The sequence below is a fragment of the Myotis nattereri genome, assembly GCF_964212035.1.
Source record: "Myotis nattereri genome assembly, chromosome: 9".
NCBI classification, from domain to species: Eukaryota; Metazoa; Chordata; class Mammalia; order Chiroptera; family Vespertilionidae; genus Myotis; species Myotis nattereri.
In genome coordinates, this window is record NC_138084.1 from 61,738,770 (window position 1) to 61,860,665 (window position 121,896).

Sequence of the window (121,896 nt, forward strand, 5' to 3'; positions counted from 1 at the left end):
AGTGATCACATTCACCGGACTCTGATTTTAGTATGCTGTTGTAACTGTTGCATTTCATTATTAGTTATTGTTGTGAATCTCTTACTGTGCCTCACTTATAAGTTAAACTTTGTCATAGGTATGTATGTATATTTTAAAAAACACAGTATGTATAGGATACAGTGCCATCTGTGGTTTCGGGTATTATTGGGGGGTGTTGGAAGGTATTCTCCATGGATGAGGGGAAACTACTGCATTAGGGTTACAGTGGCTTAATAGTAAAAGCCAGAATGGGATACAGCCTGCGGGAAAGCTTTAGCAGAAGTTCTCAACCTGTGGGTCGCAACCTCTTTGGCAGTCGAACGACCCTTTCACAGGGGTTGCCTAAGACCATCGGAAAACACATATATAATTACATATTGTTTTTGTGACTAATCACTATGTTTTAATTATGTTCAATTTCTAACAATGAAATTGGGGGTCACCACAACATGAGGAACTGTATTAAAGGATCGCGGCATTAGGAAGGTTGAGAACCACTGGTCTATGTGATGTTGAGTTAGAGCTGAAGGCTTCCGAATAAACTAATGTTTAGCTTAATAGATACAGGTAATTATATATGGAGGTATATATAAATATGTGCATAGACACAGATAAAAATACATTTTTTTGTTGCTCCATCACCTGAGAGGGCTTGGAAGTAATGACACCCCATGCTAGTTTTCCCTCTCTCCCCAAATATGCCTCTCTCTCCTTGAGAACTCTTGTCTCTCCACACCTGATTTATTTATCTATAAAAGCATGCTGTGCAATGACGCTATAACTCAATAGAGCTGCCCAAGACAGAAAATTTAATTTTTCTAGTTGCTCTGCCTTCACACAAGGAAACTCAATTTATCTTGCAGGGAGCGAACGGAAGCTTCATCCAATTTATTTTGAAAAGCAGGAAATAAGCTATATATACACAGAAAGAAAAAGCTAGAAAGTACATTTGAACTTAAAATCTAGGAGATGTACCCTGGCTGTCTGGCTCAGTTGGTTGGAGCATCATCCTGTACACCAAAAGGTTGGGGTTTTGATCCCCAGTCAGGGACGGGAGGCAACCAATCGATCTCTCTCTCTCTCTCTCTCCCTTCCTCTCTCTCTAAAATCAATAAACATATCCTTGGGTGAGGATAAAAAAAACCTGGGAGATGCTATCTCATTAATTTGTATATCACAAATGCAGGATTTTGACAGTTCAGACAGAATGCATGTAATTTTACTGAATAAAAGTAAAAGCTAGCAGCTACAGTATAATATATTTAATGGCATATTCTATTTACATTATTGACTTGATAAAAATGAATTCATGTTAAATATATTAAATGTATATAAGTGTACTTTTTAAAGATTTTTTAATATATTGGAAAATTTAGTCACAATTATTTGGGATATACGATTTTGTATTGTATTAATATTACCAAGGCTCCCAGAACTGAACCCAGGAGCTTGACAAACATACAAATAACTGTGTGTAAAAACATGCTAGAAATAATGTTGTTAAGATAGGAATGAAAGGACAAAGTAATACTTGGAACGTCAAATAAGAGGATGTCTTTGAAATGAATAGCCATCAAATTCATAATGATATTTAAGTCCAAATCCATTGCCTGGTTAATTTTCATTTTAATCTAATTCAGGTGATGATTTCTAGCGCCTGTTGAAGAAGTGGGTATCTTAACATCTTCACCAGCCTTAAAGCAAACTCAGGAGTAAAGATTATCCCTGCCTTCCTCTCCCCATCCTAGAACCTGGTTGAGTTAACAACTATTTAGATAGGTTGATGGTAGTAATTTATATATGGAGAATAAGGCATCACATGCATCAAATGCTAAAAAGGCTACAAAGAAGATTCTGATGAAAATATATATCTTATCTCATTCTTACGCATTCACAAATATGTATTTCATCCTACCAAAAATCTTTATTCATTCAAATAATCATCACTTATTTGTATACCAGTTTTAGCTTGAATATAATTTGCAACATTTTTCTTATAGTACTTCCAAAAGGATTATAAAAGGAGTTCAAATAAGAAAAATTTGCATACCTGTCTTCTATGGAGAAACAGATAAACTCTCAATGTCCTTTTGTTTATTTTTAATTATTAATACCATACATTTTATAGGCTTTCTATTTTTCAGTGCCTTTTCATAACGTTACGTCACTGGTCTGTTTTATAGGTGATGGGATCATTTCAGAAATGATCTGAATTAAAGTCCTACGGCAAATAAGTGATGATCCTAGGATCAAATTTCAGTCTCCTGACTACGAAGTCCATATTATTTGCAATACAGCTGCAGTGAAAGTTGTTTATCAAAAGGACGTTTTTCAACTTCACTGTTTCTGAACACAAACAAATTAATGACCAAGAATATTAAAATTTGCAAAATCAGAAGAAAATAAAATTATTCCCAAAATCTGTTCAGTTAATAGACACTGACAACAAATCACATAAGAAGCACAGGTTGAGCCCTCAAGATTAATAAATCCGAGAGCCTCACTCTGTAAGATGTAACTAGTGAGGGAATGTTTTGGGGATAACCTCGGGAATCCTGAAGGACTGGAATGACTCAGGACAGAAAAAGTGTGCAGAGATGAACAGACCGTCCCTTCCTTCACAGCTATAATTCTTTTAGTTGGAAGTGACAGACACTAACTCAGGCCTGCTTAAGTCAAAAATGGAAATTTAGTACAAGGACACTATGCTGCTTCGGAATTCAGGATCGTGTGTCAGGGGCTCACAAAGACCCTATTGTGAAGCACTCTTAGTGGGGAGGCTTTCCATGTTGTCTGAAGGAAAAGGGGAGAGTCTGGCGTATAGAAGGAACATGTCTATGGTTGACTCTGGGTAGAAAATCTGAACAGACCCATTTCTGCATGCACAGAGATGCTGTCTAAGGATTCCCACACTTAAGTGGAGACACTCCACAAGGGTGGGGATTGGTAAGGCCCTCCAGTTCTATAAGCGAGAGCAAAGGAGCCAGCAAATTTGTGGCATTAGGCTAATGTAATTTCATTTCTACCCACAGACTGGAGAAGCCTGAGAATATGGGTTATGCATGCATGGGGGTGTGATACAGAAGAGGGAGGGGGGATTCTCCACAGACCAGTGGAGAACACAACATGGGATTTCTGCACCAACGCCGCCCTCATCTGTGGTCTTGGCACAATGAAATGGCTAGCGGTAGTACTGAGCAGAGCAGGGGCAGGAGGCAGGGAGGAGCCGAGGCAGCGCCCTGGGCAGCGGCATCTGCTCTGTGGCATTGGAGACTTTGGCAGCAGGCCTTAGGCAGCAAAGCTGGGGCTGGAAAGAAGTAAAATGATGTGTTTGGGTGTGCATATACGGTGAAACACTGTCAAGATGACTCGGCATTCGTCAGTAAAGGTTCTAAAGGCATCTGAAGGGAATGAGGCAGAGCCAAAGAAATAATATATTTGTACTGCGATTCTGGCCCCCTTCTTTTTACCTCGTAGTGCGTGGCTTGGAAAACATGGTATATACATCTTTAGACATATGTGGCTATATCTCTCTATCTCCATATTTGTAGAGTTCTCTGAGTATTGCCTCTGAACCATACTATTTCATGGTGTTGGATGACAGAGGTTGTTGGCCCTTGCCTGAACTCTTTCTGACGCACTATAGAAACTCAGTAAACCTTTGCTGCTGATGGCGATCCCAATTCCTCACAAACATGGGAGCCTGTCAGTGTCATTTCCATGCTCCTCATGATATTAGTCAAGATGTCAGGAAGTAATACTTATGGAATGTAGCAACAAAGAACTTTTTTTAATTTATTAAGTTGAGAGAGAGGAGAGAGAGAGAGAGAGAGAGAGAGAGAGAGAGAGAGAGAGAGAGAAAGGAACATTGACTTGTTCTTCGACTTATTTATGCATTCATTGGTTGAATCTTTTATGTGCCCTGACCAAGGATTGAATCTGCAACTTGGGCATATAGGGATGACACTCTAACGAACTAAGCTACCCGGCCAGGGAAGCAAAGATCTTTTGAAGCCCAGACACATCCATTATATTCATTGTAAAGGACATGTCTTATATTATGTATTATTTACATTCCTAAAAAGTCTCCATGTAGGAATGAATTGCATATAAAGACAAATAATATTTTAAGCATTGATCATTGAAAAAATTCTAGAATCAATTTATTTGTAAAGGAAATAATCATCTGTTATTCATTTTCTTGGGAGATTTGTACTGCCTCTTTAGGAGATTTGCAGAAAGGGGATACCATAGCAGAGTGGGAAGTGTTACGGTTTAAAATTAAATAGATGAAGAATTGATCTTTATTTCCACTAACTAGCTGTATGACCTTAAACAGGTTATTTGTTAAGTATTTATTTTCTCATCTTCAAGTACAGCTATTACTAATCTCACAACTGAGGAACCATGTAAAGAACTGGTACATAGTAGTTGCCCATATATGTGTCTATGTCATGTTTTATATTTCTCTCTCTTTTTGTATATATTAATCATATACATATATAAATTTATACATATATGTGATGCCCACGTTTCTGTTTCCTAAAAATTAGTATTTCTAGAATTTTTAAGTGTATATACAGAAATAAAGATTTATACATATACAACACAGTTAGGCAAACTATCATAGCTCCTCAATATTCTGGATAAAGACTATTAAATTTAACACCTTTTAACCATTTTTTAAAATTTTACTGAAATTAGTGTCTTAGCCTATTATTTTATCACTGCTTAAAGTTGACAGCTGCACCTCAATTTCTGCAAAATGAAGAAACAAATGAATGAGATGCACCTTTTCTATGTTCAATCCTTCCATTCCTATGAAAACCCAATCAACTGATAAATCAGTACCTGCCATGGCACAGGACTGCGTTGAGCAAATCAGAAAAGACCTTACTAAGTGCTTTTTTTTTCTCACTGGTATGGTATACCTAGCTTTGCCAAAATCTTATTTTTGATAATTTCATTGGTCCTTTAAATTTTTGATAAAAAGCTTGCTCAAAATAGCAATGTATTCCAAGAGTCAATTTCAGATGGATTTTCTTCTCTATAACATACATAGTCAAACAGATGCCATGACTAATAATTGTTGTTTAAGGTTCAATATTTGTATTTTTGCAGTTGCAAAATGGGCCTTAAATTTGTTCAAAATCAATGTGCTTCAAATGTAAGGTTTTTCCCAAGAGGAAAATTAGAATAAATTTTGTATGGTAAAATCACTGTTCTGCATTCTGCACCTGTAGCTGATTTCTACACTAATGTGGAAGAATTACAGGAATAGTTTCTGGAACACATTCATCATTAAGTTTGTTGGAAGATAGCTGTTGGAGGGCTTAAAGAGGCTAAAACACGAGTTGGAAGGATCTGTTCCTCAATGTTGGGGACTCTGTGTCAAACAAAGACATTAGTTTGTTTTCTTAGATTCTATTAAACCCAGTAAAGCAGGTGTTTTCATAAACTGAAATTTCATTGATGTGCTTGCTCTACATAAAGATAGAAATTACTCCTTATTATTGGTAATGCTTGTCCTAAAAGCAGAATCTTGAAAGTGTTATAATAACTGGATTTAAAAAGCTCTTTAGTTTCACTGAAATTCAGGTGGTCATATGCTGTTGTCATAAAAAAAGTTTCAAAGGGAAAAAAAAATACTATTTTGCAAAGTGGCTTAGCTTGACTGATCTCACAGGCTTCAAATCAAGTGATAGAATTTGAAATTTGGAAATGACCTTGTAGATTATCATACTTTCCAACCTACTTATTTTAGGTAAGCAAATTAATGCCCAGAGCTGTGTCTCCTAGTATCCAATACACTCCCAGCTTTGTGAGCAGTCTCAACTCACAGGATATAAACAATAAAAGATTTTTTACCTCCCCTTCCCCCCTAGTAATTGAAACTAGTTATGCTTTGTTGAACACCCTACACCATTTTCCAGGCTGGGTAGCAGACTCCCTTAAGGTATCTCATTGTGGCTCCATGAATTTGTAGCCACTTTCAGTTACTAAAACAGTCACATTTTGGATCTTTAAAACTGAGTGATGTTCATTTCACTTCAGTCTCAAATTTTATCCGAAGTCCTTGTTCTCATTGCCCTAGCACTGGCTAAACCTCATGACTTTAGCAGCTTGAGAGGAGAGGGAGGAACACGGGTTGTTGAATTCTCTCCTCTTCACCTCTCCCCATCCTCCCCCCCCCCCCCCACTCCCTGCCTCTGATGTTGAGGCAGGGGGAGGGAATAGGAGAGGTAAGGAGGAGAGAATTCTGTACCTATCCATGATGAGGTTTCCAGCCCTTTTCTATAGGCAGTGGCATCTTTTCTGTCAACCATGGGTAGGCTAGCAATCCTTTCACTGTTGCTGACATCCAAATATCCTTGAACCTCTTTTTTCTATTCACACTTCATTCCTGGTTGATCTCACCCAGTCTGGGGGCTTTTAATATTTTTTATACATTAAAAAAAATCCCAATATCCAACTGCTTATTCACTGTCTCTACTTAGATGTTCAGTAAGCATCTCAGACTTTACATGTCCACAGTCCTGCTCCACCTGAACTCTTCCCAGTCTTAACTAGCAGCAACTCCATCCCTCTAGTAACTAGAGTCTAGTTGCTCAAACCAAAATTTAAGATCATTTTTCCTTCTTTCTTTCTTTCTAAACCCACAGACAATATTTCAACAAATTCCATCACTCCTACCTTGAAGACTCACCTGGAATCCAAATCCTTCTTACCGTGTCCACTGCTGCCTCCCTCATCCAAGTCCTTGTTAGCTCTAGGCCAGATTATTGCAATGGTCTTCTAATGGCTCTGCTTTGCTTCCTATATCTTCCTTAACATAGCAACAAGAGTGATCCTATGAAAACAGATCAATTCATGCCTGTGCTCAAAATCCTACAAAGAGTCCCTATCTCATCCAGAAGAAAAGCCAGCGGTCTTGCAATGGCCTAGTAGGCCTTACATGATAACTTTCATCCCCTATTATATCTTTGTCCTCTTCTTCTGCTACATTCTTCTCATTCACTTCACACCAGATAAGCTCATTTTCTGCTTTTCTTCAACAAACACTCAAGGATGTTTTCTTTTTTTATTTGAAGTCTAATTTACACACAATAAAACTATAAATCTTAGTGTCCAGTTCATAGAATTTTTGACAATTATATCCACCCGTATAACCAGCACCCAAATCAAGATCTAGAATATTGCTATCTCCTTAGAAAATTGCCTCGTGTTGTGTGTGTGTGTTTTTTTTTTAGTCAACTTCTACCCATCCCTATAGGCAACCAGTGCTTTATTTCTGTCACCTTAGATTAATTTTACCTGTTCTTAGACTTAATGTAAACAGAATCAAATAGTGAGCTCATTCAAAATACAAGAAACTTCCCTCATCAATTACGTCAATTGTTATCACTATTACAAGTTAACAAAGATGCTTGTCTCTGAAATCTTAAAGTGATTCTCAGTACCTGCTCTGGTCAGGGAATAGCCAGGAAAACACATTTCACTTACAGTATTTACAGCAGAGGTTACACAATGCAGGAAGTTGGTTGCATGGGTGATGAAGGAGCTAGGAAGCCTTGATGAGAGGGAATCCAGAAATTAGCCATTTCAGGAAACCACTGCTATCCCTAAGCTGGAAGATAAATGGAGGAAGCAAAATTACCAGAGCCCAGGTGCAGGGTCACTCAGCAGGAGCTTGTTTCATGGCACACCTGTCAGACAGGACAGGTGCCATGGAAAATATATAGCCCAGCCAGAGGTAGCCACAAGGAAGAGATCAGCAAAGAGAAATAAATACCCTGGCATATTCATTTCTCTCTCACTCCAGTCTCCTGGAGGGCTTCCCATTGGCCACACTGAGCCAGAAGCCAGTTGACACATGAACCTGGGAAATAGCCTACAGGGACCAGCCTACTCAAGCCAGGGATGGGCATGGAACAGATCTGAGGGCAGCAATTAGAACTGTGACAAAGCTATAGCATAAATACACATAGCAGACTTTGGAAAACATTCAATAATTTCTATCAGAAACATTTCAAAATGCATGCATTAACATAAACAGATATAAATGCCTATGCTCCCCTAGTTTCAAAAAGGGAAAGAAGGAAGGAAGGAAAGAAGGGAGGAAGGACTACCAAATGCTAAAACATTATTAAAGTAGATACTCAAACAGAGTTTGAAAGGGGGAAAGAGTCTTTTTGGATTCCATCCTATTCTCTTATGGCATTGAGATTGGTAGTAGTGAGGCAAAAAGGATTGGATAATTCCATGTAATTTTTGGTCACTCCAGTTGCAGCATGGGGAGAAAAAAGAGACTAACAGTACTTGTTCAGATCTTAGCTTGATATTTATCTCAAAAATTTGTATATTTTTAGAGCAATGAAACTAGTAAATAAATTTGGAAGATAAAGTTCCTTTTCCTTCTTTTTGACACTGTAAAGTTATTTCAACAATTAAAAAATAGTCTGGAAAAAAAGGTTGTGCCCCTAAAAATCAAGGATTTATATACTTCTTAAGCCTGCAATTTTACTAGGCAGAATGTTTTGGCAAGACTCACAATTAGGCCATTGCTGTTATGACTGCGGTTAACTTACAAGCAGTGAAGAGTGCCAAGGATTTTGAGTTCCAAGACCCGGCTCTGAGTACCACCTGGAGTACTTTCCTACCTGTGTATTTTTAGACAAACAACTTGGCAACTCTGAGACCCTGGTCATTTGAAATAAACTAGCTCCAGTCATGGTACCACGACACAGGGTCATTGTGATGATTAATGAAATAAGGTTGGTGACTGTTACTGCACAAATGTTGGCTGTTGTTGTTGTTTTATCTCAAGGACCTGAGAATGAGCCGTTCTTTTATCCGATAAAAAAACACGGAACACAAACATTATGTCATCAGAAGCAACCTAAAATAGCCACTATATTATTAACTCAGTCTTCAGAAGAGAAAACAACTGCAGGATGAGAGAAGGAAAAACACAATTTTCAGTGCCTTCTCAGGTGCAGCAGCTGAATGAAGACCTGTCAAACTCATTTATGGCACCCAGCCATGTTACGGAATCTTTACAGCGCTCAGTATTCCAGATGTGTAGGGCTCACCGGTGTCTGGTAAGCTAGTAAACAGGCTATCAGTGGTTTTCTACAAAACAGTGGATTAAAAAATCAGAAGAAGAAATGAAGAACACCTGGACATTTTTATCTTAAAATAATTGACAGAGGGGTTGGGGAAAAATTAGTTTTGTAAACCCAAGTTTCTTGCAGCAGCATTCTTACTTAAAGAATCCTGGAAAGCATTTTGTCTACCAAATCACCAAGTCCTGGTTTCAGCTCCATTGCTTATCTTCCTCTCTAATTCAGACCCCAAGAACAACCTATTACAACCCACTCACTCTCTTTTTAAAGGATCCTGTACTTCATAAACTTCTCTCTCTCTCTCTCTCTCTCTCTCTCTCTCTCTCTCTCTCTCTCTCTCTCTCTCTCTCTCCTCCCTCCATTTTAGTCCCTTGGAGTAATTTTACACATCATTCATCATACAATGAGACTTAAAGACCTCCAGTTATTATGTGCTCTGCTAGGCCAGGGTTGGGAGCGCGTGGGGGACTACATTAGAAGTAAACAAAGATCCCTGACCTTCTGAGCTTATATTCTAGTGGGGGAGACAGACAATAAATAAGCAATATAATAAAGAGGTAAATTAGATAGCATGTTAAGTGAAAACTGTTATGGATTGAAAAAATGAGTTGTAGACCTGACCTTGAGGAAGGGAAGAAGGGTAGAAAATTCTCCACTGTCCTTTCAACAGTCAGCATTCAAGAGACTGAGGCTTCTGTGAAGGCACAGTCCTTCCTCGGGAACAAGGTTTCATATGCCAGTAATAGCCTGTTGCCCTCCCATTCATGCAAGTAATGCAATTTTACACCGTTCTTTTTACACTTTCGATTTCCAGATCTGATTTTGTGGAACGACATATATTAAGGTACCCTTGTTTCTCTATTCATTATATTTCATTAGAACTAATTTAGCTTCTCATCTCCGAGTCCTCAATCTTTCCATGTTCCCTTCGCTAATAGAATAATTACCAGTTCACATCCTTTGACGTCAGAATAGTCCGACCAACTCAGTGTTTTACCAATTCAATTCTGAGGCTTTCATCTGATTCCCCGGACCTCATTCGAACTTCCCCGGGTACAAGTCCATCTTAATAAAAGACACTGACTCGGTAAAACAGTAAAGCAAGTGAAGACTGGAGGGAGCCCCTCCACAGTCCATTTATGAGGTTCTTAACCCATGTATTGCTGCACTTTCTTTCTTCTTCTCCCTTCCAATGGTGGACTATATATACCCTCATTCCATATTTCCCTCAGCCAAAGCCTACACCCTGTATGGCAATACCTTGAGGACTTTCCACATAACTGGTAAACCAATGCCTGCTGATACATTAATTCACACAGTTACTTTAAGTAAAGTGAATATTTTATTTAAAGGAAGGGGGGTGCTTCTGGCTTATTCTTATTCAGCATTGTATCTCCAGGGCTCAGTACATGTTAGTACTCAATATATGTTTGATGGAAGGATGAATGAATAACATTATTACAGGAAGATATAATTCTGACATAGAGGAAAGAAAACAATGTAAATTTTGTGTAAGTGGTTGAAACTTGGATTCTATCTCTCCTATAACTGAATGCTTTATCCCCTGCTCATACATGCTTTGATTTTATTTCACCATGTTTCATTTGTCCCTCTGGCTGCACCCTATTCCACTGGGCCTGGAGTTCCTTGAGATTTTAAACATGTTCAGCTGTTTTATTTCCCGCCATTAACATCCAGGCTGGGAGAACACCACTTGTTTCCAGCCAGAGAAGAGCAGGGATGTCTACATGCCTCCTCAGAAAAGAAAAGCTGGGAGAAACTACGAATGTCTCTCCAAGCCCTCTCGCTCCTCACCATTGGGAAACATGGGAGAGGACATCACAGGTACTCAGCTCAGCCCCATTCACCTCCACCCCACTCTCTGTGGCTGCCAGGGGGTAAGCTGGAGAGGGAGGAGGTTATACTGCTCGTCCAGGGCCTGGGTGGGTAGGTCTGCCCAATTCAGAAGTAAAGTCTTAAGTGGTTCATTGGGAATGTCATTTCTAAACCGCAACTTCTACTCAGCCTTACCCACAAAGCCAGTTTTCCTTCTGTTAGATTCCTGCATCTATGCCTGAATCAGCTCTCACTGCCATCACTAGCACAGGGTCTGGCTCGGGATATGCACTCAAAGATGAATGAGATTAATTCAAGAATGTTGTCAGGGTCTTTGTGATGCTTGGGTGGAAATGTGAAGAATGACCTAGATAAGCACAAGGCACTTTCATTGCTCAGGAAAATGGGGAGTAGCTCTCATTCAGAAGTCCAGGAGTCATTAATTTATTTGGTACTCGAAGGCAGCGATTTTCAACCTTTTTTATTTCATGGCACAGATAAACTAATTACTAAAATTCTGTGGCACACCAAAAAATATATTTTTTGGCTATCTGGCTAAAAAAGGTATAAGGTATCATTGTGATTCATTCAATATTATTGCTGTGTTGGCGGTTGGCGGTTTTTTTTTTTATTTGACAATCTAAGGGAAAAGAGGTCAGTGCCTCTGATTAAATAGTCAGGTATTGCATGTTTTAAAAATTCTTGTATCTTACCAATGTGCACACCAGTTGAAAATCACTGCTCTAGGGAGTAGGTTTAGGCTAGAGTGAACTGAAAAATGTCTAACTTGTCTTTGTTTTCTTGTCTCCACTATATCATAAATGTGTTGACCCAGAGCTGGGGCACATCCAGCAATACCTGATATATTTATCCTAGAAATACCCTTCCCAAAGTGCGATCTGTAAGATTCTGCTTGAGCAAGATGCTCTTGGGGAAAAGAAAAAAGAAAGAAAATAGAGCATTGTAATCAAGAGTATGGGTTCTGTAGCCAAACTGCTGATTCAAATCCCAGCAAAGGCACTTGCTCATCATGACTTTCGCAAAGTTTTTTAAGCACTCCAGGCCTCAAGGCCATCATTCCAGAAAATAAAGATACATCATAGAATAATTATATGGATTAAATGAAGCAATCTATGTAAAACTATGTAAATCTATAAAAGTAATTTATATATGTAATAAATAGTACATAGATGCTCAATAAATGCTGGTTTCCTTATATACATCTGATAATTGTATTACCTCCCTCCCTTAGAGATGTGCAATGCTCATATGTATACTCACCGCTCTGAAATACCCTGCACTAAAGAAATTCATTGTACTTTGTTCAATACAGGACTTTTTAAATGTATTTCACCATAAATTCTTTTCTGTGTGTGGGTTTTCAAATTATTCTTAACATCCATGCACAAACTTTAGGCAACAGTGTCACAGGATTGTGAATACAGCCCATAGCCACACAATCTTAGTGGCCATCAAACCTTAAAAAAAAGGAGATGCAATTCAGAAATATACACCCTTTTGGCCAGTCAGTCATTTCTGAACTCTAAGAGTACAGCGTCCCTTCATCATCTGCTTTTTCATGACCAGCAGTCTGCACAGGCCTTAGCTAATTGAACTTGCAAAGTGCCACCCGCAGACAATGATCTCAGTATATATTTTAAGTCATCATCCACCGAAATCAGAGATAAGAGCAACATGTAATGGCTGCAAATACATAAATAGCCACGTCCATTCACTTTCAATTACTCTGCAGAGAAATCTGGTCACAAATGAGCTCAGTAAATTTACAATATGTTATCCTCAATAGCCAAGCTGAGCAAAATGACCCAATTTGTTAGACCATTAATCCTCTATAAGTGTTCCAACCCTAATCATTTTATGGCTTCAGATGGCTTAATGGTAAAGTTAAAAGAACCCCCAGGAATGCCCAGGTGTGACCTTCAGTTAGTCAAATGCAGACAGTCTCCTGATAACATGGATGTGAGTAGTGCTGCCTCGATACCTCATTTACACTAGTGTGGCAGGTGCCATACTCTCATTTGCACTACAGTACATGTCACTGACTAAGTCATCTTGGTTGGTAGAATGTCCAGATCTTTGAAAGTAAGGATTATGTCTTATTTATTTTTGAATCTCCAGTGATGGGTATAATATCAGGCACATAGGAGTCAAGGTACATAGGAGGCACTCAACATATTTTGTTAAATGAAAGATCAAATAAATGACCCTCAGTAGTCACTTTCAATAATGAGGAGAGGGGAGGGGTGCTTTTTATACCTGTCAATCTAAAGGTGGAGCTGTAGGCTCTCTTTGCTTGATTTTCCCTGTGAGGAGTAATTCTGAAGTGCTGATAATATAAGTAAAACTGGTAGGATAATGTAACAAAAGCACAGACTCTGCATCATACTTTATGGGTTTCAATCTTGGATCTGCCTGTTAGTAGCTGTGTGACCCTGGGCAAGTTACTTAGCCTCTTTGTGTCTTAGTTACTAAACTACCAGACAGGGATAATAATGAAGGTTGTCATGAAGAGTAAATAAATTGTATATATTTACATATATAGCTATCTACCTATACATATGTCTGTATCTATGTATCTGTCTACCTAATGTCTAGGTGTGACCCTAAACCTGGGCTGTTACTGTGTGAAGGACTAGGAGTAAAGCAGTAATGAGTTTATTGCACTCATGTAAATTGCCCCCTCTTAAAGTTCTGTTCCCTTTTCTGCATCTCTTAGAATTCACTTCTCACAAGGCTGATGCAGCATGAGAGAGAAAAGCCTGGCAAGGAGTAGTGAATATTTGTGTGGCCTCACCCTCTATTCAGATCTTTCTGGGACCTAGTAGAATATTCTCTAGGTCTGTCCATGCTGTTGCAATTTTATTGATATTTTTAAAGAATCAACTTTTGGTTTTATTGATTTTTCTCTTAGTCCTCTTTTCTATTTAATTACTTTCTGTCTTTATCATTTCTTTCCTTCTCTTTGTTTTGGGGTTTATTTCCTCTATAGTGTCCAACAGCATCTTCTTAAAGTGGAAGCCTAAATCGTAATGTACTTTTTTTATCCTGATAATATTCTAGTTTGAGTCTAATTTAAAATAGCCACTCTATTTTTCTTTTGATTAGTTTTTTCTTGGTATTTTTTTCCATTCTTTTAATTTTAACCCAGGTTTTGATATTTAAAGTAAGTTCTTGTAGGTACTATAGAGTTAATTGTTGCTTTGTTAATGTAAATGGAGTAAAGGCCCCAAATAAGAGGCCAAATTTGACAATATTGGTTTTTTATTTAGGGTCTTTAGTCCATTTACATTTCATGAATTATTGATATGGTTGGGCTTAAATCCACAATCTTGCTTTGTGGTGTTTATGTTTGTCTGAATAAGTCTTCTTTTCCTTTTTTATTTAATTTATTGGGGTGACATTGGTTAATAAATTCTATAGGTTCTTTGAATATATCTTTTTCTCACCTTCACTCCTGAAGGACATTTTTGCTTAATATAGAATTCTAGGTTAACAGGTTTTATTTTCTTTTTCCAGTAGTTTAAATCTGTTTTTCAATTACATATTGGCTCATATTGTTTCTAATAATAAGTCTGACATCTTTGCTCCCTTTTATATACATGATATTTTCTTTTCCTCTGGCTGTTTTAGGAACTTCTCTTTATCATTGATTTTCAGTAATTTGAAAAAGATATACTTTGGTAGGTTTTTTTGCTTATTGTTTATGTGATTGTTAATTTTGGTTGGGATTTGTTGAGTTTCTTGGATTTATAATTTATGGTTTTTACCAAATTTGGAGATTTTTTTTTTTTATTTCATCAAATACCTTTTCTACCCCCTACCTTTTTCCTTGGATTTTATATATAGGTATGTAAAGTACCTGAAATTGTGTCAAATATTGCTGAGGTTCCATTCACTTGTTTTAATCTATTTCTTTTTCTGCTTTCCTTTGGATAGTTTCTATTCCTATATCTTCAACTTCACTGATGTCTTGCACTATATTGTCTAGTTTTCCATTGTGTTCATCCTATAACATGTTCATTTTAAATATTGATTTTTTTTTCATTCTTGGAAGTTCCCTTTGATTTTTTTTAAATGTTTTTATTTCTCTCCTCACTAAATGTTTTTTTTTTTAATTCCATGAGCATATTTGTTACAGCAATTTCAAAGCTGTTACATGTTGATTTCATCTTCTATGTCATGTCTAAGTTTCTTACTACAAACTAGTTATTTTCCTGGTAATGGGTCACATTTTTTCATTTTTTTAACATGTCTAATCATTTTTATTGGGTGCTTGGAATTGTGATTGTTACACTTTGAATGCCTAGATATTATCTTCCATTAAAGTGTTTTCAAGTTTGTTTTGTCAGGCAATCAATTTACTTGTGGATCAACTTGATCTAATTGAGGTTTGTTTCTAAAATTTTAGGAAAGTCTAGAGTAGCCTTTACTCTAGGGCAGTGGTCAGGAAACTCATTAGTCAACAGAGCCAAATATCAACAGTACAACAATTGAAATTTCTTTTGAGAGCCAAATTTTTTAAACTTAAACTATATAGGTAGGACATTATTAACTTAATTAGGGTACTCCTAAGCTGGCCTTTGCTAAAAACGTGGTATTTTGTGGAAGAGCCACACTCAAGGGGCCAAAGAGCCACATGTGGCTCGCAAGCGCGGTTTGCTGACCACTGCTCTAGGGTTAATAAACTGTGAACCTTCCGGGGTCCCTATTTAATATTCTGTGAGGTCTCACTACTTTGGCTAGTTGGAACTCAAATAGTTTTCAGTCAATTGTAATCTATGAAAATTGCTTAGTGGTTCCCTGCTTGGCTGTGAGTTTTCATGCTCTGCATAGATAGATAGTTTAGAATTCAGCAACAGACTAAAGTGCGCTTCTGTGTAAGTTTCTCTGCATGGCTGCCTGCTCTTTAGTTCACTGATCTACAAATCCAGCTACCTCAACCTCCTCAACTTCTGATTTTTGTATCTTCAACACAACAAGACCACTGAGTTCTGCTTGGGCTCTTCGTCTATGAGCTGCCATTCATTGAAAGAATGACCCCACATTGCTTTGCTTACCTTCTCTCAAGGGTCACAGTCCTGTACTGCCTGTTGTCCAAAATCTGAAGATAGTTGTTTAATTTTTCCCCCCAATGTTCGAGTGTTTTGGGTGGGAGAACAACTACAGTCTCAGTTACTTCATCATATCTGGAAGTAAAAGTCAAACATGGTGTTTCAATTGCTGTTATACTATAGGAAAAAGGTTTTCTGATTTAACTAAGGTTTACATTAATCTACAAAAGATGTAACCTTCCCCTTCAAAGACCACAGTAATTCCTTTTAATCATTGAACACATTTTAAGAAGAGCAAAGAATAAATGGTCAAAGAAATCCTAAAGTGGTGATGTTGGCAAGGATTTCCATACAAGAGGATGTACCCCTTTCAGGTATCAACACTCCTCACCTCCCACCCTTCCTCATTCGCAGTCTTGGTTCTAGATTCCCCCCTGCAGTACACTATGCCCTTTACTTTTTTCTTTTCGTGTTTTTTTTTTAAATATGTTTTATTGATTTTTTACAGAGAGGAAGGGAGAGAGATAGAGAGTCAGAAATATCGATGAGAGAGAAACATCGACCAACTGCCTCCTGCACACCTCCTACTGGGGATGTGCCCGCAACCCATGTACATGCCCTTGACCGGAATCGAACCTGGGACCTTTCAGTCCGCAGGCTGACGCTCTATCCACTGAGCCAAACCGGTTTGGGCGCCCTTTACTTTTTTCAAAATATCTCTGAACAAAATTTTCTAATTATCCATGTGTTCAGAGCCCAGCTCCCCATTCAGAGGCTGTATGTGGGCCACACTTCAGTGGTGGTGGGAGACTAGCTCAGTGTTTACTGCTTTTGACCAACGTAACATCTGTTCTTGTCAGCAGGCACTTTCTGGGGACAACAGTTCTGCCTTTGTTGTTTAACTCAAAAGAGCAAATCTAATCAGCCCAGGTAGGAACAAAGGCTGCTTGGCCAGTCACTCAGAGTGAACATTTTAATTAGATCAACTCTTTAAGTAAGTCTCCAGGTGAATAATTAATAAAACTGGAGAAATTTTCATAACATTTAGACACAATATCTATACCTCCTTTCGGTCTCCAGAAGAGCAACAGAAGGGAGCATTCAAAACGATTGCTACTTAAATGACCTCCAAGGAATGATACAGCCATACTTGACAACTGTGTACAGTTTGAGTTTTTTTTGTTTTATTTATTTATTATTTTTACTGTTTTTAGTAATTTGTTAATTGGCACATTTGGAGTCATTTACTTATTAATTCTGAAACAGTTATTTCACAGTTACTATGTGTCATGCCCTATGCTAGCCATTCTAGGGATGAATGGATATGGTGGCTGTTCCTCAGGAGCTCACAGCCTCCTGAAGGAGCAAGACATGTAACTGTGTTATTATAATATGTTGTGAAGTCATTTGATGGAGACATGCACAGAGAGCTACAGGAACACAGAAGGGGGTGTAATTCTCCATGCCGTGAGAAAAGCTATCCACAGCAGGTACTATTTCAGTAGTAGATTACAGTCAATATATCTGAACATCTCAGAATTAAGATAGTTTTGAACTGAAAACATTGTAAGAGATATAGGGAGCTGTAATTTAATCATTACAATTCCAAGTATCTACCTGTGGGGCCTGGGAGGAGCTGCTGATTAAAGCTAAGTGAGGATATTCTTGTGCTCAATGCCAGATTATCAGAGAGGAGAGAAATCAAGAGAGCAGGTCTGATGTAGTTCATAGTGAAAAAGTTGGATCCCTGTGAGAAGGCTGAGTAATGATTGCATATGAAGGAGAAACATAATTGACTAACAAGCACATTCTTATAGAGCAGTAATGCCTAATCTAAGGTCCATGACTGGGTTTCAGCTGTATGGAGACAATGAATCTCTCCATCCCTGAAATTGTCTTCACAATGATGTTTATGCATTTTTTTCTCAAAAGAAGTTTCTTAGCTTTGATCAGGTTGTCAAAATATCACATGTTAAACACTGTTGCATAGTAAATTATCAGGTAATGGAAATAAGCCAGGAAGCCAAAAGACTCAAGTTTGAGACTTAGGCCCATAGACTAGCTATGTGGCCTTGAATATGTCCCTTTATCTCTCTATGCCTAAATCTGTTGTCTGCTTACCTTGTACAATTATCGTGAAAGTCAGAGGATTTCATAAAACATAAATTGCTACACTATTGTCTATAAAAATTAACTTAAGTAAATGCATATTTATTAGAAGTTTATTGCTCGATTAAATATAGCAAATCTACTAGTACTCTAGAGGATAATTCCTACCTGTATGTGTATGTGTGTGTGTGTGTGTAAACTTTAAAAATTTTTTCCGTGTGAAAGTTTTCCAACATATGCAAAAGAAAAGAAAATAGTATAATACACCATAATTATCAACATTTTGCTGATCTTGTTTCATCAATACCCCCATTTCCTCCTCCTCCATTCACTGAATTATTTTGAGGTAAATCCAATACATATTTTACTTCAGTATGTTTCTTATAAAATAGAGACTTTTTTTTTTAGAAAATAGCATTACCATTTTAAACATAACAACAAATATCACTACCACACCCCAAAATAACTGTAAATCTTTAGCATCATCAGTGTTCCCATTTTCTGGTCTTTCTGAATCAGGTCCAAACAAGGTTCACTGAACCTTTGGTTGATAGAGCTAGAGGTTCACTCCATGCTGACCTTCCCAGGTCCTCCTTGCCAGGCCCCTAGATGCCCTTCTCCTGCAGCCAGGGCTGATCAGGCCAGGGACTCTAGCAGCAGCTTCAGCCACCAATCGATGGATTGGGAAGTTATTTTTGTTGCCATATCTGTTATCAACTAGGGCTCTGCCTGATTTTGCTTTGATTTCCCTGATTAGCATCTGACAATTTAACTACTGCTCTCATGACTATCAGTGGTGGATTTAGTGCCCAGCTACAAATTCTTTGACACTCCTTCTATTGAGTAATGATGTTTATGCCCCACTTGAATCTGGATGAGATTCCACTGCTTTGACCAATTAAGTACAGCAGAAGTGGTACAATGTGACATACAAGGCTGAATCATAAATGGCCAGGGAGCTTCTATCAACACGCTGTACCATTCCAGCACACTGATAGGAAGCTCAAGCTACATGGAAGGGCCACGTGTGGTCATTCCAGTGGACAATCCTCGTTGAGCAATCTTTACACCATCCCATGGGTATCATACCTGCAGCTGAAGAAATTTCTAGATGATTCCAGTCCCTAGTCATTTGAGTCAGTCTAGATGTTTGTCTTCCCAGTTGGGACTAGAGGTGTGATAAAGCGGGGACAAGCCATCCCCACTTAAGTTTTAGTAGAGAGCGCCCTGTCTGAAATCCTGACCCACAGAATCCATTAGCATAATAAAATGGCTTATGTTTTATGCCACCAAACTTTGTGGTGGTTTGCTGTATACAATGTTAATAACCACTCTAGTTCTTGGCATACCTGTTTCCTTAGAGGGCTAAATATTCCCCCAAGCTCCTTTTTTAGTGCAATACACCGAGTGTCCACGATTTGGGAGACCAGCTAAAGAAACAGACTGAGAGAGCTTACCAGTCACTCTGCAGAATTTAGTGTAATCCTCATTTCTAATAAAGTGACTCACTCTGACCCCAGGCTGTACTTGTCATCACTAAATCCAAAGTGACTTGGTTCAATTTTTTGGACAATAAACTCCCAGATTCCAGGCTTAAAGGGGTGGGAGAAGTGTTCAAATAGTCTAAATTCCAAGAAACCTTCATTAAGTCCATTCTTACCCTGCCTCCAATTCCTAAGTCTTTCCTGGGTCCTGCAGAGTAAAGCCTCATTGTTGGCACCTCCTTTTCACTCGGCTAAGTTGGAATCCATAAGCTTTCTCTCTTCTACAACATTTGTTGAAATACCATGTCAGGTGTAGTTTCCTGCTGCCTGTTCTCTATCATTGTGTATTTGCGCCTTGTTTTATTCATCCTCGGGCATCTGATCTAGAAGCAAGACAGGGAACGTGGCTGGAGGGCTGGTCTTATTTTCTGAATGTAGACTCGACCTCAGGCCCTGATTTCTGGCCTGCCTCTCATCCCAGTCATACACGATACACAATATTGCGGAGTTCTGAGCTCAAGCTTTCTTTTGTTTGTTGCAGACTTTCAAGCAGTCTTCTAATTTTCAGCACTGGGCCTCAGGCGCAACTTCCACAGTGTTTGACACCTCCAAGTTCTGAGCCTTGGGAGGTTTCGCTGCAGTGGACAAGCTCACGACTAGTAAGTTTCCCTTTTTGTAGACTCTACTGTGCTACCTCCGTCATCACTTCTCTGTCCACTTTCTATCTCTCAAAAATGTACCAAACTCCTGCATCTGTTGAATTGCCATTTTCTTCCCAGGTCTATAGCTTTTTAATTCCTTTAGTTTCAATACAATCTTGGAAGAGGATATAAACCTATGTGGTTAATACACCAAATTTAATAAAAATTGAAAATCACCAATATTTACTTAGAAAGTGACCAGTGAATAATGAAGGTGTTGCTTAGATAAAAATCAGTATTTGTAGAAATAATGAATAGCAGTTGCTGTATTGTGTCACCCTCAGTATCTGATTTTCTTCTTTATTTTGTGGGAGGGTGTTGCAGAATATTGAGTATCTTCTATTTCACAGAGAAAAGTTGCAAATGATAATGTTTTTTAACAGATTGCCCAACAGCCTCTGTTGCCTCCTGATGATAACTAACATTGTAAGCAATAAAGGGGAGAAATTCCTAAAAGAGCAGAGAATGGGAAAGAGGATATCAATGTAGAAAAGTCATCGGTAAATTTTCATAAGATAGAAACTAGATGATATAATACCAGTGGATGAGCAAAAGTAGATGAATCTCCAACTCCAAGCATGTCCTGACATGGCTGAGGCAGAGGGATGATCAATTTTCATGATACCCATCAGAGTCAGGACATGATAATTATCATGAGTTTTATTTTATTGAGCACTTACTACATGTCAAACAGTGTTTTAAGCTAGGTGTTATCCCATTTAATCCTTCAACAAAAATTGATTCTAGGTCCATTTTATAGATAAAGAAATTGAGGCACATGAAAGTCAAGTAATATGGCCAAGATTCTTAGCTTGTAGGTGGTAAAGTTATAAGTGAAACTCAGGCAATTCATCTCCAGTATCTCATACTGGCTGTTTCAAGTGGCTATATTCATTTCATTTTGCATGTAGAATTCAAACTTTAAGGTTTGCTTTTATCGTTGATATTTTATCTGCATTTATAAGCTGGAAAATACTGGAAGACTGTATTGTAAAATTGAGCTTATTCAGCTTATTAAAAGTTAGAAAGCACCACAAACTCACAAATGCTAAATCTATCTATAATATAATTGGATCACATGTTACCCATTCACATATTTCCTAAAACTTCTATTTCTCCATGAAAATGCCACACATCCAGGGGATGCATCTAAGTGTTGCCTCACATTTAATTGAGTACAGCATATGTGGGTTGCTGTCATGTACTTATGTATATAACTTTATGAGGGAGCACACACAGCAGGCTGAGCTAATAAAACACTAGAGTAGGCCTATAAATCTCTTATCTAATGCATTTTTTTAAGTACAAATACAAAAGCTGTCAGAAAATTTTTATTCCAAAGTTTGCACAAAAGCAAGGTAAACTACGTATCATAAGTCAATGCATAACATGTGGCCCCTGTAGTAGCTCAGAGATACCTCAGTACCAGCACACACAAAGCCCCTCACCCACAGGTGCTTATACTGTACTTATACTGCATGATTCTGTGACCTGCAACTAGGGATTCAAAGAAGAAGCCACATAGACACTGGTAGGAGGGGCAGAGATGAGAAACCGGCTGGTCCCACACCCACATGTGGCAGCTGAAAATCGGGAGGGATATCTCAGCTGCGGAGGTTCCCCACTGAAGAGCAAGAGGACCCAGCCCCACATCATGTCCCCAAGTCCAGGGTTTCAGTGCTGAGAAGAGAAATCCCCATAACTTCTGTCTGTAAAACAAAACAAAATAAAACAAAAAACAGTGAAAATTGAGGCTGAGCCCAATGGAGGCTGCTGGAGTCCCAGGCAGTTCTTAAAGGGCCTGCTCAGGAATTTCCTATGACAGAGCTCCAGCGCTGGGATGGCAGCTCCAAAGGCATCAGGGGCGTATGAGGAGGAACTGAGGTGGCTGGCATCAGGGCAAGAACTGGGGGACAGCTTTCTCCCAGATAAAAGTACCTGGCAGAGGCTACTGGTCCTTTGATAAGCACTCCCCTCCACAGAGCTGGGAAGTGGGTGCTATATCTGAGTCTCCACCAACCTGGTTATCACTGTTTGTCCCCACCCTGGTGATTCCCTGAGACCCCACCCCACCAAACTTGCAGGCCTACCCCAAGCTGTTTCCAGTGGAATGGCCTGTCTTGGCTCACACTTCAGACTTTTCTAAAATCTCTCAAGCAGCATCTGGACTTAGCATGCCCCTTACCCCTCTCTTAGTGGCTCCAGGTAAGCACAAGCAGAAGCTGGCTGTGTTTCACAGGTTGGCCTGTCCTGGACACCTCCAAGCCCAGGACAAATAGCAGGCAGCTGCAGATAGTTTTGTAGCTCAAGCCCTGGGCAGAACACAGATGACCACTGATCTTGGCCTATACCTCCCAGGGAGGCCGCAGAGCCAGCACACCTGGTGGACAGCTGTGGGTTGGCATTATAACCCAACCACCTCCATGATGTCAGTGGTTGTAGCCAGTCTTTGCAGCAGATCAACCTGGGGGTAAATCTCTCCAGTTGACATGCCAACATCAGTCAAGGATCAACTATAATAGGAGGGTATACACAGCTCACATGGGGTGAGGGGGTACAACTGGAATTCTCAGCTTGGGTGATCAGGGAGGCTGTGCCACTGAACCCTACAGAACACCTTCTACATAAGGCCACTCTACCAAGCCTGGGAGACATAGCGGTTCTACTTAAAACATAGAAACAAACACAGGGTCCAGGTAGAGGTCAATGGTGGGAAAAGGAGACTCATGTAATACTTTAAACAATAAAGAATTTAAATTTTTAAAAAAGAAACAAACAAACACAGGAAGGCCAAAATGAGGAGACAAAGAAACATGTCCCAAATGAAAGAACAAAACTCCAGAAAAAGAATTAATGAAAAGAGAGACAGTCTACTAGATGCAGAGTTCAAAACACTGTTTTTAAGGATGCTTATTGAACTTAGGGAAAGAGTAGCTGAACTTAGAGAGAACCTCAACAGCATAAAAAAGGACATGGATACCATAAAAAAGAACAAGTCAGAAATGAAGAATACACTAACTTAAATGAAGAAAATGTACAGAGAATCAAAAGCAGAGTAGATGAAGCCAAGAATTGAATCAGCAATTTGGAATATAAGGAAGCAAAAAACACCCAATCAGAACAGCAAAAAGAAAAAAGAATCTTGGTGAATGAGGATAGTGTAAGGAGCCTATGGGGCAACTTCAAGCATACCAACATTCACATCATGAGGGTACCTGAAGGAGAAAGAGGAGAGCAAGAGATTGAAAACCTATTTGAAAAAATGACAGAAAACTTCCCTAACCTACTGAAGGAAATAGACATACAAATCCAGGAAGCACAGAGAGTTCCAAACAAGATGAACCCAAAAAGGCCCACACCAAGATATATCATAATTAAAATGCACAAGGTTAAAGGCAGAGAATCTTAAAAGCAGCAAGAGAGAAGTAGTTAGTCACCTACAAGGGAACTCCCATAAGGCTGTCAACTGATTTCTCAACAGAAACTTTGCAGGCCAGAAGGGATTGTTAAGAAATATTCAAAGTGATGAAAAGCAAGACTCTAAAACCAAGATTATTCTAGTCCACAAAGCTATCATTTAGAATCAAAGGACAGATTAAGAGCTTTCCAGACAAGGGAAAGCTAAAGGAGTTAATCACCACCAAACCAGTATTACATGAAATGTTAAAGGGTTTTCTTTAAGAAGAAAAAAAATGATAAAAAATATGAAAAATAAAATGGCAATAAATACATATCTATCAATAAATGGATCTGGAACAAAACAAAATAAACAAAGAAGTGCAACAGAAACAAACTCATAGATACAGAGAATATTTTGACAGTTGCCAGATGGGAGGGGGTTTAGGGAGAATGCATGAAAAAGGTGAAGGGATTAAGTCCAAATTGGTTTGTTACAGAATAGTCATGGGAGTGTAAATAAAGTACAGCATAGGGAATACAGTTAATGATATTCCAATAACTATATATGATGTCATATGGGTACTGGATTTATTGGGATGTTCATTTAGTAAGTTATATAATGTCTGATCACTGGGGTATACACCTGAAACTAATGCAATATTGTATGGCAACTGTAATTGAATAATAAAAGATTAAATTTTTAAAAAATCTGTTATGTGAAGATTCTGTTTCAAAAGACAGCCCTTTTGCTAGCTCTGTATCATACTAAGAACTTGTAGTCTTGAAGGACATTCAGGGAAAGGGCATGTAACTTGTTAACTTTGGCAGCTTCCTAGTGCATAGCAGAATTCTGACTGCGCTGTGTTTAAAGTACCCCAGTGGACTCAGCTCAGTTCAGCTGGCAAGGAAAGATCTGCTAGATGGTCTATAATAACAACAATATTTGATGGCAATCAATTGTATAGAGGAGCCAAAACCGGTTTGGCTCAGTGGATAGAGCGTCGGCCTGCGGACTGAAGGGTCCCAGGTTCGATTCCGGTCAAGGGCATGTACCTGGGTTGCGGGCATATCCCCAGTGGGAGATGTGCAGGAGGCAGCTAATCGATGTTTCTCTCTCATCGATGTTTCTAACTCTCTATCTCTCTCCCTTCCTCTCTGTAAAAAATCAATAAAATATATATTTTAAAAAAAATTGTATAGAGGAATTTTTTTAGAATTTTTTTTATATATATTTTATTGATTTTTTACAGAGAGGAAAGGAGAGAGATAGAGAGTTAGAAACATCGATGAGAGAGAAACATCGATCAGCTGCCTCCTGCACATCTCCTACTGGGGATGTGCCCGCAACCCAGGTACATGCCCTTGACCGGAATCGAACCTGGGACCCTTCAGTCCACAGGCCGACGCTCTATCCACTGAGCCAAACCGGTTTTGGCAGAGGAATTTTTATAATCATGATCTTATTTGCTTCTCATAGCCCTGAGGATTGAAGGTTACTGCAATATTATTGTGACACTTTAAAAGTGAGGGGGAAAAGCGAGATGCAAAAAAAGTTATCTTTTCAAGGTTTCCTGATTCCCAATCTCACACTTCTTTCCATCCATCACAGGCCTTTAATTCGATAATTAATTTTATAGAAACTCAGCTCTGAAGGTTACGCAATGGCATAGATATCCCTTTCTCATGAAAGAGACAAATAATTTAAAAGCAAGTGAATATCAAGAACTTTTTCAAGTGAGCAAGTTGTCCAATCAGATCCCATTTTTAGGAAATAAAAATAGCCCATTGACTGAGCACTAACTATGTGCCAGGAAAAGGGATCAGCATCTTCTGTGCTTTATTTACACTTAACAACACCATGTGATTAACCTCCATTTTAGCAAATGATAAAACTGAGACTCAGAGAGGTTATGTAACTCACTCACTGATGCACAGCCAGATAGTGACAGTGTCTGGGCTTGAACCATAATCTAACTATAAAACCTCTGTTCTTAACCAATACATCTGTGGTCTCTATGCAACACTGTGCTAAATCTAATGAGAGAAATCTTGTCTTTGAGTTAAGGAAAAGTTAAAGTGTTTTCAACAATTGCCATTAACAATGCTAGAAAGTGTTATTTACTAGTAGGAGTTGGGGAGAATCATCAAAAACTAGATTAAATTGTTTGACTTAAACTTTAGTGGTCAGGAAACATTACTTTCCCAAATTACTCTTTTTCCTGCAGTTCAGGATACATGAGTTGTTATCCCACTTTTATTTTGTATATCCTTGTTAAAATTTATCTTTACTGTTATTTTAAATGCACAATTCTCTTTATTTACTTAAAGCAGAATAGTTTTTTCTAAAAATAAAAAAACTCTTCAGCACTAGGTTATTTTAAAAAATAAATACATCTAATTTTTGTATATTTAAAAACATGATTATATTCATGCTAGATTCTTGTGGCACAGTTTTTCCACATTACTTGCCACTTCTCTCTTCCTGTAGTTATTTTTAAATGATGCTTTCATTTTTCCTTTTCATTATTTTTATGGATTTGATCAAGCTGCTTTCAGCCTAGTTTCCCCCCAGTATCTTATAAGTTGTACCTCCTTTTCATTTCATTAATGGCCACAACTCTTTCCTGTGCTCACAATCACACTCATCTTTACCTGTTTCATTGAAGAAAAGACACCAATTGGTTTCTCCCACCTCAACGATTCTATATTTTCATTTTCTCCTCAATCCTTTATATGCTCACTAAAGGCCTGGTGCACAAAATTCATGCACAGGTAGGATCCCTAGGCCTGGCCAGGGAGCAGGGCCGATCAGGGCCTTCCCGCTGCCAACCGGGGCCTTCTTTCATTCCATATCATCCCCTGGTGGTCAGCGCACATCATATAGCAAGCGATCAAAATCCCAGTCTCCTGGTCGAACTCCTGAGGGGACACTTTGCATATTAGCCTTTTATATATATATTGATAGATTCACCTTTCTCCTGTTGTCTGTCATTTGCTGCCTGCCTTGCTTGCTTGAAACTTTGGGAATGGAATTGTTTAGTTGTTTCCTATCTCCAGCTCCTATATTTAAAGGAGATAGTCAAAATCTTTGTAGTTCCTTCTTTTTCAAGAGTTCATTTTTATCACTTCAAGATATTAAAAGACCCCAGGCTAACATTATCTGTTTAGATATAAAGATAAATATATCTTGCAAACTTCATTGCTCACCACCATTTCCTCTCTGCCACACCTCCATACTGGATTTCTTTTCCTAGTTCCTTTGTTTAGTGTCTTTTCTAGAATAGTTTTCCCGCATGTAGAACATGGGTGATACAGTCTTTGATTACTAGCACATCCACATTCTTCTTGACAGGAGAATGATACTTGGCTAGAGTAGGATTCCTTGGTAGCTGCCTCTTTCTGTAAGTGGTTTGTGGGATGTTGGTTCACTATAGCTTCTGGTGTTACAGATGAGAGTCTAATTCCTTTTCCTTTGCAGGAAACCTCTTTTTGTCTGGAAGCTTATGAGATTTTTTTCTCTTTAGCCTTGGAATATAGACATTTTACCAGGATTTTTTTTAAATCAATACTACCAGAAATGTATTAATTCCTTTTAATACATAGACTCGAGCCTTTCATAGCTCTGGGATGATTTCTACTATAATTTAATGTATGTCTCTATTCTTTCTGTTCCTTTTACATTTTTTATTTTAGAACTCTTTTTAAAATTATTGCTTTGCATGTCAGGACTCCTGAATCTATATTATAAAGAAATGAATATATTTTATCATTATTTCTGCTTTGCATTTTGGATGTATTTCTTGTCGTTATTTTTCCACTTATCCAACCTTAGCAATGACTATCCTCTCCATTTACTGAAATGTTTGGTTTTATCATTTTTTTTTTCATCTGTGTGTGTGTGCTTTAATCTCTACTATATATTTAATTATGTGCTGTTTTTTTTATTTTAAGCCTCCATCATTGCTGTGAGGTTTTTAAATTCAAATTCTTTATTGTTTAAAGTATTACATAAGTCTCCTTTTCCCCCATTGACCTCTCCCTAGCCATTCCTACCCCCCAGCACATGCCCTCACCCCCCTACTGTATGTGTCCATTGGTTATGCTCATATGCACGCATACAAGTCCTTTGGTTGATCCCTTACCCACCCCACACCGCCTTGGGTTGAATGACCTGTTTGATGCTTCTGGATCTATTTTTGTTCATCGGTTTATATTGTTCATTATATTCCACAAATAAGTGAGATCATGTGATATTTATCTTTCTCCAATTGGCTTATTTTGGTTAGCATAATGCTCTCCAGTTCCATCCGTGCAGCTGCAAATGTTAAGAATTCCTTCTTTTTTATATCAGCATTGTATTCCATTGTGTAGATGTAACATAGTTTTTAACCCACTCATCTGCTGATGGGCACTTAAGCTGTTTCCAAATCTTAGCTATTGAAAATTGTGCCGTTATGAACATAGGAGTGCATATAACCTTTCTGATTGGTGTTTCTGACTTCTTGGGATATATTCCTAGAAGTGGGATTACTGGGTCAAATAGAGTTCCATTTTTAATTTTTTGAGGGAACTGCATACTGTTTTTCACAGTGGCTGCACCAGTCTGTATTCCCACCAGAAGTGCACGAGGGTTCCTTTTTCTCCACATCTTCTCCTGCACTTGTTTGTTGATTTGTTGATGATAGCTATTCTGACAGGTGTGAGATGGTACCTCATTGTTGTTTTGATTTGCATCTCTCAGATGATTAGTGATTTTGAGCATATTTTTATATGTCTCCTGGCCTTCTGTACGTCCTCTTTTGAAAAGTATCTATTTAAGTCCTTTGCCCATTTTTTGGATTGTTTATCTTCCTTTTGTTAAGATGTATGCGTTCCCTATAAATTTTAGAGAGTAGGCCCTTATTAGATATAACATTGGTAATGTTCTCCGATGCAGTGGGCTTTCTTTTTGTTTTGTTGATGGTTTCTTTTGCTGTGCAGAAACTTTTTATTTTGATGTAGTCCCATTTGTTTATTTTCTCCTTAATTTCCATTGCCCCAGGAGCTGTATTGGTAAACATATTGCTATTACATATTTCTGATATTTTGCTGTCTATGGATTCTTGTAAGATTTTATGCTTTCCCATCTTATGTTTAAGTCCTTTATCCATTTTGAGTTTATTTTTGTGTATGGTGTACATTGGTGGTCTAGTTTCATTTTATTTTGCATGTATCTGTCCAATTTTCCGAACACCATTTATTGAAGAGACTATCTTGAGTCCATTGTATGCTCTTGCGTCCTTTTTCAAATATTAATTGAGCATAATGGCTTGGGTTGATTTCTGGGTTCTCTATTTTTTAAATATTTTATTGATTTTTTACAGAGAGGAAGGGAGAGAGATAGAGAGTTAGAAACATCGATCAGCTGCCTCCTGCACATCCCCCACTGGGGAAGTGCCCGCAACCCAGGTACATGCCCTTGACCAGAATCGAACCTGGGACCTTTCAGTCCGCAGGCCGACGCTCTATCCACTGAGCCAAACCGGTTTTGGCTCTGGGTTCTCTTTTGTTGTTGTTTGCCAATTTAATTATAGTGTGTCTTGGGGTTGGTCTTTTTGGGTTCATCTTGTTTGGGACTCTGTGTGCTTCTTGGACTTACATGATTTTTTTCTTCCCCAGATCAGGGAAGTTTTCTGTCATCATTTCTTTAAACAGGTTTTCTATTCCTTACACAGCTTCCTCTCCTTCTGGCACCCCTATTATGTGATGTTGTTTCATTTCATGTTATCCCAAAGCTCCCTTAGGCCCTCCTCCTGCTTTTTAAGTTTTTATTCCAGTTGCTATTCTGCTTGGGTGTTTTTCTACCTTGTCTTCTAACTCGCTGATGCGGTCCTCAACTTCTTGTAGTGTGTTGTTGAAACTTTCCATTGTGTTCTTTATTGTAGTTAAGTCATTCTTCATTTCCTCTTGATTCTTACACGTTGTTGAATTTGTCTTCCATTCTTTTCAGTGTCCTAATAACTATTGCTCTGAATTCTTTCTCTGACAAATTACTTGCCTCCATTTCATTTATTTCCTTTTCTGGTGATTCTTCCTTTTCTTTCGTATGGGGTTGTTTCTTGTCTCCCCATTTTTGCTATTCCTTTGTGATTGTTTCTATGTATTAGATCAAACTGCTATGCATCCAGACTTTTTGAGTTTATCTTATATAGCAGATGTTTTGTGGGTCCCAGTGGTGCAATCTCTCTGGTCTTCTGGGCTGGGTATTCTAGGGAAGCCCCTTACTTGGGATATTTGAGTTCTCTTGGTGTAGTTGGGTCTTGAGTGTTGTTATCCCATTTGTGGATGGAGTCTCCTCTCAAGGTGTCTGGTTATGTGGCTCACTCTCTACTACATTGACCAAACAGCACAAAATACAACTCAACAAGACATGACACAAAGGGAGCAAAACCCAAATGTACTCAGGACACCAATAACCCCAATAAAAGTAACTACTAAAGAAAAGAGAATTAGGAGAGAGAAAAGAGAGCAAAGATGATATGGGTGGGGGGTAGGGGGGAAGGGTAAGAGACAAAAGAAAAAGAAGAAAAAATGTGGGGAGAAAACACCACAAAACAAACAGATAAACCAAAAAATTCAAACAACAAACACCCAGAAAAAGAGGGGGACAGAATCTGTAGAGGCAGAGCTTATATAAGGAAATAAGGAAAGTAAGGTTAAGGAATTGAATGAATAGGGGAAGAATCATGGTTCAGTATAGAGGAGATAGAAAGAGAATGAGTGGATAAGAAGAGAAAAAGAAAACCAATAAAGTAAAAAGAAAATATTAAAAAATTAAAAATGCTAATAAAAATTTAAAAAATAAGTACCACGCGCTAACCGATTGCGCCACTGGAGCTCCAAAACCGGTTTGGCTCAGTGGATAGAGCATCGGCCTGCGGACCGGAGGGTCCCAGGTTCGATTCCGGTCAAGGGCATGTACCTGGGTTGCGGGCACATCCCCAGTAGGAGATGTGCAGGAGGCGGCTGATCGATGTTTCTCTCTCATTGATGTTTCTAACTCTCTATCTCTCTCCCTTCCTCTCTGTAAAAAATCAATAGAATATATTGAAAAAAAAATTTAAAAAATAAAAAGATATATATATATATATATATATATATATATATATATATATATGTTCATTTATTCATCCATTTTTTGAAAAGGAGAGTAGAGGTGAGAGCAGGTAGGCTTATTGAGTGGAACTAACTAAACAATTAAGAGAAGAGAGCAAGAAAGGAGAGGAAAAACAAGCATAAAAAATTGACTAGTGAAGAAAGAGAAAGGAGAAGCATGTGTAGACTTGGAGCAGGGGAGAGGAAATTAGATATATGAGTAAGCCAACAGAGATTACAATAATAATAACCCATCAATAAAGCAGGTAAAGATGATCAATTTTTAACAAAGGATAAAAAGAAAGGAAAGAGAAAAACTAAAGCAGGAACAGGAGAGGGGGAAACAGGATGAAAGTGAGAAGTGGGGGAAAAATATTTAAAGCTAATTTCTTGTGATGGGATGAGTGGCAGAGTTGGTGCTTAAGCAAGTTCTTTTGAGATCTCCCTCCACACCCCTGGGAACTCTTTATCTTACTTTCTACAACATTGGCAAGAAGATATTTTCCTATAGCTCACTGTACATTCTTAAAACTCTGGTTTTTCTTTTGACTATTCAATGAAGACTCCTTGCTGGAATCCCCTCACTGCTCATCTCCTACTAACCCAAAGCAGTCCTCTTGGGCAAAATTTGGAACAACTCCACACTGGCTGAATCACGTCTCCCACAATTGGAAACACTACTCACATATCTTGGACCCAATAATCCCTGAAAATGAAAATCAGTCTCGATGCAGCAATGTTTCCTTTGTTGGTACCATCAGAGAAGCCAGCCAAGCCAGTTGTATCTGCCAGATTTTAGATTTTCCAGGGAGAAGTCACACTCCAGTGTGGGGAACATATCAAACTCTTCAAATGAGTTCATTGAAAATTCTCTCCTTTTATGGGGTGTTAGCCTTGGTTGCAGAGAAAGGGTTTACAGTTCAGCTCTCTCCACACAAATCTTTTCCTAGGTACCACTTTCAACCTGTCTAGCCCCTCATTGTTGGTGAGGGGTTAAGAAATGTGTCCTGGGTTTTCAGTTACTTTCTTTTCACAAGATCCCGGGGGTGGCCTATCTCACTTTGGTATCTACCATCTATTGTAGCTTGTTGTTTCACTCATGACTCTCATTTCATATCCTAGTACAAACAATCTGTGTGCACAAGCTGAATTCATAGCCCTATTCCTACCTGAAATGCTTCTTTTGCGCTCCTTTTCATATGCTCCCCAAAAGGTTGTCTTACTCCAGTGTTTTGAGACAGATAGAGAGCACAGTTATAGAACATAGAAAATGTGTAGTGCTTTATATTTTAAGAATAATTTCTATCACAACATCCTCATGCTTCTTTACCCACAGGAGAGACTAAATACTGACATTGCCCTTTCTCCCTCTACTCTGTGCAGCCACAGAGATATTTATAGTCCGGGAACCGGGCTACCTCACCGACATGGATAATCAGGAATTGGAGCCCGTCTTGGTCACCATAGCAGCAGGCAGCCAGTGACATCAGAAGCCTGACATTGATCAGTGCTGCTATGCTGAAGGAAACCAGAAGCTGGTATAAAGAAAACATTATATAAAATGCTTTTTATTCCTTTTGAGAGGCACTTGGGAATGATTTCTGAAAGAAGTAGCTGAATTCCTGCAACCATTTTTAAACCTTCAGCTTGTATTAATAAAATTTATATTAGAAAAAAGATAATTTAAAAATAATGTAGAGTAATAAGAATGCAGATGTGAATATATGTATACACTAGAGGCCCAGTGCATGAAATTCGTGCACTGGGGGAGGGAGGGTGTCCTCAGCCCATCCTGCACCCTCTCCAATCTGGAACCCCTCGGGGGATGTCCAACTGCCAGTTTAGGCCCGATCCCACAGGGCAGTCAGACATCCCTCTCACAATCCAGGACTGCTGGCTCCCAACCTCTCACCTGCCTGATTGCCCCAACTACTTCTGCCTGTCAGCCTGATCACCCCCTAACCACTCCTCTGCCAGCCTGACTGACACCTAACTGCTCTCCTGCTGGCCTGGTCCACCACAACTGTCCTCCCTCCCCTGCAGGCCTGGTCTCCCCCAACTGCCCTCCCCTGCAGGCCCGGTCACCCCCAACTGCCCTCCCCTGCTGGCCTGGTTGCCCCCAACTACCCTCCCCTGCCATCTTGTGGTGGCCATCTTATGCCCACATGGGGGCAGCCATATTGTGTGGGGGCATGACGGTCAGTTTGCATATTACCTCTTTATTATATAGGATATACATATATCATATATATTACATCATATATATATACATATTTACCAACCATTAGTTTTAACTGCTAGTTTGACTATGAAGACACCCTGCTGTAGGATAACTATGCCATAATCCAGACTAAGTCGACTTGTATAAAGTCTAGTGTAAACAAATGGATGCATTAATTATGCTGGCCTTTGGTGTTTGTTGATTTCTATCTGAACTCCATTTTTCCTAATGCTCTGCTTCCTTCTAGCTACACTCCAGGCTTCTCAGATTACCCTCTCACACTTATTCTACTGCATCATTATTTCCATTTCCATTTATTAATTTTGAGTGAATCTCTTAAGCCAGACCTGACATACTTGAAACATGGGTAGTTTATTATTCAGAATTAGAGGCCTGGTGCACAAAATTCGTGCACGAGTAGGGTCCCTAGACCTGGCTGGTGATCAGAGCCAATCTGTGGGGCAACTGGCAGGGCAATCAGGGGATCCCGTTGGCACCCTCCTTGTCCAGCCTGGCGCTGCCTGCTCACCACTGCTGCCAGTTGCCTCTCTCTGGCGGGGTGATTAGGGGGCGGGGCGAGGGGGCCCACTGGCACCCTCCTTGCTGGCCTGGGGCCTGGGGGCAGCTCCTGTGTTAAGAATTTGCCCACTGGTGGTCCGTGTGCATTGTAGTGACCGGTCATCCTGCCAGTCGTTCCACCATTTGGTCGATTTGCATATTAGGCTTTTATTATATAGGATGATAATGCATGTGATACATTTGGCCCAATGCCTCAATAATGTTCGCCATTCACTCAACAGAAGTTAGTGATTTTATTCAAAGAAAATTTACAGTTCTCATCATGACTAGAAATAGCTAACAGTTTGGTTAGTTGTTATGTGGGCAAGGCAGAAAAGATTTTTCTAGCTTAAATTAACAATTAAGAATATGAAAAGAGGAGCTTTCAATAGAAGCTGAATGGCCCCATCCATATGAGTCCCTGGTATCCTGGAAGATCTTTCCCATTACTAACAAATAAGGGAGGCCTTAACTAACCTCTCAAAGAAAAGTCCATGCCACAGGAAGTGCACAAAGATAAGCAAAATCTATAAAGAAGTGATTGCTCAGGAGCTGTCCAGTACATGCAATAGCTCGGCTCAGAGCACACCATTCCAGCCAGCAGGTGCTGCAAGTCTCAGGCCATCAACCATGGGCTGTATATTGTATAACTCCATGGAGGGTTTTTGACTTAGGACCGCTGATTCCCTGACTCATCATGTTGCCTCTAAGTATAGTGGGTAGAGGAACTCCCTCACAGGCTTTGGAGAGAAAGGAATGTGTACAGAACTTCAAGACAGATATTAAAAGCAATTATTTTTCAAATCAAACTTCTGAATTCAAAATTGATACTTCCAAAGGCAAACATTTTAAATTCTTTTTGTGTGTGTGAGCTAATTGATTGTATTCTGAAAAGTTGTATTCTGGAATTATGCAAAACCAATTGCTTTTGCAAATAGGTTTTCCCATTTATAACAATACCTAGCCCATATTTAATAAAACTTGCTGTTGCAAAGAGTAGCGATGAGAATGCTTGCTCTTATTACAGTGCCTCCCATGGCTGGCTGCACAACAAATGAAGATTGTAGGGTATTATTTAGTAGTGAAGTGCTCCCCCTAGTGAACATAAGTAGGAATTTAAACAAAAAGAAAAATCTTGAAACTATTTCAGTTCCTCTTTAATATTTAAATCATAGAATTAAAAAAAGTAGGGCACTAGCTACTTTACTGATTGGTCCTATAAGCTTTGGTGAGATAGAGAGACACATTAAAGTCAAGGCTTTTTAGGCTACTGTAAGGGTTGAGATGTCAAGTCTTTTTAGGGTTTTGAGTGCAGCAGGGTCTCTCAACCCTGTCATTATTGACATTGTAGGCCAGACAATTCTTAGTTTGGGCAGGGCCATCCTGTGCATTGTAGGATGTTTAGCAGCATCCCTAGCTTCTACCCACTTGATGTTAGCAGCATCTTCTCCCTACCCCCGCCCACCCCCCCACTCCCGCCCCCAACACACACACACTCCTACCAGTCCTGATGACCAAAAATGTCTTGACATTGATCGCCAATTTCCCCAGAAGAGCAATATATCCCTCCAGCTGAGAACCACTGGAATGGAGGGATGACACAATATGACATCCTCTAATAGAATCACGGTTACTCTGCTGAGAATAGCCGGCAGGCAACAAAAATACCAGATAGCAATGGAGATGGTGAAAGTGGTCAACTTCTGAATATATTTTGAAGTTAGAACTGACAGAAATTTTGAAAGAACAGATATGGAGACAAAGAGATAGAGGAGAGAGGAGAGACGAGAGGAGAGAGGGAGGGGAGGGAGGAGGGGAAAAGGGAGAAGGGGGATAGAGGGAAGAAGAAAGGGAGAGAGGAAGGGGACAGGACGAGGGAGAGAACTGAGTCAAGGATGACATCAAGGGACTTTAGCCTGAAGAACTAGAACTGAGTTGTCATTAACTGAGATGTGGAGACAAAAAGAGGAGCTGACTTCAGAGGCTTTTTAGATACCCAAGTAGAGATGAAACACAGTTTGGAAATTAGGAGAGAGGTGAGGTTATATGTTTGGGCTGTTGTTATATGTTTGGGAGTCATTATCTTATAAATAATATATATATATATATAAGTTGATCTATGAAGTGAATATATATATAAGAAATTCCAACTATTCAATGTAAGAAATGTGAGAAGAAACCAGCAAAAGAAACTGAGAAGCAATAAGTACAGTTGGAGAAAAACAGACCAATGTAATGTTCTAGAAGTCAGGAGCCTTTGCACATAGTTTTTCTCTTTACATGAAAGGGTCTCATCTTAGTAACTTCCTTCTTAAGGTGATCATTTGTGAATATATGCAATATATCATATTTTCTGCAATAACATACTTACCTGGCTGTCTCCCCTAGATTGTGAGCTCCTGAAAATAAAGATCTCTGCATCTTTGTAGCAACCAGCACAATAACTGGCACATACTACATAATACATGCTCAGTTGATACTGAGATTTAATAGGAAATCCACCCTTCTGAAATAAATTAAATCAAGGCTCTCAATTAATTCAAAATTAGCAATAACTCAGACATAATTCAAATAACTGAGATGTTTAAATTCTGTGTTGGATCATACCATGAAAGGGATACCATTGCTGCCTTGAATTCAAAGTGTCTCAGCTTTTATTTTATGTGTTTGGGATTCTTGATAATATTGTGTTTGATAAAAGAAAATTAGATCCATGGCTAATAACTATAAAGCCATTAATCATCCCTAATATTCTATTGCCATCAGACCCATCAAAGAGACATGCTTGAAAGCTGAAAAGGCGGTTAGCCTACATGTTACCTTTAAATATTTTTAATAGATTAAATAAATGAATCGCCTAAACATATTGTAAACCTACTATGTGCCAGAGAGTACATAACTTTCTATATTAGTGCTTTATCTTATTTAACACTTAAAACTCTATGAATTGTTAATGACACAGATAAGGAAATTGAGACTAAAAGATGTTAATATCCTCCCCCCACCCCCCCGCAAATTAAACATAGCTGAAATACCATATCACATCTGAAAAGTTAACAATAATTCCTTAATATCATTAGCCAGTCAGTATTCAAATTTCTGGTTGTCATAAATTATAATTTTTTTCAATTTTTAAGTTTCTTTGATTCAAGGTCCAGATCAGTTCGATCATTATGACTGGTTGATATCTCCTAAGTACGTCTCATTCTATAAGTTCCCCTCCATCACTTTTTCCCCCTTGCAACTTATTGAAGAAATAATCATGCCAATTGCATCCCTTCAGTGGCATTTTTGTCCTATTTCTTTAGTAGATGCTTGATCAGATTTAGGTAGAATTCATTTCCGTAAAACCAGAAAGCATGTAATGTTAAGAATGTGTCTCTTGTGTACTCTAGCAGCTAACCAATAATCTGTTCTCTTTTTCGAAGAATCCCAGTCTTAAGCAACAAATAGAATGATAGGATTAGAATACCACATTATTCACTTGCCTTATCCTACAGTATTTTTATCCTACACAATCTCAGAATAACACTAACACTGCCACCAACATGATCATTATAGACAGTGTAAGACGATTTCTGCAGTTCTCTTTTTACTTTAGGACATATCCCATTAGAAAAATACACATTGAACTTTATAGCAATAAGAATAGTTCTCTGTATTGTTATGGTACCAACTGGATATATATTTAGGTATGTTCTTTTAAGATTGACTTAAGTTTTGAGAAAGCAATGACACCTGTCTGACAATTCTTAGAATGCCCTTGATAAAGGGGCACTTTATAATATCAAAGTTAAGTTCTAGATACCTTTTTATGTATACTGTCTCCCCAACTAGATTATTATCTTGTCTTCAACTTTTATCTTATCAAACAACCTTGTATAATCATATGCCAAAGTTTTCAAAAACTTTACTGTATGTAACTTGATTTGTTGCTTTGAAATAGCTCATTAAACATTTATATACTGTTTTTCCTCCCAGAAAAATAATTCATGAAAGCAGTCTGAATGAAATTAGGAAAATAAAGCATCTGTTTGGCCTGAGCCAATTATATCAAATATGTTGTTTTAGGACCTCATCCTGGATATAAGTAGATAAAGCTTATGGTAGGTTCAATAATGGTCCCCCAAGATGTGTATGTCAGAATCTGTGAATGTTGCCTTATATGACAAAAGGGAGTTTGCAGATGTGATTAAGGATTGAAAATGGGGGGACATCCAGGTGAGCCCAATGATCTATATTATTAAAGGCCAGTGGCTGTAATCCCATAACCAAACGACCAGTCACCAGGAGGTGCATTGATGGGTCTCACGGCGCGGTGGGGGTCTGGGTCTCGTGCGATTTCGCACGCTTGGCCTCTAGTATATATATAAAAGCCTAAGCAACCATTATGACCAGTCGACCGAACGAGCAGTTGACCGAACAAGCAGTAGACCAGTTGCTATGACGCGCACTGACCACCAGGGGCAGACGCTCAATGCAGGAGCTGCCCCCTGGTGGTCAGTGCACTCTCACAGCTAACCTCTGCAGCCAGCCAATCTCCCGCGGTCCCTCCCCGCAGCCAGCTGGCCCTGATAGGCCCCAATTGCTGGCCAGGCTGAGGGACCCCACCTGTGCATGAATTCATGCACCAGGCCTCTAGTGTCTATAAGAGGGAGCAGAAGGAGACACTACAACCAAAGAGAGGAGAGCATATGATAATGGAGGCAGAGACTGAAAGATACTAAACTTTTAGCTGTTAAGATGGAGGAAGGGGCAAAGAGCCACAGAATGCAAGAAATGCAGCCCCAGAAGCTGGAAAAGGCAAGGAATTGTATTCTCCACTAGAGTTTCATGAAGAAACCAGTGCTGTCAATACCCTGACTTTAGCCAGGGAAACTGATTTTGGACTTCTGGCCTCCAGAACATAAGAAAATCTTTGCTGTTTTAAACCACTAGGTTTGTGGTAATTTGTTATAGCAGCAATAGGAAACTAATACAAAGCTTTTGACAAGTTTTATTGTGAAATATTAGATTTAGAAAAAAGTACAAAATGTCAACAGTTGGATGTGTACAAGTACAGTATTTTAAGTCTATACATGTGAACAGCTTAACAGGTTCACCTCAGAATGCATATTTAGACCAATACAATCTAAAAAGGACTGTAATATTCACAGGCTATTAATATGTAAATAGCTTGAGCCAAAATGATCCACACTGGTAAATGCTAATAGCTGAAAACAGGCTAAAAAGCACAATACAGCACACCATAGTATCTCCTTACAGGTCCACATTTAAAGAATATCAGCTCATTATGTCAATACACTATAGATCCGGGACTGGGACTCAATTGCTAATACAACTGAAATAATTTTAAGTGATAAAATAAAGTCATGGGATAAAGAGAGGGCATTTAATTAGTGCTAAATACTGTGAAACCCCTAAAAGATTTTAGCAAAGTTTAATTATTTAGATTGATTTTCAATTTTCAATGTTACCTAAAAAAGTGGGAAGGGGCACCTTTCCTTTGCAGCAGCTCCAAAAAGGTGTAAGAACTACTATACATCTTAATTTAAGACCATAATAACCACAGTGGATTGTCAAATGACTATAATCAGAATATAAAATATTAAAATCTGTGATAAGGAGGCAGTATCTAGCATTGTTCAAAGTACTGAAATTTATGAAGAACATTACATATAAGGATCTCATAAAAATAAACTGGTTTAGTTCTTCCAAGTCTTACAGATTCAGTCTTTTGCTATCACTTGAAAATTACCCTAGATTATGTTTTCAAATTTGGCAAGGAATTATTTTATATTACTTTATAATGAATGACCATAGGAATAATCTACTGAAACATGAGTCATATTACAATTACAATTATCCTGTGTTCTGAGAAAAGATGACCTTTGATGAGATTCATAATCATTGCTTGCTTAAAAACAAACCTTTCCAAAATTGACAAATTTAATAATCAGTGTACTTCAAACAAATTTACCCTGCTCATAAATTCCTAAGAGAAAGAACTCTTCCACTCTATCCAATATACTAGCAATGCCTGATGCTTTAAAATTTAAATACAAGTCTGAACTGGCATATATTAAGTAGGCCATCAATTCCATTACAGGCTGAAAACAGATGGATCAGAATATAATTAGTCAATAACTTCCCATAACCTATCCCACCCTACCTTAATCTTTTATAGACAATTTTAAAGACTCTCATATAATTTTTTTATAAATAGTACCTGAATCTTAAATAAGATTCCAATTTATTCAAAGATAGTCACAGATTGATTTAAAAGTTATTTAATTTTTTCCAGATTTGCTTTAAACTTACAAATTAAGTATGGTGTACATAAATATTAACTTAGATAACCACATATTATAAGGAAAGCATATATATGGACCACTGCAGAAAAATTATAAATTTTTAAATTTTTTATAAAAGAAAAATAAATCAAAACATGTAACTTATAAAATATGAACATGAAGCCATATCACATAAAAATAAAATTACTCTATCAGAAGTGATTTAAAATTAAATCTTTGGGAAGTATTTTGACTAATTCAATGAATTCAATGACCAACAACTTCCCATTTTACACAGAAACAAACCATAAAATCATCTAAAGTTTATATGCATAATCAGTTCTTAATGCAACCTCAAACATTTTACTAGCAAGTTTGATTTCCTTTTGAAATAGGCTCCTATACATATGCATTTATATACAAACATTTATTAAACATGATTTTAAAACAACTATGTACAAAAGATCAACATTCCTATAAATAAAAACATTAGGTGGCAAAAAGGCACTTGTAAGTAAAAATCCACAGTTTATACAAAACAAAACACATTTTACCTTGGGTACTGTACAATAAACATTAATTCCTATACCAATAATGAAAATACTAGTATACTAACTAATGTTATGTAAATTTAAAAACATATTTACATATTCTCTGAAGTTCATTTAATAAAAGCACCATGATTCCTAAATCAATGTTGATGCAAAGTGAAAAAACAATCACCAAAAAAAACCCCCAGTGTTCACCATTTTCCTTGTTTAAAAGCTTTTGTATTTCTAAATTGAAAACTGTTTATTTGAAATTAGCATGGTGTAAAACAAAAAAACAAAGCAAAACCCTGCTGCTATGATTTCTTACAACCATACCTACTCTATTATTGCATGTTACATTTTATAAAAAGCACTACTCATGCACTCCTTTACAACTGTTTAATACTATTGCTGGCAAAAAAGTTCCTGGATATCAAATAATATAAAGTTACTTCAAACCAGTTGAAGTTTTATTTGGATGTTTTACAACTTAAAAATGCTTATCAGTTACAAAAGTGAATAGGAAATATGCCAATTTATTTGGTGTGCAAAAATATTTTTTCACTACACAGAATTTAAGGGCTTTACTGAAATTTTTTCAAATTTACATTTTCAGCAGAAGCATTAAATAACTTTCTCAAGGGGATGTTAGTATACTTCCACTTTTGTCAAACTTTTTACCCTTTGACAATGCAGCAACCTGTTTGAGTAGTTCTCTGTTTTTGGCCTGTGGGAGACAAAAACATTTAAAAGATTTAAGATTAACAATATTTGAAATATTAAGACATGCTGAAGACTACTACTTAATTAATGCTTTTTTTTTTCACTTACAGAACAAGATTTCATTGAAACACTAACAATTAAGTAAGAGTATACTTAGATTCATCTCTTTAACTCTGGCTATGTAGATGGAAAATTATAGATTGGTTTGTAAATGCCAATATAATTGTTGTCTAAGGATATAATCATTTAAAAAAAAAAAACAGGCAACTTAAAGTGAATCTGCTTAAAAGAGAGCCAACATTTTATTTTATTATTTTTTATAAATATATTTTTACTGACTTGTGAGAGGGAGAGAAACATCAATGATGAGAGAGAATCATTGATCAGCTGCCTTCTATACACCCCCTTACTGGGGATCGAGCCAGCAACCAGGGCATGTGCCCTGACTGGGAATTGAACCTTGACCTTCTAGTTCATAGGTCGATGCTCAACCACTAAGCCACACTGGCCAGGACAAGAATAAACATTTTAAATAGAAAAAAAAGTTTTGGCTCTTAATCATATAAACATGAAGTGAAAAGTTTTATTTTATGATGAATAAGATCAAATGACTCAAGTGATGATCTGGAAGGAGTATTTCCCTACAAAATGTACAAAGCCTTTTATTTTACGCTCACCAATTAACAGAACAAGCTGAAGAAGTCCTTTTTGCAAAATGCTGACTTTATTACTTTGCCACAAAGACTCTAAGCTTAATGATATTCAATACTTAAAAAAAAAATACCCATCAGAACCATCCTTCCTAATCTTATTTTTGTTCTTTTAATTGCCATTTTGTGCTGGCTTTGATATAATTTGAGCAGTTATATCATCATTTTTAGTTTCATTAAAGGGTGAAGTTTTTTTTCAAAGATTCAGAATTTCACATTGTCATCGATCTGAACTGAATTTGCATTTCATTCAAATGTTGCATCCACCACTGAGGAAGACACTACCCTTGAGCCAATGTGCTGTGTCATATTTTGACTATCTCCCTATGTAATCTCCTGACTATGGAAATGTAAATACAGTGGGGCCCTGACTTACGAGTTTAATTCGTTCCATGATGGAGCTCGTAACTCAAATTACTCGTATGTCAAATCAAAAAGTGAACGAGTGAGACACGTGATGCTGGGCTGATGTTGTGGCGTTCACTGTGACTTTTGCTGCGCCAACTAGCGGTGGGGTATCTGAAGCTGGCTTGTAACCCGAATTTTAGCTTGCAACTCAAAGCAAAAAATCGGCCGAGAGACGGCTCGTATTTCGAAAAACTCGTTAGTCAGGACACTCGTAAGTCAAGGCCCCACTGTAATGACTCTCCATATATACAAGTACATTAATGATCAGATCCTTTCGGAGCTTCTGAGCCAAAATGGGGAGAGTGCCGACAATAGTTTGAAATCTGAGCACTGTCCTAAAATAACAGAATCCTATCTAATAAAAGAGAAACACGGTAATTGGCGTACGACCGCTACCCTTCCCATTGGCTAATCAGGGAGATATGCAAATTAACTGCCAGCCAAGATGGCAGTTAACCACCAACAAAGATGGCGGTTAATTTGCATACGTATCCACAATGCTGGGAGGCAAAAGGGGAAGGACTGAAGAATGGTGATCTGCAACTCAGGCGGCAGGCAAGAGCTGGGGGGTGGGCAAAGGCCGCCTTCAGCCGGTGATCGCCATCGGAAAGCCGGTTGGGGTTGCCGGCTGGCCTGCGCCCAGTGATCACCATGGCGATCCGAGGGCGGTGGGATCGGAGGACGGGAGGGCCTGGGCACAGGTCAGGCAGCAACCCTGGACCCCCAGGGGCCAGGGTTGCCAGCTGGCCTGCTCCCAGCGATTGCCATGTGGCGATCGGAGGGCGGGAGGGCCTGCCCCAACAATTGGAGTGCGGGAGGGCCGGGGCGCAGGCCAGGCCAAAACTCCCAATGCCCCGGGGGCCAGTGTTGCTGGCTGGCCTGCGCCCAGCGATCGCCATGGCGATCGGAGGGCGGGAGGGCCCGGGAGCAGGCCAGGCAGCAACCCCGGTCCCCCCGGGGGTGGGGTTGCTGGCTGGCCTGCGCCCTGAGATAGGAAGGGCAGGAGGGCCGGGGCACAGGTCAGGCCGAAACCCCGACCCCTGGGGGCCAGGGTTGTAGGCTGGCCTGCGCCCAGCGATTGCCATGGTGATCCGAGGGCGGGAGGGCCTGTGCCCCGCGATTGGAGTGCAGGAGGGCCGGGGCGCAGGCCAGGCCGCAACTCTGGATGCCCCTGGGCCAGTGTTGCCGGCTGGCCTGTGCGCAGTGATCGCCATGGCGATCGGAGGGCGGGAGGGCCTGGCCACAGGTCAGGCCGCAACCCCGGACGCCTGGGGGCCAGGGTTGCCGGCTGGCCTGCGCCCAGTGATCACCATGACGCTTGGAGGGCGGGAGGGCGCAGGCCAGGGGGCAACCCCAAACTCCCAGGGCTGGCGGCTGGCCTGCGGCCCCGAGATCACTATGGTGATCGGAGGGCGGGAGGGCCGGGGCACAGGCCAGGCCGCAACACCGGACTCCCGGGACAGGTGGCTGGCCTGTGCCCCGAGATCACCATGGTGATTGGAGGGCGGGAGGTCCCGGGAGCAGGTCAGGCGGCAACCCCGACCCCCCAGTAACCACCTGCCCGCACCCCTGTGCAGCCTCTGAAGCCGCCTGCCCACAGCATGTGAAGCCACAGAAGCCGCCTGCTCATGCCTGTGTACAGCCACAGAAGCCTCCTGCCGCCGCCTGTGACCTGATCCGGTCCCGGGTTGCAGGTCCGCACCCGTGTGCGGCTGCAGAAGCCACCAGCCCGTGCCTGTGTGCAGTCGCAGAAGCTGCCTGCCTGCAGCATCCCACTATGATCCACTGAGTTATGAGGCCAGAGAGTAAGGAGAACTTCCACCCCTGAGTCAAAGTGGGGAGCGGAGGACATGGCCTCCCCTCCTAAAGTCACTAAAGGACAGGACCTAACCTAAGCCACATCCTCTGAGACAGCTGGGCAGGCACCACTGACCCTCTCTGCAGGCCGGGCCCCCCTCCCACTTCCCCTGTCCCTGCACAGCTCCCATAGCTCCCCACTGGCTGAGTCAGGCACAACAGGTTTGCAGCCACAGGGGCGATATAGCAGCTAATGAAAAATGCAAGAACGAACAAATGAAGCAGCTACTGCAGTGGGGAAAAGACATTCATCAAATTCGTTGTCTCTGAGAAACTGAGGCAGCCAGCACAGGCCCCCACACAGGATGAGGCTTCTGCTTCTAAAGAAACGTCCTGGGTTAGAGGTGAGGGGGTGCTGCCTTTCCCATTTCAGAGCTCTAGGAGGAGTCTGTGCTCCCCCTCCTGGTATTCTTAACATCCAGAGACCCCTCTCCAGTCCAGGCAGGAATGTTCCACGCTGACCACCTCCAGAAAGCAGAGAACAAAGAGGCACTTCTTGACTTCAAGCCTCTAAACCAGTGGTTCTCAACCTTGGCTGCACATGAGAATCACCTGGGAATCTTTTTAAAATCCTGATTTCTGGGCCTCATCCTCTGGAAATTCTGTTTCTTTGTTATGGGGTAGAGCCACAACATTAGTAACAAAGAAACAGAATTTCTGGAGGATGAGGCCCAGAAATCATGATTTTGAAAAGATTCCCAGGTGATTCTCATGTGCAGCCAAGGTTGAGAACCACTGCTCTAAACAGACTTGACCACTGCGGGCAAAGACCTGCAGCTGAGAGGGGGCAGGTTCTGGGTGTCGAGGTCCAGAGCGTGGAAGACCTCCTGGGGGAGCAGTGGATCTGGAAGCCTGTGTGCTGGGTCAGAGACACGCCTGGCTCCCACCCTCCCCTGCCCTGCACATAGACGTGCCTGGACTGGGGTGAGGAGGAGAAGGAGAACTAGAGGGAAGGAACGCTGAGTGTTGGCAGCCATGTAAAAAGGACTGACCGTCCCCTCCCACTGAGTCCCTCCCTAAGGCAGCAGGAGACGGAGGGTCTGAGAGCAGCCACACAGCCTTGTGGCCGTGACCAAGGCACCAAGATGGTGTCCATGCAACGGGGCTGAGGAGGTGTCAGAGGACCTCCCCCCAGAAAACCCAATAGCTCTTTGTGTGAGAGAGAAGGTGGCAGGGAGGGAGGGAGAGAGCGAATTGGACTCCAGAGGCCTCCAGGCCCAGATGAGGAGACTATGCCAGGGATCAGCATGGACTTGACCTCGGAGGTGAGGGCCAAGGGCAGCTGGTGGGGCAGCCCAGACAGAAGGCTGAGGCCCAGATGTCCTTGACCCTCGGTCCTTGTGCTCGGCTCTCTGGCGCCTCCGCCTGAGACATACACTGTCTGACATGGAAGCACAGCTCCAGAGAAGGGGGTGGGGAACCTCAGTTAAATAATATTCTGTTTTTGTTTTTTCACTTGGCAGAATGGGGGCTGAAGTTGAAGTTAGGTTTGGTTACTAAACAATAAAGAAAGCAACATTTCTTGCACACCCGACTGTGTGGTCTGAGTTTGCTGCTGCTTATAAACCGAGAAAAAGTTGTAAAATGAAGTACTAATCTCTAGGGTTTAGGTCAGGCTGAGGAGTAGTGCCACTCAGCCAGAAGCTGGCTCATGGCTGGCCAGTGCAGTGATGGTGGCAGAAGCTTCTCCCACCCCCATGGCAGCGCTAAGAATGTCCAACTAACAGTTTAGGCCCGACTCTTGGGGGCCTAAGCCTTTAGTCCGACATCCCCCGAGGGCTCCCTGGCTGCCAGAAGGATGTCTGACTGCAAGCTTAAGCCTGATTCCCCAGGGAGTGGGCCTAAATCAACAGGCAGATATCCCCCAAGGGGTCCTGGACTACAAATGGGCGCAGGCTGGGCTGAGGGACGCACTCTTCCCCCCTGCCCCCCTAGTGCACAAATTTTGTGCACTGGGCCTCTAGTTTTAAAAGATATCCTCTGGTTATATTTCCAAACCATTTCCCTTCACAAGTCTCAAGAGTTCTTATTATTTAGGTAGACTCCATTTTAACCTCAGTGCTCCATCTTCTACTCTAACTTTAGCCTTTCTATGGCAACGTAACACCCTGCCTTCTCTGCATACCATCTTAAAAGCAGGTTCATGAAACAGAAACCTTTGCAGGCTTTGTGCTTTCACTTCCCCAGTCTTTTCCAATCAAACTCTCCCTAATTAATACCTATGACCTCCAAAATGCAGATATTCTTAGAGCAATCTTATATTTGTAAATCAAAAGTTTTTTTCATGTTTGACTCCATAATTAACAGCATTTCTCTGTTCTTGGTTGTTAAATATTTAAGGTGGTAATTAAGAATTTCAATTTCAAATTTAGAAAACCATCAAGAATTTAAAAGGGCCCTGACCAGTTTGGCTCAGTGGATAGAGCAGGGGCCTGTGGACTAAAGGGTCCCAAGTTCGATTCCAGTCAAGGGCATGTACCTTGGTTGTGGGCACATCCCCAGTAGGATGTGTGCAGGAGGCGGCTGATCGATGTTTCTCTCATCAATGTTTCTAACTCTCTATCCCTCTCCCTTCCTCTCTGTAAAAAATCGACAGAATATATTAAAAAAAATTTTTTTAAAGGATTTTTATTTTTCCTTAAAACTAAAGTTGAGAAATTCAGAGGACAAATCATTAAGAATGTCTGACAGTTAGTGATCATGATCAACTGCCTATTACTCAGCTGACCAGTCCTAGTCAAATGTAGATTTTAATTGTTTTCTTCCTTTCTTTTTTTAAATTTTTGAGGTGACATCTATAATAATAAAAGCGTAATATGCCAATTAGATTGGACAACCTTCTGAACAAAGCCGGGGCTGCAAGGGCTGAGACGGCTGCCATGGCGGGCGGGGGCCAAGGCAGAGGCAGCCGCCACGGTGGTGGGGGCCAAGCCCCTTGCACAAATTTCGTGCATCGGGCCTCTAGTTGGTCAATAAAATTATTATATAGGTTCCAGGTGTATAATTACAATTCTATTACAGATCATCTGAAAACTCCATTGTGTGTTCACCACCCAAAGTCAACTCTCCTTCCAACACCACATATTTGACCTCTTTTACCCCTTTACTACCTCTTCCCCTCCCGCTTCCCTCTGGTAACCATATTGTTATCTGTGTCTATGAGTTGTTGTCTTGTCTATTCATTTGTTGATTCCAGTTTTGTATCTCATATATGAGTAAAATCACATGGGTCTTGACTTTTTCTGTCTGACATTTATTTCCTTAGCATAATATTTTCAAGAGTGATCCATGTTGTTGCAAATGGCAGTATTATTTGTTAGATACAGATTTAATTTATAAGTGAAATAGACTTACTGGCCAAAAAAGAAGTATCTTAAGAAACAAATTTTAAAAGACAAATGTATGAAAAGCATGAAAAAGGATATGTCTGCAAATTTGCTTCAAAGAGATCTCTATCAGATCTGTAAGTTATCCTATATAATAAAAGCCTAATATGCTAAGTGTCCATTCGTCTGGTCAGCCATTCAACCAATCAAAGCATAATATACTAATGATATGCTAAGGCTGCTCAACTGCTCACTATGATGTGCACTGACCACCAGGGGGCAGATGTTCTAACAGGTAGATTAGCTTGCTGCTGGGGTCTGGCTGATTGGGACTGAGCAAGACAGGCCTGACAGGCTCTGGAGCCCTCCCACAGGCCCTCCCCTGCTGGCCAACCTCCTGCATCCCTCCCTGGCACTGATTGTGCACCGATGGGGTCACTTGGCCTGGCCTGCGCCTCTCGCAGTCCAGGACCCCTCAGGGGATGTTGGAGAGCTGGTTTTGGCCTGATCCTGCAGGTCAGGCCGAGGGATCCCACTGGTGCATGAATTTGTGCACTGGGCCTCTAGTATTTATATAAAAGCATAACAAATTATTAAAAAGTTAATCTTCAAATTTTTTCCTCTCAATCAAGAAACAAAAAATGAATTTATAATTTTCACATTTTAAGTATGAAATACCAGAACTTAAAAATTCCTTAATGATAGCAATTTTCCCTTTTTAATTCTATAGCAGCTAATTTTCAATCTGTACTTATATATTCAGTCTCCTAATCATGACACTAATAAATTCAATTGCCAATAAATTATGTTAAAAAAAATGCCTTTCAGAAAAATAAACAGTACACCAGTTGTTAAATGGAGACAAGCCTCAAGCTGTCTATTCTAATATAGGTACAAAAATATATTTTATAATGCAACATTTAAATATAAGCACTCAAAATTTACATGCTAATATAACTTCTTTATTACACACCCTTAAAAATCCATTACATTATTTTAAAACTCTTAAGCAAGTTAAGTTACAAATGTTTAGAAATGCTGGCCTAACCAAAAGGTTATCTAGAATAGGAAGCACACATATCCTGCTTTGAATCCTGGCTCTGCTACTTATCTGCTATGTAATCCAGAGTCTATTTTTTCACAGGTAAACAGAAACTTCACCCCCCCATAACAGGAGTTGAAAGAACTAAATCCTATTAATAAAAGTCTAATACGTTCAGTGTCTGGTTGACCGTTCAAACAATCAAAGTGTAATATGCTAAGGACACTCAACTGCTCGCTATGATGTGCACTGATCACCAGGGGGCAGACAGCCGACTGGTCGACCAGTCCCTCTGACATGCACTGACCACCAGGGGCAAATGCTCCAACCGGTAGGTTAGCTTGCTGCTGGGGTCCAGCAGATCAGGACTGAGCGAGACGGATCGGACATGCTCTGGAGCCCTCCTACGGTCCCTCCCCGACCCCAATCGTGCACTAGTGGGGTCCCTCGGCCTGGCCTGCGCCCTCTTGCAATCCAGGACCCCTCAGGGGATGTTGGAGAGCCGGTTTCAGCCCCATCTCACAGGCCAGGCCGAGGGACACCACTGGTGCACGAATTCAAGCACCGGACCTCTAGTAAATATATAAAACACTTAGCCAAACACAGTAGCTCCTACATAGTAGGCACTCAAATGTTAGTACTCTAGCCTCTTTCATCAATTCCTAAATGAAAGGCAGCTGCTTTGTTATTCTTGATATTTTAGATAATTTAGGGTGTTTGTGGGTGTGTTTTTTTGGTATTTTGTGCAATTTTTTCTTGTTATGCTCAATGCTTTTTTTCCCAGATTTGATAGTTTAAAAAGTTTTGAGAGCTATTATAGAATAAGGTAAATTTCCTGCTACAGGGTTCAGTTTCTTATCACAAAAAGATAAGACAAAGAGTTAACTATATTTACTCACCTACTAGTACATGGTTGCTAAAGGGAATGGGATTAAAAGAGGGTATTTAGCTGTAATAGAATGACTCCAGATATGGGAAAGTGGTCTGATAACAAGAATGAAACAGAAAATCTAAGTAACATGAGATGGTAAGAAAACTATAGAACAGGAGAAAGTACAGTCAAATCAAAGTCAAAAGATATAGGTTTCTATGTCACTTCCAACTAATTATGTGAACACAGTTTCATACCACATAACAAAGTTATCTTAAGCAGCAAAAAATGATAGACTATGTAAACTCACATTGAAAATGTCATACTTCTATATAAATATTAGTCATTCTCTCATATGAAAACTTAGCTATCAATCAAGAGGCCAATCAGGCTATAATGACAAAGATAGTAAACATAGTAAATACTGTAAATACACTAAAAAATGAGACAGTAAATTGCTCTTTTGAACGGAAGTACTAAGTTTTATCATATTTAAATACCGCTCACAGTTTTTCTGTTACTTCATTCTGGATTAACTCCAGAGTTTTGGTTATACCACATTAAATCAGATCAGAGATAATCATACAGAAGACTTTGTTCCCAGGTAATCATTCAACATTAATAACTGAATGAGGAAAATAAGAGTAAATAAAAATAAAAATAATTAGTGAACACAGTTCACTAAAAATAAAAATAAAACTAATACTTGCTGGTGATGATAAACAATAATGCATAAGAAATCTAATATATGGGCAATCTCCCAGGACAGAGGGAAAAGGGGCAGTTACATAAATCACCACGCATTCAAAGAATTACCTGAATGCCTATTATGTGCCAGGTTCCATGCAAGATTTCTCTTCAAAATTCTTTGTAATAGTACAAAGAATAAGAGTTAAGAGTAGACAGAGATAAGAGTAGATAACTTATACTTCAAATTTCAACAGGTTTTCCTAAATCTAATTCTAATCTTACACAATTTAAGCTATTTATGAAGAATACAAAGCCAAAAGATAGACACAGCAAATATTCTTTGGTGTTGCATTGTTTAAAACAAAAAACAAAAAATAGGGCAAAATCCTTACTTCCCAAGCTACACTCTCCCATCAAGAGTCTAAAGCTGTGTACTGGCATGTGCTATGCTTTTAAAACTTCTGAAAACCCTGTTACCCAAAGATTAATTCTACAATGAAAGACCATAAACCAATAGGATATGTAATTAATTTAATGTGGTCTAATTTCTAAATTTATGAAACCTAGATGAGAAAAAGCTTGGATGTTCTCCATCTCAGTGTGCCAGACATCAGATATTACCTTCTTTGTAACTGTGGTGACTCTTGGCTTCATCATTCAGTTGTTTGCTATATAAAAATCCTACTGAGTATATATACTTGTCAGTATTTTGAGATTGACCAAGTGCCTTACATCACTGCAAACAATGTAAAGTTCCTCCACTTGAGGCCCTGAAAATTAGTTTTCTACACCCATCTCCCTTCCCATTATGTGGGAGGAAATAGGAAGAATAATTGCACAATGTACTAAAGACCTTGTTTTCACATATCCAATATTTAATGTTTTGCTTTACAATGATCACTGTAATGCCATCCTCCTCTAAAAATTTCATTTGATGTTTAGGCAGAAGTTTTCAAAATTAATATTGAATCCCCTATTGAGTGATTTCTTTTAATGGGAGTAGGATTAAGCAATAACTTTTAATGGGTGTAGGATTAAGAACTATTGTGAAATCTAAATCAAAGCTGAAAATGCACCAAATATGCATAAAATGGGGATACCAATACCCGTCAAAGGCAATGAATACTATTAACAAAGTTTAGCTTTCCTCTTCTAATAGTGTATATAAATAATGTCACTTACCTGAAGTTGTTCCACAGTTTCTTTGTGAGCTTTTTCCATACTGTTCATCTTTGTTCTCAAGTTTGACTCTTGGTACTGAAAGTCTGCCTTTAGTTCAGTTAACTAATAAAAACAAAAAACACCATATAAATGTATATGTGTGTGAGATCATTTTAAATATTCTTTACCATAAACTCACAATTCATTATAAAAATGGAAGATGTTAACAATGGCTTCCTGAGTTTTATAACGTATGTATAATTTCTGCTTTGTGAAATGATAAATTATCTACTTTAGTATAATTTTAATGTTAAAATAATATTAAACCATCATTTAAACTTTTGAAAAGTTGCCTTTTTTGTTTCTATTAAGGGCTTTAGCCCAGCTAGTGTGGCTCAGGGGTTGAGGGTGGATCCAGGAACCAAAAGGTCACTGATTTGATTCCTGGTCAGGGCACATGCCTGGGTTTTAGGCTGGATCCCCCACCCCAGTAGGCAGCATGCAGGAAGCAGCCAGTCATGTTGTTTCTCTCTCATCAATATTTCTATTCCTCTCCCTCTAGAAATAGGAAGGCTGGCTCTAGAAATCACTAAATAAAGTGAAATAAATTCAAGAAAATAACTTGGTTGTCTTAGATTTACATTTATAAGAAAAACTGCAAATATGTAACTACTTTAGACTTACAATTATTACTTTCCTTACATCACTGCTAATCCCCATACCCGTTAGTGTTTTTTAAGAAAAAAGGAACACTAACAAAAGCAGAAAACTCAATGTATGCACTAATATAGAATAATTATGCTAGGAAAAGGAAAAGTAGCTAAAAAGGTCAAAATTCCACAATTCATTACTACTTGGTTTAGGAATCATTATTATAGTAAACTTACCATTTTATTTAACCTTTATCTGGGTTAATACAGATATACCCATCTTAGTGCAATAGAAATGTCTCTGAGATTTTGAGCATGAAACAAATTTCCATAAAAGCCCACTAATATAAAAAATCCTGCAATAAAAAATGACCCTAAAAAATAAGACACTTACAACTATCCTATTTTTTTTTATGTCAATCCTAAATTTCCTATACTGAATTTGCTTAAATTAAGGTACAAATGTATTGAAAAAAAATTTAGATCCGCTAAACCATCAAGGTATGGGAAAATGTAACATTAAAGTTGTTGAATGCCAGAGGAAAAGCTAGCTCAAACTGAAGCACTACTATAGATACTTAGAAACAGGTAATTCATGTACATATTTATAATCTATATTATAAAAGGACTGTGGCCCTAACGCCGTAACCAAAGACTGGCGTGGGTGAGGCTATGTGATTTCTCACACTGGGCTTCTAGTCAAATTATAATTTTAAAATTAATGTTTGTAATATTTTCCTACTGCATAAGATATCTGAAATAGAATAAACTAGTCTACGACAATAAAACAAGTACAAATGTAGGTTCTACCCTCAAAGATGAGAGTCTCTATTGAGTCTTAGAACAGTAATAGCATTATGAGCACTTACACATGCGAGGAGCTGTGGTAAGTACTTTACACGTTCATTTAATAGTAACAACCATCCCATGTGATGGCATTAACACTCTCATTTTTAAAATGAGAAAATTGAGATCCAAAAAGGTGAAAACATTCCGCTCAAGTTCACCCAGAGAGTGTCAGAACTTTTCACTAAATAGGCAACATATTTTGATATCCTTTTTGATCAAGTCCCATAAATACTTCCTTCCTACAGAATGATTTTAGACATGTAATGCTAATCACTGACTAAAACACAGGACATTACCACAAATTTACTTTCACCAGTTATTTGATCTCGACTGAAATAAATACACGATTGGATTATCACCAACTATATTCAATTGCTTTCTTAAACCGTAAGAATTCACATAATATACCATATATATCTCATTTTCAAATTAATACATTAGACCTATTTTAAATTACAGGCTTACTGAAAACTAATGTTCAGAAATTATTACAATTCTAATTAGCTCTCTATTGACTCTTAGAACAAAAATTCTGAAAGACTATTTTATCTATCTTCACTAATGGCTTAGGTTCCAATTTAGGCTTTTGTTATGTGTCCTACAAGAATCATGTATAACAAACATTACCAATTATTAAAGAAAGTCTAATAAAATTCACATTTATCAAGCAAGAGTCAAAATGTAAGTTTTACCAGGCTTCAGTGAACCATGTACTTACCTTTTTATCTTTTTCTAAAATGGTCTGGTCTCTCTGCTGTAAGAGACGTTTAAGTGACATCACTTCTTCTTTCAGTTGACTTATAAGGACAAAATTGTCTGTTCCCCCACTATCTGCTGACTGATTTATAGAGCTACTAAAAAGAAAAAAGTAAAACAGAGTTAAATGAAGTAGAAGGAAAATAAGCAAGTGTTCAAATTGCATAAATTAGACAATTCCACAAACATCCTTAAGGCTAATGCAAAAAAATATGTACCTGACAGAAATGGATGCAACTGGCAAATTACCTTACTAATGGCACACATTACATACACCTGCAGAAATATAATTCAGTATTAGCTTTTAGGGGGTCAATACTTCTAGTGTAAAGCAATAGGCAGCCAATTTGTACAGTAACATCAGCAAACTTTTGGCTAATGAACTAAAACAAAGTCACGTTCATAATACTTTACATCTAAAAACATTTTCCAAGCAGGCCAATTTAAAATATCACAATTAGATTTGTGTTTCATTGAAGAATTATTAAGATAAAAAGAATGTTCTCTATTCAGATTTGTTTTCCTTTTTTCAAAACCCAAATTTATTTCCCAAATAGAACAACATAGTTCAGTGCCACTTTCTTATTGCCAAAATTAAGTTAAAATTTTGTAACTGTTATGTTTACTCTTCTGAATGACTCAAAGAAGTCAATGTAGAAGATACATGTTTCTGTTCTTTCACCTGGTAGTAACTGGCAGTCAACTATAACTGTTTTCAACTAAGTTGGATTTTCGCTAAAGGAATTCATTTTTACCTATCTCCATTAGATGGCTTAGATTCCAATTTGGGCTTTTTCTTTGGAGTTTCATTCTGAATTGCTGCAGAGGATTTATGGCTGAAACCAAACATTAATAAGAATAATTAGAGGAAAAAGGGCTGAGGCACCAAATGATGTTATTTTTCTTCCCCCCAAATATTACCAAACACCATTGATTTTTTTAAAAGCCTAAGTAACATGGTTAATGGGAAATCGCATTTAAAAAATACTTTTCAATATTCTTCAGAAAATATGTTAACACCAGAGGCTGGGTGCACAAAATTCGAGTGGGGGGGCGAGGGGGAACCCTCTCCAATCTGGGACCGCTTGGGGGATGTCCGACTGCCTCTTGCAATCCGGGACCACTGACTCCTAACAGCTCGCCTGCCTGCCTGATTGCCCCTAAATGCTCCCCTGCTGGCCTGATCACCCCTAACCACCTCTGCCTCGTCCTGCACCCAGGGGCCCAGGATTTCCTCCTCTGGCCAGTTGCAGGCATCTGGGACCCGGGCTTCCTTCCCTCTAGCCAGCCACAGCCGCAGGGGACTGTGGGTGGGCAGCTTTGCCCAGGCCACAGGCGCCCGGGACCACAGGACGGGTGGCTTGTCCCTCTCCTGGACCGCAACCTGGCTGGTCCCCATTCCTCTCTCACCAGTGTTGAGTGTCTGAGCCATTACGACGTTGATGACCATTTGCACATTAGCTCTTTATTATACAGGATATTTACCTCTGTTTCCACAGTCCCTGCTCTTGTTCTGGACTCAGATTGCTGATTCTGAAAAATATATAAATGGCATCTAATAACATTTATTTAATACATCTACATTTAATAACATTCTTCCCAATGAATTTACACTATATATGCTTATTATAATCTCTTGTTCAGAGAAAGGCATATTCAATTAAGCAAATATATATTGAATAAATCACATTCTAATAAGATGCATTCTAATCAGATGACTGCTAGTCATCTTAAGTTCTTCAAAAAAAGTACAAAGACAGGGACTGAATTTTATTTTAATGAGGACCTCCAAATTTAATTTACTATCATATTAAGGGTGGGAGGATATGACCATGAAACACCACAAAAGGGATTTATAATTATAAACTCTGAGAATCATCATACTTAGGCTGCCCTTACTATTTCAGATAAATTTCTACCTTTAGAGTCAGGTCTTCCTAATAATCCTACATGAAGATTCTTCCTTTGGAGTAATTCAAGTTGCTCAAAATAGTGTATCAAGTTGAACCCAGGAAATATCTTAATGTCTTTGTTTCCTTCCTACTTTTTCTAAGAACTCTCTCCAAAGTCTCTAGATCTTTCTTTAATCAGTACTGTGAAGTCATCCTGAAATACTGGGAAATTTCATAGTAACAACTGATTTAACTTTTACTTATAATTAATACTATACCACTTCTCTTTCATTATGCCATAGTATCAATATAGCCACTTCATAATGCACTATGAAGCCTACAAACTTCCCCCCGTCCATGCACATTAGCCAATTCTCCATTAACCCCTAGTTCACTGACTCAACATGTATAGAGCATCTACTACGTACATATTTATACAATAAAAGAGACGTAGAAGCCCTGGGTTGTGTGGCCTTTTTCAAGGTACTTAAAATTCCTTAGTTCACTCATCTATAAAATAGATATAATACATCTGAGGATTAATGAGTTATTTGTGTATGTATAAATATATATATATATATACATACACACACACGTCTGTGTATAAATTTTTTCTATTGTTTTAGTCTAGAAGTTTTTTTAAGCAAGTGAAAAACAAGTCATGTTCTTAAAAATCACTTCTAAGTTAGTATCATCTAATCTATATACCTGAGTTTTTCCTTACATGTGGCAATGTATGGCAACCCTAAGAAATTCAGCTGCCATTTTGTTTATTTTAAAAAACTTCATTAGTAGCAGTAGCAAACCATAAAATCTCATGTGAATTAATGGCACTATCCAGATTTCAAAGTGAGAACTATCATATTAATAATGATTAAACTGAAATAGAATTATCATCCTCACTTTCTGAGGTAGGCCATTTCTGGATCCAGATTGACCAGAATTTCTTCCCTTCCCCCCTTCCATCACTGTATTTCACAATATGCATGCTCCTCATAATTTTTCTAATCTACTCAACTGAAGATAGGACCCCACAAACTGGTTAGTTGCATGTCAAAGGTCTGTATCCATCAAATACAAAACAGTATTTGCATTTCTTAAGTAATCAAAAGGAAAAAAAGTCAATCCCATCCTCTCTCCCTTTATTTTTGAAACCTGTGATTTTTAAAAGATTTAAGTTCCAGTCATAGAATTTGATCTTATAAGCATACTCTGAGTGTGTCCTTTCACATCACACTAAGACCAATTTATCTGTAAAGGACAAAGGAAAGGGACACTTCGGCTGAGCCTTAGGAGTGGATACCATTTGTCATATTTTTTGTTAAAGCAAGAAACAGAAAAAGGAAAGATTTATGTTCCTTTGCTCCTCGGGGTATTCTGATATAAAGACCACAAGATTTCTTCAAAATAGCCATATTAAAAGTCACCATTCGGTCTAGCATTGTTACATCCAGAAAACACAACACAATAAGTAAGGAAAGTGGAAAAAATTGCTCCTGAAGTAAACAACATCATTGCCTCAATAATACCCCATAATCTAATATATACTTGTCTTGATTTAAAATCAAATTTTAATTAGAACCATGTTATATTTCCTATATATCACTAATTGTGTTCCTAACTAATTTATGTTTCCTGTAAATAAAATTAAGTTTTGCCTATCTTAGACTCATAGAGAAATTTTGGGGAGAAAAACAGTGAACTCTTCTGAAAACCTGTATATGATGTTCCTGTGTTCTCCATTTAAATACGTGTTCGTGTTTCAATATTCTTGATTTTTCCCTGCGTAAAACCACACTTAAACATCTTTATAGTACAGACATTAAGTGTTAAGCTATTACTACTATATAACTCCCCCCCCATTTTAAAAATCAAGGAGTTCTTTATATTTGAATAGAGTTCCTATGTATTTTTTAAAAATACAGCAAAGCACCACCAGTTAAAAAAATTACTTCTCACACTTTGAGAACTTTCAAGATTTCAAATGTTTCTATCATGGTCACTAATGATAGTGTTACAATCAGTTCTCAATAATATTGAATTTACATTTCCTACTCACTGGTTTAATTGTTTTTAACTAAAACAAATTAATGGGAACAAAGGTAAATATAATTTTTACAAGTAAAGTCATAACAATTATTTAAATAAAAAATTTAAAAAAGAAAGAAAATTGCCCTGGCCAGGTGGCTCAGTTAGTTGGAATGCGGTCACATACACCAAGAAGATTTCAGGTTCCATCCCTAACCGGGGCATGTACAAGAGGCAACTGATCGATGTTTCTCTCTCACATGGATGTTTCTGTCTCTTTCTCTCCCTTCCTCCTTCCTCTCTCCCTTCCTTTCTCTCTAAAAAACCTTGGGTGAGAATTAAAAAAAATTAAAGAAAATCGAGGCTTTTTAAAAAAAAAATCATCACCTGCAATCATCACTTGTATTTTGACTCCATAAAATTCCCTAAATGTCCTATCTTTATTATAATGGTAAATAGCTAAACACAGTCCATGTGTACAAATTAAATACATTGAATAAAGTGGGGAAACTATAGACACTCAAGAAGTTTACCCTGTACCATGGAAACCAGCACATAGCTAATATTTGGCATTAAATGCCTGGGAGGATTTTAAAAAACATGATTTCAAAGTACTTACTTGTGATGGCCACTGCTGTGACGATGGTGATGGTGATGATGGTGATGATGATGTTTTGAATGATGCTGGTCTTTCTCCGTAAGAGATGAAGATGATGAATTTGAATGGGAAGATCCCAGGCTCTTCCTTTGTTCTTTTGTCTTCTGTAAAACTCTTTTGTATGATAAAGTACAGAGCCAGCATAATAACTTTCCATCAACCTTTTTAAAGAAAAGATTTATATTAGATTAAGTGTACCAATTAACTGACCATAGGTGAAACCAAGTAATATAAAGTGCTAAACTTCTAGATGTATTTACCTCTCCTCCACCCCTTTCTTCTCTCTCGCTTTTACACACACACACAGTGTTGCAAAATGGAAGTAAAATTTAGACTTTTCTGAAATTTGGGAAAATGCTTGTTTGGAGTCATAAAGTTGGTCACAAGGGATGATATCTAGACTTCCGTTAGTTTTGAGATATTGATTACTTTGGAGAGAGAAACCTGTTTTCTTATTACTTTGAAAATTGATGATATACTTCAAAGAAATATTACCAAAACACTAACTTTAATTCTTAAATCAGTGTAATTACTAAAATAACAAAGTATTTTCCCCTATAGCAAAAACTATTAATTTATATAAAAAAGAAGAGCTTGAATAGCATATACAGTGATTTTCATTATTTGCAGATTTCACATTTTTATTTATTTATTTATTTATTTATTTATTTATTTATTGTTTTTTTACAGAGAGGAAGGGAGAGGGATAGAGAGTTAGAAACATCGATAAGAGAGAAACATCGATCAGCTGCCTCCTGCACACCCCTTACTGGGGATGTGCCCGCAACCAAGGTACATGCCCTTGACCGGAATCGAACCCGGGACCCTTTGATCCACAGGCCAACGCTCTATCCACTGAGCCAAACTGGTCAGGGCCGGATTTCACATTTTTAAATTCAACACCTATTTGCTGAAATTTAGACATAACCCTAAAGTCAACTTGCAGCACTTTCGTGATCATCCATGCACATGCACAGAGCAGCAATTTGTGTAGCTGGATGGCAACAGGCTGAGCAAGGTGACGATCTGTTGCCTTCTTTTAGCTTTCATACTGTAAACAAGTGTCCTTCTCATGGTCTAGCAGTGCCATGTTTTTTTTTTGCATTTTGGGTTTTTATTAGTAATTTCACTGATTAAAATGGTTCCAAGGTGTAGTGATGTGATGTGTTCCTAAGAACAAGGCTGTGAAGTACCTTATGCAGAAAATGCATGTGTTAGATAAGCTTCATTCAGGCAGTTTTAATGCTGTTTGCTGTGAGCTCAATTTAATCAATCAATATATATTAAGGTGTCTTTAAACAGAAATATACACAAAACAAAACAAGATTATGTGCTGATCGCCACATTGTGACTAGAGGCAGGAACCTATTCCTATAATTATCCTTAGGAGCAATGGTTCAGTATTCACTAACTCAAAGTTTGCAGCAACTTTATAGACTACTAGAGGTCTGGTGCATGGATTTGTGCACCAGTGGGGTCCCTGGCCTGGCCTGTACCCTCTCGCAATCGGGACCCCTCGGGGGATGTCAGATAGCCGGTTTCGGCCAGATCGCAGCAGGCCAGGCCGAGGGACCCCACCGGTACACAAATCCGTGCACAGGAACTCTAGTATGCATATAAGATCTTTGGTTAATCTCTTCCCGCCCTCCCCCTCCCCCCCTCCCCCTCCTCCCACCTGAGATTCATCAGTCTGTTCTATGTTTCCATGCCTGTGCATTGAGCGTCTGCTCCCTGGTGGTCATTGTGCATGATAACTACCAGCCAGTCGCTTAGGCTTTTATGTATATAGATAACTACTACAAGTAACAAGAATCACTTGTACATGTCAAGGGGGAGGAAAAGAGACTTCTTCCCAAAATTATTAAGACTAAAACTATAAAAATAAATTAAGTTTCTAGCTTCTATTTGTTCACTCAAAAAGTGCTGGAGGAACATTTCTTATAAATAGGGTACATATATTGCTGTGGGAGCAGCTAGGGGAGCTCCTCAGTTAGTCACTTTCCAAGTCAACTGAAACTGACAGACAACAGGAGGCCTGTGTGAATGCTGATCAGAAGAACGCCACATGCATACACACACTTTTTAGGTCACTATAGGTAGAGAAAAACAATGATTTAAAATATGAGCCCCAAATCAAAGGCACAAGACTAACTTTGAATTACACATGTTAATGTGCCATCAGGGAGTTTTTCATACCAGTAACTTCAAATAACCAGTAAAAGTATAAGTAGCTGTAAGGATGTAAAAGCAGTAATTCTCCGAAACCAATTGTTAGATAACCAAGTAGTACAGAATAGCCTAAATGTATCCAGTATTTAGGGAATAAACTTCTACTAATTTAATATCTTGGTTAGGTTAATCACTATACCATTTATTCAAAAAACATTTATACAGGTACAGATGATGCAAGGAATGTACACTATAGGTGAGTTTTCAACTTTAAAAAATTGGCATATGCATACCTTGATTTTCTTTTGATATTCAAAAAACAATTAAGGATTTTGTAGAACCTTAAGGCCTACACTTTGACTAATCATGACTGTAATAGACCAATAATGGCTATAATATACATGATAAAAAAATTACTGTACTTTAAAAACAGACTAGTTTTTAAAGTACAGTAATTTCAATTGATCAACATCTATCTACATATGATGCAAAGAGAAGATGCACTGTTCCTACACTTTCATCTAACTACCTGCTTTCAGGGACCCAAAGAATACATCAAGTCTCACTAGTGTATTAGTTATAATGACTTCCATTTGTTTGGTATTTTATTTAATTTCCAGAATATGTCATAACATAAATAAAACATACCTTCTTTCTTCCTTCCTCCTTCCGATCAAAAGCACATTGTTGTTTGCACTGTTCACAGGTCTGAGGTGGTCCATATTTCTTTTCTGAATTTGTGCAACGCTGACATTTCGTACCAATAAATGCTGCAATTATGTTACAGTACTGGCAAGGCTTAGGCTGAAAAACAGATATATATTTTTTCTTAACTGAGACATTTAAAAATGTTAAAAATCTGCACAAAATATACCCAATGTACAATTTCTGGAATTAAGAAAAATAGGTAAACAATTTTTTCTGTTAAATATAGCAAGTCCTCAGTTAACATCAATGATGTGACTTTAAGTGAAATAATGTATATGAAAACCATATGGTAAAATGTCATATTCAATAACATTCATAATGTTTATGATGTTTCCATTAATTTAATAAAATTTATTTCTAGTTATGAACTTTTTGTTACTCTATTGAATAGCTAAAAAAGATCATGAGAAACATTTATGATTTGCAATGTATGTTATATAATACACTAACTACAGGGGTAAAAGGTCTTAAAGAATGAAAATAGAAGTACACACTGATAGAAAATTTTCATGTATCCAGTATTTAGGGAATAAACTTCTAATTTAATACCTTGGTTAGGTTAATCACTATACCAATTATTCAAAAAACATTTATACAGGTACAGATGATGCAAGGAATGTACACTATAGGTGTTCTCAACTGTAAAAAATTGGCATATGCATACCTTGATTTTCTTTTGATATTCAAAAAACAATTAAGGATTTTGTAGAACCTTAAGGCCTACACTCTGACTAATCATGACTGTAATAGACCAATAATGGCTATAATATACATGATAAAAAAAATTTGTACCAGAATAACGTCGTTACTTTTGTGAGTAAACGCCTGAATTGTGCTGCTATATAAAAATTGTTGAAGGTTCTGAAGGGAAAAAACCATGATTATGCCAACTTTATCGGTAAGTAGGTTCTCCATAACCAGTTTATTATATTTGAATCCTTAATGAATAAATTATATTTGAATCTTTAATGAATAACTTTCACCCTGTTTTTTAATATATATAAAACATGCACATATGACTGTTTTTAAATATTGTCATCTTCCCCAGACTGTCTACAGAAAATTTATTTCCTGAAATATTTTGACATGTTGAAATATTTAAGAACTACATATATATTTTAAAAGGTCCATCTTTGTGTAAAACATTAATTGACCAGTGACAGTAACATGAAATGAAAATATATGACATACTTACCGTGCCAAACTGCTTCACATTTTGAGCACACTTCTTACAAATTGTATTAGTTTTGCTGAAAAGGAAATTGTAGGTGATCAAATTTATGTAGCTTTCAGAGATAACTGGCATGATGCTGATTTAAAACAGATAAAGAATACAACTTGCTTTAGTACTTAAAACTCACTCAAATAAAAACTAACAATTTTAAAAATATACAAACATAAGAATCTTTTTAGGGTTATCTATTATTCAAATTTACTCCTCTTCCATTACCTGAAGACAGTGATTGGTGTGCTGCAGGAATCTTTAAAACATGCAATATCTGACTACTTAGCCAGGGGCAATGACCTCTTTTCCCTTAGATTGCCAAATAATAACAGCCAACACAACAATAACTGTCCAGTGTAAATGAAATAAAATTTTTTTTTTGTCAGAGAGGCAAAAAATATCCTTTTTGGTGTGCTATAGAATTTTAATAATTAGTTTACATGTGCCATGAGATGAAAAAGGTTGAAAACCACTGACTTAAGATAAATGTTTTATATACATTTTCATTGTGCATTTTTGGTAAACAAAACAAAGAGTCTTAATGTTTGGTATCTTGTTGCAAAACCAACACGTGCCACTATTTATGCAGAGCACCATAAGTCAGTGCCTACCTAACCGCCCAATGGCCTTCTCCACTAGATCATTCCACACCAATGTATGAAGAAATCACTGTTCTTCTCTTAGGTTACTCTCTTCCGTGTATTCTAATTTTCTAACAAGAACCATCCTATTAAAAAGTCCTAGATTTCACTCTTGGAAGATAGTTGGTAACACTATAGTCCTTCCCTCAGGTCCATGTCAGCACTAATATTGTGCCATATTTTTAGCTTAAGAGTACATGCTTATATTTGAATTTTTTGTTAGCAGGTCTATTCATGTTCCATACAATAATTTATTTCCTCATGTTCAAATGGAAGTCTAGAGAAACAATAACCATTAATTTTTTGTCAACATTCTCTCTTCTGCAACTTAACATTTAAGAAGCTAAACCATTTTTTAAAAAACACCTTAAATGTGGAGTTACAACCCCCAAGTATTCCTTACAGACAATATCTTTATAAAAAAGTGTTGTTATACAAACCTCTCTTGTTGAAACTCTGATCTGCAGTAAGTACATTTTACAATAGGATGCGCAATCCGACATTCCTGTAGTAAGACAGTGAATTGATCAGTACCTCTCTCAAAGTCCCAAGTCTCAATCTTCTGGTTTAAAATTATTATCTAACCTAGGCAATGTCTAAAACATTAATAAGATTTATTAGAGCGACTCATCATACAAGTGGTGTAATCCCTTAGGGAAGGCATGGGTGTCTTTGTCTTTATTAGATGGAGTTGGGGGGGGGGGTAATGCTAGTGATAAATTAAGAAAAGCTGTCAGGGCCGACTTCAAGCACCGCTTAAATGCGAAACTACTCATTATTGTGCACCGTTGCTCACAGACAGCACCCCGGCTTTAAGGGGCTGGGAGGAGCTCCAAATCACAGAGCATTCTGTTCCCAAGCTAGTCGCTTCGCTTTCCTGGACAGGGAAGGAGGATGCCATCAGCTTTGCTGCTTGAGGTTCCTAGCAAGAAAGTGCAAAAACCGTCCCCTGCCTCCCGGTGGAAGGAGAGGGCAAACCAGGCAAAGGAGGGGAAGAAAAAAAAAAAAGAAGCCCAAAACCAAAACATCTCCAGCCAGGGTCTCTGCGGCACAGACAGGTGGCTGTCTCTCTCCGTCAGCCCCACCCCCGGGACCCCGGGATGTGGCCCGGTCCGGACCCCTTCCGGGCGGGATTGCCTTCCTCTCGGGGGCCTTTGGCAGCTGGCGCCCGGGTCACGCACGAAACGGGTCCCCGGGCGTGGGGGCCAGGGCTCCAGAGCCCCGAGGCGCCGGCACCGAGAGCGGGGCTGCAGTTCGGCGGGCACCCAGCTCCCGGAGGCTACGGCCGAGGACACCCCACCCGCCCGCCGCCCAGCGCCCACGGACCTTGCAGAGCTGCTGGCCCTGGGAGAGCTCCTCGAAGGGATAGCGCTGGGTACACTTGGTGCAGGCGTACAGGGCCGAGGCCGCCATCCTGCTCCTCGGTCTCCTCCACCTCCGCCCGCTCCGAGGCAGGGCCCTACGGGGAAGTCGGGCGCTGCCGCCGCCCGGGCCGCGGGCTCCTCCTCCGCCCCCTCCCCCTACCTTAAGCCCACCAGGGCCTTGCCCGGGGAAGCCCGAGCCCTGCGGACGCCGCCGTCTCCCTCCGCCTCCACTTCCGCCCCAGCCCACCCAGTGACGCCGTCCCAGCCGCTCCCGCTCAGGCCCCGCTGGCGGCGGAGGGAGACGAAGCGGGTTGCTGGCTGCAGTTTAGCTGCGCGGCAGAGGATCCGCTTCCTTCTTGGCCCCCCTTCCCCATCCCTGATTAGCTGGCCGAGCTTCTGCGTCACTCGGCCGCTCTTCCCAACCCCTAACCCCGGCGACGCAGGGAGCTCCCACAAAGGGAGGAAGTCGCTGGCCAATCAGCGCCCGGCGCTCTGGGCGCGGGAAAGCCGCTTTAAACTCGCCCCGCCCCCCAGCCGCCAGTCTGAGGTTTGGGTGAGAGCTCCCGGATCCAATTGGGCAAGGGTTCGCGAAGGGTTACACTCGGCCTCCACGCCCCTTCCCTGGGCTTGTATTGGGCCAGATCGTCAAGCCCCTCCTCTTTCTATCTGCTATTGGCCAGAAGGTGAGTACTTCACCTGGACTGACGTCCCGGAGTCAAGCGAACGCCCTCCTTGGCCTTTAGTCCCAGAGAACCGGTGCAGTGTGTGAACTTCGCATTCGCTTTCATTCCTAACGGTCATTCGGGTCAAGTGCCTTAGGAGACAAAACACGACCCCTCGCCCACGTCTACTCCGGGAGACGGCGCGCCCTCTGAGCTGTCTAGCAGCCACCGCCTTAGCGCCGCGGCGTTCTCGGCTGCGCGCTACCTTGTGACGTCACCGGGAGAAGAGGCGGATTCGCTCTGACTCCCGGAAGTCACCGGCCTCTTTGATTGGCTGTTCCGGACGCCCGTTAGTGCGTGTGGCCCGTTCCGTGTGCGCGCTCAGCGTGGGCGTCCCTGTGGGGGTGTGCGGTAGGGGTTTCCAGACCCGGCGCCAGCGCCCTAGCGGCCCCTTCCATCTGGGGCTCGGCTTAGGGTCGCCCTCGGCGGGCGGCTCCCGGATCTGGAAGGACGGCAGGAGAACCAGCCCGCTCCGGGGCTGCGGGGTCCGCTGGGCAGACGGGAAGATGGCGGCAGCGTCGGTCTCGACGACTTCTGGGTCTCAGTTCTCGGTAAGAAGCGGATGCCCCGCGCCTGGGCCCCAGGTCGGTCGTGGCGCCTCTGCTTCTCTCATCCTTCAGAGCGCCCTCGGCCCCGCGTCTCCCCGCATCCCGGGGGATGGCGGAGGGCGCCCGAAGCCCCGTGCTGCCCCCCTCCACCCCCTGCTCCTCTGCGAGGCTGCACTCCCCCCCTTGGCCCGACCCGTCTCTATCTCCCACGCCCCCTTACCTTTAGCCTAGCAGCCCCGGGGCACAGCCAGGACCCGCTAGGATGACTGTGCCCACACCCTGAGTTGCGAAAACATTGCTGAGTGGGTCACGTGGGTGTAACGGCCCCTCTAGGAATCTTGCCCAACCAGGTAGGCGCCCTGGCCGGCGGCTCCATGGCTGCAGCGGACGGACCGCAGCCTGGCGTGCACACCAGCCCTGGTTGAAGCTGACTCCTTTGACCGCAGGGCCCCCGCTCCCGTCCTCCCGGTAGCTTCGTGCTTATCCTGCCCGGAGCTCGCGCTTCCTACCTCCCACCTGGTTACTGACTTCAGCGTGTCAGTGCCCTTTTGCAGAAGCCACACGGGGAGCTAGCTGGATGTTCATTATTGTTTTTGCCTTGGCGAGGGCCACCAGCCAGTTAGGTCCCTCATATTTGCTAATGGAGCGTCGAACGTGCATTTTGGAAACCGCCGCTTTGGGAATACTACTGGAAATAAGCAGTAAGTGGGAGGAGGCCCGAGTTAGAGCCATTGTCTCCTAATTAGCAAATGCCCGGTGCCTCGCATACCTTTACGAGCCCAACCTTGTGGTTCTCAACCTTGGCTGCACATTAGAATCACCTGGGAATCTTTTTAAAATCCTGGTTTCTGGGCCTCATCCTCCGGCAATTCTGTTTCTTTGTTATGGGGTGGAGCCACAACATTAGTAACAAACAGAATTTCCGGAGGTTGAGGCCCAGAAATCAGGATGTTAAAAAGATTCCCAGGTGATTCTAATGTGCTGCCAAGGTTGAGAACCACTGCTTTAGGCGCTGTGATTACACAGATAAGTAGGGTAGAGTCCGTATTCTGAAGCAGCAAAGCACTGAACAGGAACCACAGGCAATGAGGTTTATTGCCCTGTGGAGGCTGATCAATGCTACTACCGTCCTGGAATAACTGAGGGAACAGTGATTAGCTGTGCTTAGGTTAAATTCCTAGAAGGGAAGATGGAGCCAGCTGGATGGATGATGAAGGGATTCTAAGTGCTTGTCACAAGAACAGAGCAGAGAGAAAAAGGGACCACAGGCATTTGAGGTTTGTGCCAAGAGAGTTAGGTACTTCAAGTACCTAACTTGAAATAATTTGGGATGTAAACTTGAAATAATTTGGGATGAGCAGTAGTAGTATAGGGGTAGAGTCGTATTTAGATGGATTATAAAAGTAGGTTAAAAAAAAAGGACTGGATAGTGAAGGAAGAAGACAGGAGAATATCAGGGTAAAGTTATCTCATAGAAGCAGGTGGGGGAAAGTGTTCAGGGAATGTTAAAAGAGAGCAGTCACCTTGATAAAGACTTTTCCTTAGTTTCAGTTTTCGGTGACTATTGTTAGGGTCTGTGTTAGTGAGACCAGAAATAACCTTCAGGGTTTCAGCTGAATGAGGGGAACAGGTTTGCAGAGGTCAGGGCTGATTATGGAAAAAGAATGACTGAAGCAATTGGAATTCAACCAGGAATTAGGTCAATAAAAAGGAAGGTAAAAGAAGAACCATTTGACTATTAGGAAGAAGTGTCACTAAGTGTAGATGGATGAGATTATATAAGAATTGAGGTGCATTAAACTTAATTGGGATAAGAGGCTTTTCGCTGCTCTCAAAAGCACCTGTACTGGGAGACTAAGCAAGGAATGCTATTATACAGGCATACCTTGGAGAAACCATCCCAATAAATCAAGCAGTAATCTTTTTGCCGGGGGAGGGTCTTACTTTCCATTTGTAAAAAATACCTCGCTGTGCAGTGCAACAAAGCAAAGCACAAATCATGAGGTATGCCTGTAAATGTTGAATTGAACTGCACACTGCCAAGACTGTCCAGCTAGCAGTGGTACTGCAATGTGGTCTTTAAGGTAACCTGGTCAGAAACCTCATAGAATGTTTATAGGAAAGCATATATATTTTATATACCAAGTTCAGCTTTAAGTGGATTCTAAATATCAAGAATACATTAAGGTTTAAATATCTACCACCCTTTACAAATCAAAACATGACCAACCTTCCTAATCACATTGAACCTGCTACATCAAAATGTCTAATTTGGAAATCACTATTTCTCAAAACAAAATGACAATTTAACAGAAGAAATGGCACAGCTTAGATACTTTAACTGTCATGTCAGAAATAAGGCTGGCAGTTCCAAAAGAATTTAAAAAGCATTTTAGCTTAACAAACATATGACCATAAAATATGACAACACAAAATGACCTTTTAAAACTACCACATGGAATCAGAAGGCTACTCATACTCAGATTTCAGGGTTATGAACATTAACAATTCACTTAACATTGATAAATCCAGCACAGAGTTAGCTATAGTAAATAGAGGTGCTTTGACCTGGCAAGGATTTTTAACAAGTAGATGAACAAATAACACAGTCTAGGAAGCAGCTACCATGTAAATCTCATAGGTAACATGGACTTAGGTGATACATTTGAATTGTTCTTTTAAGTACGGTAGCCTTTTACTTTAAGAGTAACACTTAGAAGCTCTTGTTACTAATATTTATTGAATGGCAGTTTTGGAGCCTATCCCAACTCACTAGTGGAGAGCAGCTGGAAAACAAAAATGAAAGTACAGGCAGCATAGTCTTGTCCTTTTTATTTTCCTAGTAAGCATAGTCAACACTTAAGGACACTTTGGACTTAATTTATAAGCTAATCTAATCGATCTCCTGGCCAGGCCTTTTACCCAAAAATGTTTTGTGAATATATCAGATTTTATAACAATAAATATATAAAAAGTTTATTTTTGAAAATAAAATGAATACTTGCATGCCCCTTTTTGCATTTTCCTGCTTTCACACACGCTATCATACATCTTGAGATTATAATACATAATAGTTAGTACTAATTGGTAGGCATATTTTAAATACTTTTCATAACATTTAATCCTCAATGACCTTACGAGATTGGCATTAGTATTTCCATTTTCTAATGAGCGATGAGGCACAGAAAGGTTGTTGAGGAAAGAATGTCCAGCCTATAGAAAAGGTTTTTTAAAAGAGTTTATTTGAGACAAAATTTTGAGAACATGCCTGGAAGTAAAATCTCAATGGATTGAGAAAATGCTCCAAAGAATGGCAGTTTTGCAGCCTATCCCATACATCAGAATCAAAGGAAAAGATGTAAGGAAGATTACATGAAATCCATTAATGGTATGGTGGATCAAGGAGGTAGGAGAAAGGAAAGTAGGGAAATCTCTAGAATCGGATGAAAAGTAAAATGGGGAAGCCTGTTTTTACATTAGTGGGTACAGGATAGTTAATTAACATTTGCAGCATAGAGAGATGGTATGAGGGGATCAAGATAGCAATGAGGGGTTTGTGGTCTTGTGCTCTGGTGCCTTTAAGGGTCTAGAAGAGAATTACTCTGGTATATTATCCTAGATGCATAAGGACAATGGACAGAGCTCATTTAAGGTAATGATTGATCTTTGCTAAGGAAGGAGACTGTAGGCTTGAGATGGAACTATACACCATGGCCTACTCTAGGAATCTATGGACCATCCTCTGATTACTCTTGAGCTTGTCAGGCTCCCCATGTAGCCCCTGGTAGTTTGTCAGATGTTAACATCTGTTATTTCTTTCCATTATCCTAATGTGCAGGCTAGGAAATGTCGCGCATCATTGACTAGAAGTTGTCTTGTAAATATCTTTGTCTTGTTCCTGAATTTAAAAGGAATGTTTAAAATTTTGCACCATTAAATATGTTGTCATGTGGGTTTTTTGGGGAGTAATTTTTCTTATAAGAAAATAGTTATTTAATAATGGCTAGATAATTGAATTTTATTGAGGTGTATTGCATTAAAAGATGTTCTCTTGTTCACCTGGTCTTATCTGGAATAACCCCACCTTGATCATATTGTTTTATCTTCTCTACAGAGTTGAGTATGGTTTACTAAATGGTATTTAAACTTTTATGTACCTGATTTTTTTTCCAGCCATATTGAACATTCTGTTTAAAAAGAAGGCAAGCAGTGTACATTTTAAATTATACTTTACATTTAACATGGTGTTGAGAGATGTTAAGTAAATATTTGAATCATAAGTGTTCTTAAATATAATATTTGCCCTAATAACTAAAGCTACCAGCAAAGAAAGTGGTTAGGTTAAACATTTTGTCTTTAATTCTGGAAATTTTTCCTAGAATTGTATCATTGTAGTTGGAAAAATATTTACTGAATGCTTGGGGTCATGGAAGTAGTACTGCATTAGGAGGTGGTCTTGGGCTTCTTAGTAGTTATGAGACCTTAAACAAATGGGTTAAATTTCCTTAGCCTCTTTTTTTTTTTTTTTAACCTACAAAATGGGGACAATAATATTTGCTATGCTTCACAAAGTTCTTGTAATAATTAAAGGAGAATATGAATGTGCTTAAAAACCCCAACAATGTGCTAACAAATCTAGGATACTATGTTCAGTGTTCTGAGAATAAGTCCAAGTATCTATATATATAAAGAACCAGGGGCCGTCACATTTGAAACAACCAAATGGATGAACAGGCTGCATGGGGTGACCAGGCCGGCAGGTGGGTTAGTGAGGGACGACCAAATGACCGAGCAGCAGGCTGCATGGGTGACCAGGCCGGCATGGGATTTAGTGAGGGACAACTGAACACCAGTCTGCGTGGGGCAACCAGGTCGGCAGGGGGGTTAGTGAAGGACGGCCAAATGACTGAACAGCAGGCTGCATGGGGTGACCAGACTGGCGGGGGTGGGGGAGGAGGAGTTAGGGGCAACCAGGCTGGCGGCGGGGGGGGGGGGGGGGGGCGGGGGGTGGCAGTTGGGGGCAACTAGGCCGGCAGGGTGGCCAGTGAAGGGCAACCAGGCCAGCAGGGGTGCAGTTGGGGGCAATCAGGCTGGCAGAGGAGGCCGTGAGGGGCATCCAAGCCAGCAGGGGGGAATTGGGGGCAACCAGGCCAGCAGGGGGAGGCAGTTGGGGGCAACCAGGCCAGCAAGGGGGGGAATTGGGGGCGACCAGGCCAGCAGAGGGGGGCAGTGAGGGGCGAACAGGCTGGCAGGGGAGGCAGTTGGGGGCGACCAGGCCGGCAGGGGAGGAAGTAAGGGGCAACCAGGCTGGCAGGGGTGGGGGGGCCAGTTGGGGGCAATCAGGTCAGCAGGCAGAGGCAGTTAGGGGTGATCAGGGGGACCAGTTAGGGGCAATCAGGCAGGCAGGTGAGCACTTAGGAGCCAGCAGTCCTGGATTGTGAGGTTTAGGTCTGATCAATCCCCAGCAGTCAGACATCCCCCAAGGGGTCCTGGATTGGAGAGGTTGCAGCCTGGCCTGAGGGGACACTCCTGCACGCGACCCCCCCCCCCCCCCCCGCCGCCGCCTGTTCCCCCCCTTCTCCCCATGCACGAATTTTGCGCACCGGGCCTCTAGACCAGCCGTGGGCAAACTACGGCCCACGGGCCGGATCTGGCCCGTTTGAAATGAATAAAACTAAAAAAAAAAAAGACCGTACCCTTTTATGTAATGATGTTTACTTTGAATTTATATTAGTTCACACAAACACTCTATCCATGCTTTTGTTCCGGCCCTCCAGTCCAGTTTAAGAACAGATTGTGGCCCTTGAGTCAAAAAGTTTGCCCACCCCTGCTCTAGACTATATTATAAAAAGCCAGTGATTGTAATGACCAAAGTCTGGTCACCAGGAGGTGCATTGATACCCCCCCCCCCCCGCGCTGTGGGTCTGGGTCTCGCGTGATTTCATGTGCTGGGCCTCCAGTGTCTTTCATAAAGTGGAGATGTTTTTTCTTACCCGTCAGGATTGTTTTGAGGATCAACCCAGATACTGGAGTGTACATTGTTAGCTGCAATGGGAATTTGCGGTTTATGGGTGGTCATTTTTAGTATGTATGTGGAGCGAGGGAGCGTAAACATTCTGCTTGAAGGATCTTTTGCCCTTCCATAGTTTTCAGGTGCCCATGATTGTATGGCATATGGCATTGAAAACAAGAATAATTATTCACTTGAAATCTACCATCCTAGGTTACTGCTATCTTAGAAAGGCCTGTTTACAAGTTTGGCTCTTGGTTGACACCTATGAACTGAATAGTAAACAATTTCCTACACTGATAGAAAACTTCAGGCTAAATGATGAGTGCCTCACTGTGTCTGAATTGTTTGTACAAACAATTTGGTTTATGCTGAACACCTGTTTTTTTTTGTTTTTGTTTTTGTTTTATGGAAGTCAGGAATGTGACTAGCCCCCAATAAAAACATAGCACTCAGTGTAACGTGAGCTTTCTTGGTAGACAACACTTCACCTAAATTGTTATTAGTTGGTGGAGGAATTAAGCACATTCTGTAGAGAAATTTTGAAAGCTTGCACCTGATTTTCTAAGGTCTTCACCCCATGTATCTTTCCCCTTTGCTGATTTTACTCTGTATCCTTTTGCTATAATAACCTCAACCATGAGTATAACTATCTGCTGAATCCTGTTAATCCTTCTAGCAAGTTGTTGAACCTGGGGCTGGTCGTGGGAACCCATAACACTCATGCTGACAATAGTTAGAACCTTCCCCAAATTAAACTTCCCTAGATAACTAGGTAAGAACCAACCTTGTAAGTGGACATTTCTAAGGATAGCAGTTGCAAAGTTTGCTATTACCTCTACTTCTTATGACATTTGTACTATTTGTTTTTTGATATAAATGAAATCAAAAGCTTTTATTGTCTTTCAATGGGTTATAGCAACTTTATTGAATAGAATAATTCAGTTTCATAAACAGGTGTTTTTTTCCCCCCTGTTTTGCAGGGGAATTGTGTAACTAATTTATTAACATTTATTCAGCAGATGTATCGAATGTCTTTATTAGAACTTAAACTCTATTGATGATGACTGCTTTCACTACATCAGTTCTTTGCCAACTGGGTGCCCAACAATTCAATTCACTTCTGGAACTAACTTCCTGGATATAGTGCAGACCCTATAGGGATTAGGTGCTACAAAATTGCTCCCACTTCAGTTGTCAGCTCTAAGTCCCAGATGTTCCCAATGCAAACTGCCCAGCCAACTGCAAATTAAGGAGTTAAATTTAATAATTCTCCAGAATGACTCTCAGAACTCAGGAAAGCACTAAACTTATACTTACAGCTTTTTAGTAAAAGATAGTACTGAGAAACAGGCAAATGGCTGAGACACCTAGGGCAAGATGTAAAGAGGATTTCATGACCAATACGGACACTCCCAGAAATTAACTGCAAGAGTTTTTTGGAGGCTTCATTATGGAGGCATGATTGATGAAATCATTGGCCATTGGTGACTGAACTCAATGTCCAGTTCCTCTCTCTTCTGAGGTCTGGGTGTGGGGCTAAAATGTCTAACGCTTTAATCACCTGGTTGGTTTTTCAGGCTACCAGCTTCATCCTAAAGTTACCTAGGGTGCCCCACTATTTGCATAACAAAAAGACACTGCTATCACTTAAGAAATTTCAAGTTTTTGAATGTCAGGTGCCAGGGACAGACACCAAGTATATTTTTTATTCCACAGGGCATCTACACTAATAAAAGAAAAACATGCAAATTGGTGTCACTCCGCTATGCCCACCAGCCAATCAGATGAGTATGCAAATCAACCCAACAAAGATGGTGGTTAATTTGCATACACAGGCGCGGAGCAAAGACTGAAGACAATGTAGAAGGAAGCCAAGCGCTGCAGAAGGGAGCAAAGCTGCAGAGAAGCGAGCGGGGCAGTGGGGGCGGGAGGGAAGCCTGCCTCGGCGGGTTTCACTCCCTTCTCTGCTTTGCTTTGGCCACAGGAAACCCTATTCTTGCAGGAATCTTCCTGCAACGGGCATCTAGTATAGATAATATATGTATGTCAGGTAAGATAATTTTTTTTTTTTTTCAGAGTAAGGAGATTGAGTGACAGAAGGGCACTTACTACTTTAGATAGGGCAGTCAGGGAAAGTTGCACTGACAGACTTTGGGCAGATTACTCCATGGTGTGAGGAAGGGAGCTTTCCAGGCAGAGTAAACTTAGCAAATGAAAATGCAGGGTACTGCGTATTTCAGAAATCCAAGTTAGTATGGCTGGGAAATGGTGCTGGTGGTAAGGAGAGAGAGGTGGCGAATGAGGTCAGGGTTAGCCTGGGTCAGATTATGTGGGGCCTTCTAAGCCATAAGATTTTTGGGTTTTTTTTAGTGATGGAAAGCCATTGGAGGGTTTGGATTAGGAATATTATTTGAATTCATTTACTTCTTAAAAAGAATCATAAGGACTATTTGGAGAGGAGACTAAGGCAGCGGTCACCAACCGGTGGTCCACAGACCACTGGTGGTCCATGAGGTACGAAAGGTTGGCGACCGCTGGACTAAGGGGATGTGGGCAAGAATGGTTAAGAGGCTATTCTGTTAGTCCAGACAAAAGATCACAGTAGTGTCAACCATAGCATTAGTAGTGGAATTGATGAGAAGTTGGGGGAGTTTATTGATATATTTTGACAGAGCTCCAACGAAGATTAGATGTGCGATATATGAGAAATGACTCCATCTAAGGATTTTGGCCTGAGCAATTGGGTATATGGTGGTGCCACTTATTGTGCTATGCTGAGAGAGGAGCAAGTTTTGGGATAAGATTCAAGAATTTGATTATAGACATGTTAACTTGGGAAGCCCATATTGACATCCCAGTGGCGATGAGTGGGAAGTTTGGTTTGAATATAGAGTTTAAGAGGGAGAACTCTATATTCTGTGTTTAAACTTGAAAGTTTTTAGCAAAGAGAGGCTTTTCAAAGCCCTGAGAGTAGGTGAGATCATCAGAGGAATCCATGTAGGTGAAAATAAGAAGAGGTGGGAATACTAAACTTTGGGGAATGCCAGCATTTACAGAAAAAAAAGAGCCAAGGAGATTCTGACTAAGGAGCCTGTGTTAGGAGGAAACCAAAGAGTGTGGTGTTCCATCCACTAAAAACAGTAAAGTGGTCTATCACATGCTTCTGGGAGGTCACTGAATTCAGCAGTGTAAAAGTCATTGGTGAACTTGAGAGCTGCTTCTCTGAATTGATGAAGACTGGGAGAGGTGATTAAGAGGTAACAGCAATTGTAGATATTGTGAGGGACTTTTTTATTAAAGCTGAGAAATGAAGCAGAAGCTGGAAGGGAGTCCTAAAATTCAGAAAAATTTGTAATTTTTCCTTTCTCCTCCCCCCCCCCCCCCCAAGTTTTGTCCTTAATAGCAATGTGAAAGATCTGGTAGGGAGGGAGAATTAGATGGCATCAGAAGGGAGGAGAGGGGTTTTATAGGAGCCAAGACTTTCAGTAGCTTAGTTACACAAAGCTCACTCCTTGTTTCAGGAGAGGGGGGCAGAGTAAGAGCAGTGTAGGTAGGTTGGCCAGTTCTCTTGAGAACTAGTTCTTTATTCAGTTAACCACATAGAATGTGATTACCCTGATTCTGCAGGGAGTGAGGTTGTGGTGGGAGTGGGGGAGATAATAGGGAAAGGTAATAGGTAAGTCAACTTTTTGAACCTCCTTTTTTCTTTATTTGTAAAATAGGATTATACTAGACTAGAGGCCCAGTGCATGAAATTCGTGCACAGGTAGGGTCCCTAGCAGCTGCTCCCTGGTGGTCAGCACACGTCATAGTGAGGGCTTGAACTCCTGGTCTGCCAAACTCCTGAGGGGACACTTTGCATATTAGGCTTTTATATATATATAGACTAGAGGCCCGGTGCACAAAAATTTGTGCACTCGTGGGGGAATGAGGGGTCCCTCAGCGCAGCCTGTGCCCTCTCGCAGTCTGGGACCCCTCAGGAGATAACGACCTGCTGGCTTAGGCCTGCTCCCGGATGGCAGAGGGCAGGCCCAATCCCTAGGTGCAGCCCCTGGTCGGGCTCAGAGCAGGGCTGATTGGGGAGTTGGGGTGCCGCCTCCTGTCACACTCAAGGCAAGGTCAATGGGAAGGTTGCGGCGCCACCCCCTGTCACGCACAGAGCAGGGCCAATCGGGGTTGGGGCGCTGTCCCCTGTCACGCACAGAGTAGGGCCGATAGGTGAGTTGGAGCACCGCCCCCTGTCACACACAGAGCAGGGCGGATCAGGGGGTTGGGGCGCCGTACCCTGTCACACTCAGGGCAGGGTCGATGTGGAGGTTATGGCTCTACCCCGTCACACACAGAGCAGGGCCCGTGGGGGGCGGTTGGGGCGCTGCCCTCTATCACCCACAGAGCGGGCCGATCAGGGGGTTGGGGCGCCGCCACTGTCACACTCAGGGCAGGGCTGATGGGGAGGTTATGGCTCTACCCTGTCACACACACAGCAGGGCCTGTGGGAGAGGGGGTTGGGGCACCGCACCCTGTCACTCACAGAGCTGCAGGGTGATCAGGGGGTTGGGGAGCTCCCCCCATCAGGCACAGAGCAGGGCTGATCAGGGGGTTGGGGCACCTTTCCCTGTCCTGAACAGAGCAGGGCAAATAGGGAGGTTGTGGCCCTGCCCCCTGTCACACACAGAGCCACAGGGCGATCGGGGGTTTGGGCGCTGCCCCCTGTCACACTGATCCCAGTGCTGGGAAGCCTCGCGGCTCCGCTGATCCCGGTGCTGGGAGGCATATTACCCTTTTACTATATAGGATAGAGGCCTGGTGCATGGGTGGGGGCCAGCTGGTTTGCCCTGAAGGGTGTCCTGGATCAGGGTGGGGGTTCCCACTGGGGTGCCTGGCAGCCTGGATGAGGGGATGATGGCTGTTTGCAGCTGGTCACACACCCTTCAGGGTGGGAGTCCCAACTGGGGTGCCTGGCCAGTCTGGGTGAGGGGCCGAGGGCTGTTTTCAGGCTGGCAGGTGACTGAAGCTCCCAACCGCTCCTTTTTTTCTTTTTTATTCTGGGCCAGCTTTAGCTCTCAGGCTTGGCTCCAGCTCTTAGGCCTCCGCTGCTGAAGCAGGTATCTGGTTTGTTTGGGTTCTATAATCGAAACACTGTTTCAACTCCAGCTCTGAGATCCCGGCTGGGGTTTTGTTTAGCTGCTATATTTGTAACAATATTTCAAACTGCAAGCTCAGAGGCCGGCAGGTGGGGAACGGGGAACGTTGAAGTCCTCCGTCACTGAAGCAAGCAAGCCTCATGTTCGCTTCAAGCTGCCTGGCTGCCGGCCGCCATCTTGGCTGGCAGTTAATTTGCATATCGCCCTGATTAGCCAATGGGAAGGGTAGTGGAGGTACGGCTAATTACCATGTTTCTCTTTTATTAGATAGGATAGGGTAAATTCTATGGCGTTTCCAACTCTTAGAAAAAAATACTTTTCTAATCCCTGAAGTGTATAACTCTTTACAATTCTTTTTATTTGTCTTAAGTGTTTACCTAAACTTTCCCATCTTAACCATTTTTTAAGTGTATGGCTTATTTTTTCAAATATATTTTTATTGATTTGGAAGAGGGAGAGGAGATAAAAACATCAGTGCTCAGAGAGAATCATTGATTTGCTGCCTCCAGGGCCCCCCCGGCCCCCCTCCCCCCCGGGATTGAGCCTGAAATCCAGGCATGTGCCCTGACTGGGAATTGAACTGTGACCTCCTGGTTCATAGATCAACGCTTAACCACTGAGCCATGCCAGTTGGGCTAAGGATACAGTAGTGTTAAATATATTCACATTATTGTGAATCAGATCTCCAGAATTTTGTCATCTTTTAAAGTTGAAGCTCTATATCCATTCATCAACTCCCATTTGCAACCTCCCCTCAGCCCCTGGTAACCAAGATTCTCCTTTCTTTTTCTATGAATTTGACTATCTAGATACCTCATGTACTATTAAGTGGAATCATAAAATATTTGTCTTTTTGTGACTGACTAATCATAATGTCCTTAAGGATCATCTATTATGTAGCATGTGATGGGATTCCCTCCTTTTAAAAGCTGAATAATACTTATGTATATATCACATTTTGTCCTTTACTGTTTTTAGTAGACACATTTGTGTGCATACGATTAAGAGTATATGTTAGTTTTGCATGTCTTGTTTTAATTTTATTTAAAAACTCTATTGTAAATAATTTTTGCAAAGCCATTTTATTTTGTCTTCCTATTCTTTGCTTCAGACTGCTGGCAGTAATGAGGACATTTGAATTTCATTGATTAAACCTTGGCATTCAAAGTGAGTTGACTGACTTAGAATATGGAGTACATTTAGAATTGCTTTTCTCAAATGGCAGGGTGTTGGGGGACCCATTTCATTATAACTTGCATTTTTATATAAAGACACTGCATAGTTTGCTGATCCAACCCAAGCAGTATTTCGATGACATATATGTGACAGATTTTTTTGGACAATCTTAAAGAGCTTGCAGGCAGTGATTTTAATGAGGTTTGTTTGTTTGTTTGTTTTCTTTGCTAAATTATTTATGCACAGTCCTCTTACTATCTGTGCAATATTCAGTATTTCTAACAATTGTTTTAAAAATCATAAGTGAATTTGCAGGTAGTTTATGTTTATAAATATATTGATAAGGAATATTTCCTAACCATTGTTACTTCGTGATAGGATTTAGTAGTTTGTATGAAGTTTTCTGTGAAGAATCATATTTAAAATTAAGCTATATTTATGGTGCTTTGCAGAAGCTTTGGCAGTATTATATGTTACTAGAAGCCCAATGCACGAAATTCGTACATGATTAGGGTCCCCAGGCCTGGCCGGCCATCAGGGCCGATCTGTGGGGCGACTGGTGGGGCGATCGGGATGGGGGGGCCCTGCTGGCACCCCCTGCAGACTGGGGGCAGCTCCTGCATTAAGCATCTGCCCCCTGGTGGTCCATAGTGACCAGTTGTTCTGCCATTCAGTTGACTTGCATATTAGGCTTTGCCACCTGCCAAACCTGATGCCAGATTGCCAAAAAGCTTGAAAAATGTAACTCTCGGTCCTTGTTTCATGTGAATATACTTTTTTACAATAGACCTACCATTGATTTACCACTTTTTAGACTTATTCTTACCCCTTCCAAGTTCTTTCCCCTTTATTATTTTTTTAAATATTTTATTGATTTTTTTACAGAGAGGAAGGGAGAGAGTTAGAAACATCGATGAGAGAGAAACATCGATCAGCCGCCTCCTGCACATCTCCAACCGGGGATGTGCCCGCAACCCAGGTACATGCCCTTGACCGGAATCGAACCCGGGATCCTTCAGTCCGCAGGCCAATGCTCTATCCACTGAGCCAAACTGGTTTCGGCTCCCCTTTCCTTTAGTTTTCATAGCCATATCGTGTGTTTTGAGTTGACTTTCTTAAATCAACTGAAAAATTGCCTGGTTTTTAAAAAAGAAATAGTCTTTAGTTTTTAATAAGATTTAGATCCAATGTGGTTATTTTGATGGCCGTTGTTTGTACCAAGAGATGTTTTTACTGTTATTGTAAATATTTATATTTCTTTGTCCTTTTCTGGAAACAGATTTTTCTGGTGCTGTATAAATAGTTGTAGTTCTCCAATAGTAGGAGTCGAAAGCCTACGTTACTGTGGCTACTTGAATAAGAAAAATGAGTGTTGAGAATGTTGAGCAGCTAGCAGTCATATCTTCCTTCCCCTTTAGATTTTAGTTTCTCCATTACCTCCCCCACTCTAGGTCTCTTGTACTAACAGGAAGTCACCTATAACACAAAACTCCACATTTATTATCTCCTGCACTGAAAATTATCATGTGGAACATAATCCCAATTGAACAGAATCCCATTTATGACAGAAGGTGTGTGTGTGGAAATACACTTTGATAAGCTTTAATGTTTTCTTGGTGGCCCCCCCTAACTAAATATAAAGTTTTTAAGGCAAGGACTATGCCTTATTTTCTTATGTACTCCACATTGATTAAACCTTGGCATTCAAAATGAATTGGCTGGACATTTGACAAATATTCATGAAGTATTTAGTTGACTGGGGATAGATTAATGCATTCATTTTGTGTCAGTTTCTGATACTGTAAAAATACAATATTTTTCTGAATATGTATTTTATAGTAAATACTTTTAAAATAAAATTAATTGTGAGTATAATATTAAAGTATTTCTATGCAGCGTTTGTATTCAAGTTGTGTGAATATTATTTCTTATTTATGCACTCATTGGTTGATTCTTGTATGTGCCCTTACTGAGGATCAAAGCCACAACCTTGGTGTGTGAGGTACACACTCTAACCAACTGAGCTACCCAGCCATGGCTAACATTATTTCCTTTTTATAGTGTCTGGCATATGGCTATACTCACACAAATTTGAAACTCTTTAAAAGTTTTATTATTTTCAAGCAGACATGGGGAACATCCGGCCTGCGGGCCATATAAGGCCGTGAAATAATTTGGTCTGGCCCTGCCAAGGCATTAGGGGCGAGTTAGTTAAATGTTTGACCAAATATAGCAGGCTATTTGTATGGCCCACAGATGATGTTATAAACGTCCAAATGGCGCTTGGCAGAAAAACAGTTCCCCACACCTTTTTTAAAGTGATGATTGGATTCTGTCACATATGATTAGTGGACTCTGTTGTTTCTGTTGTCGCTATGATTGGAACATATACACAGTCCTGTTCTCAGTCATGAACATTCATGGGTGAGTGTGTGTGTGTGTGTGTGTGTGTGTGTGTGTATACATACACATATGCCGTTTGCATTTAAAATTTGAAAGGTAATTTCTGTATTTTTATCTTTCAGAATGTCTTAGCTGAACCATCAAGGTCTAATGGAAGTATGCTTCGCCATTCCACATCTTCATATGTAGTATATCCACCAGATAAGCCTTTCCTTAATAGTGATCTACGACGCTCCCCAAATAAGCCCACACTTGCCTATCCAGAAAGCAACAGCAGAGGTAATAGAGCCTAGCAAAACAGATGTGGGTTTGTGTGTGTGTGTGTGTGTGTGTGTATGTGTGAGTTTAGTTGATGTTTAAAAATTCTTAATTGTGTCTTTTATTTTAAATTTAGAAGAGAGAATATTTCCCCCCCTTCTTGTTTTAACCTCCTCAAAATATAATGTCTTTTTTAGTTTGTTTCTTGTCAAACATTGTCATTTTTAATATTTTATCCAGCAGTAATTCACTTTTCTCTGAACTTTTGAAAAAGTTCCATTACATAGATGTAAAAATCAGAACTAGGAATATTGTAACACAAGGAATAATATCTAACTCTTAAACTTTTTGTTCTGCTGGAACTCTAGTGCTTGGGTTTTTTTTTATATGGGTTTTTTGTTTTGTTTTTGTTTTTAAGAAGAAATTATTACTAAAACGAAACTTTTTATTCCACTGTGAACTTAGTTATTTGTTTTTTACTTTTTTAACCTATGTTAAATTGTTTGAATGTCATGTAGTTTTTGTTATTTTTCAGAATTGCCAGTCTTTACTGTATTCTGATAAGTAGCACTTTAGCAGTTGTTTTATTAACCATTAAATTAGGATGTTCTTTGTCATCATCATCTTTGAGAAACAGCATCTTATAAATAAGGTTCTGATTAGGAAATTGAATATTGAATTTTGAAATTCTTAACACATTATATGAGGGAAAGGTATTTATACATTTTACGTTGACTGTAGTAGTTGAGCGCGGGACACGTATTAATATGTTTTTTATAGACTAGCGGTAGAATGCGGGTAATGTATAAATACGTAAACTAAAGTTATCATGATTTTACTGAACGTTGCCATTTGCACAAAAAATTAGCAAAAATGGCCCGCGCCACCTGTTAGCACGCGATAAAAACTACCTGCAAACAATGTGTTAACAGATACCAGACACCAGGTTAAATTTATTTTAGCAAACACCTTTGAGCTCCCAAAATTTACATTGGAGATTATACTTGGATATTATTATCTACCTGATACTTTACTATACCGTACCTCACGGTTTACAAAACTGTCATTCTGAGATTAATCTTTTAAGAGATTTGCAATGCATTTCCCTCTTGAAACAAAAAAGTTGCAAACTTTAATTTACAAATGCCTATTTAACCTATATGTGGCAAATCTAACACTTCTTTTATCTAGAGCAGCGGTTCTCAACCTGTGGGTTGCGACCCCTTTGGCAGTCGAAGGACCCTTTCACAGGGGTTGCCTAATACCATCCTGCATATCAGATATTTACATAATGATTCATAACAGTAGCAACATTATAGTTATGAAGTAGCAACGAAAATAATTTTATGGTTGGGTCACAACATGAGGAACTATTTAAAGGGCCAGAAGGTTGAGAACCACTAATCTAGAGAATTGTTGGTAAATATAATTGCCACAGTACTAGTGATTAAACACAATTTTTTTTTTTTTTTAAGAATGAAATGCAGTAGCATTCCAGGTAAAGCAAATATATTTGATTTAATCACAATTGGAAAATAGTATAAGGTAGGTATATTCAAAATAGACAGATGAAGAAACATCTTAAAGATGTTTAACTAAGACAGTATCAAAACCTTTATCTCTTTCCACTTTTCCCCTCGTTTGTTTAGTGTACCCTCAAATATTTATTGAATGAAGTCTTATTTTGAATAGAACTCTCTTATAATAAACCCTTTTTTTGCATATTAATAAGCTTTTTTCTCACTAATACTTTAGCTGGGGAAAGCTTTGTAATTCTTATGTTTTAATATATTTTCATTGATAAAAATTTTACACTCCTATCTGATAATTACAGAACATGAAAATACTAGAGGCCCGGTGCACGAATTCATGCACGAGTGGGGTTCCTCAGCCTGTCTGGCGATTGGAGCTGGCCAGCTGGCCAGGGGAGGGAGCGCGGGAGGTTGGCTGGCAGTGGGAAGTTGGCTGTGGGAGCACACTGACCACCAGGGGAAGCTCCTGCGTTGAGCGTCTGCCCCCTGGTGGTCAGTGCACAACACAGCGACCAGTCAACCAGTTGTAATGGTTGCTTAGGCTTTTATATATATAGACTAGAGGCTTGGTGCACAAAAATTTGTGCACTCGTGGGGGAATGAGGGGTCCCTCAGCGCAGCCTGTGCCCTCTCGCAGTCTGGGACCCCTCAGGAGATAACGACCTGCTGGCTTAGGCCTGCTCCCGGATAGCAGAGGGCAGGCCCAATCCCTAGGTGCAGCCCCTGGTCGGGCTCAGAGCAGGGCCAATTGGGGAGTTGGGGCGCCGCCCCCTGTCATGCACAGAGCAGGGAGATTGGGAGGTTGCAATGCCACCCTCATTCATGCTCAGGGTAGGGCCGATTGGGGGGTTGGGGCACTGCCCCCTGTCACACTCAAGGCAGGGTCGATAGGGATGTTGTGGTGCCACCCCCTGTCACGCACAGAGCAGGGCCCATCAGGGGGTTGGGGCGCTGCCCCCTGTCACGCCCAGAGCAGGGCCCATCAGGGGGTTGGGGCTTTGTACCCTGTCACGCACAGAGCAGAGTCAATCAGGGGATTGGGGAGCTCCCCCCTGTCACGCACAGAGCAAGGCCCATCAGGGGGTTGAGGAGCTCCCCCCTGTCACTCACAGAGTAGGGGCGATAGGGGAGTTGGGGCACCGCCCCCTGTCACACACAGAGCAGGGCGGATCAGGGGGTTGGGGCGCCACCCTCTATCATCCACAGAGCAGGGCCGATCAGGGGGTTGGGACGCTGCCACTCTCACACTCAGGGCAGGGCTGATGGGGAGGTTATGGCTCTACCCCGTCCCACACAGAGCAGGGCCCGTGGGGGGTAGGGGGGTGCTCCGCACCCTGTCACACACAGAGCCGCAGGGCGATCGGGGTTGGGGAGCTCCCCTGTATCAGGCACAGGGCAGGGCTGATCAGGAGGTTGGGGCGCCTTCCCCTGTCATGAACAGAGCAGGGCCGATAGGGAGGTTGTGGCTCTACCCCCTGTCACACACAGAGCCACAAGGCGATAAGGGGGTTTGGGCGCTGCCCCCTGTCACACTGATCCCGGTGCCGGGAGGCCTCGCGGCTCCGCTGATCCCGGTGCTGGGAGGCATATTACCCTTTTACTATATAGGATAGAGGCCTGGTGCACATGTTGGGGCCGGCTGGTTTGCCCTGAAGGGTGTCCTGGATCAGGGTGGGGGTCCCCACTGTGATGCCTCGCCAGCCTGGGTGAGGGGCTGAGGGCTGTTTGCAGCTGGTCACACACACCCTTCAGGGTGGGGGTCCCCACTGCGGTGCCTGGCCAGTTTGGGTGAGGGGCTGAGGGCTTTTTTCAGGCTGGCGGGTGACGGAAGCTCCCAACCGCTCCTTTTTTTCTTTTTTTTTTCTTTTTTTATTCTGGGCCAGCTTTAGCTCTGAGGCTCCAGCTCTTAGGCCTCTGCTCCTGAAAGCAGGTATCTGGTTTGTTTCGGTTCTTTAATCGAAACTGCATCAACTCCAGCTCTGAGATCCCGGCTCGCTGAAAGCAGGTTTCTGGGGTTTTGTTTAGCTTCTATATTTGTTACAATGTTTCTTAAACTGCAGGCTCAGAGGCCGGCAAGGCAGGCGGGTAACGTTGGAGTCCTCCGTCACTGAAGCAGTCAAGCCTCATGTTAGTTTCAAGCTGCCTGGCTGCTGACCGCCATCTTGGCTGGCAGTTAATTTGCATATCTTGCTGATTAGCCAATGGGAAGGGTAGCTGTCGTACGCCAATTACCATGTTTCTCTTTCATTAGATAGGATAATTTTTTTTTTTTTTTTTTTTACTCTGTAATACTCCAGTGAATGGTGAATGACTACAGCATATAAAGCAAAACGTGTTTCCCCCGTTAGTGGGTATTGATTAAAGGATTTATTTTAAAGCATGTAGGCTAACTTGGTTCTAGATAGGATAATTTGACCAATGGCTATAGAAAGAGATAATTAAGCTGTTTCTTGTACTTCTCATTCATTTGAACTTTAATTAGAAAATAAGTTGGAAATTATTACTGCCTTCAAAAATATATTAATGTCTTTAGAGTTGTTTAAAAATTTGTAACATCATTCCAAAGAGTTTTAATATTAACCTATTGCTCATGTTATTTGTTCAATACATTTCATATGACAATGACATTGAGAATAAATTGGACACCTGAAGTAAGATAACTAGCTGTAAGGCAGTTCTTCTAGGCCAGCCGTGGGCAAACTACGGCCCGCTGGCCAGATCCGGCCCGTTTGAAATGAATAAAACTAAAAACAAAAAAAAGACCGTACCCTTTTATGTAATGATGTTTACTTTGAATTTATATTAGTTCACACAAACACTCCATCCATGCTTTTGTTCCGGCCCTCCGGTCCAGTTTAAGAACCCATTGTGGCCCTCGAGTCAAAAAGTTTGCCCACCCCTGGTCTAGGCAGTGCTTTCTAACCTTTCACACATTATAGCACATGTGGAAAATGAAAGGGCAATCTGTGTGCACCACAGAAAGTACAGATAAACTGCGGGCTTGATGACAACTAGTTTGGTCTCTTTAACTGTCCCAGGTCACTCTTGTCTCCCCACCCTTCCTCAGAGTTGAGAGAGAAAACATCTTGGCATATCTATTACAAATTTGTGTCAGATCTGTAGAAAGCTCAGTGTTTATTGTGTTAGGTTTTAAAAATGTACTGCCCATCTGTTCATTTAAAGCATTGATTCTCAAGTTTTTTGGTTCAAGAAGCCCTAATAAACCAATTGCATTATTTACGTAAGTATTTTGATGAATAATAACTATTTTCCAGGTTTAAAAAAATAGTCTAAAGCAGTTATGGCGAATCTTTTGAGCTCGGCACGTCAGCATTTTGAAAAAGCCTAACTTAACTCTGGTGCCGTGTCACATATAGAAATTTTTTGATATTTGCAACCATAGTAAAACAAAGATTTATGTTTTTGATATTTATTTTATATATTTAAATGCCATTTAACAAAGAAAAATCAACCAAAAAAATGAGTTTGCATGTCACAGGTTCACCATCACTGGTCTAAAGAGTGACATTGTTTTATTTAAGAATTTGTAAGTCTCTTATTTATGACTTATAGAAGACAGCTTGATTCTCATATATATTTTTACTAAAAATTTCATTTGGGGTGATGTTATTTTGATTGAAGTATGTGAAAAAAATCTACACAGGTATGTAGTTGGAAAAGGAGTAATATTTTAATAGCCTTTCCAACAATTTAGATATTCTTTGATACTACACCAAAACTTAGCACATGATAGTTTTTTAAAATTTGGTTGCAATATGCAATCTGAAAATATCAGAGAATTTTCTAAACTCTGTGACTTTAGGAACACCTATATGTTTGGAGATTAACTATGACTTTTAAGATTCAGAAGTGGTTTTAATTATGTTTATGGTTTATTACAATGTAATCTAAAGAAATCTAGATGTTTCCATAGTCCTCCCTCATAGAGGTCACACAGAAACACACTTCTTTCTCCACCAATGAACTCTCCAGCATCTATTCTGTGTTTCTGTCCAGTAAAACCCACTTAAGGCTCAGATTATGGCTTTTGTCTGGAGCACTTTTTGCCGGCTCAGCCAGTTGTGATATTTACTATAAAACACATTGTTTACACAAACAATCTAGGCAGACTTATGCAGTAGAATTCAGTGCTCTAGACCTACAAAACATCTTATCAATTAATAACATAGGAAACACTCCAAAAGCCAAGTTCCATAGATTAGCCAAGGTTCAGGCCTGCTGTATAAACTTTTTTTATCCTATTACATTGAAATCTAGTGTTTGCTGTGAAAAGTCTGTTTGTGAAAATAAATCTAACACATACAGTATTTTTAGGACTTTTTCGACTTTTTCAATATTCCAGTTTGCTTCTTCTTCTAGAAATATATTTTCCACAGTATCTCTGATAATTTATGAAGTTAGAAATCTTCTAATCTTTCAATGTTCATTTTTACATAAAGTATTTTTTCACTCCAGGGTCTCTCTAGGTCATGTGGTAATTTGAACCTAAATAGCACAACTGTGCATGACCTCATAGAAGTGAGGGCAGTAGAAGCAAAGAAAAAGCAAGGGTTTGAAGTGGGGGAAAAGCTTAAGATCGATCACTTGGTCATCTAGAATGATTTTTAACTTAAGAAAGCCATCATGCTAGTATGAAAGTAAATATTTATAAAACTAAAAATTTGTAAGACAAATACAACTTTTGAAATGAAAATATTATAAAGCAAATTATTTAATCATTTGGACCCAAATATCTCCAATGAAAACATTGGACAATAAGGGGATGAAATAAAAGTTTGTTACATTTCTTATGTGAACTTTATTTTATATACAATTTCATTTTTGTCATAGAAAATGTATTTAGAGATGTGTTTATGTATGTATGTATTCATATATTTAAAAATATATATTGTGGATTGGTAGAATAAAGTTATATTGTATCTTTATGATATTAGGTTTATTTAAGAACGTTTTAGAAAACAAACTACATTTAATAAAATGTTAACTATTAGTGATAGAAACTCCCAATCTGAACTAGTTTTGGCAAAGGGGACTCTGGTTTACAAACATGCAAGGTAGGATTGAAAAACCAAGAATAGGAAGGCAGATATAACAGTGAACTTAAGAACATTAGGAGCCAGGGACTCAAAGATGGCCTACATTGCCCTAGCTGGTTTGCCTCAGTGGATAGAGCATCAGCCTGTAGAAAGGTCTCTCCCATGTCTTTTTTTTTTTTTTTCTGCTTGCTACAGACCAGTTTTTCCACATGTTAGGAAACATGGTTACTAACAAAGTAAGCTTTAAGTTGAACTAATTCTCGTTTTAACTTTTTGGACAAAATTCTAAAAATTCCCTAAAGAACCTATGTCTGAGTCAGTCATCTGAGTCACTAGCTTTGGTGAGTTGTGAGAGGCCACTAAAAGAATCCTATATAATAAAAGGCTAAAATGCAAATTGTCCCTTCGACTGGAAGTTCAACTGGGAGTTTGACCCGGGGGTGGGGCTGGCCAGCCAACTGCCCACGCCTCTAGTGTATACATAAGTTGTAGTTAAAGCCCTGTTGACATAAAGGCAAATTCCCTGGAAAAGCTATGTGCAAAATCAGGCAAACCGCTATGGTATGTTTCATATAATAGATACTAGATGCCCGTTGCAGGAAGATTCCTGCAAGAATAGGGCCTCCTCCGGCCTATTCCTGCAAGAATAGGGCTTCCTGAGAACGGAGCAAAGCCCGCCTAGGTGGGCTTTGCTCCCTTCTCCGCTGCCTTGCTTCCTACCTTCCCCACTTAGCCCTCGGCTCCCTCCCTTTTCTGCCACCTGGGCTCTCTCCCTTCTCCGCCGCTTTGCTCCCTCGACAGGTCACGGATCCGGGGCCTGGGGCCCACGGGCAGCCTTGCGCGCTGCCGGCCCCACCTGCAGTATGCAAATTAGCTGCCATCTTTGTTGGTGGTTAATTTGCATATCACGCTGATTAGCCAATGGGAGGTGTAGCGAAGGTATGGTCAATTACCATGTTTGTCTATTATTAGATAGGGCTAGAGGCCCAGCGCATGAAATTAATGTCTGGATATGGTCCCTAGGCCTGGCCTGCATTCAGGGTCATCTTTCCCAGCTGCCTGCAGCTGGCTGCCACCCACCCCCAGTTCCCCGTTCACCATTGGGTGATTGCAACGTGCTGGCCCGAGGGAGTGGGGGGGAGAACAGAGAGGTCAGCCGTTCTGCCCGCTGGCCAGTCCCGCCCCCACCTCAGGTTGCCCTCTATGTGTGGGGCGACTGGTGGGGTGGGGGCCTTGGCCTGGCACCACCCACATCCCCCACCACCCACCCCCAGTTCCCCGTTTGTCATTGGGTGATTGGAACCTGCCAGCTGGAGAAAGGGGCCAAGAGGTGGCCAGTGCGCCTCATAGTGACTGGTCAAACGGTCATTCTGGTCATTCTACTGTTAGGGTCAATTTGCATATTACCCTTTTACTATATAGGATTATATAGGGTGCTTCATATAGTAAAAAGTCAAGGAAACAAAATTAGAAAGAATAAAATACAATGATAAAGAATAGGATGACATCAGGTATGATGGTAAATGGAATTATGTTAAAAGACTCAAAAAAGCCCTGGCTGGTTGACTCAGTGGTTAGAGAGTCAGCCTGCAGACCCAAGGTTCCCGGTTAGATTTCTGGTCAAGGACACACCAGGTGGGAGCACTTGTGGGAGGCAACCAGTGCATGTGTCTTTCTCATGTAGACCTCTCTCTCTCCCTCTGTCTCTCTCTCCCTCTCTCCCTCTCTCCCTCTCTCCCTCTCCCTCTCCCTCTCCCTTCCCTCCCCTCTTCCCCCCCTCCCCTCCACTCTGTTGAGAACTCAGTGGAGAAAATATCCTCAGGTGAGGATTTAAAAAAAAAAAAAAGACAAAAGAAAAGTCAGTATGTGCTTTTTAAGCCAAAACTGAAATAAAAGGACACAGTTAAAAATAAAAAGTTGGCAAAATCTAGATATAAAAATATCTAAAATAATAAAAGCATAATATGCTAAATAGACCGGGCAACCTTCCGGACGAAGCTGGGGCTTCGAGGGAAGGCCCGGTAACAAATATAAAGGATGGATGGCAATATTGTTGTCAGATTAGTATGATACACAAATAGTTTCATATAATAATAAATTGCAATGACTAATACCCAGATGTCAGAAATAAAATGAACTTGAAGGATAAGCAGTAGGAGGTAAGCAAAGGCCATAGTCTCGGGGACACTGAGAGTCCACTAGTATATGAGCCCTAGGTATTGGGATTCAATTGAGGAGGCGTTGGGATTTAAAATCTAGGTAGGGACTGGAGAACAAAACTTTAAACCCATGTGAGGGGTCTAAAGCTTCTGAAATAATGTTTTCTTTGAAAAACTGAGAGTAATGGAGAAAGGGAACTGGAACAACTCAGCCCTCTGGCCTGGGAAAGAGGCTGTGGATAGAAAAGTCACCTCTCAAAAATCAACCTAGGAATGTCTCTCTGCTCACTAAGGTGCATACATGAATGAATAAGTAGAGCTGTACAGTGTTATCTCAGTGGAAACTCTTAATACTGTGAGTTGCATTTAAAGAATAATATGTGAGAGCTGCATTTTTTTCTTTTAATAGAAGGATTCACTCTATGTAAGTGATGGCCTCACTTTGTCAACTAATAACAGATTATAGAGCTATAAAGATAGGAAGTGTGGAACTGGTACAGAACTAGATATTAGTGAAATAGAAAGTTTATACACAAATGTATAAGGATGGAATTCTAGAAATGCATCTATTGACATAGAGAATGATTATGCATATGAGTGTGATATGACATAGTCGAGAGTAATCCCACTAACATGAAAGCATAGAAAAGTACATAAGGATTTCAGAAAAATATTTTTAATTATTGTGCCAAGATGTTACCATATGGGTGTCATATTTTTCCTTCTCATTCCTGTTTTTTTCTAAATTCAATTTAACTATAGTTAACACTGCTGTATACAGCAGGTCCTCAATGTCGTTTCAAAGTTTTATTATAATGTTGAATAGATGGATGCCTTAGGAACTTTTGCTTATATCAATTAGTCTATGGTAGAATTGGTTTTGTTATACATTGTTTTCCTTAAAGTTGTAAAACCTATTGATGATGTTAGGTGAGGACTTACTATATAGGAAAGTTGTTAAGAGAGTAAATCTTAAGAGTTCTCATCACAAGGATAAATTTTTTTCTTTTTTATCTATATAAGGTAATGGATGTTAGATGAACATATTGTAATCATTTCAAAATACATGCCCATCAAACCATCAAGTTGAACATCTTAAACTTACATAGTGATGTATGTCAGTTGTTTCTCAAAACTGGAAAAAAATAAGCATTAATTGAGGTTTGTTAGACTAAGGAAAGTGGGAGAAAGAACTCACGTTTGGTTTGTGTTGTGTTTTGTATTAAAATAAAAATGCTGAGGATCCGAAGGAACTTCTAAGAAAGATTCTAAAGAAGGTACATAAATCTATTATGTAGAAAATTAGAAATAGGGACAATGTGGTAGATGTTTATAAGACTAAAATGTTTGGTTCTATATTAATAAACTTGAGTATTATAATAAAATTTTTAAGGTGTCAAAGTCTCAGTAAAGCTCTAACCCCAAGTAGTTTTAGGGAATAAATTTTGCAAAATGTTTAAACAGAAAATCTCCATGATATAGAAGCCATTCCAGAATGCAGAAAAAGAAAGCATATACTCACCCCAGATCTTCTTTGTTAATCTAGCCGTTATAACCACATTTGCTCTCTTATAAAACAAAAATTGAGTGTTCCAGCCAATTGCAAAATAACTGTAAATGTAAAAATAAAATACTAACAAAATTGTATACTAATTTGTATAATTTAATGAAGGAATAAAAGAAATGCTTGGTATTACAAAATTTTAGGAAATACCCCTGTGTGGTTCAGAATAGGTTAATGAACCTCATTTGATATTTAAAAGCATTTATTAACTGTCTATTTTCCTATTGCATTTGTTATCTGATTATTTCAGATATATCAGAGAATTATTACTTTGAGTATTAATCTTATATTGAGCTCTTTTGGTATTCTCATAGTCTGTGTGCTTAGTCTGCACTCTTCCTATGCATAACTGGAAGAACAAGCTATCTATATTATCTCCTATTTGGGCGTGTTGCACTGAAACATTTGGTAAATGAATGAATTGTGTTAATAAATGGAAATGTATGCCTTGTTTTGAGTGCAGGCTCGATTTTTAAAAGATGTTAATTCTTCCTACCAATTGTATAGTTTACATGAAGTTTCATTAGATCAGTAGGCAAAATGATTCTGAGCATCTGATTAGTGAGGATAATATTGAAATGATTTAAAGCAGGGGTCCTCAAACTACGGCCCGCGGGCCACATGCAAATACAAATATTGTATTTGTTCCCATTTTGTTTTTTTACTTCAAAATAAGATATGTGCAGTGTGCATAGGAATTTGTTCATAGTTTTTTTTTAAACTATAGTCCGGCCCTCCAACAGTCTGAGGGACAGTGAACCGGCCCCCTGTATAAAAAGTTTGAGGACCCCTGGTTTAAAGATTTATATACTACTAGAGGCCCAGTGCATTACATTTGTGCACTGGGGGGCAGGGGTCCCGCACCGAGCTTGTGCCCTCTCACAGTCCAGTACCCCTCAGGGGATGTCCGACTGCCGGCTTAGACCCTCTCCCTAATCCAGCAGTCGGACATCCCTTGAGGGGTCCTTAGCACTGCTGCAGAGGCGGGAGAGACTCCCTTCATTGCTGCTGTGCTCGCCAGCCATGAGCCTGGCTTCTGGCTGAGCGGTGCTCCCCCTGTAGGAGCACACTGACCACCAGAGGGGCAGCTCCTGCATTGAGTGTTCCCCCTGGTGGTCAGTGCTTGTCATAGCAACTGGTTGTTCTGCCATTCGGTCAGTTTGCATATTAGGGTTTTATTGGATAGGATGGGAGACTGGAAATATTAACATTTATAAAGTTAATTAAAATATTGGCATAATATTAATGGAATTAGAATAATAAAATCTTGAAATTGTCTTGCGTATGTGTCTAAGTAATAATTGTATCTGTATATATAGATATTTGTGAACTTGATATATGATAAAGTTGCCATTTAAAGTTTTTTAGTACAAAAATACCTTTTATTTGACTTACAGAATTAAATGTAAAAATGTGTGAAACTATTATACTTAAGTGGAATAAAGGAAAATATAAAGTTTAATCTTCATTACAGAAAAACATTCTATGTATATAAACAAAGAACTTGATGGAAAAGATTGTTAGATATAATTATGAAAAATCAAAACATTAGTACATTAAAACTAGAAATAAAGACTAAAATGAAGGGTTGGACTTTTTCTTATGTAAAATGAGCAAGGAAATTCATAAAAGTAGAAAATTGACCAATTGTATAAACATATTTAAACCTCTAGCGATCCTATACAGACAGTCCTCTGGTTATGTTGGACTCGACATATGTTGTTTCGTGGTTACGTCACCACCTCCCATCTATATATATAAAAGCCCAAGCGACCAGACAACTGGCCATTCGTTATGATGTGCACTGACCACCAGGGGGCAGGTGCGCAATGCAGGAGCTGCCCCCTGCTGGTCAGTGTGCTCCCACAGCAGGAGTGCTGCTCAGCTGACTCCGGGCACCAGATGCCAGGCTCATAGCTGGCCAGCGCAACTGTGGCGACGCGAGCCTCTCCCGCCTCTGTGGCAGTGCTACCAAGCGGTGGTGGTGACGGCAGCAGGCACAGCAGGGCCGGGATGAGTGGGAGAGGCACAGCACCCAGCCCAGGCTCTTCCTCACCCGCCTGCCACTGCCCGCACTACTACATCCTCCAGGGGTCCCGGATTGTGAGAAGGGTGCAGGCCATGCTGAGGGACCCTACTGGTGCACGAATCCATGCACTGGGCCTCTAGTTTATTTATAAAAAAAAAAAAAGTTGCGTCATTTTGACATACGTACATATGTGCTTTATGTTTTTTATTACTTATTTACCACAAGTTAAAGGTCAGGAATTGTTATCTTTCTTTTAAATTATTTTTACTGTTTCACTTCATTACTGCTGTGTATGTGTATGTGAGTCACGTAGGTGTTTATTTAGGTGGGTTCCCACTTACGGCAAAAATCGCATTATGTTGCACAGTAGAAACGGATCTCCGACGTAACCCAAGGACCTACTGTATAATAAAACCCTAATATGCAAATCGACTGAACAGCGGAACGACTGGTCGCTATGACGCACACTGACCACCAAGAGGCACATGCTCGAGCAGGAGCTGCCCCCTGGTGGTCAGTGCACTCCCATAGGGGGAATGAGTGCTGCTCAGCCAGAAGCCGGCTGTGATCATGGCTGGTGAGCACAGCGGCAGTGGCGGGAGCCTCTCCCACCTCCGCAGTAACGCTAAGGACTTCTTGGGGGATGTCTGCCTGCCAGCAGTCAGACATCCCCTGAGGAGTCCTGGACTGGGAGAGGGCACAGGCCAAACTGAGGGGACACCCCCCTTCCCTCCCCCCAGTGCACTGATGGCATGCACCGAGCCTCTAGTGCAAAATAAAATAGAAGTTTCATGTTTTAAACAGAGTGTCAGAGGTGACCCTGACCAGGTAACTCGGTTGGTTACAGTTTCATCCCTATACACCAAGGTTTTGGGTTTTATCTCTGGTCAGGGCACATACAAGAATCAACAAATGAATGCATAAATAAGTGGAACAAGTTGATGTTCTTCCCTCCCTCTTCCTCTCTCTCTGAAATCAAGAAATTAAAAAACAATGGCAAAGAGATTATAATTAATAATGGTCTGTGTTGGCAAAGACATGCTTCTGATGAAAGTATAAATTGATGCAACCTTTTTTGAAGGTACTTTACTTTTTCAGGAAACTTTAAAATATGAATTTTTTTGACCCAGTAACTTGATTTTTCAATTTGTATTTGTTTATAATAAGACAGCATGAATGAGAGCTCACAGTATTTTAATGCTAGAGTGAAAAACAAAAATAAATTTTAATCTCAATTTTTAGTAAAAAGTATATACAGTAAAAAATTGAAAGAAATAACAAATTGACAGTCATTATCTTTTGGTGGTAGGATTATCAGTTATTTTCTTTGTTGTATTTTCCTGTGCCTTGTACAATGAATACGTATTACTTTTATAATTAGGAACTTTGATTAGGCAGTGAAAGTGTGCTTAGATTTTTATCCTAAGTAATGAAAAAATAGATATTAAAAATAGTCTTTTTTATGCTTGACTATTTTAACTCTGATTGGATTCTGCCTGTGATCCTTGTAATGAAACAAAAAAGAGTGATAGTTAATGTACTTCAGGACAGTTATGTGAACTGGTATGATTAGCTAAATATTTTCACCATTTTGAAAATCTGAAATATCTTTACCATGATAAAGTGGTTTTTATTTGAGTACTTTGCATGTTTCAGAAACTCAAAAGCTATCTTTAAATGGATTTTTTTTTAATTCTCATATGATGGTAATTAACATTTTATTGTTCCCAAAGAGTGATCCTCCACTGGACCCACCCATCAATTTTATTTTTTATTTAGATAAGATTATTCTTTTTAAGTGAACTTTCTCCATATATATTGTTATCTTATGGTATTCATATTTGTATTTGGCAGCCATATTTTCTGCTCTGAAGAATCTTCAAGATAAGATTCGACGCTTAGAACTTGAAAGGATTCAAGCAGAAGAAAGTGTGAAAACCTTGTCTAGAGAAACAGTTGAATATAAGAAAGTATTGGATGAACAGATACAAGAAAGGGAGAATTCAAAAAATGAGGAATCAAAACACAATCAAGGTTTGTTTCATTATAAAGGAAATGAAACACTGTAAAGAGTGTAAAATTACTCCAAAATTGCACATTAGCATTTTCTGGTGGCCTGTCTTCAGGCACTACAAAATTGCATTATACTCTGGTGCGTTTTGAGAAGCTTATAAGGTACAATTTACATCATCTGGAAAGGCTCAGAGGGCTACTGGAAATGTTTATTATGTACACAGTAGACTAAATTCCTTTTAACAGCTTGTTAAAAGTGTTCTGAGTGACCTAATTTCTGCTTTTCTTACATATTCTTTTTAGAGCTGACATCTCAGTTGTTAGCTGCAGAAAGTAAATGCAATCTTTTAGAAAAACAATTGGAATACATGCGTAATATGATAAAGCATGCAGAAATAGAAAGGACGTCTGTCTTGGAGAAACAGGTATGACACCTCACCAATTCATTCTCAAGGACAGTTATTGGTGGGAAAAATTAGACATAAAGGACTAATGGTGCTGTTGTAGTAATCATTTCTACTTTTATCTTAAAGTAACCATTGGTAAGCTGGCTATAGCTGGAGTGAACATGGCCAACATGACCTGGGGCCACCTTCATGGGAAGGCTGTTAATATTTGAGGACGGAATGGGCTGACACATGTCCTAGAGTTTTCCTTTTCACATCCCTTCTGGTGGGGTGGCAAGCTGGATCTGGGGTGGGCCTGGGCTAAGGTGTCCTGGTCAGGTAGCTGACTAGAGGTGGAAAGCTGTTGGTGACTAGGGGTCCTCAGTGTGCTGGGGTGGCCTTGTAGGTTGGCTAGAGTGCATAGCCCAAGCTCTTCCACCCATGCTACCCAGGTGGTGTGGGATTATAAACTGTGGCCTCTTATCCTGGTGTCTTCTAGCAGTTCCCTACCCTTCCCTTTTGGCAGATGCTTTAGGATTAATTTACTTAAGTACCTTACACCTTGTATTACTTTGCCATTTTCAAATTTCTGATAGTATATTATCTACTGCTATAGACTTGTATGTGGAGATATACTCTTTACAAGTTTAGGTACTTAGTATATTGGCTTTTTACCAATAGACCTCATTTTAGCATATTTCCACTTCTCATCTTAGTTTAATAGTTCATCTTGTGATTGTCAGTTCTGAAACCTGATAGGTGGCAGTCTGTTCAAATTCTTTATCCTAAAACTGGAAGAAAAAAAAAGTTTTACATAAAATTCACAGGAAATTAAATAATAGATTCTGAAACGGTAATTATTGCCTTAATAAAGAGATTAACTATTTAAGATAACCAGACTAATTAGAAGAGTGTGTGTGTGTGTGTGTGTGTGTGTGTGTCCCCGTCCCCTCTACATGTTTAGTATATCTCTGCTGTTTCACAGTATAATGATAGTTTCGCTATAATAGAATTACATTATAATTGTATTTAGTGAGGACAGGAGTCCATTTGTATTAATGTGATGTTCCTGTGGTTTCATCTTAATATTTTCCTAGAATTCCTCTATAGTATGTAAGTAGTTATATGAAAGGCCAGAAAAAAATAGCATACAGTGTACGTACTCTAAATTAACTCAGTGTTGTTTTTCAGTTTTATTTTGCTGAAATCATCATGCTGTATTTAATATTGTTTCCCAGGTTTCCCTAGAAAGAGAACGACAACATGATCAAACACATGTTCAGAGCCAACTTGAAAAATTGGACCTTCTTGAGCAGGAATATAACAAACTAACTGCAATGCAGGCCCTAGCTGAAGTCAGTGAATGTATTTTTTACTTATCTATATTGACAGATTGACCGGTCGACCAGTTGCTATGGCGTGCACTGACCACCAGGGGCCAGACACTCAATGCAGGAGCTGCCCCCTAGTGGTCAGTGCACTCCCACAGGCAACCTCCTGCGGCCGGCCAGTCACCTGCAGTCCCTTCCCCTGGTCATCCCCTAGCTGGCCAACCTCCCGCGGTCCCTCCCCCAAGCTGGCAGGCCCTGATCAGCTTGCCGCCCGCTCACCCACAGTGGCAGGGTGATGACAGAGGCATCAGCATCTGGCATCTGCGTCTGGCATCCTTTCCTTCAGTGCCCAGCCTGGTGACATTTGCCTCCTCTCCCAACCCCGCCCGGGCCTTCGGACCCTGGACTGGGACGGGGAACCGGGGGTGGGTGGCAGTGGATGCGGCCCCTTTCCCAGGGCTGGTAGCCAACCTCCCGCGATTGTCCGCAACCCCATCCCCACCCCTGGCTGGCAGGCCCTGATTGGCCAGGCCCAGCCAGGCCTAGGGACCCCACCCATGCATGAATTCATGGACCAGGCCTCTAGTCAATGTATAATATCTATAAGATAGATCATTTTATAATACTGGATGTTTATAGAAAGAAGTGATACTAAAACAAACAAATTTTTAAAAGGAAGAAATGTAATTTGGAGAGAATGTTCACATTTTAAAACTTATATACATGAAAAGTAGGTGTTTGTTTTTTAAATGTTTGAAGATTAAATGTTTTTGAGTATTCCTGAGGCTTGCATTACTTGTTTTAAGTTATTCTGTTACCTAATTTTAGTTGTAATTAATTTTTTCGGTAAATACCAGTACCACTGACTAATGTTTCAGATTCGACTTCCATCTAACTTGAGTGTGTTCATACAGAGCTGTGTTCTTTGGACATAGATTTTTACACATAATTCTTTCGAACCTCACAAATGACTAATAATAAATCACAAGGGAGTGTCGAGGGTACTGGCAAACGCAGACCCATTAGTAGAGTGAACTAGCAAGCTTATATTTACTATGCTAAAATTTTACACATATTCCTCTGTTGCTATATTAAAATTTTACAAATTAGTAAGACTTTTTCACTGTTACCACTTTGAATGTTTTTTGTTGTTTTCACTAGAAAAAAATGCAAGAATTGGAAGCAAAACTTCGTGAAGAAGAAAAGGAAAGAAAACGTATGCAGGCTAAAGCAGCTGAGGTAAATTGAAATGTGAACAACTAGGTCCCTCATGTTTTGTACTGTTTTTATATAAGTAGATGGTTAACTGTGGGCTTCTTAGATTATTTATATTTTGGAATGGTTCAGCATATAAATTCTTAGACGTAGTTTAATATGGAAAATTACAAACATTTTTACAGAGTAAAACCTGAGCATTTCTTTAGACTTTTTCAAATTATGAGATTTCTGTCAGGATTTTGTATGTGCCCTTGACCAGGGATTAAACCACAACCTTGGCGTATCCAGACAACGCTTTAACCAACTGAGCTATCTGGCCAGGGCTCAATCAGTATTTTAAAAAATCAGTAGGCTGAAAAATACCAGAAACTGTATACATAATGTAATTAATAATACCTAATCATGTAAAACTTCACACAGGTCACTATTAGAAATATATTAGAGCCATCATTTGGTATTCTATTTATAGGTGCTTTCCTTTCCTTGGTGGTCTTAAGACAGAAGTAGAGGTAGAGGGCTGCCCCAATTGCTACTGACATATTAATTCACAAAAGCTACCATATTAGGCAAATGAGTTTCACTTACTAGTCTTGGCTTTTTTTTTTTTTTTTAACTTGATTTCAGAGAGGTAGGGAGAGTGAGAGAGAGTTAGAAACATCAGTGATGAGAGAGAATCATTGATTGGCTACCTCCTGCATGCCTCACACTGAGGATGGAGCCCACAACCCTGGCATGAATCCTGACCAGGAATCCAACCATCCTGGTTCATGGGTCGATGCTCAAACACTGAGCCATGCCAGCGGGTTAGTCTTGGATTTTTATTCCTTGCAGTGGCCACTAGGTAGAATAGGTAAGGCAGTTTGAATTCACAAAAACATTGAGTTCATGTACAGCAACCAGAACTGCATTTCTAGAAGTAGTAACACTTCTGTACCCATTAAGTCTTTATTTTTTAATAAATCTTCATTATTGTTCAGATTATTACAGATGTTCCTCTTTTTCCCCACATAGCTCCCCTCCACCCGTTTCCCACCCCACCCCATGCCCTTACCCCTGTCACTGTCCTCATCCATAGGGGTGATTTTTGTCCAATCTCTTCTTGCACCCCTCACACCCCCTTAACCCTGAGAATTGTCAGTTCACTCCCTTTCTATGCCCCTGCTTTTATTATATTCACCAGTTTATTCTGTTCATCAGATTTTTTATTCACTCAATTTTTAGATTGACTTGTTGATAGATATGTATTTGTTGTTCATAATTGTTATCTTTACCCTTTTCTTTCTCTTCTTAAAGAATACCCTTCAGCATTTCATATAATCCTGCTTTGGTGGTGATGAACTCCGTTAGCTTTTTCGTGTCTGTGAAGCTCTTTATCTGACCTTCAATTCTGAATGATAGCTTTGCTGGGTAAAGTAATCTTGGTTGTAGGTTCTTGCTATTCATCACTTTGAATATTTCTTGCCACTCCCTTCTGGCCTGCATAGTTTCTATTAAGAAATCAGCTGACAGTCGTATGGGTACTCCCTTGTAGGTAACTGACTTTCTTTCTCTTGCTGCTTTTAAGATTCTCTCTTTGTCTTTTGCTCTTGGCATTTTAATTATGATGTGTCTTGGTGTGGTCCTCTTTGGATTCCTTTTGTTTGGGTTTCTCTGTGCTTCCTGGACTTGTAAGTCTATTTCTTTCACCAGGTAGGGGAAGTTTTCTGTCATTATTTCTTCAAATAGGTTTTCAATATCTTGCTCTCTCTCTTCTTCTGGCAACACCATAATTCGGATATTGGTTCGCTTGAAGCTGTCCCAGAGGTTCCTTACACTATCTTCATATTTTTGTATTCTTTTTTCATTTTGCTTTTCCGGTTGGGTGTTTTTTGCTTCCTCGTATTTCAAATCTTTGATTTGATTCTTGGGATCCTCTAGTCTACTATTGAATTTCTGTATATTATTCTTTATTTCAGACAGTGTATGCTTAATTTCTGACTGGTCCTTTTCCATTTTTTTTGGCATTCTCATTAAGATCCTTGAAGGTCTCAGTAAGTTCCTTGGAGGACTCACTAAGTTCCTCGGAGGTTTCTAGAAGATTCTTGAGTAACCTTATAACCATGGTTTTGAACTCTATATCCAGTAGTTTGCTTTCCTCCATTTCTTTCATTTGTGACATGTTTTTTTGTCTCCACATTTTGGCTGCTTCCCTGTGTTGATAGGGTGGCTTTGTGTGGTAGGTGTCCTATAGGGCCCAATGGCTCAGCCTCCCCAATCACCTGAGGTGGACACTCAGTGCACCCCTTTGTGGGTTGGGTGCACAGTCTTGTTGTAGTTAAGCCTTGATTGCTCTTGGTATCACTGGGTGGAATTGACCTCCAGGCCAATTGGCTGTGAGGACCCGCTCTGCCTATAGTGGAAGAACTGCTGTGCTGGAGCACCCTTATGGGTCAGGACTTGCTTCAGTGGGGCTTTGGTGCTCACTGAGTCTGCCTCTTTAGTGTGTTGTTTATTGATGTGAGGAGTTGAAATCTGGTATCTGACCACTGGGTACACTGGCTCCTGGATCTCCAAGGAGGTGTAAAGTCAACCACTGCCTGAGGCCACCCAGTAGGAGCTACAGTGAGATCTGCAGATTTCTCCTCTTTGGGGTTCGGAAGTTTTGGAGCTCTCTGAGCCAGCTGCAGTTTGTTAGGTTAGGCTGTGAAAGGACAGGCCATTCATATGCAAAAGCCACTGCACTATGCACAGCTTAGGTGGGATTTTAAACTGGGTGGGGCAGGTTCTCAGGGAATCACCAGGGCGGAGCAAACAGCAATGACTGCCAATCAGCCGTCTCCGGGTCCCCGCTTACCGCACCCTCACGCAGTGACTGATTCCCTGTGAGCACCTCTGCAAGAAAGCCACCCTCGCTTTCCGACCCTATGCCAGACAGTCCAGTTTCTCCCATAGGGAGTCTGGGTTCCCAGAGTCTCCCCGGAAACGAGTTCAGAGCAGTCGGGTGCTTGTATCATCCTTCTAATTGATAAAAACAGCACACTCAGTTGGCAGCCCGTTTTGCACGCCTCTGTACCTCCACTCTTCCACGCCTCCGCACCTCCTACCCAGTCTCAGTGCACTTTTTTCTTTCCTTCTACTTGTAGATCTTCCACTCAGCCAGCTTTCCCATGGTTCTGGATGATAGCCATTTTGTCTTTTAGTTTTAATTTTGATGTAGTGTGAGAGGCAGCACATACAGGTGTATACCTTATGCCGCATCTTCATTCTCTCTCCCATTAAGTCTTATTTACAGGCTTAATAAAAAACTTATGTTTATAACTGTTGAGAGTGTGCTCATAGGTTTGTGACCATTCTAGTAATCTCATCTTTGTTATCTATTTCTTCCTTTGCCTCCCAGAATTCATTGACTTCACATACTCTCTTTCTTTAAAACTTGTATTTTTTCCTTAATATCTACCTTTTGATCCGTATGCATATATTTTTTCCCTCAGTGTGCTTTCTGAGTTATATAGTCATGTGATTTTATTTTTGACTACCAACAAAGTTTAAAATTACTTCTTTTCTCTGCCCATTCCACTTTAGGGTGGGCCACTTTTACTGTGTCTACATTTCCTCACTTGCAACATGAAACTTATGGGTTGTGCTTTATATACGTTGTGGTGGTGAGTTTTATTGTACATGTAATACAGATTAAACAAGTTCATAATTTTATTTTAATAAAAGGTATGAAAGCAACCAATAAGTCAAAGTACTGATTATTGGTCATAATTTATGTATCATATTCCTTTCTTTTTTATTAAGCAGGCATAAAGTAGGGACCAAATCAGTTACTACTGATAGTGTAATGTCAATAAAGCTTTTGAGTTCTGATAACTCTATTGTAGTGGAAGAACAATGGCCAAGCTTAATAAGTGGTTCCAAGTCTAGATAACCCTAATTTGTTTAGCCTTAGGCAAGATATTTGACCATTCAAAGCTTGAATTTTACCGTGGATAAAGTAATCTTCATTTTATTTCTTCTTGCTATTAGATCAAATTAGAGAAAAAGATAATGAAAGCACTTTAAATTGTTAAAACTCTGCCATAACAGCTACTGGGAAGAACTAAAAAGCTGGAAGTTAAAAGTATTCAAACAAATTGTTCTTTTGTTTACAATTCAAACTCATTGGCTTCTTAGGTCTTCCATATAGTAATTTCATTTTCCTTGAATTATAGTTATTCAGTTTACTGTGTATAAAACATTGTTAGATGTGTACGAATTTAGGTGCTCTTGAAAACGAAGGTCCTATATTTCTTTGTCACTGAATAAATTCTATCCTGGGAGAATGCAGTAATTGTGGGAAGTCCTAGTAATGATCTCAGTATTTCTTTTAACTAATCCATTGATTCTAAGTGTTTGTTCCAGTTCCATTTTAAATTCCTGGGGAACTTCAAGCTACTGTTAAATACAAATTTCCCCAACCTAGGAGGTTTAAAATGATGTGGTCAGGAGAGGAGCACTTAATTTTATTCTGCATAAACTCCAGACAATTTTGATACATAGGCAAGTTTGAAAACCACTATTCTAGACTAATGAACTAACTCGTAAATGTGTATATGATTATATTGATTTAAGTAAAGTTGTAAGTTGGCTTAGGGAAAACAGCAGTCCTTGTTTGAAATCCTTAATAATTGCTTGTGGATTTCCTCTGATGTAGATAGAAAATTATTTTTATTGTAGTTACTAAGCTTCTAGAGAAATGGGCTTGATTACATTTGCTGACATACCATCCAGTTCTTTTGGACATAGATTTCCAGTTCCTTTTTCTTATATCATTAAGTGTATGAGTTTTTAAAAGAGGAAGAAATGTATTTGCTTTCAAGCTGCTTTTGTGTCAGGTGCTGTTACAGATTCTGTGTGTGAAAGAAAGAAAATACTGAAGCATCAGATTGCAGTTAGATATAGTACATTTAACTTACTATCTATAATTTATGGAGCAGCTCCAAATAAGGGAGCTTCAAGATAAATTGAGATGCTGGTATTGATTTAAAGTGTTTGACAGATGTTGACAGATTCGTTTCAGACATAGTTATACAGCTATGCTGTATTTTTTAATCAGATACTCCTGTAACTTTTAGAGGCTTTTACATGGAAAATCTCAAATTTGAATTCTAGCTTTTATTTCTACAGCATTAACTTTAGGCTCATATTTTTTCTAGTTGCAGACAGGTCTAGAAACAAATAGACTTATATTTGAAGATAAGGAAACTCCTTGTGCCCCCTGTGCAAGAAGAATTAAAAAAAAGAAGTCAAAACCACCAGAAAAGGTATGAAAGCAACCAGTAAGTCAGTGTACTGATCATTATTGTCATAATTTATGTGAAAACACTCATAAACCCTGTAATATTACAACCTTGGACGAGTAAATTAAATCCATTTCATTCTCAGTTTCTTCATTGGGAAGATGGGTATAAGTAATACCCACTTCTAAATTTTACCGATAGATAATATATATGAAAACATTTTAGAGCTACCAAACACTCCATAAATATTAGTTATTAATAATCAGTATTGCATTAATTACTCTTTGCTCTTGAAATGTTTTGTCCTAGTATACACAAACACAGCACTAGACTGTAATTGCTATTTTGTCAGGTTTCATTTTTTCTTTCCTAGACTAGGATGCAAGTATTATTAGGAACTTGAGACCATAATACAAATGAGGCAAGTAGTGGCCTAGCAGTAAGCTGGAGTTTCAGGTTACTCATATACTAGTATAGTTAGCTTTTACTGTCATGTTAGTAAAACTGTTTTTCTTTCCTTTCCATTCAGAAAGGTCCTAGGAACTATTTTGCTGCTCAACCACATTATAGATTATGCTTGGGTGATATGCCATTTGTAGCTGGGAAGGTGAGTTGGTTGAACTCTAGATTTTTTTTTGTTTAACTTTGATCTTTGAATTCAATTTACCTGTTTGCCTGCATACCTAAAAATGATGGAAATATTTTCTGCTCTTTTGTGGGTCATAGTGATGTAAGGATGAGATGGAGGAATGTTTTATGGGATTGGGGGAGTAGGGAGGAGACTAGGAGGACACTTTAAAACAGAGAAATTTTTTGTGGAAGGGAATTTACTAACAAAAGGAGAGACCCCAGTTTGGAGAAGGTGTGGTTGCAGAGAAGGGTCAAGGAAATAAGGAACAGTACGTTTGTAGCATTGAATTTTTAGTATCAACCCTGTTGATTACTATTTAGATAAGGATATTTAAATAAATAAAAATCACATTCTGGTTATCTTCACTTCCATATCCTATCTAATAAAAGAGAAACATGGTAATTGGCGTACGACCGCAACCCTTCCCATTGGCTAATCAGCCAGATATGCAAATTAACTGCCAGCCAAGATGGCCGCCGGCAGCCAGGCAGCTTGAAACTAACATGAGGCTTGCTTGCTTTAGTGACGGAGGAAACCAACGTTCCCTGCCTGCCTTGCCGGCCTCTGAGCCTGCAGTTTGAAACATTGTAACAAATATAGAAGCTAAACAAAACCCCAGAAACCTGCTTCAGCGATCCGGGATCTCAGAGCTGGAGTTATACATTGTTTTGATTATAGAACCCAAACAAACCAGATACCTGCTTTCAGCAGCAGAGGCCTCAGAGCTGGAGCCTCAGAGCTAAAGCTGGCCCAGAATAAAAGAAAAAAGAAAAAAAGGAGCAGTTGGGAGCTTCAGTCACCCACCAGCCTGAAAACAGCCCTCAGCCCCTCACCCAAACTGGCCAGGCACCCCAGTGGGGACCCCCACCCTGAAGGGTGTGTGACCAGCTGCAAACAGCCATCATCCCCTCATCCAGGCTGGCCAGGCACCCCAGTGGGGATCCCCACCCTGAACGGGGGTGTGACCAGCTACAAACAGCCATCATCCCCTCACCCAGGCTGGCCAGGCACCCAAGCAGGACCCCCACCCTGATCCGGGACACCCTTCAGGGCAAACCAGCTGGCCCCCACCCATGCACCAGGCCTCTATTCTATATAGTAAAAGGGTAATATGCCTCCCAGCACCAGGATCAGCGGAGCCGCGAGGCCTCCCAGCACCGGGATCAGCGGAGCTGAGAGGCCTCCTGGCACCAGAATCAGTGTGACAGGGAGCAGCGCCCAAACCCCTGATCGCCCTGTGGCTCTGTGTGTGACAGAGGGCGGGGCCACAACCTCCCTATCCGCCCTGCTCTGTTCGTGACAGGGGAAGGCGCCCCAACCTCCTGATCAGCCCTGCTCTGTGCCTGATACGGGGAGCTCCCCATCCCCCTGATATCGCCCTGTGGCTCTGTGTGTGACAGGGTGCGGTGCCCCACCCCCACCCCCAACCCCACGGGCCCTGCTCTGTGTGGGACAGGGTAGAGCCATAACCTCCCCATCGGCCCTGCCCTTCGTGTGACAGTGGCGGCGCCCCAACCCCCTGATCGGCCCTGCTCTGTGGGTGATAGAGGGCGGCACCCCAACCCCCTGATCTGCCCTGCTCTGTATGACAGCGGGCGGTGCCCCAACTCTCCTATTGGCCCTACTCTGTGAGTGACGGGGGGAGCTCCCCAACCCCCTGATGGACCCTGCTCTGTGTGTGACAGGGGGGACCTCCCCAACCCCCTGATGGGCCCTGCTCTGTGCGTGACGGGGCAGCGCCCCAACCCCCTGATTGGCCCTGCTCTGTGCGTGACAGGTGTTGGCGCCGCAACCTCCCCATCGACCCTGCCTTGAGTGTGACAGGTGGCAGTGCCCCAACCCTCCAATCGGCCCTACCCTGAGCGTGACTGAGGGTGGCATCGCAACCTCCCAATCTGCCCTGCTCTGTGCATGATGGGGCGGCACCCCAACTCCCCAGTTGGCCCTGCTCTGAGCCCGACCAGGGGCTGCACCTAGGGATTGGGCCTGCCCTCTGCCACCCGGGAGCAGGCCTAAGCCAGCAGGTCGTTATCTCCCGAGGGATCCCAGACTGCGAGAGGACACAGGCCAGGCTGAGAGACACCCCTTTCCCCCCGAGTGCACAAATTTTTGTGCACCGGGCATCTAGTTACTTATAAGACTCATTCTCCAAAAAGCACTTATACATAGAATTGAATCTTATTTTCCTTTAGTGCTTAAATATAGAGATGATAACTTTGTCAAATATCAGCAAGTACTGAGTAATTTCTACTAAGTGCTTTAACACTGTTAGTTTATACCACTTTTGATGAACTGTTTGTGTTGATGGGGTGTGTGTGTGTGCGCGTATGCACACACACACACACACACAGCTACATTGTGCGTTTATGAATTGGAGAGGATTTGGGAATAAATTTTTATTTGTGCTTTATTTAATTTTAAATTCTCTCCCTCTCCTCCTCCCCCCTCCCCCTCCCCAGCATTGAATTGTCAGTGAAAGCTTGGGAATTAATTGTTTCCAAGATTTTCCACTTGCCTTTTGTAGGAAGCACAGATTGCTTGGAAAAAAAGTATTGCATTGGCTCTATGCTATCCCCTACACTAAAATTACCCTGTTGTTGGATTGCAGACCATCTTTTGACCTATGTTATATCCTTTATCTTTTATTCCTACCAGACTTCTTCTGTTTCACCATAGAATATTTGATATAGGTTGGAAATAGACGTTCTCAAGGAATAGCCAGAATCACCCAGTATTCATTTGAAAAAGCAGCTTACAAAGCCAATCACAATCCTACTAAGTCAGAAGTTTCTGGGTGTGGGGTCTAGAAAGTCTCTATTTTTTAAAATGTATTTTTATTGATTTCATAGAGGAAGGGAGAGGGGACAGAGAGAGAGAAACATCAGTGATGAGAGTGAATCATTGATTGGCTGCCTCCTGCATGCCCCCTAATAGGGATCGATCCCATAACCTGGGCATATGCCCTTGGTCAGAATCAAACCCAGGACCCTTCAGTCCACTGGCCAATGCTTTATCCACTGAGCCAAACCGGCCAGGGCTAGAAAATATTTTTAACTGTTCCCTGGTCCCACTCTAATGTTCAGTGTAATTAGGAAAGCACTGACACACCTTCCTGTTCAATTTTTTTGTGTAAACATTCAGAACAATGATTGTATGTTCTGTTAAAATACATCTACTGGTGAAGACATCATTTTACCTCAGACATCCCATCATTTTTCTAGACTGCTTTATTTGAAAGTGCCTAAGTGAGTTGAAATCTGTCACTGTATAAATTCTACTCATTGGTCTTTTTTTACTCATAGGGATTCACATGGAACATATGAGTAAACTTGTGACTTGTAAAATTTAAAAAATTTTGAAGATAGCTTCATCTTCTTATCCTATTCTAGGTTATAAATAAAGACCATTTTCTTCACTTATTCATAAGATGTGCTTTATGAGTTTCCTTACTGTCTCATCACTCTTTTTGCTTCTAAGTTGAATATAACCTTCTAAATGGGTTGTTACTAGCACAGAATAGAGTCTTTGTCATATTCTGGATAATCTCTTAGCCTAGTATCACATTAATTTTATGGGATCAGCTGAACTATTTCTTTCATTCAGTGCTTTTTGAGTCAACTAAAATTACAGATCTTTTGTTGCTGCTGCTGTTGTTGTTGTTGTTGTTAATCTTCACCTGAGGATATATTTTCCTTTTTTTTTTGACAGAGTGGAAGGGAGGGGGAGAGACAGAGAGAAACATTAATGTGAGAGAGAGACTTAAATTGGTTGCCTCCTGCATATGCCCCAACCAAGGCTGGGCAGCTGAGGTACGTGCCCTTGACAAGAATCGAATCTACGACCTTTTAGTCCATGGGCCAATGCTCTAACCACTGTGCAAACCAACTAGGACAATTACAGGTCTTTTACTGAATCTTTGCATAACCCTCTGTAGATTCTGTACTTATGGAATTGATTTTTTTAATACAGACTTTTAATCTAATGAAGCTCTATAAGAATGGATTCACCCACTCTCACATTAGATTAGAATCAAGTTCAGTCTTCCATTATATTTCTATTATTTCCAAATTTAATTGCCTATCTTTGATAATTCTCACTGATGTCATTAATACAAAGATTGAACAAGACAGGTTCAAAGACAACTTTTCAACCTGAGCTTCCCTTTTGAAGTTATTTATATTATTCAGACAACTGTGTCACCTAGCTGAGTGTTTCTCAAACTATGTATTGTGTAGGACCAGTATTTATTTGTAATTACACATTGTCATAGACCAATACTTTTGTAAAATGCAACAGAAGTGAATTACTAGAGCGCTAACCGGTTTGGCTCAATGAATAGAGGTCGGCTTGCGGGGTCAGGGGTCCCAGGTTCAATTCCGGTCGGGGGCATATACCTTGGTTGCGGGCACATCCCCAGTGGGGAGTGTGCAGGAGGCAGCTGATAGATGTTTCTCTCTGATCGATGTTTCTAACTTTCTATCCCTCTCCCTCCCTCTCAGTAAAAAATCAATAAATTATATATTTTTTTAAAAAGTGAATTACTAGAAAAATAATTTAAAAAGACAAAATACAAGTCCCTATATTTTTATTACTAGATTCAACAGACACAAAATTACATTAATAAATAATAATTAAAAAAAAAAACAGGAAAAAGATTTTCAAAAACTGCTTATTGAGCGTGTATATATAAGCAGTTAGTATATGAATACATATTGCAGGTTATGAGCAATGTAGTGATTCAACACATTTTTCAGTTTAAATAAATACCACATATATCAATGTTTAAAGTTGTTAATGAGACATGAATTTGGATCTTGATAATCAAGGTTGTAATGATAGTGTAACTTGAAAGAGGAGTTTGTATATCTACATCATTTAATTGTAGTTGAATTAAAATTATCTTGATAAAGATGGATTAACTTTTATTTTGAATTGATTGTAGATTCATAGGACATTGAAAAAAATAATACAAAAAGGTCTCTTTACCTCATTTATAACATAGTATGTAACTAAAGTACAGTATCAAAACCAGGAGTTTGCCATCAGAACGAACACAGACCTTCAGATTTCTGTAGTTTTACATATACTCCTGTGTGTGCTTTATGCATACACTCAGGCACAGGTCAGTGCAGTTTTATCATGTAGATTTGTGTAACGACCACCATACCATATCTACAATTTTGTCATTTCAAAAATGTTATGTAATCGAAGCATACAGTTATACCTTTTTTGAGATTGAATGAAAACTTTTTTACTCAGCATAATTCCCTTGAGATCCATCAAATTATTTTGTGTCCATATAAGTACTATTCCGTGGTGTGGATATACCAGTTTGTTTAACCATTCATTCACCCATTGAAGGATATTTGGGTTGTTTCCAATTTTTGGCATTTACAATTAAAGCCAGTATGAACGTTTACGTACAGAGTTTTGTGTGGACATGTGTTTTACATTCCCAGTAGTAGTGTATGAAAGATGCAGGTTTTCCACATTCTCACCAGCATCTAGTATTGTCACTTTTTATTGCAGCTGTTCTGATTAGTATTTTGTGATCCCTCACTGTGATGTTAATTTGTATTACCCTAATGATTAATGATGTTTGAATTTCTTTTCATGTGCTTATTTGACATCTATATATTCTCTAGCAAATTGTATGTTTATATCTTTAGCTCTTTTTAATTTAATTTTCCTTATCACTATTAGGTTTTGAGAGTTCTATATGTATATGTATTTTAGAGACAAGGCATTTTTAAGATATGTGGTTTGCAAGTACATTCTCCCAGCCCGTAGCTTCTCTTTTCATCCATCCTCTTAACAGATTGTTTCACAGATGAGAAGCTTTTCATTATGACAATGTATTTCATTGATTTATTTGCTTTTATGGATTATGCTTTTGGTGTTATATCTAAGAACTCTGCCTTAGACCTATGTTATATAGATTTTCACCTATTTTCTGTTTTATATTTAAATCCATGAGCCACTTAAAATAATTTTTATATACAGTATGAGGCTATTAGGTCAAGATTCATTTTTTATTCTGTTTGGTATATGTGTTTGCTTCTTTGCCAATACACACTGCCTTGATTACTGTTGCTTTTTATAGTAAGTCTTAACATCAGGGAAAGTGATCCCTCCTACTTTATTCTTCTCTTTTCAAAATTGTATAACTTTTCTAGCTCCTTTGCCTCTCCATGTGAATTTTAAAATAAACTTGACTCTAAAAGAAAAAAACCTTACTGGATTATGATAGGAATTATAAGTGTAGACCAGTTTGAAGAGAATTGACATCCTTGTTGAGTGTTCCAGCCCATGAATACAGTATATCTCTAATTGATTTAGATCTTTGATTTCTTTTATCAGTGTTTTATGGTTGTCAACATATTAATTTCATGTTTTATTAGATTTATACTCAATTTTTTTGAGTGATTGTAAATTGTAGTTAGTTTGCATTTCAGTTTCTATATGATCATTGCTAGTATATTTAATTTTTGTATGTTGGTTTTACATTCTGTTACCTTGCTGAATTCACTTATTAGTCCTAGGAATTATTTTTTGGATTATAGAAGATTTGCCGTGTAGAGAATCATGTCATCTATAAATAGGACAGTTTTAATTTTTCCTTTTTAATTGGTATATCTTTTATTTCCTTCTCTTGTCTTACTGCACTGGCTAGGATTTCCAGTATTATGTTGAGTAAGAGTGATGAGAATGGACATCTTCGCCTTTTTTTCTGATTCTAAGGGGAAAACATTCAGTTTTTCACCAATAACTATGATATTAGGTATAGGTTCTTTGTTAGTGCTCTTTATCAACTTGAGGAAATTTCCCCCTGTTCCACCTTTACTTACTGAGTATTAATTAGTACCCTGAATGGGTGTTGGATTTTTTCAAATGCTCTTCTTTATCAAATGATATGATCACATAATTTTTATGTTTTACCCTATTGAGATGTTGGATTGCATTGATTGATTGTTGAATATTGAATTAGTCTTGCATTCCTGAAATAAACCCCACTTGGATGCAGTGTATACTTCTTTGTACAAATTGCTGAAATCGGTTTACTCCCTAACAGTAGAAACCAGGATAAAAAGAACATCTGTTTAGCTTATCACAGTGATCTCCAAACCTGACTGATCAGAAACAATCTGGCAGGCTTAAAAAAAAACATTTCTAACCCCTGACCCCACCGTGATTGAGTTTGATGTGCTGCCTAGGAATCTGCATTTTAAATAAGCTTGTCTGGATGATTCCTTTGGAGCGAAGTGAGCTCAGCCATCTATGTGTGAGTTGAAATAGCATGTTGAGGTTACTGTTTAGTATTCAAAACAAAACCAAAAGTTTTGAGAAGGCTACGAGGTTTTTCTTGTTGATTATGTGACAAATACGGCCTTACTGCTTTCTATTATTCGAGGACAAAGAAATAAATACAGTAATCCTTATGACCTAGAAGCACATACACTGTTTAATAGGGGAAATAGACATGCAAACACGATTACAATCTTTTGTGATAAATATTGTGATAGAGATAAAGGCCATAAGTGATCTAAGTTTGGACAAATTAATTACCTGGATATTTTATGGAAATGTTTAAAAATTATATATTTGAACTGGTTTTTAAAGAATAGCATAGAAGTTGTCACACACAAAAATATGGCATGTGCAAATAGTTTGTTCAAATAATGAAGAGAAATTAGGAGATGGGACATGAGGCCAAGGAGTATAAATTGCAGATCAGTTTTTATAAAGCCTTATTTTCTAGGTTCAGGAATTTGGAACCAGTGGGCTTAACACCAGAGGATTTCAAATAGAACAACCTGTTCAGAATACTATTTTAGAGTAGCTGATAGCATTGTGCAGTTAGAGACTGAAGAGGCTAGAAGCAAAGATACCTGTTAGGATGCTCACCCTGTGAGGTGGGTGCATAAACCAACTGAATTGACAGTAGGATGGAGAATAAAAGGGGGATTGGAGATTTTTCAATTGTTAAATCTTTGGTAGTTGGTAATTGATGTAACTAGACTAGGAGACATAGGCTTTTTGGGAGGTAGGGGGAGTTCTTTTTTTTTACCCAGGATAGGGAGTGAAAAAAAAATTTTTTTCAAGGATGAGGCTTCTAATTATTTCTCATTTTTCTTCAGTCTACGAGTCCCAGTCATGCTGTTGTAGCCAATGTCCAGCATGTCTTGCATCTCATGAAGCAACACAGTAAAGCCTTGTGTAATGATCGAGTAGTCAGCAGTGTTCCTTTGGCAAAGCAAGCATCTTCACGAAGTGGTAAAAGTAAGAAGTTGTCAGTAAGGCCGTCCTCCTCTAGCAGCATTAATGAAGAGTTGTCAGAAGTCTTACAGACTTTACAAGATGAATTTGGGCAAATGAGCTTGTGAGTTTTAATTTTGCTTTTTTTTAAAAATTACATTTAGTTGTAAAATCTTGTTTTAACTTCTTGGTGACTTTACCAGTCATATATTTTGTTCGTTCAACAAATATTTGTTCAACACAATTCTTGCACCAACCACTGAGCAAGTTACTAGGATAATAATAAACATAACAATTACTATCACTGGTAATTTGGAAATTTGTTGCCCTATTAAAAAAAATTGAGACTTTTTTAAATGCATGAGCAATGGTCCCATGGTGAGTGAGATGCATGACCAAATCATGATAACACAGGAAACTTAACCAAACCTTACTTTTGTTTTTATATAGTGATCATCAGCAACTTGCAAAACTTATCCAAGAATCACCAACTATTGAACTGAAAGAAAATTTAGAGTGTGAACTGGAAGCATTAGTGACAAGGATGGAGGCAAAAGCCAATCAAATAACTAAAGTTCGGAAATATCAAGCCCAGGTAACTCAGGTTTCCCGTACTCATTTCTAATGATTAAAAAACAAAACAGTACCAAAAAACCCTTTTTTTTTTTTTCAAGTATATGAATTTATGACATTGTTAGTGTATCATAGATAGGGAGCTACAGAAAGTCTTTCTGTACTGTAGACACTTGTTAATTTGGTTTATTATTAAGAATTGGTGTTAAGTGGACTAGGAAAAAAGACACTGTCTTTTAGTCTCTTAGAATCTTTGAAATACTGATTATGTTTCATATTCTGATCTTTATATGAACAAACTTAATTTCTATGATGAATATAAATGGCTCTGAGTTTACCCAAATCATTTTAAAAGCACCTAGAACTTTTCATTTCTAATCTTTAGTTATATGGTTACTAATTATATTAAATTAATAAAACCATTTATTTAGTACCTATTAAGTGCAGTGGGAAGTCACACGCCAAGGTTCTCATGTAGATGCACTTCTATCAGGGTCATCAGTGACTACAATTGGGGAGAATGAGACAGATTGGAGGTGTGTTTTAGAAGTAGGAATATCAGGGCTACTTGCTGCTAGCTCTCAAGTGGACTGAAATGTAGAAAACTGAGAGTGGAATATGGTTGGCTGACATTAATTGGTAGCTATGTAACAGGCACAATGCAGGTGCTATGCATATGTCATCTAAAACCTGAGGTTTTAAGCACTTTTTCTAAAGATTGTTTTCCAAAAAATATGATTCTTTTAGGAGTAATAATAGGATTTGTTTCTTGTACATTAGACTTGACTTTGTTCTTTCTAATAGAACATTGACATGCCAGCAGCAATTCATTTTAGCCAGCAGCTAAAGTAAAAATAAAGCCCCCCTATTTTTTTTTTATTTTTTTTTATTACTGACAATATTACAGATGTTCCCCATTTCTCCCCTTTCCATTTACTCCCACCCTCCTGCCTCATCCCAAGCCTTCCCCACACAAGTGTCTGTGTCCATGGGCTGTGCACATCTATCTATCCTATATAATAATCTACACTAATAAAAAAGAGAAAAATGGTAATTGGCGTACGGCGCTACCCTTTTCATTGGCTAATCAGGGCTATATGCAAATTAACTGCCAACTGAGATGGTGGCTAATTTGCATATGTAGGCACAATGCAGGGAGGTGAAAGGGAAAGCAGGAAGAAGCCCCCTGCCACTGACAGTGATCGGAAACCCAGGGGGGAGCTAAGAGGTGGGCGGCAGGGCAAAGGCGGCCCCTTTGCCCTGCCCCCCAGCCATGATCAGAGAATCAGGCGCCTTTGCTGCCCTGGCCACTGATAGCAGGAAGTAGGGGTGGAGCCAGCGATGGGAGCTGGGCACAGTCGAAGCTGGCAGTCCCAGGACCTAGGGGTCCCTTGCCTGGGCCTAAAGTGGAGCCCACGATTGCGGGGCCGCTGCAGCTGCGGGTCCCCGCTGCCCGGGCCGGACGCCTCAGCCAGAGGCGTTAGGCCTGGGCAGGGGCGGAGCAGGAGATAGCAGGGGGCAGGGGCAGAGCGGGAGATCACGGGGAGCTGGGAGTCCCCTCGCCCAGGCCTCATGCCTTGGCCAGAGGCATTAGGCCTGGGCAGGGGCAGAGCCTGCAACCGCGGGGAGCTTGGGATCCCCTGCCCAGGCCTGACACCTCTGCCGGAGGCCTCAGGCCTGGTCAAGGGGCAGATCCAGTGATTGGTGATGGGAGGGTGATGAGGGTCAACTCCTCTGGCCGAGGCATCAGGCCTGGGCGGGGGGCTGGGGGTCCCCTTCCCAGGCCTGATGCCTGGGCCAGAGGCATCAGGCCTGGGTGGGGGGCGGAGCCGGGGATTGGGGGGATATGATGGTCCCCTTGCCCAGGCCTGAAGCCTGGGTCAGAGGCGTCAGGCTTGGGCGGGGGGTGGAGGAAGCGATCAGAGGGTGATGGGGGTCAACGCCTGAGGGCTCCCAGTATGTGAGAGGGGGCAGGCTGGGCTGAGGGACACTCCCCCTCCCCCCCCCCACCCATTGCACAAATTTTGTGCACCGGGCCCCTAGTCCTATATAATAAAGCTGTGATATGCAAATTGACTGTCACACCCTCACAAAAGATGGCCGCCCCCATGTGGTCACAGGAAGGCCACCACAAGATGGCCGGCAGGGGAGGGCAATTGGGGGCAACCAGGCCTGCAGGGGAGGGCAGTTGGGGCAACCCGGCCAGCAGGGAACAGTTAGGCGTCAATCTGCTAGCAGGGAAGTGGTCAGGGGGTGATCAGGCAGGCAGGCAGGCGAGCAATTGGGAGCCAGTAGTCCTGGATTATGAAAGGGATGTCCAACTGCTGGTTTAGGCCCAATCCCACAGGCAGTCAGACATCCCCTGAGGGGTCCCAGATTGGAGAGGGTGCAGGCTGGGTTGAGGGACACACACACACACACACACACTCACACACACACACACACACAGTGCACGAATTCCATGCACTGGGCCTCTAGTGTATATCCTATCTAATAATAGACAAACATGGTAATTGACTGTACCTTCGCTACGCCTCCCATTGGCTAATCAGTGAGCTATGCAAATTAACTGCGAACAAAGATGGCGGCTAATTTGCATACTGCAGGCAGATACTGCAGGCAGATCCCGCTGTGCCGCCCCGCCTGGGGCTGGCGGCAGCGGGATCCCCAGCCGCTGGCCGCCCCAGCGCGAGATCCTAGCCTGCCGTGTGCAGGGTGGGGCGGGTGGCAGCGTGATCCCGAGCCGCCACCCGCCCCAGCGCAGGATCCGGGCCTGCAATCTGCGACAGGGGAGACGGGGCAGACACTGCGGGATTGGGCATGCCATCTGCCACCAGGGGAGCAGTCCTAAGCCAGCAGGTGGTTATCTCCCGAGGGGTCCCAGACTGTGAGAGGGCACAGGTTGGGCTGAGGGACCACCCCCCGCCAGTGCACAAATTTTTTTGCACGGGGTTTCTAGTATATATATAAGATTAATATGCTAAGTGTCCCTATGCCCATCTGACCAGTCACTATGACGCACACTGACCACCAGGGGGCAGACGCTCAACGCAGGAGCTGCCATGACATCGCACTGGCCATTTATAGACATATGGCAGCGCAGACCTGGCACCAACAAAGCAACACTCAGCTTCCCCCAAGTGGGATACAGGCCCCGCCGCCACCCCAAAGCAACACCTCATCAAATCACAGCTGATGCTGCTGAAACCCCATGGCCAGCCCGAAAAAGTGGCTGTAGGCACTGGATAATGACATCACGTAGCAGCACCCAGATTCTTCTCCCTAGCAACTAGCCTCCTTGCAGTTTCTTCAGCCCAGGAACATGACTAACTTTATATAGAGCCAGGTGGCAACATTTTACACTCTAACCAAATATCTGTTTTCCCATGCCTCATCTCATTTGATCCTCACAGAAGTCCTGGAGGAGGTAGATAGGCGACTAAGTAGAATCCTATTTTCTTTTCATTAGCCAGAAAATGGAGATTTAGAAAGTTTAGAAACTTGACCTGACTGAAAAGAAGAAAGAAATGGTGGACCTTGAAAATGACTTCATGTTTTCTCACTGCGTAGAATATAGTCAAACACTGCTGCAGTTCCATAGTTTACCTTTCTTCTCCCTGTGTGATCTACAATAATAATCTGCTTCATGTTGATAGTTACTGCTATGTTGCTGACAATTACCTGAAAGAGAAGTTGGGGTACTTCACTGGGCTGGAAAAAGTTTAGCTAAATCAGAAAGCATGCCTAATTAAGCAAATTTACTCTATATCTATAAAAGGCTAAGTTGACTTGCACATGTGCGATATGTATAAAGCTCTCGCTGGCGCCAATTGCACGTGTGTTTCTGTCATTGTTGATCGTGAATTTGTTTGACACTTCTATTAGAAAGAAAGGGTGAATGGCGATATTAAAATATTCTAATTAATTTCCTTTCAATGTGCACGAATTCGTGTACCAGGTCACTAGTATGCATATAAGTTCTATGTTTAATCTCTTCTAGTCTCCCGTACCCCTGCCCTCTGAGATCTGTTAGCCTACTTCATGCATCCCTGCCTCTGTACCTGTTTTTTCAGTTTATTTTGTCCACTAGATTCCACATATCAATGAGATCATCTGATATTTGTCTTTCTCTAACTGCCTTATTTCATTTAGCATAGTAATCTCCAGGTCCATCCATACTGTCCCAAAGGGTAAGAGCTCCTTATTTTTTACAACTGAATAGTATTCCATTGTGTAAACGTACCACGTCTTTTTTATCTACTCATCTACTGATGCTATTTCCAGTTCTTAGCTATTGTAAAAAACACTGCTATGAACATAGAGATGCATATATTCTTTCTGATTGGTGTTTTGGGATTCTTAGAATATATTCCCAGAAGTGGGAACATTGGGTCAAGTTGCAGTTCCATTTTTTACTTTTTTAGGAAACTCCATACTATTTTCCACAGTGGCTGCACCAATCTACGTTCCCACCAGCAGTGTACCGGGTTTCCTTTTCTCCACATCCTTACCAACACTTGGTGTTTGTTGATTTATTGATGGTAGCCATTCTAACAGGTGTGAGGTGATACCTCATTGTCATTTTAATTTGTATCTCTCAGATGATAAGTGATGTTGAGCATTTTTTCATATGTCTATTGGCCATCTATATATGTCCTCTTTAGAGAGTGTCTATTAAGATCCTTTGCCCATTTTTTTTTTTAATTGGGTTGTCTTTTGTTGAGTTGCATGAGTTCTTTATATATTTTGGTAATTAACCCTTATCAGATGTATATTGGTGAATATGTTCTCCCATACAGTAGGATCCCTTTTCATTTTGCTGTACAGAAGCTTTTTAGTTTGATGTAGTCCTATTTACTGTTTTCTTTTTTCTTTCTTTCTCTTGCCCTAGGAGATGTTTCAGTGGAAATTTTACTACATGAGATGTCTGAGATTTTGCTGCCTATGTTTTCTTTTAGATTTTTATGGTTTAGCAACTTACATTTAAGTCTTTTATCCATTTTGAGTTTATTCTTGTGTATAGTGTAAGTTGGTGGTCTGGTTTCATTTTTTTGCATGTACTTGTTAGATTTTTCCAATACCATTTATTGAGGAGACAGTCTTGACTCCATAATATGTTCTTGCCTCCTTTGTCAAATATTAATTGACTAATAGCATTGGTTGATTTCTAGGGTCTCACTTCTGTTCTATTGATCTATATACCTGTTCTTGTGCCAGTAACAGGCTATTTTTATTACAGTGACTTTATAATATAGTTTGATATATGGTATTGTGATCCTTCCAACTTTGTTCTTAAAACTGCTACGGTTATTCGTGGTCTTTGCTGGTTCCATATAAAGTTTTTGAATATTTGGTCTAGATCTGTGAAATATGTCGATGGTATTTTATTAGGGATTGCATTCAATCTATAGATTGCTTTCGGTAGTATGGATATTTTAATTATGTTAATTCTTCCAATCTTTGAACGGGCTATATGCTTCTACTTGCTTGTATCTTCCTCTATATCTTTTTTCAATGTCCTATAGTTCTCTGAGCGAGGTCTTTTACCTCCTTGGTTAAGTATATTCCTAGGTATCTACTTTTTGTTTTCATAGTGGTAAATGGGACTGCTTTCTTTAGTTTCTCTTTCTGAGAATTAATTATTGGTGTATAAAAATGCCATCCATTTATGGATGTTAATTTTGTATCCTGCTACTTTGCTGAATTCCTTTATTAACTCTAGTTTTTTGATGGAGTATTTAGGGTTTTCTAAGTACAACATAACGTCATCTTCGAATAATGACAGTTTCACTTACTCCTTTCCAATCTGAATGCCTTTTATTTCTTTTTCTTGTCTGCTCACAGTGGTTAGGACTTTCAGTACTATGTTAAATAATAATGGTGAAAGCGCTCATCCCTGTCTTGTTCCTGTTCTTAAGGGAAACAAACACTTTTAGTTTTTGCCCATTGAATATGATATTGGCTATAGGTTTGTCCTATGTGGCCTTTATTATGTTGAGGTACGTTCCCTCTATTCCCACTTTGCTGAGAATTTTTATCAAAAATGGTTGCTGGATTTTGTCAAATGCTTTTTCTGTGTCTGTTGATACGATCATGTGGTTTTTTATCCTTCATTTTGTTTATGTGATGTGTCACATTTATTGATTTGTGAATTTTGTACCAGCCTGGCATCCCTGGACTAAATTCCACTTGGTCATGATGTGTGATCTTTTTAATATATTGCTGGATCCAATTTGCTAGCATTTTATTGAGGATTTTAGCATATGTGTTCATCATGGATATTGGCCTATATTTTCTTTCTTTGTCATGTCTTCATCTGATTTTGGGATTAGGATAGTGCTGGCTTCGTAAAACAAGCTTGAAGTGTTCCTTCCTCTTGAATTTTTTGGAATATTTTAAGGAGGATAGGTGTTTTTTTCTCCTTTGAATGTTTGGTAAAACTCCCCTATGAAGTCAGTTCTCTCTAATGGAACACTGACATGTTAGCAGCAGTTCATTTTAGCCAGCAGCTAAAGTAAAAATAAAGCTTCCCTATTAATATTATTCTAATTATAGTGAAATAATAAAGTAAAAATTATTTACATATATTAGTACATTACCACTACATCTCTTCATCCATCTGGAACATGCTTCTTTGCCTGCTCAGACCAGAAGGCCTTTCTTCTCTCCTTCACCTACTATCCTTCATTTCCCTTGTCCGATATTTTTCCTGCAAAGTGTTCTGCACTTTGGCAACATGACCTTAACTTCTGATACTGCACCACAATTGATGTGTTTACTCTTGTTTACTTATTTGTATGTCACTATACATTTTAAGCACTAAATATTAAATGACTGGTAAATTAGATTTTTGAAGTCTTAAAAAAATATAAACCCAGAATATATTATTTTTAATTTTTATTGATTTTAGAGAGGAAAAGAGAGGGAGAGAGAGATAGAGACATCAGTGATGAGAGAGAATCATTGATTGGCTGCCCCCTGCACACCCCACACAGGATCAAGCCCACAACCCTGCCATATGTCCTGACAGGGAATCCTGGTTCATAGGTCAATGCTCAACCACTGAGCAACACCGGCCAGGCTTTATTACTTGCATTTTGGTATGAGAGTTTAAAGTACCGGTTGTCAGAAAAGAATGTTTTCATTAAATTTTTCTTTTTTCCTTGACTTGGTTATTTGCTATAGCTGGAGAAACAGAAGATAGAAAAGCAGAGAAGGGAACTAAGAACCACCAAAAAGACTCTTGATGAAGAAGGAAACAGCAGCAGCCGTTCTTCTGGAAACACGGGGACCACAAATAAGAAGGACTGTACCAAACCCAGACCTGGGGAAAAAAGCAGGAAAAATCTTCAGTTACTGAAGGACATGCAAACCATACAGAGTTCATTACAAAGCAATAATTTGTGTTGGGATTACTGACTGGTACCAGGTTATAAATTTTATTCAGATAACCTGTACTTCATCAGTCAAATGTTGACAGTTTCTTTTCCAGGTCTCATATTCTTATGTTGGAATTAATAGGTGGTACGGGGCCCACGCTTTATTCATTACACAGGCTTCTTGTGTTTGCACATCACAACTCAATGTTAAATCATCTAAATAGAAATCAGGGGCATTTCAAAGGCTAAGAAGCTACACATACTTTGTTTCTTTGAGATGAATTTGTTGTACTGAAATAGTGTGCTTTGTAAACAAAATACCAATTTTTTACTTGTGGGCGTGATCTTTTAAAATAGTTCTTTATTTGTCTAAGTAAATTTAGATTTAAATTATCAAAATAGAGGCTGTCCCATAGGCAGTGTTTGCTGGAAAAGTCTCATTTTTAAATCTTCCCCTGGCATGAATTGCCCTTTTCTTCTTACTACTACAAACATTAAATATACTTTGTTTTGACTTTTGATGGAGGTTTTTTATATTTAAATATTTATGCATATTTAAGAAGATTGTTTCATTTTGCTTTTTAACATTTCAAACATCAAACAGTATTGAATACAGTTAAAGTTTTTAAAAAGACTCAATCATTCATTTTAAGTCAATGAAGTGTGAAGATTATGAAAGACTTTTTTAAAGTATAAAATTGTTAAGTAAAAGGTTTTGGAATGAAGAGATAAGGGGAGGTATGGGAAAACATTTGTTTTTAAATAGTATGTGTCTGTAATCATGCTATTCAGTTCAAAGAATTATGGGTTTTAATCTATGAAGAACCCCTTGGATACTTACTTTCATTGGTGTACAGTATGAGTGCAGTCTTAACTGTACACGTGCAATTGTTATCTTAATAATGTAAATCATTTTGAATATATAAAATCGTTAACCTTTTATAAATTTGCCATTTAAGTCAATAAAAGCAGCTTTTTTAAGGAAACACTGAAATTTTCCTTAACAGCCTGTTAATAAAGGCTTTATTTGTTGTAATTTTTTAAAATGCATTTCCAAGTAGTAGCATATTCAAAAAAATAAGAATATGTGGTATTTATAAGTACATAATTTACTTGCCTTTCTCATGCTTACATGGAAACTAAATCCAAGAAAATTGAATTATCTTGTGGTACAGGATATGCTACTCTTAGGGTACTAACGAACACATTAACCACATATCAAAGAAATTCATTTTTATGCCTCCTCTGGGATTGAAATAAATTTCTAGGATTTTTTCAGATAACCAACATGAATTGTATTGGCTGTCCAGGCACTATACTTATTAAATTATTTTTCTATAAAGTTTTTTTAGGATCTTTACATTTGGGGGTATTTGTGAATTTACTGAAATTGTATGTAAACTTTTGCTTGCATGTACAGTTTTCTGATGAGCAGGTTTGTATCTTCATTGAATGCATAGCTCTGAGTCCACAGACCCAAGGAATCACTGTTCCATGACATGGAAAATATTTCTTGTGTCTCAATCACTTTTTCAACTATTAAAATTTTGTTGCCTTTGTTTTTGAATTCCAGGTCATTAAATTGTGTAACCCTCACTTGCATTGTAGTGGCTCCAAGTCCCAATTAGAAGAGTGGTTTAATGTTGGTAAAACCCATCCCATCCTTCAGCTAGGAGTCAAACCAAAATATTCACTCCATCTTTTGATACCCTCAGGTGAAAACTGAAAACAAGAAAATACTGCTTCAGCCTCTTAATTTGAGTTTACAGGAGAAGATTATGTTGTCATTCATCCAATTCTGTTGTATAAGAGCTTTGTTGCAATACATATCAAATACAAGAATCTTCTGTGTGTAAGGTGCCAATATGGATACCAAGCTGAGTAAGAAAGGTATGTTTACAGGTAGGTGGTAGATACTTGAATCATCGTTTCAATACAATGTGAATGCAGTGGTGATAGCATGGGCACACGTTATAGGAGCACAGAGAAAGGTGGGGCATGGCAGAGAAGGTACCCAGGAATCAGGGAAAAC

At 40.1% G+C, this 121,896-nt stretch overlaps 2 protein-coding genes across 5 annotated transcripts; one reads left to right on the forward strand and one right to left on the reverse strand.

Moving 5' to 3' along the window:
* Nucleotides 1-40,361: 40,361 nt before the first annotated feature.
* Nucleotides 40,362-65,689, reverse strand: FAM76B (family with sequence similarity 76 member B). 3 transcript variants are annotated; one of them, XM_081100148.1, is made up of 10 exons: nucleotides 64,908-65,689; nucleotides 63,288-63,352; nucleotides 62,177-62,231; nucleotides 60,922-61,077; nucleotides 58,066-58,265; nucleotides 55,012-55,059; nucleotides 54,282-54,362; nucleotides 53,489-53,624; nucleotides 51,293-51,394; nucleotides 40,362-41,210 (listed from the first exon to the last, which is right to left on the reverse strand). In XM_081100148.1, the coding sequence occupies exons 1-10, from the start codon at nucleotides 65,010-65,012 to the stop codon at nucleotides 41,121-41,123; spliced, it is 1,038 nt and encodes a 345-aa protein (XP_080956274.1). In that variant the 5' UTR covers nucleotides 65,013-65,689; the 3' UTR covers nucleotides 40,362-41,120. The 3 variants fall into 3 exon arrangements, with proteins under 3 accessions (XP_080956274.1, XP_080956276.1, XP_080956275.1); XM_081100150.1 differs by having other exon boundaries at nucleotides 53,489-53,621; nucleotides 64,174-65,220; XM_081100149.1 differs by having other exon boundaries at nucleotides 64,174-65,220.
* CEP57 (centrosomal protein 57) lies at nucleotides 65,222-121,423 on the forward strand. Of its 2 annotated transcripts, XM_081100147.1 has the most exons (12): nucleotides 65,226-65,484; nucleotides 77,750-77,805; nucleotides 80,340-80,496; nucleotides 94,671-94,850; nucleotides 95,133-95,254; nucleotides 96,454-96,570; nucleotides 97,708-97,785; nucleotides 102,942-103,049; nucleotides 103,555-103,632; nucleotides 111,795-112,036; nucleotides 112,363-112,507; nucleotides 119,671-121,423. In XM_081100147.1, exons 3-12 carry the CDS (start codon nucleotides 80,376-80,378, stop codon nucleotides 119,902-119,904), a joined length of 1,425 nt encoding a protein of 474 aa, XP_080956273.1. In that variant the 5' UTR covers nucleotides 65,226-65,484; nucleotides 77,750-77,805; nucleotides 80,340-80,375; the 3' UTR covers nucleotides 119,905-121,423. The 2 variants fall into 2 exon arrangements, with proteins under 2 accessions (XP_080956272.1, XP_080956273.1); XM_081100146.1 differs by lacking the exon at nucleotides 77,750-77,805 and having other exon boundaries at nucleotides 65,222-65,484.
* Nucleotides 121,424-121,896: the final 473 nt, after the last annotated feature.

Excerpts from the sequence above, each read along its gene's own strand:
- FAM76B (XM_081100148.1), bottom strand. The coding sequence starts at position 65,012 with ATGACCGTTAGGAATGAAAGCGAATGCGAAGTTCACACACTGCACCGG. Across the intron at positions 55,060-58,065 it reads CACAGCAGTGGCCATCACAA|AATCAGCAATCTGAGTCCAG; the intron begins GTAAGTACTTTG and ends TATATTTTTCAG. Across the intron at positions 54,363-55,011 it reads CAGGGACTGTGGAAACAGAG|CCATAAATCCTCTGCAGCAA; the intron begins GTAAATATCCTG and ends GTTTGGTTTCAG.
- CEP57 (XM_081100146.1), top strand. The coding sequence starts at position 65,440 with ATGGCGGCAGCGTCGGTCTCGACGACTTCTGGGTCTCAGTTCTCG. Across the intron at positions 97,786-102,941 it reads TGCAGGCTAAAGCAGCTGAG|TTGCAGACAGGTCTAGAAAC; the intron begins GTAAATTGAAAT and ends TATTTTTTCTAG. Across the intron at positions 103,050-103,554 it reads AGTCAAAACCACCAGAAAAG|AAAGGTCCTAGGAACTATTT; the intron begins GTATGAAAGCAA and ends CTTTCCATTCAG.